The 144179-nt window shown below is 43.8% G+C and overlaps 1 protein-coding gene across 1 annotated transcript; it reads right to left on the bottom strand.

The window, feature by feature from the left end:
- Positions 1-36705: 36705 nt before the first annotated feature.
- On the bottom strand, positions 36706-129599 carry LOC147705970 (uncharacterized). The gene is made up of 7 exons (XM_086929582.1): positions 129521-129599; positions 123101-123229; positions 63678-63762; positions 53525-53641; positions 44555-44692; positions 41273-41369; positions 36706-36807 (listed from the first exon to the last, which is right to left on the bottom strand). The coding sequence occupies exons 2-7, from the start codon at positions 123219-123221 to the stop codon at positions 36706-36708; spliced, it is 660 nt and encodes a 219-aa protein (XP_086785708.1). The 5' UTR covers positions 123222-123229; positions 129521-129599.
- Between the last annotated feature and the right edge of the window lie 14580 nt (positions 129600-144179).

The following is a 144179-nucleotide window of genomic DNA, read 5'->3' as shown; positions in this document are numbered from 1 at the left end:
TTTTCATGACAGTGTAACACATCAGTAAACTATGAGCACTTACTGTGTTTGAAAACCAAGACCATATGTCCTTCATTGACCATTATTCCACCCCTTCATCTTTGCTTCAATTACTCAGAGCCGTCATAGCTCTAGCTCTGCCTGTCCATTACAGTACGTTTTTGGTTGGCTTGACTACCTGGCTTTTCTATCATTGTCAACTAATGGCAACAAACACGCCCAAAGTGATAGTTTTGATAGAAGATACGACTAATCGAACTGTAGTGCGTTATTGTCGTTGTTTTATGTTAAAATAAAATAATAAGGGGAGGAGGATCTGGTGTCTAAAGTTTTTTTCTAGCTGCACAGACCACCAGTGTCAGACCAGTGGCAGTGTCAGTGCGACAGAAGCAGAAGGGATGGTTGGTGGTAAGTCAAATTGCTTGCTTATTGACAAATGAAGTGTACTCACTGTATTATTTAAGCGAGGCAGATATCCCACCCATCACCATTCTTCACCTCCCTGCCCATGGCATTTCACCACCCATGACCTAACTGCAGTATGCTACAATTCGACACTACAATGTTGGTTTGCAATGTGGGTCTGCTTTAATTTATGCGGCATTTACAACTTTTTCAAATCTTTAGAAACCGAAAATAGGGTGTGCTGTGTTTCCTTGTGCGCGCTCAGTTACCTCATACTAGTACTTTATTCCTTTATTCTTTCCTGAGTTTGGTCCTAGCCTACCAAATCAATTGAAAAATCCATTCTTGGAGCGTGCCCCATTTTTATGGCCAAGTGAGTTATGTATATATCTTTGATGGCTTCCATGACATATTTACGCCTGTTTAAATTTGACCCTTTCGCCATTCGTTAGCTTCAGGGACACCCTACAATTCTATAGCAAAACCTCTACCTAGCCTTATCCCTCTAATTTAGCCAGCAGTAGAGTAAGCTTCATTACTGCCAAACAAATGTATTTGTTAAAAGTAATTTGTGGCGTAGAGAGAGGCCAGGAAGTAAAGGCGGACTAAGTGCCTGATTTAGAGTTTGGCAAATACGCTAATCTGTTACAAACATGACAAATAATATCAATATCCAGTTCTTTTCCCTGTACTGCAGTGCATTGTTTTTCCCACTTTTTACTTACAGCAGAAAGGATATCTGTGTTTTATATCTGAAATGTGTGATGTATTAATATTTATCTGCCTCTTTGGAGTCAGGGTAGAACTGAAAGGCAGTCAAGGAAAAGTAAGGCCATTGGAATTAAAGTAATATAACAAATTGTCCATTGCATGTATGTTAGCTGCAGACTGCAGAGAGTAGCAAAGTACCTGAAGCCCAAGCACGCCTCCATTAATTTAGCAAAATAAGAACATTTGTGCTGCATAGTGATATAGCCTTACTCATTAATGAGAGGTAATGAATTTTCTTTTTACACACTTAGGCCTAGATGTATCATCGTTCCCATTTGCGATTTCTTAATAGCGATTATTACCGAATCGCTATTAAGAAATCGCAAAATGGGATGTATGTTTAAAATCGCTTTTATTTTGCGATTCCTTATAATCCTAATTTGCGAATTCGCAAATAAGGAATAATTTCCCATTCATTCCTATGGGCCAGGAGGCCCATAGGAATGATTGTGAAATAATTCTCAAATTGCGAATTCGCAATTTGCTAATTGCAATTTGAGAATTATTGCAAGGGTGCAGGGGTGTCTCATGGACACCCTGCTGCACCCCTGAAACTTACATGTGTGTGCATATGGCCCACATACATGCCCTATGGGCATGTATGTGTGCCACATGCCACATTCAAAATTGCTTAATTGTGAATTTTGAATGGAATTCGCAAATTAACACCAACCTGAAATTGGTGTTAATTTGCGATTTCTTAACCTGAATTCGCAAATTGAAATTGCTTCATACATGGCATTTAAGGAATCGCAAAATTGCGATTCCTTAAATGCTTAAGCAAAATAAGGAATCGCAATTTTTTGCGATTCCTTATTTTGCTAATTTCTCATACATCCCAAAAGATGCAAAATGTCCGTTTGCGATTCGTTGCTTAACGAATCGCAAAAGGCTTGATACATCTAGGCCAAAGTGTCTGTTTTGTTTTTTACTAGGAAATCCTCTAGCCCTTCAATGCTTGCCCCCCCCCCCTCCCCACCACCACACTAGGCCTTTTTTGTCCATTTGGGGTAGTTAACACTTAGGCACCTATAGGTTTTAGTCCAAATATTGCCCCCACGCCAAATTTGTGTCCTTTTTTTCCAACAGGCTGGTGATTCTAAAGGTACCCAGGGTTTGTGGATTCCCCTGGAGGGGTTTGAGAAATTAGCCAAAATACAGCTAAATTCTGGGATTATTTTGCATCTACTGGATTCTTCTGGTTGCAGGGATATATATGGCTTGTAGGTTCACCAAGACTCCGAGGTACCCAGAGCCAATAACTGAGCTGCATCATGGAATGGTTTATCATTATGTACCGGGTAATTAATTTGGTAAAATATAAAGAGTGAAAAATAGTGTGAGGAGCCGGACGATCCACCAGCCTGGAAGTGGGGGGGAAACTTGGGAGAACACTTGGGAGGCAGTCAGCGGTTTAGCGGAGCGGGAGGAGAGGGCGGAAGTACCCGTGATGTAATCGACCGGAGAAGAACAAAGAGAGGGCGATCCAGGAGGAAGAGAGACCAAGCATGGGTGGAGCAGCACAGAGGATTCCAATGAGGAGACAGCGGCGCGAGGAGAAGGAAGCGGAGGTCCTGAGGAGCGGGAGGCCAAAGGAGACAGCAGACCCGAGAACCCAGGAGCGGCATATACAACGAGTGAAACCGGCGGCTCAGAGAAGAGGGAGGACTCCACGAGTCCCTATGCCATGGCCCGGAGTGCGGGTCGTGGCACAAGGCGAGTACCATTGGGAGGGGCATTCTGGTGGGGGTGGTGGAAAGGCACGGGACCTTAAAACAGTAGTAGGCTCAGAGTTGTAACCAGCCTACCTTCATAGCCTCACTTTGTTGCTTTTTCTTTGCACAACGCCTGGTGGTGGAACCACTCAACTTAACACTTTCCCAAACGATGCCTGGTGGTGGTGGCACCTAAAACATGCAAGCCAAAAATTTGGATACTAAAACCTTGTTTTCCTTTGTTTTGTCCCCTCCCTTTTTCTCTAAGTGCCCTGGGAAGATGTGACGTAAACAGCCAGACCAGGACCAAGTCCTTCAGGAGCCTGAGGGGACGGCCAGAAAGAACTCCTCCTAAAACTCCTAGTTTATTTAATTTGATTTATAACTGAAGCAAAGGACCATTAGTTATATTTCACTTTGTTCAAAAGGACAATACGAACCTTATGGGACTGAAATACAAAAGAGCCCGGAAATCATTGTCATTCAAAAGAGTAAAACCCCAGAAATCCCTATATTTTCAGCGTGTGATGTATACTTCTGTTACCCGCATCCCCTTCACTCCTACAAATAAGTATCAAGGAAACCCATGTATTTCGAAAATGGGCACAAAATATGAAGTTTAGAAGCAATGGTTACTTGCACATCTATGAATTTGTGGGTACCCATACTAGCATGTGAATTGGAGGCATTTCTCAAAATTACTTTTTTTTTACACACTGCCTTACATTTGGAAGGCGCAAATGCAGAGAAATACCTCATTTGTGTGGGTAGGCATAGTGCCCACGAGAGGAAATATGCAATGTGGACACATTGCATTTTTTGCCTGAAAACTGACCCTTTTTTGGCAAAGTGCCAAGCTGTGGATTTTGGGCCCTAGCTCTGCTGACACCAAGGGTAACCTAGCAAAACTGTACATTTTTAAAAAAAAAATACACCCAGGGAAAATTCTAAATGGGGTGACTTGTGTGGCTCTCACCAGGTTCTGTCATCCAGAATCCCTTGCAAACCTCAAACGTTGTCTAAAAATAAATTTTCCTTATATTTCTGTGATGGGAAGTTCTGAAATCTGTGGGGAGCCACATACTTCTGTTCACTAAGCAAGTCTCCTGATAAAAATGGTACCTCACTTGTGTGGATAGGCCTAGTACCCGCAACAGGAAATGGCCTATAATGGAACATGGGCGCGTCACATTTTTTCACTGAAAACTGACCCTTTTTTTGCAATGTGCCTTGCTGTGGATTTTGGGCTCTAGTGCAGCCAGCACCTAGAGAAATATAGCAAACCTGTACATTTTTAAAAGCTATACACCCAGAGGAATCCAGGATGAGGTGACTTGTATGGCTCCCACCAGGTTCTGTTACGCAGAATCCCTTGCAAACCTCAACACTTGTCTAAAAAACACATTTTCCTCTCATTTCAGTGATGGAAAGTTCAGGAATCTGCAGGGAGACATACATTCTACTCACACAGCATTCCTCAAAGTCTCCTGATAAAAATGTACTTCACTAGTGTGTGTAGGCCTAGTGCCACGAAAAGGAAAGATCCCAAAATGTTTTGTGTCGACATCACAATTATCTATCACAAAAAACCTGGTTTTGCAAGGGGTAACTTGCAATTTTGGTCCCGGACTCTACAGCCATCTAGGGAAACTTACAAAACCCAGACATTTCTGAAAACTAGAAACTCAGGGAGGTGTGGCTTGCACGGATCACCCAACGTTTTCTTACCCAGAATGCCCAGCAAACCTCAAATTTAACAAACAAAATCAAAATTTCCTCACATTTCTGTGTGAGATCACCATGCCATCACAAATTTAATACCGCCCAGCATTGCCTTTGGTCCCCCGATCAGACTGATACCTCACTTTTGTGGGTGCCGAAAGCAGAGTCAGCCCAAAAACGTATTTAAAAAAAACTGTGCGCTTTTGAGCATGCTTTGTTGACCCCTCAATCTCTACATGTTTTTGGTCCTTCTCTGTCAGAGGCACTTGGCCCACCCACATAACTGAGGTATCTAAAACTCCTATGGGTCTCCTGAAGCTCCGGGCAAACTGTAAGGCTTTCTGTGATGTGAGGGGCTTGGTTCTTAATAACCTCAAAACCAAGTTGATGATAATGAATCCTCATAAATCCTTTAAACAGAACCTAGTCATAGATAATGTCCTTTTGGAAAGGGTTAGCTCCTTTGAATATTTGGGCATAGTGGTCTCCGATAGCATGACCTGGAATAATCAGTTGAACAAGGCGTCCTTAAAATTCTCTCAGCTAGCATGGGCATTGCGGCGCGAGATTTGCTTATCATATACAAAGCCCATAGCCCCAACACTTAAACTCTATAACTCATATAACTCAAAGGTTGTGAGTAGTGTACTCAATGGGGCAGGACTGTGGGGTCTGCTGGGCACAAGGAAGTTAACAACAGTTGAAAACAGGTTTTTTAGCAGTCTTGTAACCCTGCCCCATTGCACCCCCCACCTTCCTTTGAAACTGGACCTGGGAGTTAGGTCATGACCAAGCGAGTCTGCACCCCTTGCTTTTTTGGTACAGTTTGGCCACCACCCCCGACCTGGCCCCTTATGTTGCTGCTTTTAACGAAGTGTCCGTCCTAGACAGGAACAAAAAAATTGGGTGGATAAAATATGTTAACACCGTTCGGGCAGCAATTGGCCTCTCTAATGAGCCTGCTAGCTCTCCACCATGGTACTCAAAGGACCAGCTAAAGCGTCAATATTGGCTATGGGTAGAACAGACCACCTATTAGAGGATTAACCATGGTTGCTTAACTGATGTTTTTTTAGATATAAAATCCTAGAAATACCTTGAGAAAAATTTTGATATCATCAACGTGCCAGGGGACAGGAAATTGTATATCCAGTTTTGGTTTGGCTGCTTACCCATCAATGCCTTTATCAACCTTTGGCTAACCAACATCAGCCAGCCCAAGGAATGCCCATCCTGTCCCGACCCAAACAAAACTGTAGGCCATGTTTTCTTTGCATGTCCAGCCTATTACAGACCAAGAAGGAATTGGTTGGTCCAACTATGCTGACAGTTGGGGACCCATAGCCATCTTGACGCACTACATATTTTGAGATCAGATATGAGACCATTCTTTGTACGTGCGATTGCTAAATTTCTTGGCCGGTTCTGGGTAATTTCCTTGGTGTTTACAATTCTCATTACGTGATACTTTACCATTTTAACCTGGTGTACTAAATATCTACTTTTACTTGTATTAACTGTATCATGGGCTCCACTGCTAAGAAAGAATATGTGTGTATCTTTTATGGTTTTACAACCAAAATAAAGATTATGATGGATGGATAACTGAGGTGCCATTTTTATTGGGAGACTGAGAGAAATCCTGGGTGGTAGGAAATCTGTGTTGGCGCAGGGATCCCACACAGAAATGGGAGGAAAATATAATTTTGTTTAGCTACATTTGAGGGTTGCAGGGGATTCTGGGCAAGCAAAACATTGGGTATCAATGCAAAGTACACCTCTCTGGACTCCCCCAGATATCTAGTATTCAGAATTGTCTGGGTTTGGTAGGTTTTCCTACATGGCCACCAAAAAGTAGGTGCACCCCTATCTCTCACAAAACTACCTGTTAATGCAAAGGGGAGAATCTGTGTTTTGGCTTGTCTGGATGCCCTAAAGTTTTCTTACCCAGAATTCCCTGGAAACATCAAATTTAGCTAAGAAATCTTATTTCCTTCACATTCCTGTGTGGGACAACCACACAGCACAAATCAACCTGTGTTTTCCTCTCAATAAAAATTATACCTCACTTGTGTGGGTGGGCAAAGTGCCTGCCACAGAGAAGGTCCAAAAACATGTAGCGATTGAAGGGGTACCAAAGTGTGTCCATAAGGGCAGGGTGTTTTCTATACGTTTTGAGGCTGACTCTGCTTTGGACACCCACACAAGTGAGGTATCATTCTTATCGGAAAAAGCGAGGGGAATGCTGGATGGTAGGATAATTGTTCTAGTGCAATGATCTTACAACTGTCTCACACAGAAATGTGAGGAAAATTTGATATTTTATTTAACTATCAGGTTTACAGAGGATTCTGGGTAAGAAAATGCTGGGGGATCCACACAAGCCACACTGCCAGCTAAGCATCAGTCCACGCATACTGCCAAACAAGAGCCATTCCTCACACACCACCAGCCAAGCACCATCCACACATACCACCAGCCAAGTGCCAACCATACACATGCCAGCATCCATGCACACTGCCAGCCAAGAGCTATCCATGCACACTACCAGCCAAGTGCCAGACCATGCAAACTGCCACCCAAGCGCCAGTCCACACACACTGCCAGGCAAGCGCCGGACTACACACACACTGCCAGGCAAGCGCCAGTCTACACACCACCACCAAGCACTAGTCCACAGATACCGCCAGCCAAGCACAAGTCCACACACACTGCTAGCAAAATGCCAGTACACACACAGCCAGCCAAATGCCAGTAACGCAGACCATCTGCCGAACTCCAGTTCACACACACAGAAACTTTCCCTGGTATTCAGTTGCAAATGAGCCAAAACATATCACTGATCTGCCCCCAAGGGGAGCAGCTATGTCCAAAATGTGTGTCTAAAAAAAAAGGGGAGATACCCTTGCCTATGAGGCAGCTCCTTGACATGCCCATAAACATATCAGTGGTGCCTAGTGGGCTTTCTGCCCCCCAGAGGGCAGATTGGGTGTAATAATCACAATGGGTGGGTGCATTGTAATGCTCATTCTAGGCAGGCCCCACCCCTACACAAAGAAAAAAATAGTCCCTAGTGCCTACTGGGCTTTTTGCCCTCCTCCCACAGGGGGGCAGATTGGTTGCTGTTTCCCATATCTTTCCCCCAGGGGGCTAGAAAAACTGTGCCCATTATTATTGTTTTGGGGGTCCCAACCCCTGCATAAAGAAAAAATAGACCCTGGTGCCTAGTGGGCTTTCTGCCCCCTCCAGGTGGGTATATCTGTGGTTATTACCCTCATATGACCCCCAGGGGCAGAAAGACTGTGCCCATTTTTGGGGGGAGGGCATTGGAATGCCCCCACCCCTAAACTAAGTAAAATGAAATAGTCATTGGTTCCTATTGGGCTTTCTGCCCCCTTGGGTGCCAGATCGTGGGCTATTGCCCTATGTGCCCCCAGGGCAGGCAGAAAGATTTTGACTATTTTGTTGGTGGGTGGGGTCATTGGCATGCACATTCTTGGCAGCCCCTCTACACTCAGAAATAATAGTTCTTTGTTGCTGGTGGCCTTATTGCCCCCCTGGGGCAGATCGGGAGCCATTGCTTCATCTTCCCCCTAGGGGAGGCAAAACTTTGGTCCCAATTCATGTGGGGTGGGGGCATGGCCCCCAATCTGAATCCTGGGAGTAGAAAGAATGTCTCATTTGTGTATGAGGGGTGGGGAAATTGGCAATCCCTTTTTGGGCAGCACCCACCCCTACATATTTAAAAAAAATCCATGCTACCTTGTGAGATTTTGTGCCCCCCCTGGAGGCAGGAAGATTTATGCCCCATTATCTCTTTGGTGGGGGCATGGGCGTGCCCATTCTGCGCAGCCCCATCTCTCTTTAGTAAAACAATTAAAAATCCTGGGTGTCTAGTGGGCTCTCTGCCCCTCTGGGGGACAGATCGGGGGAAATAATACCCCTATTTCCATCCCCGGGGGGTAGAATGACTCTCCCTTTTGTGTTTGGGGGTCGGGGGCTTTGACATGCCCATTTTGGGCAGCTTCCATCCCTGCGAATTCAAAAATAATAATCTCTGGTGCGGAGTGAGATTTTTGTCTCCTGGAAAGGTAGACGGACTTTTGACCCAATTTCATTTTGGTGGGGGCATGTTCTTGCCCATTTTCCACAACCCACACCCCTCTTTCATAAAAAATATAAAAAATCCCTGGTGTCTAGTGGGCTTTCTGCCTCCCCTGGGGGGCAGATCATGGCTTTTGTCCCCCTATATTCCCCAGGGGGGAGTAAGACTGAACTTGTCCTAAAACATTTGGGGGGAGCAATGGCCCTTGCCCTCCTCCCTGGTATCTAGTGGTGGATCTCTGCTTGGGGATCACCCTCCTGCTGTAATCCACAAACAGGGATCCACTTGGTATGGGTACCATTAGAAACGGGAGATTCTCCCCTTTCCAATGATACCTCTCCAAAGTGTTTTGGTGCTTGGGTAGCTGAGATAGCCCCACATGCACCAAAGAAGTTAAAGTGAAATGAGCCCATTTCACCTTCACTTTCACTTTCAATGTAAGGTTATCAGCTCATCAGGCACACTGATCGTCATTGCATCAGAAACAAAATGCCTCCACGGTTCCAAAGGCTGAAAAATGAAAAAGGAAATTCCTTTGATGTAAACAGCAGGGGGATTGCCTGGTCTTGTGCAGAGGACAGAACGGTTCCATCCTCAGAATACGAGTGCCATGGCTGAGGGAAGAACCCGTCTGTCCTTAGCACCCAAGGGGTTATGAGAAAAAAGTCACTTTGTTTTTTTCTGGTGGTATTCTGGCTTAATTCCTTGCAGTCAGTCAGTGCTTTTATGTGAGGCGTGTGTAGGAAATGTTTTGCCTGTGACTAATTGCATCAAAGTTTCCAATGGCCCTAGGGGACTAGCAATGTACTGCTACTGTGCCACTATATAAACAAGTGTTTACACAGAGAATTGTTTACAATTGGTCTTTTTTTTATTTCTTGATGTAGCTACTCCAGCTGGTCCACCACCATCTCTGCAGAAGGTTGAAGCCCGGCTGCATGGGATGGAGGCCCTCTAGACTTAATATTGTTGTCTGGTTGCTCTGGAGGCGGAGGCATCAGCCACTGACCCAGGCCCCAATTTGTCCAACAACCCGCAAGTGCATCAACTCCAGCCACAACAACTCCTGTGCTGCCAGCGGGTGGGATCCATCAAAACCACCACTGCTTCCCTCCCTCCTACTCAGACCACTACCTATGCCACATGGTTTGGGAGCTGGTGCTGATTCACCAGGAAGTGGAAAGCCGTCATCACGAGGTAAAAAGTCTTTTCACTCAAATTAATGCCATTTTTATTTTTTTTGCTTTTGTGGGAGGGACTTTTGTTGTGGATGGAGAGGGTGGGATTTGGGAAGGAAAATGGAAAGTTGAACATTATTTTTGGACATTCTTTCTTTTGGACAGGGGTGATATTTATTTGGGGAGCAGGATGGGCCTGTTGTGGGTGGAGAGGGTGTTTTTATTATTGTAAAATGAAAACTAAAGGGAAATTATTATGTTACTTTATGTCTCAAATCTTTTCTGTGTTTAACTTTGCACAGCTGCCTTTTAGCGTAGCCTGTTTTTACAATCCACTTATCAATGTGTAAACCAGTTAGTTAGTTATACCCTTGTCCTACTACCTTCTGTAACTATATTGACCACTAGGGGGATGTCATTGCTATGCCTATAGTATATTGCCTACAGCAACCTAGATAAACAGCATCATAATGTTCTGTAGAAGTTAGTTACAAACTAAACTAGTTCAGTTCACTCCATGGTGCTATTGACCTTAATAGATGAGGCAATGGCTGCTACCTCTCTCAAACTTCCAAAAATGTACTACAGGGTTTCCCAAGGTGTCTTCCTAATGGAGGTGGTAGTAGTAGCAGGCTAGTCCATTAACAAGGAAGATATCACAAGTGAGGTCACACTACAATCCCACCTTGGTGACCTCCAACTGTAGGATTAATCAAGAGGATTATCCATCACAGGATGAAAGAAAACACAGGGTGAGTAGGTTTTATTGATATCATAACTTTACAAAGACTGAGACCAGACTACCACTGTTAAAATTAAAATTGGGGGTCTCTAGTTGGCACAGGTAGGTACTTGTGACAAATAGGGACCCTTGCCTCTAGTCAGGGTAAGGGGGTACACTCCTAAAATAACCCCTGCTCACCCCCTTGGTAGCTTGGTACGAGCAGACAGGCTTATCTCAGAGGCAGTGTGTAACGCAATTGTGACCACATACAGTAACCCAGTGACAACACTACAGAGGGACACCACACAGTTGTATATTAAAAATAAGTATTCTTTATATAAACTTAACACAAGACCATAAACGACAAAAATTCACAATACTATACTTAAGATGGTAGTTTTAGCTTAGTTCAGTTCGGTTCTTAAGATGCAACACTTTAAGTCAATGTACCTTACGATGCGTGACGCTTCCACACAAAAGGTTTGCAGTGATGGAAATGCGGCACGCATTTCCATTGCTGCAAACCTTTTGTGTGGAAGCGTGTGGAAGGTGCAAAGAAATAAAGACGTGAAGATATTCCAGATGCGACACGCTTCTCCGATGATGCGAGAAGTCTCAGTTTGATGAGTCAACTGCAGCGGCAACACCCTTGTTCAGCGATGTGACGGGAACAGCCTCAGCTGCGGTACTCTACTCCAACTGTTGCGAGACGCTGCCGCACAAATCGACAACTACAGCGGCCACATCCAAGATGCGATGGCAGCAGCTCCAACGGCAGCACACTTTTCCGTGGATGCAAGTCGCTTTTCTTGATGCGGTGCAATACGACAACTACAGCGGCGACATCCACGCTGTGTCGGCAGCAGCAGCGACACACTTCTTCCTCGTTGCAAGCCGCTTCTCTCGATGCGGTGCAATACGACAGCTACAGCGGCGACATCCAAGATGCGACGGCAGCAGCAGCACCGGCGACACGCTTCCTCTATGTTGCAAGATGCTGCTCTCGATGCGGTGCAATACGACAGCTATAGCAGGGACATCCAAGATGTGACGGCAGCAGCAGCGACAGCAACACGCTTCTTCCTCTTGAGTCGCACTTCCAGCTCCTTGGACACGGAGTCCCTCACAGGGCCCAAAACAGCAGCAGGCACTTCCAAGAGGATGCTGGGGAGCTAAGGGTTGAAGTCTGTTGTCCCTGAGACTTCAGCAGGAGGCACACTCTGTTCCAAGCCTTTGGAGATCCTTACAAGTTGAACATAAAGTACACAAAGTTCCTTTCTCCTTTCTTTGGCAGTCAGGCAACCACTGAAGGCCAATCCCACAAGCAGCACTTTAGATTAGGGATAGTCTCTCCTCAGTTTCTTCAGGTTCCTCTCCTCAGCAAATGTTTCTTCTTGTAGTCCAAAACGAATCTAATTTCTTGGGATTAGGGTCCCAATATTTATAGCCCAAAATCATTTGTCCTCTGAGAGCAGAGGGGCCTCTGTTTACATGACTCCTTCTTTCCTTTCACAGTGCAGGGCAGAAACATCAGACGCCCCACAGGAGGTGGAGCCTGCATTGTGGAGGGACAGCACAGCCCTTGAGCACTCTGTTGACATGATTCCTTCTCTCCTTTCACAGTGCAGGGCAGAAACATCATACGCACCACAGGGGGTGGAGCCAGCACTGTGGGGGGCAGGCACTGTCCTTTTCAGGTCCCAGGTGCAACTCCTTCCGCCCGTCTACATGCAGATCTCTCTATTCACCACTGGGCGGACTCACCCTGTCTCCTGGAATCCCCCAGCACTGTCACCCAAACTCCAGACAAGGAATACACAACCTAGCAGAGGCAGGCCTGGATAGTTAGGCAAGAAAATACCTACTTTCTAAAAGTGGTATTTTCAAACACAAAATGTAAAAATCAACTTAACTAAAAGATGTATTTTATCATTCTGAGTTCAGGCTTACTAAACTCAAATTTCTACCATGTTCCCTGAGTCAGTTAGGATTATAATATGTAATAATCTAACTGCCCATTCTGGCCTATGGAGAACAGGTAGCCTTGCAATAGTAAAAAAGCTGAAAGTTTTGAAACGGCAATTGATGAAATTACCCTTTTGTTGGCCCTCAAGCTCTTTTTGCAGTTTAGATATGCCTACCAACTAACTCTTTCTGTTCGAGATGGTGCATGTATCCTCCTGTAGTTGATTTATGTCCCGCGTGTAAATCCTCAACAGAATCTATTGTTCATTACTTTTTTAAATGGATAATACCACTATGTAGAGCTGTTGGTCTGGGCCACTATCTTGAAATCCTGAGGCTGCTGTCTACGGATACCCATAGATTGATAGTCTTCGATATCTCTCATTTTCTGTATGCCATGTGGGTCAGGTGGAGGAAGTTATTTCTCTGATTCTTGCCTTTTCAGCTATGAATTTGTACTTATTGTATGACGAAATTGCTGCAATGTCTACTGACAAGTTTTTCTTAATGATTTTATCATATGGTCTTATTGCTTTTTAAAATGTAACCTGTGCTGTGATGTACTTTTTTCAATCACTGAGATTGTAATAAAGTTTATATGATGATGATGAATTAGTCGATCTCCATCCCGACAGAAATGAGAGAGATAGACCTGAAGAAGAGAAACTGAATTTGAGTATTTTGCGCAGACCTGGGTTTGTTAACCAAACTGACTAGTCTGGACTTTGAAGAACCAGAAAAAAGGAGTTGACCCTACACGTAAAACTAGCTCAGTGTAAAAGGGCCAAACACCATCAGGAATAATGATCACTGAGCAGGCCCCAAACATTGCAAATCATCGAAATCAAGTTTATAAACCAGTTGAACACCCTCCCTCACTGAATCATCAATCATCACACATAATCACTCAATATTATATCACTCATTCAAGAAATGGTTACCTGTTCCAATCCAAGCACAGTGGTACACATTTGTATCTCTTCTTTGATGCAAGCAGCACATTGGCAGTCTTGTAAATTCAATGATCTTTACTGGGGCAGCCCTAGTATGGATAAAAAAAGAAGGTGGTTATGCATGGGATGGAGACAGACATTGTCTTCAATGTCCTTGAAGGGAATATGGAAGCTTCTTTACTGCACACTTGTCTGACTCCAATCCAGCCATACATGTGTCTAAAAATGGTGGGGCTGTATAAGTCAGACACAAAAAATAAATGCGCTGTATCCCTTTGTATCTTTGTTTTTCAGGTTATTTTTGGCAACGCACTAAGCAGTTCTCCAATAAATAATTAAAAAGTTCTATAGTGGCCCACTCAGTCAGAGAAGTAGAGTTTGTCCTCAAACTCAGGTGGTTCACCCAGAGGTTGGTCAGTTAACATATTTGAGTCTGACCAAACACCTTCCTCCTTTTCTTCCTGTGGTATTTTAAGAACAATGTAATTGTGTGGTGTGAAGTGTTGGTTCATTTTGATCACTGTAAGTCTCTCAACGTTTTGAGGTGAGAGACTGATTCTTTTCAGTATGACAACTGTGCCAGCTGCACTGCACACATGCTCAGCAGACACACTGGCTACTGGACAAGTCAGATACTTTTTGCCAGCTTGCCGAACTCTAACCATTGGCACATCTTCCCATACCAATGGACAAATGGGTTTTGATCCATGTAGACCCATTTTGGGCCACACAGATAGTTCTAGAACATCCTCTGAATGGTCATTGCTGCTGCCACTTGTTCAACCTCTTTTGCCTCTGCACTTGACTTATGCATTGCCACTTGAAATGAAGCCAATGCAGAGATTAGGTCCAATTATTCGGTCCTGTAGGTGTTGTTGTTGCTGGTGTTGGCTGCTCTGAGAAAACATCACCATCCTCTCTGGAAGTTTAATGCTGCACCCCACTGAGAATCTTATTTCCAGCCATTCTTCATCAAGGTCTCTTGGTCAATCAACAATCCAAGTCTTGAATAATGAAACATTCATTTCAGAAAAAGGAATTAAAGTGACCAGTATTATTTTGGACCGTGGATCAAGTATTATGTCACAGATATACTCTTTGGATGACAAAGTGTCTCTTTGCAGCCTTGGATTAACAGTCAAGCAAAGGATTAAACTCTCAACCAAGTCATGAACTTCTCCATTACCGTCCATACCTGCTAACCTTTGCAACACTTTTAAAAAACTGGTCATGTAGCCGATGCAACAACTGGGTAACTTTTCTCATTGTCCTGTCCTCCTTGCTGACTTAAAGTGTGAAAACATAAAAGGAAATAGCATCCATGTCAGTCATTTGATTAGGCTCCATTTGTCCACCTATATTGTCATGCTGTTCTCAGTGTCATCCCCTCCCTCCTTTTTGGATGACATAGTCATTGATAAAATAGACGTTGCAACATGTAATAGGTCGAGGTCCAATGTGCCAGTATGGGGGTTTTAACTGGCACTCAATTAGCTTGCTGAATGATCCCCAACTGCTTCTGGGCTGTTAAAGAATGGCCGAAATGAGTTCAGACTCTTCTGCAGAAATTCAGTATTTTGCTATGTCTTTGTTTTTCTTTTTTAAGAAATTCAGGTTTATGCAATGCGCCAAACACAGGACCGTGAAATGACCACCATCTGCCATGGCCTATAGTATTGTCTGTGGCAACAAATCCAATTCTGAGACCTCTGGGTCACAGCCATTCAAACACCTTGCTGTTAAAGTCTTCGAAGATGTTTGCAGCTGTATGGGGGTTCCCCATGGCAAACATGGCGACTATGCATGATGCTGAATGCCTTTAAAAGTTTTTTAAGTGTGGAGACCTCTAGATAGCTGTGGCCTAGACTCCACAAAAGAGATCCAGTGTGCAGGGATGCACATGCAATCAGTGATTCGATAGATAGATAGATAGATAGATAGATAGATAGATAGATAGATAGATAGATAGATAGATAGATAGATAGATAGATAGATAGATAGATAAACAGACAGACAGACAGACAGACAAATAGACAGACAGACAAACAGACAGATAGATAGATAGATAGATAGATAGATAGATAGATAGATAGATAGATAGATAGATAGATAGATAGATAGATAGATAGATAGATAGATAGATAGATAGATAGATAGATAGATAGATAGATAGATAGATAGATAGATAGATAGATAGATAGATAGATAGATAGATAGATAGATAGATAGATTTTGCAGTAAGGGAGCCAGTCTCAGGTGGTGCCCTCTCACCTCTGGGAAGCTGGTTGTCAGACACACACCAGCTCTGGTTGCACAGCAGTCCTCTGAGTACTCTCCAGAGCACATCCTTCCTTTGCCATAGAGGACTTGGAATTGAAACAACATATGGGGTAGTGAGTTTCCACTTTTTTAATGCACAAAAATGAGACAGGATATGTGTATGCAATGTCAGCAGCTAATGAACATGTTTTGGGTAGTTCGCCTTTCAAGTGTCCTCTCTAGGCTGTTCTCCAGACGCAGCCTTTCTGTACAGTAATGCTCCTCAAAGTAGGGAAGTCATGAGCTGTGTGCACCCAAAAAGGAGGCACAATGAGATTTGAAGATTTTGCACCTGACTGTCATCAACCATCTGAAGGAGTTATTCACGGAAAGACAAAAGGACAGGGCCTACCTAAATATTCCCCTTGAACCAAAGAGTCTGCAGTTTCACACCTCACCCATACCTATCACCAAATACCAGTGTTCATGAAGATTAATCAGTGGCTTCTTGGCATCCAAAATCCCAAATTAAATTTCTGTACTCTACAGCCATACAACCACCATGACCTCATCGACAGATAGTGGACTACTGTCCATGTCATGGGTGTAGCGTTGAGAGTAGAGGTGGCAGTGCAATATGTTTTGTGAATCCATAGTTGTAGCCAGATCTACTTGTCTGTGTCACTACAGTGGTGACTTTGTGGCACACTTGTATAAAGTTCAGCTAGTAAGCACTTATCTAACTTGTAGTGCTAACATCCAAAGTGCATGGTTGTGTGTGTAGCCCGCATGGTATTTGCATGGAATGTGTGAGTGAATCAGAGTATTGGAGAGCCATGGATCCATTTTCAATTTCTCAGGCATGTTCATTTGCACGAGTGCAGGATGCATTTTTTTTAGACAGTGAAAGAGTCTTCTCTACATTCTGGAAGGGCAGAACTAGACATACATTGTTGCTACCTGTCACTGCCAGGAAAACCCTGCCACCAGTAAGAGGCAAGGAAAACTACTAAATGCTCCCCTCTCCATGGGAGAAGACTCCCATGGAGAGGGGGGCATTTTCTTTCTTGTTTTCAAAAACAAAATCCTACTTCAGGATTTTCTCTTTGAAAACAAAAAAGAAAACAGTTTGCTGCATGGCTCCGTCTAGTTAACGAAGCCATGCACCAAACTGTAAGCAGCATTGATAGGAAAAGCTGTGACTGTAGTTCCTGGCAATGCTTTGGAAATTACCACTAGCATGAGGTTCATTGTTAAATTTTGTAGGCAGACCTCTGTCAGGGCAATGGAATAATTGATCCCATCTCCCTGATGGTGAAAACGCCGCCCTCCAAAAAATAAGGCACTTTAGGGCATATTTATAAGGGCTTTGCACCACCAGACTATCACTTTTTAGGACACTCGGGTGGCGCAATGCCCTACTTCATATTTACAAAGCAGTATTAGGCCACATTCCTTGTCTTAACACCGCTTTGTAAATATTGTACCCTTTTATGCAGATATCTGGTTGAAAGGAGCGTGCAATGGGTGTTGCTATGGGCGTTCCACTGCAACGCCAAGGGCTTTGTGAAGTTGCCCCAGATTTACAAGGATGTATAAATCTGAGTCAGTCCAAAAACTAATGCCACTTAATAGCAGGCGTTAGCTTAGTGCAACAAGGAAAAATAATTTTACTTCTCCTCTTTTTTGCTCTTTATATGTGTTCTCACATAAAAAGAGCAAATAGCTGTTTATGTGCAGGAATCAATCATCCCGCTAGCACAGACACCCTTCTACCATGGTGCAAGGATTGCCTGCGTTGCTGGGATGATGCAAGGGTGCCTCAGCTGCAGGGAATCATTCCTGCAATGCAGACTCCCTTGCACGATGGCGCAAAGGTGTCTTTGTTGGCGCTAGGCAGATTTTTTAGCCAATGGGGCTACTAACTTTATCCACCGAAAAACGCCAATTTGGAAGGGTTGTTATTAAGATAAATGAAAAATATATGTCTTACTTAACAAAATACAGCTACCTGCCATAGGACTCTATATGCCTTCCTTAGTTGAGACTTACATATATTGCTATGGGATCACTGACATAATATCGAGGGACATAATATTGACTACCAAAAATTTCGGCGACAAAATATCGACAGACAGAATATCAACTTTGTATCTACAAACAGGTAAGTACAAAAATATTGAGTAAAAAATATCGTTTACAAAAATATCGTTTGTAAAAATATCGACTTTATAAAAAACAATGTTAAATTAAATTAATATTAAAAATTATTTAATAAAATATACTTAAAAATACTCAAATTACCTTATAATAATTAAAAAATTAATGAAAGTTATAAAAAAATAATTTTTACAATCATATTTGTTAAAACATATATTATAGTAACATAATATAATTACAAAACATCCAATATTATTACCGTAGGATAGCGGAAGTGTAAAATTACTATTCCCACTCCAGAGAGTGCAACAGTAGATAAGGCGTTGGATAGCGTAGAAGTAAAAATTACTATTCCCACTCCAGAGAGTGCAACAGTAGGGAAAGCGTTGGATAGCGTAGGGGTAAAAATTACTATTCCCACACCAGAGAGTGCAACAGTAGGGAAAGTGTTGGATAGCGTAGGGGTAAAACTTACTATTCCCACTCCAGAGAGTGCAACAGTAGGGAAAGCGTTGGATAGCGTAGGGGTAAAAATTACTATTCCCACTCCAGAGAGTGCAACAGTAGGGAAAGCGTTGGATAGCGTAGGGGTAAAAATTACTATTTCCACTTCAGAGAGTGCAACAGTAGGGAAAGCATTGGATAGCATAGGGGTAAAAATTACTATTCCCACTCCAGGGAGTGCAACAGTAGGGAAAGGGTTGGATAGCGTAGGGGTAAAAATTACTATTCCCACTCCAGAGAGTGCAACAGTAGGGACAGCGTTGGATAGCGTAGGGGTAAAAATTACTATTCCTACTCCAGAGAGTGCAACAGTAGGGAAAGGGTTGGATAGCGTAGGGGTAAAAATTACTATTCCCACTCCAGAGAGTGCAACAGTAGATAAGGCGTTGGATAGCGTAGAAGTAAAAATTACTAATCCCACTCCAGAGAGTGCAACAGTAGGGAAAGCGTTGGATAGCGTAGGGGTAAAAATTACTATTCCCACACCAGAGAGTGCAACAGTAGGGAAAGTGTTGGATAGCGTAGGGGTAAAACTTACTATTCCCACTCCAGAGAGTGCAACAGTAGGGAAAGCGTTGGATAGCGTAGGGGTAAAAATTACTATTCCCACTCCAGAGAGTGCAACAGTAGGGAAAGCGTTGGATAGCGTAGGGGTAAAAATTACTATTTCCACTTCAGAGAGTGCAACAGTAGGGAAAGCATTGGATAGCATAGGGGTAAAAATTACTATTCCCACTCCAGGGAGTGCAACAGTAGGGAAAGGGTTGGATAGCGTAGGGGTAAAAATTACTATTCCCACTCCAGAGAGTGCAACAGTAGGGACAGCGTTGGATAGCGTAGGGGTAAAAATTACTATTCCTACTCCAGAGAGTGCAACAGTAGGGAAAGGGTTGGATAGCGTAGGGGTAAAAATTACTATTCCCACTCCAGAGAGTGCAACAGTAGGGAAAGCGTTGGATAGCGTAGGGGTAAAAATTACTAATCCCACTCCAGAGAGTGCAACAGTAGGGAAAGCGTTGGATAGCGTAGGGGTAAAAATTACTATTCCCACTCCAGAGAGTGCTACAGTAGAGAAAGCGTTGGATAGCGTAGGGGTAAAAATTACTATTCCCACTCCAGAGAGTGCAACAGTAGGGAAAGCGTTGGATAGCGTAGGGGTAAACATTACTATTCCCACTCCAGAGAATGCAACATTAGGGAAAGCGTTGCATAGCGTAGGGGTAAAAATTACTATTCCCACTTCAGAGAGTGCAAGAGTAGGGAAAGGGTTGGATAGCTTGGGGGTAAAACTTACTACTCCCACTCCAGAGAGTGCAACAGTAGGGAAAGCGTTGGATAGCGTAGGGGTAAAAATTACTATTCCCACTCCAGAGAGTGCAACAGTAAGGAAAGCGTTGGATAGCGTAGGGGTAAAAATTACTATTCCCACTCCAGAGAGTGCAACAGTAGGGAAAACGTTGGATAGCGTAGGGGTAAAAATTACTATTCCCACTCCAAAGAGTGCAACAGTAGGGAAAGCGTTGGATAGCGTAGGGGTTAAAATTACTATTCCCACTCCAGAAAGTGCAATAGTATGGAAAGCGTTGGATAGCGTAGGGGTAAAAATTACTATTCCCACTCCAGAGAGTGTAACAGTAGGAAAAGGGTTGGATAGCGTGGGGGTAAAACTTACTATTCCCACTCCAGAGAGTGCAACAGTAGGGAAAGCGTTGGATAGCCTAGGGGTAAAAATTACTTTTCCCGCTCCAGAGAGTGCAACAGTAAGGAAAGCGTTGGATAGCGTAGGGGTAAAAATTACTATTCCCACTCCAGAGAGTGTAACAGTAGGGAAAACGTTGGATAGAGTTGGGGTAAAAATTACTATTCCCACTCCAAAGAGTACAACAGTAGGGAAAGCATTGGATAGCGTAGGGGCTAAAATAACTATTCCCACTCCAGGAAGTGCAACAGTAGGGAAAGCGTTGGATAGCGTAGGGGTACAAATTACTATTCCCACTCCAGTGAGTGCAACAGTAGGGAAAGTAGATACTTCATATATTATTTACAATTATATATATATTAATATCTATAAAAAAAATTATTAAAAGTAATTACCACTTTAATATAATATAACATTTAATTAATTACAAATTAACAATTAATTAATTAGTAATTAAACAGTTACTTAACAAATAAAATCTAATAAATACACAAAAAAATTAACATATGTAATTAGTTATAATTAAATTACTTCCCACCCTTTTCCCCTATGAACCCACAACACGCTACAGAAATGAATTTACTTAAATTAACATAATTATCAATTAATCAATTAAATAAAATTATTTGGCAATTAAAATTTAATTAATTACCAAATAAAAATAATTTAACAATTAATTATAAAAAAATACCAATAAATATATTTACATATTTAATTAATTATAATTACATTACACTACATACATTTACATATTTAATTAATTATAATTAAATTAATTCCCACCCTATTCCCCTATGAACCCACAACCTGCTACAGAAATTAATTTACTTAAATTAACATAATTATCAATTAATCAGTTAAATTAAATTAATTGAGAATTAAAATGTAATTAATTACAAAATAAAAATTAATTAACAAATAATTATAAACAAATACCAATAAATAAATTTACATATTTAAATAATTATAATTAAATTACTTCCCACCCTATTCCCCTATAAACCCACAACCCGCTACAGAATTAAATTACGCAAAATTTAAATAACATTAAATTCATTAATTAAATTACATTATAACATAAATAAACACTTTTAACACATAAAAGACACTATAAAAAAATCGATATTATTAAAAGTTCGATATTTTTCTTAACCTATATTATGTACTTCGATATTTTGACTATCTATATTTTAAAATTCGATATTACATTACTTACCTTCAAAACGATATTTTTGATGTCTATATTCTGTCCATTCGATATTCTGTCCAGCCTATATTTTGTACTCGATATTATGTGCATTCGATATTTTGTAGTCGATATTTTGTCTGTTTACCATTGCTAAGGTATGGGGTGGCTTTGCCATTGAAGTTAATGGCAAAGTCGAATTGGCAGTGTGAAACACTGTCCTTCCAGTCTGCAGGGGCAGGCTGGGAGCCATTTGTACACAGGGAAGACATGGCTTGGCAGTTTGGGCTGGACTGTCCCCCATGGGGCACAGGGTCAAAACTGATTTGCATATAGCTGTGTCTGAACTGGGGTGGCGAAGTGAGCTAAAGTGCGATGATGGATTCAACCCAGATCTGTGACTGGGGGTGAGTGTCTGAAAAGCTTCAGTGCTCCGTTCATCATCTCCTTGTGTTTGCTTTGTTGGCCCTAAGTTGGCAGGGTATGCCCAGACGTGGGTCCCTTGCTCACTTTGCCACTGGATTCAAGCTAGCCTGGCTGATGAGGGCTGTTAGGTCCCAGGATGCTTTTTTCCGGCCTAGGGAAGACATGGCTTGGCAGTTTGGGCTGGACTGTTCCCATGAGGCACAGAGTCAAGACTGATTTGCAGATAGCTGTGTCTGAACTGGGGTGGCGAAGTGAGCTAAAGAATGATGATGGTTCAACCCAGATCTGTGACTGGGGGTGAGTGTCTGAAACGTTTCAGCGCTTCATCCATCATCTCCTTGTGTGAGCCATTTTTACTCTGTCACACACAGGGTGGCACAAATAGTGCAGCAACCTTTGGTGGAAACTCTGCCTTCCATGCCCTGTGTAAACTGGGTACCAAATACTAGGGATTTATAAGTAAGTCAGTCCTTGACAATTGGGGTTATCCAATTTGACATGCAATAAGTAGCGGGTCAGAATACTGGCACTGAGGTCTGGTTAGCAGAACTCAGTGCACTCTTGAGGTAAAAAAATCAGCAGCTAGATAAAGCGGCGATAATTGCATATCGCCCTGCTTGGTAATATGCCCCTATGTCTTCTGTTCTGGTAGAAGAGCTGATTTCTGTTTTTTATTAATCCCAATGATTACAGGCAGGAGCAACCCATCTTCACTCTGGTCTCCACTGTGACAAAAGAAGAGACAGATAGAAGCCAGTCCTCCAAATATTGAAATAATTGAACACATTACAATGGACGAAAATATACAACCAGTGAAAATACCTTTCCAAACACTCTAGGTGATTATCATAGGCTGAAGAGGAACGCCTTGAAACTGAAATGTTGTTTTTGTATTGCAAACCTGAGATCTTGCTGACTGTCTTCCTTTATTGACACATGGGAATATGCAACTTCCCAATCTAATGTCACCAGAAAAACCTATGTTTTCCACATATGGATCGCTTATTGCAGGGTTAGCATTCTGATAAGTGTGTAGTGAACATATTTGTTGAGCAATTTTAAGTCTAGCAAATGATTGTACTTTCTTCCTGGCTTTGGGGTGTCGAAGATAATAGAATACACCCCACATACGGCCTGCCAATTTGATACCAGAACTATGGCACCTTTCTGGAACAGAATCTACTCACCCAATAGCATTGCTTATTTCGTAGTAAAGACTTTTGGAATTGGAGGAGCACGAAAGTAGTGTTCTGAATTCTATGGCATAGCTGTTTCAAGTGACATCTAATACCCATTGATCTGAAATAATTCAAACCCACTCTGCCTAGAATTCGTTCAGGCGGGCTCCTCCAAATAGTCAAGAGTTATTGGCATTCTGGATGTCCAACTATGTTTAGGATCTGGAGAGCGGGGCAGTGCTGTGACCTCAAGACATGCCCTGAAATGCATGTTTTTTTTCTACTGACGAGCTTGGACAAGAGCACTCTGGGAAAAAATTTTTTTGCAGGAGGGGCTCAAAATGGAAAAATTGTTTCTTTTCCTCAGCCACCTTTCTCACCATCTCATCTAGTTGCGTAACAAGCAACTTACCCTCCAAAAATGAGAGATGAAGGAGTAAACCCTATTACAGCTCCTCAACTTTCCAGAGCGTGAGCAGCAATAGGTTCCTCTAAACTAGTGGTGTCCAGGTGAAAATTACTGCTAGCCACAATGAGTCAAGAAATTTATCTAACAGGAATTGGGCAAGAAGTTGCCACAGCCAAGCACATAGTGTGATGGACTCCGCTTTGCCGGGGATGCCGCTAGCCTCTATAGCATTGGTTGAAGTGGGTGGGATCTGAGGGGTACAATTCCCAACTTTTTGTGAAAAGATAACCGTCCTGGTACGTTAATTCCAAGAGCTGAAATGCCTCAGCTACAGTGTAAAGCAGTGATTCTCCTGTGCTGTAAAACTGAGGGAGGGGCAGACAGCTAAACAAGACTTCTTGCTAGGGTGTCTGCTGCCTGAAAGAAATGTAAATATGCACAACTGGTCAATATACAAATGTAAAGGGTGATTGGAAGCAGATATTGGCTTTAACTAATGGAATCACTTGACACTTCCTGATGAAACAGATTTATTATTTTTGAATGGTATTGAAAAGGATGTACCAGCTGGGCTGTGAAGTGTGTGCTTTATAAAGGGACGTAACACAAATCCCTGTACCACAGGGGCCTCTGTTACACCCCTAACTATTGAACACTGCAACAACAAGATTTAAATTCTGCTGCTCTCTGGTTCCAGACACAGCCCTGTGCAGTGCATTACCTAATAGAGGTTTCATAAAGTATGATAGTGCATTTCCCACTGATTAACTTAACTTGCATTTATTTAACACTTAATTATTTTTTTGCCAATCTATTGACCCCGCCCCCACGCTCACTCTGCTGCCCCCATTGTGCACAACATCATGGGCGTCCGCAGAAATTTTTCCAGGGGGGGCCAAATGTTAACGTCATTACCATCCTCCAACATGATGTGTGCCAGGTGGGGCACAAGAAACACTGGGGAGCAGGACGAGCCATGGGGGGCAGGAAGCATGCTGCATATGATCTCATACACCATAGAGTTGTTGTGCCACAGCCATTTCTTTCTTTTGTGGCACCTCAAATCCATACCTGCCCTGGTCCCTAAAATTACACCCTAGCACCCCAAAACCCATACCCACCCTGAAATTACCCCATCCCCCAAAACTCATACCCTCCCTGAACCCTAAAATTACCCCCTGGCCCCCCAAAGCCCACACACACCCTGAACCCTAAAATTACCCCAGAGCACCCCAAAACCCATACCCGCCCTGAACCCTAAAATTTCCCCCTTACACCCCAAAACCCGTACCCGCCCTGAACCCTAAAATTATGCCCCTGGTACCCCAATACCCATACCCACCCTGAACCCTAAAATTATCCTCCTGGCACCCCAATCTTTAACCCACCGTGAACCTTAAAATTACTACCTGGCACCTTAAAACCCACACCCTGAACCCTAAAGTTACCCCGGCACCCCAAAAGCTGAACACTACATTCTGATTGAGTATCGCTCCATCTCCCTGCTCAGGGAGGATCTGCTCGTCCGGATTTTCTCACCCTGGTCCGGTTCTGCTCGCCCTTCTCTGGAGCTGTTCTGCCTGCTCCTGTCCCTCTTCCGGACCCACCAAGCCTGCCTCTGTGCACACTGCCCGGACCTACTCTTTCTGGCCTGGTTCTTTCTCCTTTGGACCCGCTGTCTTTACTGGCAGAGTTAGGACACAGGTCTCACTTCTCTGAAGCTGCTCTCCCTCCCCCAGACCCCCCCCACTCCCCCTCCACTTGCTCTCTCATCTTCCTTCCTCCCTACTTCTCAGTCTCTCTATCTCTCCTCCCCCTTCGTTCACTCTCACCCCCCACCGTATCCGTCTCCCCGACCCCACCAAGTCTTCCTCTGTCGCCCCGCTCTCTTCCTCCTCCTCATGTCGGTGATAGGGAACCCGGGGCCCTCTCTGAAAATGTGAGCTGGAGGTGACGTTCAGTGTGAAAGCACCAAGGTGTGAACCGGGAGAAGAGGCGGGGGAGAGGGTGGGTGGCAGGTAGAGGGTCAAAGGGGGCACTGGCTCTCAGAGAGTTGAGAAGGAGCAGGGAGCAACCTGAGGACAAAAACAACACCAGAGAAAGAGGCAGACGCTCCGCAAGGAGCCTGGTGTAGACTGAAGAAACGTACACTTCTTAGCACTACAAAGCAGCCGATGGGCGCCTTTCACTAGAGCCAAGAACCTGACCCATCATGAACAAACAGCAGCCACCGTAGAAACCAGCGGTGTCATGAAAACAACAAAGGACAGAGAGACAGACGACAGCCGCCGAAACCTGGAAATACAATTTACACCTTTAACAAATGGCAATTCCTGATGCAAGCACCACACGCCAGAACACTATCAATATATGAATCTCCCATCAATGCACACCTGAGAGTGAATAAAAAGATGAGCAGCAAACTAAGGCAGTGACTGACAGACACTATGCTGGTCCTCTCGTGCTGTGCCCTATTGATACTTACTATGTCACCAGTCACTCCAGCGCGGAAGAATTCCTAATTGACTGCTACTATGACCGTTACGTTATGCAGCTATTGTTCTTGTAAGTTTCTCCCAGAGAAAAGGGGTGGTTTCCTTCCATAAGAATGATATGGACTGTGACACAACCTATAAAGTCTGAGGTCTCCTGGCGCTTCTGACTAAATTATAAGATGGAGGGGAGGGGGGCAGAGGGTACTCAGAAGGATCTAGAAAGAGCAGAGTCTCCAGGTGTTGTCTAGATGTGACGTGCGGTGAGATGCACAGGAGTTCACCTAGAAGAGAGTGCCAAAGGGAGGGTGCAGGAAAATGAAGCCCGCGTCTTGTTCTACTAAGTCCTGGGATGCAGAGGAGCTTCAGACTAGAACAGAGAGTGTGAGCTGGAGAGGAACTGTGGCTGGAGCACCATGTGTAATGCTTAGTGGCATGGGCGTCCCCAGGGGGCAGGACCGGCTTTTGCGCTGGTGGCACCCAGTGCGACAATGTTAGTTGGCGCCCCCGATGACCACCTCCACCTCAGATTCTCTCACTAGCACCCTTTAACAGTGACCAAGTCTCCACAACCACTCTCTCTAGGATGCATTGAATTTGTTGTATAGCGCTACTCATACCATTAAAGTATGTCAGAGCATTTTGCATCACACACACATTACACAGACGATCAATCATACTTGTGTAAATCATTGTATAGGAAATTTTACATAAGCCAAAGGACTAAAAGTGTAGGAGTCACATGTCATCCATACTGGTAGGCAGTATGGTTTAGGAGTGCTTGGTTTGGAGAAGCACAAACTCAGAGTCGAAAAAGACACAGGATAGTTGGGAGTTTTCTTTATTAATAAGAATCCATTTCTACCCAAATCAACCCTTTTTGCAACATTAATCAAGTCAAGTCAATCAGCTTTATTTCGACAATAAAAATATCATAAAAGCATTACATAAAACAGCAATTAAAATCATGTTAGTTAAAATCCAATTAATAATCGAATAAAAATAGTACACTTTCCAATAAGTTAAATAAGAAGGTCCAATACATGACCGCAATTAAACAATGAATTTTAGCCTTTTGCATCTGATTGACCAAGCCCAGCCAAGGTATTTGGCCATACCACAAACATACAGGGGCCTGGCATCATACCTCAAAATTCTAAGGGCGACTGTATGGTGTCTGGTACCCAGCTCCCTGCATAAGGGCTTTATCCACAAGGACCTTGGAGTTTTATAGGCCGGGCATTCGAATAAAAAATGGGCTACAGACTCCATTCTAGAAGTAGAAAATATGCAGAATGGAGAGGTTTGGGCTGGAATGTTCCAGCGGGCGGACAATTCTCTCAGAGGGAGCAAACCTACCCTAAACTTAAAGTACAACGCTTGTTCAAAGGATTTAGAGATCAGATCCATATACGAGTTGCAAAGGGGTACATCCTTAATCATAAGGAACTCAGTGGATGTCCTGCTAAGCTTCGAGTTTGAATTAAGTTTGTTAGCTACCCACTGTCAATACAAGGTTTTGAGGACGGATTTAGGGGGAGCACTCCTAGATGCCCAAGCATTTCCAAGACCCATTCTGTCAAACATTGTTTTTACTTTTGTGAGCCACCCAATTTTTGACCATCCGTGCATTGACAATATTTCAGATAGCCCCTCCGCGTAACTATCAAGTTCGGGGGTTCTCCATAAACGTGCCCACAGTAAAAGCGGGCGCAGTTGGGCCTGGTCTCTGATCGAGCGGCAACCCATATCTAGCAGTAGGGGAAGCGTGGGCATGCTATGGGGAAGTGACATTAGATCCTTTAAAAATTTGTTTTCGGATTTTAAAAGATGGTCAATAGAACCTAATCCCCAAAGTTCAGCCCCGTAAAGTGCTGCACTAACTCCCCAAGCTCTATAAATATCTAGGACTGGGGCTATAGGCCTAAATGAGGAAGAGCGTTGCTATTTGATCAATGCCCCCACAACCCTTTTGTGACCCAGCAGCAATTTCTGGAGACAAGGTTTAAAGAGGGAGGGCGACCAAGCTTCCTGGGGTGGTTCAACACTAGATACTTAGTTTTATCAGTATTCATTTTGAGGCCCCTGCTGTTACAAAAAGATTGAAAATTGTCTAGGAGGCTCTGTAGGCCCATCGGGGACTTTGAGATGAGCAGGGTGTCGTCAGCGAAAAGGAGCGTAGGTATTTTTTTTCCCGCCAAGGAGGGGGCGTCAGATGGTTGATTTAAAAGATGCTCCACCACCCCGTTCACATATAAAGAGAACAGGGTGGGGGCAAGGAGGCACCCCTGACGGACGCCCCTTTCCACTGGGATTTTGGCTGTCTTCTGGCCCTGAGTCCCCCACCTCACCTGGGCATAGTTCCCATCGTGCAACTTCACCAATAGGGACAAAATGTATGCAGGAATCCCCAGATCGAGTAGTACCCCCTACAAGCGGTCCCGAGGCACTAGGTCGAAGGCAGTCCTTAGATCGATAAACGCGAAATAAAGACTGCCTTTGCCCAGTACAACCACCTTCCAATAGATGAGCATCAGTAACATTAATCAATGTTCTATACTTAGCAGAGTGTATGCACTTCTATGATGAAAGTTAATACCTCACTATTCTATATTAGGACTTTAAGTTATAAATTGCAAGTAACAAAAGGATGGCTCTTTTAAAAGCAGTAACCTGCTGATCTATTTACATTAAATGCACTCTGTAATCTACTTGGAACACGTTCTTTGCTTGACTTGAAAAACCTTTATTTCGGTAAAAATATTACCATAAAAGACAGTCACATTACACATATGTTAAAATGAGTTGTACAATGAATATAAAACACATAGAAAATGCATAAAAACATTGCTGGAAAAAGACTACATGTAGTACCACAGAACCATATTCAGCCCCCAGTTTTAGAGATATTTCCTTCTGGTGAACCAAAAGGCGCCCAGGTATTTGGCCATTGCAAATACAATTTGGTGGGACATATCAGTTTTTAAAACTCTGTAAGCCTGCAAGCATTTGTAGAATCCCAAGTTCCTGCATATGGGGAGAATCCAGTGCCTACGAATCCCCTGGTAGGCAGGACAAAAGAAAAGAATATGGAGCTCGCTTTCATCGGTAGTTCTGCAAGCAGGGCATGTACTGCTGGAATCATGGTTCCATTTGGCCGTAAAAGATTTAATTGGAAGAGAGCCATGCCTCCACTGAAGATATAACTTCCTCAGTATGTTAGGATAAATTTTATCTAGAGTCAGTTCCATAATGTAATTCGCTTTATGGGAAAAAAAGGACTCTGTCAAGGACCCAGGATCTAGATGGTTGAGAGTCTGTGTGAGTTTAAGTTCTCGATAGGACCTGGCTAGATCTTTTTTAGAGAGGGTTTGGCACTCGTTCTGGGGGTCGAACCACATGCCTGAGAAACCTGCAGCCACCAGTTCGTGCTTAATGTGGGCGAGCCATTTGATTTTTCCTGCGCCTGGTGTGGCTAGGATCTCTCGTAAACCTTCTCTATAGCTATCCAACTCAGGGGTTGACCATAGTCTACGCCAAAAAGCCAACGGGCGTAGTGCTAGCTCCTCGTTGAGTGGTCGTAGGCCAAGGTCCATCCTCAGCGGGACAAGAGGGGTGCTCAATGGTAACCCTACAAGGTTACGAATGAATCTGTTTTCGATAGTTTGGATGTATTTACGTGGCCCCAGAGTTCAGATCCATAGACGGCGGCCCCCTTAGCCTGGGATTTGTAGATCTGTAGTGGGGGGCCGATCGGCCTGACCGAGGATTTATTATTTGCCATGAGCTTCATTACACCTCCCGAATGCTGGGTCAGTTTCAGTGCCGCTTTTTCCAGGTGGGAGCTCCAGGTAAATTTGTCATTCACAATGATTCCTAGGTATTCAAAGGTTTTTACCCTTTCTAGTTTGGTGTGTAAGATGCTGGGACGGAAATGAAATTTCTGTGGTGGGTTGAAGACCATAAATTTAGTCTTTGTTGCGTTAATTTCTAGCCCATGGGTTCCACAGAAGTCCACAAAGCCATCAAGGGTACACTGAATACCTTTTGCCGACTTTGAAAGAAGCAGTGTATCGTCTGCGAACATGATGGCTGGCACCCTCACGGAGGCCAATTTCGGTGCATCGGAGTTGGTTACACCTGCTAAATGGGCAATTACCCCATTGACGTAGAGGCAAAACAGGGTTGGTGCGAGGACGCATCCCTGCCTCACCCCCCTGCCAACGCACCGGCTGAAGTGGACACAAGTTATTCCGTCCCTTTTTTATGAAGTACTTAAAGAAGCCTGTGCGGCGGAATTTTCTTGCTGCCTGAACGCGGATTCAACCGCCCTGGGTACCCTTAATGCATTTGGAGAGATTGTTTTAAAGGTGGGGAACTTGCTATCTGCCCCAGGGAAAAATAGGGCGTACAGTGATCCCAAATGGTTCAGCCCTTTATGTTCTAAAGCCGCAAGAGTCCTCAAGGCGGCCTTGAAAGAAACTCCTAGGGATAGAGCACAGATCCGAATCCTTTGGTACAAATATAAAAAATTGCTGGCTAACCGTAAAAAGGAACTGAATGAGGCTACGTGGAGGGAGCTTCTAGACCCCCTGACCCTCTCTAGCAGCTCCAGATTTTGGAGCATCATTAACAGACCTCTCTTCCTAGTGGATAGAGTCGAGGAAGTGGGCTCAAACACAACGGAGGAAGAATGGGTAGCTCACTTTGTCACTATTTTTAAAAGTAAATCTACCCTGGTACAGTTGCCAGCTAAGACTATGAATAAGTAAGCAGTTGTGTTCTCTGTTAGTGAAATGGAGGAAGGCATTAATAATCTCACAAATAAGAAGGCGCCGGGCCCGGATGGTGTCCCAACGGACCTTTTTAAATCAAACCCCTCCTTTTGGGCTTCAATCTTGGTTGCAGTAATTAATGCTGCAGCTAAAGAAGGATGCCCAAAATCTTGGGGAACTTCCACAATTGTGCCAGTGTTCAAGAAGGGAGACCGTAACTGCACTATGAATTATAGACCGATCTCCCTTATCGACTCCGTTGTAAAGGTTATAGTTGGAATCATACTTAAGAGATTGACAGCCTGGGCTAAAAGAGAACAAGATCATTTCAGATATCCCGTTTGGGTTCCGCCCAGGCCACTCGACTATGACACAATGCCTTAACCTCTACTTGATACTCGGAAAGTAAACCATTAGATACACTTCTGATCTTAAGGTAACTAGGAATTTTAAAACTGAAAGGGGGGTGTGACAGGGGTGCATTTTAGCACCATTCCTTTTTAATCTTTACATTAACGACCTAGAGGGTACCTTACAGGAAACAGGGGCTGATTACCCGTATGTGGGACGCCGGGTACTGCCCGTCTTGCTTTATGCAGACAATGCTGTCCTCCTGGAACGTACCCCCAAGGGACTACAAACCCTACTTGATGCTTTCCGTGGGTTTATGGATGATAGAGATCTAGCCATAAACAACTCCAAATCATACGTAAAGCAGGTAGGGCAGTGCTCCAAAAAACAGTATCCCTATAAGGTGAACGGTGTTAGAGTACCCATATCCATGACCTTCTCCTATTTGGGCGTCCTACTGGATGACCAACTGAATTGGGGAGCTCTGCTTAACAAGAAAAGGGGAGATGTTATTAGGTCCAATGCAGCCTTATTTAACTTTGTGGCTCAAATGGGCAATCGGCCGGTGGCCGCAATGTTGAAAATGTATCAAGCTAAGAGTGTTTCCATAGCTAGTTACGGGAGTGATATATGGGGGTATACCGGACTTGACGGCCTTCAGGTGACTGAAAATAATTTTTTTAAGCGGCTGTTGTGCGTTCCAAAGGGGACGGCAAACCTGTCGGTCCACGAGGAAACCGGTACTCCATACATCAGAGACATTTTGGCCATGCGTCCCTTAATTTTCTGGCTCAAATGTTGGCTAAACGATCACATTGACCTTACACACAAAATTGTAAAAGAGATCCTGAGCCTGGACCACATGATTTTTCTTCCTTGGTTAAAATATCTAAAGGGGTGTTTTAAAGAGCTGGGACACCCAGAATAGTTTTTAACACCTGAATGTATCACCAGGGAAGATGTGGATCTTGTAAAGAGCTCCTTCATGTTATGTAAAAAAATGGAAAGAGAGGAGAAAGAATTGCTAAAGAATAGTGTACGTAAACACCTATTACTCAAGACTTCCATAAATATGGAACCATATCTACTGTGTCCGGTACCCGCCTATGAGCGATTTCTGTTAATCAGGTTCAGAATGGATTATTTCCATCTTTTATTAGCTGTTCCCAGAGGGTGCCATAAAGGAGAAAGTGCTAGCACCCTGTGGCTGCGACAATATGTCTCCACAGGACCTGCTGCACTTCCTGTTTTTCTGTAAATTTTATGAAATCCCTAGGAGCTTTTATTTAAAAACTCTATTAAAAAAGTTAAATTTTAATCAGGTATGCCCCACTCTCCATTACCTATTAATGTTAAAACCAGAATGTATCCCTTTCGTGGCTGGCTTTTGAAAAGCTCGATGAAGTATAGAAAATGTTTGGATCTTCAAGGATTTGGAACATGTACCGTATGATGAATTTGTTTTTAAAAATTTCCTAATTCGTTTTATCGTGTTTGCCCCCACACATTCTCTTATTATCGGATAATCAACAGTACTTTTGTACTGTATACTTGGATCTGTATTTTTAAAGCAATGTGTTTTGTGATTTTAATGGGGATACGGAATAGAAGTTGTAAGTTGTAACTTTTATGGTTTCATATTGTGTGAACCGAATAAAGTTTATTGAAATTGAAATAGTTTGCATTGTTTCCTGAGCAATTGGGGAAATTCTTTGCATTGTTGCCCAAGCAATATATAAATAAATAAATATAAATATATTATTTATTTATTTATTTTTTGCATTTATAAGGCGCGCAGCTACCCACAAAGGGTTTCCCAGCGCCGAGACATTATAGCTGAGCAAAAGGTATGGAAAGCGGAAGAGTGGACAAATCATTTCTAAAAAAGCCATGTCTTAATGTTTCTCCTGAATCTTGCATAGTTGTCCTCTTTACGGATGTGAGAAGGGAGTGAGTTCCATAGGGTGGGCACTAGATGGGAGAAGGACCTCCCTCCCATTCTTACCAGTTTAAATCTGGGCACCCCAAAATTGGCTGCTGATAGGGAGCGCAGATTTTGTGTAGGAAGGTAGGGACTGGCTAGCTCTTGCAAATATTTAGGTGCTGTGCCGGCTTTGATCCTAAACATGTAGCTCAGGGCTTTGAACCTGACCCGGTTCTCGACCCTGAGCCAGTGTAGTTCCCTAAGGTATTTCGATACCCTGGCGGTTTTGGGGATTTTACACAGAAATTTTGCGGCGCAATTTTGGACAAGTTGAAGCCGTCTCAGGACCCCCTCATTTGAGCCCAGGTAAATGATGTTGCCGTAGTCAAGCCGAGATGTAATGAGTGCATTGACTACGGTCTTCTGGGTAGCAGGGGGCAGCATCCACAAGATTTTACGCAGCCATTTCATGATGGTAAAGCAAAGGCCCACGACTTTGTTTGCTTGTTGCTTCATAGAAAGTGCATTGTCGACGGTAACCCCCAAATTTCTAACTTGAGTGGCTGGTGTGGGGAGGTTGCCTAAAATAGGCGGCCAGTGGGAAGAACTCCATAAATCTTTCTTTTTCCCTAAAAGGAGAATCTCAGTTTTTTCCCCATTTAGCTTCAGCTGGTTGTTAGACATCCAGCAGAAGACCTCTTGGAGACCTTGTTTAAGTAGAGAAGGGGCAAGGGGATCGGACTTTGACAATGAAAAAACGATTTGCCAATCATCCGCATAAGTCATAATGGTGAGTCCAGACCTTTCTGCTAAATCAGCTAATGGGCGAAGGTAAAGGTTAAAAAACAAAGGGCTCAAGATTGAGCCCTGGGGGACTCCATGTGGGGCACTAAACGTGTCAGAACAGGCGAGGGAAGAAGCGATCTGAAACGTGCGTTGTGAAAGGAAGGACCTGATCCATTCCAGTGCTGCACCACCGATACCATTTCTCCTGAGCGTGGCTAGTAGTTTATTGTGAGAAATGGTATCAAAGGCCGCACTCAGATCTAACAGAATGAGTGCGACCGTTTGGCCATCATCTAGGAGTTTCCTATTCCTCTCAGTTACTCCAAGAAGAGCAGTTTCGGTGGAGTAACCTGCCCTGAAACCGGATTGAGAGGGGTGTAGGAGGGAATTGTCTTGAGTAAATGTGGCGAGCGCAGAATGGATGTGTCTTTCAAGGATTTTCCAAAAAACCGGGAGAAGGGATATGGGCCGATAGTTAGCTAAAATCTCAGGATTGGCAGTTGTTATTTTTTAATATTGGGCTGCCCATGGCGTGTTTCCACAGCGAGGGGACCGTAGAGAGTTGGAGGGAAGAATTAAGCATGTCGGCAATGATGTTTAAGGAAGGATTGTCCAGTTGATTTATGACACTAATGGGAATCGGATCACGAGGGGAGCCTGACTTGATGGATTTGAGGAGGGACCTCAGAGTCTCGAGGGTAATAGAAGGCCAGTGATCTAACATGCACCCTTCTGTTAACACAGGAGAGGTATCGTCTTCTTGTGGGTCATTGACTGGGATATTCTTATTAACGTCAGTAATGATTTTCTCTATTTTTTCTGTGAAAAAGAAGGCCAGATCTTGGCATTGTTGGGTGTTTAGTGGGCAGGCCGCAGCAAAAGATTTTTCACCCGCCAATTCTTTAACGGTATTGAAAAGCGTCCGGGCCATATTGGGAGCTGAATTGATAGTATTTGCTACGTAGAGGGCTTTGGCCTTGATACAGGCAGTGTGGTAAATATTCCTAGCCTTTCGGTATAACTCTTTCTTTATGGGGTCATAGTTTTTCCGCCATTGCATTTCAAGCGCCTTACACTTAGATTTTTCCATTGTCAGAGACTCGTTAAACCACGGAGCTGGGAGGCGATGAATATTGCCTTTAAAGTGGGAAGGAGGCAGACAAACATCTGCTGCGTTCCCAAGCCACGTATGAGTTGCGTAGGCAATACTTTCCATGTCGTGGCCATGGACAGGTGGGTTTTTGGCCAGGGTAATATTCAACACAAAGAGTCCGCCTACCACCGTACAAGTCAGAGGCCACCAAAGTCATCTGCGGCGTCCCTCAAGGATCCTCACTGAGCCCTACTCTCTTCAACGTCTACATGAGCCCCCTCGCGGCCATCGCACGCCAACACAACCTCAACATAATCTCCTACGCCGACGACACCCAGCTGATCCTCTCCCTGACCAACGACCCCGCCGCCGCCAGAGCCAACCTGCATGAAGGGATGAGAGAGGTAGCCGAGTGGATGACGACGAGCCGCCTGAAGCTGAACACAGATAAGACGGAGGTCCTCATCCTGGGCTCCTCGCCCTCCGCCTGGGACGACTCCTGGTGGCCCCCCGCCCTGGGCACCGCACCCAAACCGACGGACCACGCACGCAACCTGGGCTTCATCTTGGACTCCTCCCTCTCCATGACCAGGCAAGTCAACGCCGTCTCCTCGTCGTGCTTCAACATCCTGCGCATGCTTCGGAAGATCTTCTGGTGGATCACCACAGAGACCAGGAAGACCGTCACCCAGGCCCTCGTCACCAGCCGACTGGACTACGGCAACGCACTCTACGCCGGAACCACCGCCAAGATTCAGAAGAGACTCCAGCGCATCCAGAACGCCTCAGCCAGACTCATCCTCGACATCCCACGACACAGCCACATCTCCGGACACCTAAGAGACCTGCACTGGCTCCCGGTTAACAAGAGAATCACCTTCCGCCTCCTTACCCACGCATACAAAGCTCTCCACGACCAAGGCCCGAGCTACCTCAACAACCGAATCAACTTCTACGCTCCCAAACGCCACCTCCGATCCGCCAGCCATGCCCTCGCCGCCGTCCCACGCATCCGCAGAGCCACCACAGGAGGAAGGTCCTTCTCCTACCTGGCCGCCAAGACCTGGAACTCCCTCCCGGCCGACCTGCGCCTGATCCAAGACCACCTCTCCTTCAGGAAGAAGCTCAAGACCTGGCTGTTCAAGCAGTAGCGCCACCCCCCCCCCCCCCCCAAAGCGCCTCGAGACCCTACGGGTAGGTAGTGCGCTCTATAAATGTCTTGATTGATTGATTTCTTCAATGTTCAGCATTTTCCAGTTTCTCATGAAGGTAACTGGATGGACGGGGTATGGTTGGAAGGATGCTGCTAATGTGAGGTTGAAAAGAATTAGATGGTGATCAGACCAACAAATAGGGGTCGTGTTTAGCCATTTTAGTTCTTGCATGTTCGAAAAAATTGGGTCTAAAAGGTGGCCTGCTTTGTGTGTGGGGCCTGTATTAAGCAATGTCATATTCAGTGCTGTGAGGTCGTCTAAAAGGTTCACACAGGAGACATTCGCTAGGTCGTCGAGGTGTAAATTAAGATCTCCTATCAATGAGAAGTTTTTGGAGGTGAGATGAAAAGGTGTAATATAACTATAAATATAAATATATATATATGTATTACAGCAATGTAATAGTAAGGCTACTGTTTCACTCATACAAAACCAGAGAAATTAAGCTGTTATTGTTAGTGAGGCTTACTATAACTTGCACTCTCGCAATGCACTGCCTAGCACATTAAATCACTCATCTGGTGACTGTGAGTGTTTAAAAAACGTTTGAGTGTTAAATTATATACCAAGGTGTATTTGTGAATCCCTGGGTGTTTGAGTGCTTGTATGGGTAATTCAGTAGGTGAGTGACTATATGTATAAGTAAGTGATTAGCTGTCTCAGTGACTGTATCAGTGAGTGACTTATTTTGAGAATGGCTGTGTCCATCTGTCAGTTGGTGTCTAAGTGGCTGTACAGTAATCCAGGAGGAGCTGGTGTAGTAAGACTACGTGGAGCGCTGCTCTGCTCCTCTTCGCCAGCCGACTCAACCCCCTAATAAAAAAAAGTTATACATTAATTTAAAATGAAATAAGAACACACTTACCTGTGTTGTGGTGTCCTCCTCTTCCTTGCAGTCTTTCTCCTACATGGATGTACATCTTGAGAGAACTGCGCTTGCACACATGCGAGTGCATGCACATATCTCGCAAGATGTCATGCACAGTTCTCTCAAGATGTACGTCCCACGTAGAAGAGAGACAGCGAGGTGGAGGAGGGCAGTCCGGGGATGACACACTCCAGGTAATTCTGTTTTTATTTCATTTTAAATTAGTTTGTAACTATTTTTTATTGGGGTGGAGGCGGGGAGCCTAATGCAGCGGGTTGGGCTGGCTAACTCCGCTCTGCTGCGGAGTCGGAGTTTTGCCTTATACTCCATGTTCCCAGCGGAGCAGGAAATTTCCGGCACACTTGGCTGGCTGAGAGCAGTTTATGCCCAGGGTTACTTTATAGGTGTGTGAGTGAGCATGTGAGTTTCTGTATAGGTGAGTGACTGGCTGTCTGAGTTCCTCTATGGGTGTCTCAGTGTCTGTGTAGGTGGGTGATGAGTGAGTGAGTGAGTCAGTGGCTGTATGAATTAGAGAGTATGTGTTTTTGGGGCTGTATGGGTGATTGCGTGCGTCTATGCTTGTGTTTGTGAGTAAATGCAAGTGGAATACGGGTGAGTATGTAGGTATGTGAAAAGCCATATAGGTGAATGATGAGATATATGAGTGACTGTATGGGTGAGTAAATGAATGTAAGAGTGGCTGTATGGGTGAGTTTCTGCTTGAGTCAGTGACTGCATAGGTGAGCGAGTACGCACTATTCACAGTGAGTGACTGTGTGTGTAACTGTAAGGGTGATTATGTGGCTGTGTGATTGACTGTATGGATGGGTGGGTCAGTGTGTAAGTAGCTCTATGGGTGACTGACTCAGTTTGTGAGTGGTTGTATGGGTGTAGGAGTGGATGTCTCAATGGCTGTATTTGTGAGAGAGTGGATGAGTGTATGCGTGGCTATATAGGAGAGTGAGTGGATATGTGCGTAAATGTAAGAATCAGTGAGTAGGTGAATGTGTGTATGAATGGGTTTGAGAATGGTAGTGTGGTAGTTTGAGTGGATGTATAAAAGGTTATATGGGGGAGTGAGTGGGTGTATCAGAGAATCGATTGATGATGTAATCGGTGATATTATTTGAGATGTCATCAGCGATCAGGCATGTCACTGACAATGTCATGAGTGATGTCATATGTGAGGTCAGAAGCAGTGCATTGCAGGTGTGAGCTCACTAACTGTAAAGGCTTAATTTCTCTGGTTTTGTATGAGGGAAACATCAGCCTAACTATAACATCCCTGTAACCTTAATTTTTTTCAGTGAATTTCTAAGGTTTTTTAAATGTTAATTCCCAATTATAAAGTTTTTCAATTGTAATTCATGCAATGCATTAGTGTCCGACTGAATCAGTGACCATCTGTGTCAGTGATTCAGTGGGCCTGTGAATGGGTGCATCAGTGTCTGAGTGAAAATGAGTTGGTGCATCTGTGTCAAAGTAGCTCTGTGAGTGAATGAAAAATTATCTAAATAGGTAAATAGGTTTCTCAATGGGTGAATAAGTGTCTCACTGACTCTGTGACTAGGTGCATCACTGTCTGACTAGATCTCCAAGTGGGTGCATGAGTGTCTGTGTAGGTCAGTGAGTGTCCGTTCCAGTGTCTGTGTGAGTATGTTAGTGTGTGCATCAGTGTTTGAGTTGGCCTGGGAGTGGGTGCATCACTGTCTAACTTGGTCTTTGAGTTACTGTATTAGTATCTGAGTGACTCAGTGGCTGGGTATGTTAGTATCTCAGGAGCATTGTGAGTAGATGCATTTGTGTCTGAACGGGTCTCTGACTGGGTACATCAGCATGTGAATAATTCTGTGCATGCAAGTGTCTGTGTGAGTCAGTAACTGGGTATGTAAGAGGGTGTGTGAGAGGCTCCATCAGTGTCTGTCAGGATCTATGATTGGGTGCATCAGTGTCTGAGTGAATCTCTGAATCAGTGCATCAATATCTGAGTGGGTTTGTAAGTGGGTGCCAGAGTCAGAGTGGGTGTGTTAGTGTCTAAGCAGGTTTGTGAGTGGGTGAGTTAGAATCTGAGAGGGTTTCGGACTGGCTGCATAAGTAACTCACTGGATCTGTGAAAGAATGAATCAGTGTATGTGTGGATCTGTGAGTGGGTGTATCAGTGTGTGGGTGGGTTTGTCAGCGGGGGTTTAACTTTCTGAGTGGATTGGTGAGTGGGTGCATCAGTGTCAGTGTGAGTTAGCGAGTGGACTTGTCATGGTCTGAGTAGGTCTGTAAGTGGGTACATAAGTGTTTGAACTAGTCTGTGAGTACATGCGAGACTGTTTATATAGGTGTATGAGACAATACATTATTGAGTAAATTCATATTTGAACATGTTTTATTTACTTATTTTTAGCAGATTTGTGACTCTGCTGCAATGTTACACGGGGCACCATGCTGAGCACAGCGATGAGGGTTGCGACTCACGTGCCAGACCAATTTTCAACATGGGGACCCCATTCCACAGGTTTGGCCACAATACTGAGTACCCTGTTCTCACCCAGGGCACCCAGTTATTTTCCTTGGGGACAGCAGGGAAGCCTGAAGGCCTTGTGATCCCTGCCGGCTACCTGCGTCCTCTGGGATACGACATTGTTTTGGACAGACGTAGCTGTCAACATGCAGCTCCCTCTGGCAAAAAGCAATTCTACTCTGCTTCGTGCAAACAAGAGCATTTTACATGCTCTTGCTTCCATGAAACAGAGCAGTGTTTGCTATGGCATGGTGGGAGCGGTGCTCCCCACAAGCCATAGCAGACAGCATTGCCCTGGGGGTGGGCACTCCAGGAGGTTCCTGGAGTTGGCCCTTGGGGGGTGGTTCCCAGGGAACATGTTGGTCCTCGAGAGGGGCCGTGCGGCCCCCTCCTGTCTTCAAATTTGCCCCGGGGAGGTGGTGAGCCCCGGAGTGGAAGGTCTGTAATGGATCTCCTTAATTATTCTATTTGTGCCCAGGGGAGGTGGTGGTCCCAGGGGCTGCAGGAGAGGCCATAAGTCCTCCCCATTTAAAAAAAGATAAAATAAAGTGTGCCCGAGAAGGTGGCCTCCCTGGGGCAGTGGAATTGGAGCACAGGAGCCACCCCACTTTAATATTACATTTTAAATCTATCCCCAGGGAGGTAGCAGTCCCCGGAGCTGTGGGGCACCATGTGGGCCCAACATATCAATTAAACTTGCCCTTAGGACCTGGTCTACCTGGGGGCCTAGATTGAATGACCCCAGAGTGGAAGGTCTGTAATGGATCTCCTTAATTATTCTATTTGTGCCAAGGTAGGTGGTGGTCCCAGGGGCTACGGGAGAGGCCATAGGGCCTCCCCATTTAAAAAAAATATGTAAACAGTGTGTCCGGGGAAGGTGGCGGTCCCTGGACAGCGAAGTGGAGGTGCAGGAGCCACCCCACTTTAATATTAAATATTAAATCTTGCCCCAGGAAGGTGATGTTCGCCTGAGCTGTGGGGGACCCACATGGGCCCCCACATCATAATTTAAACTTGCCACTGGGACCTTGCTGAAAAGGGGCCTAGATTAAACATAGAGCGGGAGTCTACGCTTTGTTTGTTTTCTTTTTTTCGGCGGGAGTCATGCATTCAGAGCAACTCCTTCTGAATTTTTTTTTAAAAAAATGCTTTTTTGGACCTGGGGTTTCCCTGTGGGACCCCTCCCCCCCTACAGAGGCCTAGGGGAACCTGCCCCTTTTACATTTTTTTGTGCATTTTTTTGGGTGATTTGGTTCAACCGGGTCACAAGATGTCTGTCAGCACTTCCTGCTTTGAAGCATTGGCAGCCAATCAGATCTCGTGCATGAGATCGGGAGGGTTTGCGGATCCTTTGAGTCACTATATACAACTGGGAATTTATTTACATTTCTCCGCAACTACTGAGCTGATCTACACCATTTAAAAAATGTACAATTTCTGGACCAGAGGCTACCTTTCTGGCAAATTTGGTGTAATTCCGTTCAGCAGTTCGGACTGTAGGTGTGTCTAAAGTTTCCTATTGAAATTAACATGAAGAAAACACATTTTGGGAAACCCTCTCTTTTTCTCGGCCCCCACTTAACTGATCACCCTGAAATTTTTAATACAGTGGCTGAAGTGAGTGTCAAGCTAGCTTTAAAAAATGTGTGAAGATTTTTCAAACTAAGCCAATTATTTGACAAGTAAAAACACGCTCTTCCTATTGAAACATCATTCTAACTATAACTACCTACTGGTGACAGCCAGTAGGTAATATAGCATTAAAAAAGCACTCCTCTCCGGCCCCAGGCAATGGCCTGGTAGAACGTTTCATGAGTACTCTAAAGAAAGCAGTTCAGTGTGCTGCATTGGGGAAGCTCGACCTAAAAGCTGCTTGAAATACTACTCTTTGAGCTTACCATTTGACCCTTCACCCATCGACAGGGGAAAACATTGCAACTCTCATGTTTGGAAGAGCCATGATGACCAATCTGTCCCAATGGGTCTACCTCATATCTAAGAATGAGGAAGACATTGACACTACGAACTTTGGTTGCAAACAGAAGATGAAAATATATGCTGACCGACAACATCATGCTAAGGACATAACTTACAAGAGGAGATTGATTGATTGCTAGATAACACAGAAAAAATAAATCAATTGCTCCTTTTGAGGTTGAACCCTTTACTATCACCAATACCAAGGGACACATGGGGCTGCCCAGCATCCTGGAAAGTCCCTTCCAAGAGATTCCTCTAATTTTTGACATGTGGCCCACACTCACCAAATATCGTTGTCAATTTAGAAACTGGGTCTAAACAGACTGTTGATGAATCTGTGTCTGCTGATAATTCAACCTCACCTGTGCAGATCAATGACATTTTGAATGCAAGTTCCTGGTTTTCAGTGACATGATCAGGATGTGAGATGCAGGTGCCACAATGCTTAATTGAAGAATTGTAATTGCTTGTGTGTCTATAAATGTATTCATGTATTTATTTGTATATTTATTTATGTTTTCATTATTTATGTGTTTTTGAAAGTTTTGACTTGTTATTTAACAAAGAGGGAGATGTAGTGTCTTGTAAAAAAGAACAATGGAACACTTTTGTTTCCTCCTGTACACTGTAGACCTATGACATAAGCATTGGTGGGATGAGTTGAAGGCAGGCTTTGAATGCTGAGTTCTGACATGCACACAGCAGAATAAAGACGTGAATAGCTACTCCCGGTGTGTGACTTACTTATTGGCGAGTGCCTAGGCTGGCAGGATGCCACAACTATCTTTATATTGATGTTGGTAAATGTTGAACCCCTTTCTGAGTTTACCCAATGGCTCCAGGCAAGGTTTGAAAATGCAAAGCTAAGAAAGCGGTTTTGGGGATTTCTTGGAGTACGTTTTCATGAAATTTTGAGCAATGCAAGGTCACTTTTTTCTATTGTAGATGTGAATGTGGGAGTATTAAAGGAAGGAAATAAGCAAGCTATATCACAAGAGTTCTGTGACGAGAAAAGACTTGAGAAGGATGATATGATGAAAACTTTGCAATATATGCTTTCCAATTGGTTGGGAAAGGGTAAACCAAGTGGTGATCTTAATGCCTTTTGTTAAATTAAGGATGGAGTGATGGAACAGAATTATATTGTGATATGATGTGACAAAGTTTTTCCTCCAGTGGGGCTTAGAATAAGTATTTTTGAACTAGAACAAGATAGACATTTTAGGTATGTCAACTACTAAAAGACATCTAAGAGTATATTATTGGTGGCCATGAATCAAAATTCTGGTGGAAGAATGGGTAGGACCGTGTCTGAATGTTGTAAAGAGTGATAAGTCTGCTAAATCACTTGTAACTGAATCCATAGAGGTTTTGGACTGTTCATGAGGAAATTGGGTTTAGATATTTTGGGAAAATTTGGTGTGATACCATGGAAGGAGGCTTTTGCAACACTGTTAGTTGATTATGTATCAAAGCAGCTTGAAGTAGGAATGGTGGAAAAAAGTACAGGAAGCTCTTTTATTAAGTTTTTGGAAGATGTATTTTCTTTGTATAGGGGGGTTGCTGGAAGTTACAGTTTTTGAGTAAAGATCGGAAAGTTTATTTAGCTAGGTGTGGAATTACACCCAAGAGGGTTTCCAAATAGAGTCCTAATTCGAATGGTCAAATGTAAACTTACAATTTTGCATCATGGAGAAGTACACAGTTGTCAATCAAGAGATTTTGCCAACATGACACTTCAAGTAATCTGATGACATGTCCTTCTTCTTTCTTATCTTTCAAGTATATGTTAGTTTTCTCTTTTTGTATGTGGGGCATATGAGCCATGATCATATTTAAGGTGCTAAAATGAGTAACAGAAGTGTTTACATCCTGTAATTCCTGAAGGTCTTCCAAGACATATTGACTCAATTTATTTGTGCCTGATTCTAAAAAGTAAACATAAATTTTGTTCCAGATGAAATCACTCAAAAACAATTAATACATTTGCAGTGAACAATGTCACAATGAATGTACTACAGAGCTGTAAAATTATCTATACATAAACCTTAGATTCAACTTATCATTGTTAGAATAGAATATTCTTTAGGAAGTGGTCCTGTGGTACAGGGATCTACCTTGGCACTAGATCTAAATTAAGTAAGATTCCTTTCACCAAGTCCTTGAGAAATGAAGAGACACTTAGGCCCTAATTTTGATGGCTCTCTGACCGACATCCAAGGTTTCAAATCCAACCACTATATTACAATGACGGTAGTCTGATTTAAAACCGGCCGGTAAATCTGGCTGGCTTCCAACGGCCAGTCAGAACCGCAACATAATCCCTAACAGATGGCTTTGCCACTGTCGGGATTATGATGTCAGTTTCCAACAAGCTTTCCATGTTGGGCATTCTGACATGAAAAGCAACTTTGGGCGGCACTAGCAGGGCCCCCCTTCTTCCATGGCCTGTGGTTGGGGGCCGAGGAGGCACCTATGGTGCCCCCCATAAATCCCTGCAGGGATATACAGTTACTCCCATTAATCTATTGGCGCTTGTGCTGCGGCTGGTTTCTGACCGCCGAACTAGCTCCCATAGTGAAATGAGAGTCTGAGACCGCACTATGTGCAGTCACATCGTAATTGAGCTTTCGGACTGCCGACCCAAGGTCGGTCGGTTCTGAAACTGCATTGATGTCTTTCAGCGGAACTCCAACTGACATCCAAATTAGGGCCCTAAAGGTTAAGTGTCAAACTGCAGAGATTTTTTCTAATGTTTGCTCATATCTTGCTTCTTGGCTTTTTGGTGTTACCCATATTTATGTGGCACTGCATCTGGTCTTGTTGCCAAAATGCTGTGAATTGACATCTTGGGGGCTAGTAGCATAACATCTGTGAATACTTGCTGTCAACAAATAATGGCAAATTGATTTCAGGCAGGAAGATACATTTCCCTTCTTTTTCAAGTGATATATTGCTTCCAGTTCAATTTTAAAACTTTACGTTTGCTTCATCCGTGGTTTAAACTAATCATATCAAGAAAGTTCAAGGATGTTATATTTATTGAGTGTCTAATAGCAACCATAAAGAACAGTATTCAACATAGATCAGAATTTGTTTCTAATTCTGATAGACTTTATATATCCAGTTTTATTTAAAAGAGGCTAATGGTAAACACACACTGCAGTGCACAAAACAAAGAAAAACAAAATGCTACTCACTCCTTTGAACTGCAGGTTACTCTGGCCATATCCGTGCTTGGTGGTGCCTTACATTTTAGCCCCCCATTGTCAGTCATTGCTATTGCAAAAGGAGCTTCAACCGTATTAGTTATGTCACAGGGGACCCCATCCGTAGGCCTATGAGACAATAAAAAACATTCTAGAAACAATTTTAAACACATTTCAACGACAAGCTTAAGGACGATCTGCTTCAGAGCAAAATCCATCCAAATGGCGTTTGTTCCCCTTTACCTTTATCAATATATCAATGAAATATAGTTTACAACAGATCCAACAAGCTTCTGGTAGAAACTGTTAGAAGCTCAATCACTGGCTCTTGATCAACTTTGTTAACTTAAGAGTGGCTGATTCATCTACATGTGCAAAATAGTAGCTTTGTGAATGATCAACATGGAAATTGTGGCAGATTTTCATTGAATGGCAAGTATGGTGTCCCTAACACAACAGAAAAAATTCCAAAGCTTGTTAGGGACTCCAGAAGTTTAGCTACTCACTACATATTTTTACACTTGATGTTCACATCGATTACAGAATATTTCTTCAAATACCTTCCCCTCAAAGTGTCTCTCCCCATGTCAAATACAACTACTTTGGTGGATAAACTTCACTGCCCTTGGAGATCTATGCAGCTATGGCAGGTTTTCTACACTCTATTTGCTGGGCGTAGAAATTCTGCCATATTGGTTAGCAGAAAGTTCACCAGCAAAACTCTTAAATGACTTAGCTGTCCAGTTTTTTCAAGGGCTAAGCAACACACAGAAGGCAGGATCTGACATGCATCCAAGCAGACAGGAAAAAACACCCTGAATAAAGACATCAATGAGTGGAGTATACCAAATATATTTCGAGCCTCTTTAGGGGTTCAGATACCATAGATCCTAATTTATGGTCTGGTAGACAGTGTACAGTCGATCAAGTTAGGAGGGGACATTACCACCACCACCCTGACGGACTGTCATCCGCTAATATGTGGAACGACCAGCGGCACTATGGCCATCTCTGTACATGAAAGGAACTGCCATCACAATGGTTCCTATCAACGTACAAAAATGTTGGTGGATGGCTGACTTCTGTTTTGGTAGTCTTTCACCAAGCTTTTCAAATAGCATGTTCCTTCTTGTTGGCCCGCTGCTTCTCGTCACAATGATCTGAGCACTTCCTGTTTCATGCTTTTCCCTTGAGAGCCTTCATGGAGAAGGCAGGAGCTAACGACCATCCCTGGTCAACGGGAGAGTAGAATCCCTCAGGGAAGAGCCAGAAGGGACCTCTGTGATGATCAGCACATGTAGTGCTAAAACCGGATGACCAGCACGGATGGAGACCTGCAGCTCCTCATGGTGAAGGTCCCTTAACTGAAGAGTCACTGTCTCACCCAGGGTACGCATCTGTCAGTGAAGCTCCAGGTTTCACTTGCACCCGGGACCCCTTCAGCACAAACATGTCCTTGTGTGAAGGAAAAGCAGGGTGTCACTCTTACAGAAACATATCCATTCACTGTGTGGCTTGATATTAAAGCTACACTGTAATTAGTTAGGTTCTTTAATTATCCCTCCCCCACAGTGTCTCCAAGAGCAAGACCACAGGGACTGACTAACTTCACCACAACCAGTTCTATGTTTGCTCTCATGCAGCTTCAAGTAGAAAAAGCATAGGATAAATGTCAGGATTGGTGTGAGCAGGAAAGCCAAGTGCTCCAAAGGAGACAGACGGCCTGTGCTGTGTTTCTAAGACGCTGCAAAAGAGAGCGGGTTTGAGACGTCCATGGTACACATGTCGGGCTAGACATAGTCAGAACCCTGTCCAACCCCACAAGCATACTGGAACTCAGCTATATGTCATTCGGCAATCATGAGGATGGGCCCATCCTGGCTCCACCCTATCAGCCAGGTGAGCCCAGTCTTCCTTTAAAGAGTTCAGACTTGATGATTTTTAAATTATATCCTGGTGGCTGGCTGCACTCAGTGGAGAGTCACTGCCCCTATGCTCCTGAGGAGAAAGCACTACTGGTTGTGGGGATTTTAGGTATGTGATTATCACTTTGAAATAGAATTTAATGGAAACAAAGTGCAGCATAGACTTGGCAAAACAGTAAGTATGGGAGAATCACTTTTTCTTATCATATGGTATGATCAACGTGATTTTTATAAGGCCATAAATAAAACTGCTTCTATTTGAAAGCATAAAAGGATCTAGTCGTTATTCTCTTGACTTGGTGCATGCCTGTTTATTCACCTAATGTACTGTGGTGTTGCCAGTTTTTACAAGAATGACATTCACTGTTAATACAAGAGGAACTGCTGTTCGCGCAAGGAAATTAATGTCATAAGACCGCTCCTTCAGTAATCAAAACCCTTAAGCAGAAATACTGCCTAAATCGACTCTTGGAATAGAATGAGTTGAGGAAGAGTGTACCTTTTACACCACCCATTATCCACTTTCCGCGACCATTGAACTTCTAAATACTTATGTAGACACCCCATGTGCAACCTTGCACTTGGGACAATCGCTATGGAGGAAGCCACCCTGGAAACAATAGAACCTGACATGCTTGGATTCCTAGTTTTCATGAGAAGTTGACATTTCATTGATATTTATCCCACACTTTCCTCCAAAGACAACACGTCCCTTGTACTGTGTTTAGACTTTTTTTTTATGTTCATGGATTGCGTGCTCTGATCAGCCAGTCACCAAGATATAAAGATGTTTTGATAATAAAGATAGGTGGCTACTACTGCCATTTGAGGCACAAACTTCAGACTGAAATACAATGCCGCATAATGATAAAGCAACTTCCCCACCAAGAAACAATGAAACATCCTGTATTTCCTTGCTATCAGGATGTGAAAGTGCACAGCACATAGATCTAATAAACACATCTATTCCCCTTTCCTGGGTGGACGAACAATTTAATGAAGCACTTTCTTACAGAACATATTCCTTTCTGATCCACTTGTTTGTGAGACAAAGCTCTAAGATTGATCAGAACATTAGATCTTTCTTTTGGTTATGAGAAAATATCTTGAATAGATTTCCTTCCCCCTTGGATGTGGGGAAATGAGTTGTTATTTCTCCCTTCCACAGAGCGAAAGATGTCTCAGTGCACAGGTCAGCTATTCTGTGTTGTTTTACCACTGTTAATTGAACTGAAGGAGATTGGAATTTCAAACAAAGTGAGTATCTGTTGCAATAAATAGCTAGTACCCACCTGTCACATGAGGTAGATGCTGGCTGTCTTGATGAATTTGCACCTGAAGTTGATATTAGAACCTCAACTTATGTGCTATGTGTATCTATGTTGCAGGTGCAACTGCTACTGCTCCGAGCCTGGTAGAAACAGTTAGGGTATTGAACAGCCACGACCCGTGCAGGTAGGAGAGGTGGGAGGTGGTGCTGGGTGGGGGGATTTCGATGGACGATGACAAGGGAAAATTAAATAAATAATACATTTTCCCTCATTATTGTCTGTCGAAATCCCCCCCACCCGGTCCCACCGCTCTTACCTGCATGGGCAGTGGCTGGTGTTGAACCCTCTCTCTGCGGCAGTAGCATTGGTCCTTGTAATGCTAGATGATCTGAAATATTTCTAGAGTTCCTCTTGGCCCGTCAGTCTGACTATGACCGTCTCTGTATTCATGCAGAACATCTCTTCCTCCATGTGCTTCCCATACAAAGTATTATCTAAAAACGGCAAGCTTAGCATTATTAACTGGGTGGGAGGCTTCACAGATGTCGACAAAGTCATGAAAATCTAATGAGAGGAATTCCATAGCAAAAACCTTAACTAGTCACTTATGTTAAATCAACTGTCACATTTAGTACTTGATTTGGCAACTGAAAGTACCCTTACACAACCTCCTGAAATGTTACCTTTCTTTCCTTCAGAAGGTTATTAACAAACATCTCCCACAATGATTGTATTTGACGTGAAGTGCTGAGCCCCTTATGCCTTTGAGTGCTGAGGAGACAGTATTTCAGATTTTCTTTATGTCAGCGTATATCCTCTTGCTCTCTCTTTCCAAAGGAGTTGAGGTCTTTGGTGCTGAAACATGTCTATTCCAGACAACTAATAAATTAGCTGAAAATGATTTTGACTCAAAATTAAGTGAAGTTGGATCATATTCAGGAGGCTTGTATTTTCAAGCAGATGAGGTATGACTGCTACAGTCCAGGCTATTTTGAGAAACCTTTCTCTTGCCATCTCAAAGACATTTGACCCCAGAGAAAGTAGGTGGTGTAGGGGTTGCTCCTGGTTGAAAGCTTCCATAAGAACAGAAAAGTGTGGATGTGAAACCTCCGTAGGTATGTTCAACTTGGATGCTATATTTAGTAACAACTCTTGAAAAGTAATAATGTTGTTCGCCAGTGACATCTAGATGAAAATCTTGCACTCCGTGTCTGAGTACAAGAGGAACTTGAATCATCACCCTCAAAAGATCTATCAGATAGTGTGAAAGGAGTTCCCGTGTGGCTCTCATCCTGAGGTGGATGACACCCCATGAAGCTTGACGGAAATTATAAGCAGGTTGAGATGCTCATCCAAAAGACATGCCGTCATTTCTCTCTTGTCACGATCTGCACCCATCAATTGAATTCCAGTGTTTTGGGAAAGATAACATTTTGTATGTTTGTCAGGTAAGCATCGTTTGCAAAACAACTGCAGGCAGGTGGTAAGAAAAAGTGATTGTTGATGCATCAAATTAAAATCTCACTTTTAGCAGCCAGTTGTCTTGGTACAAGAAGACCTAATGATATTGATGTTGTAGGAGTGCAGCAACAAGAGTCATGTATTCCATGCAAATGAATTGAATATGGCATCAAGATACTTTCAATGGAAGATAATTTCGTTGTCTGGGATGTGTGAGTTTATGAAAGTGTGCATCCTGCAAATTCAGCGATCTCATATGTTCTCAAATCTGTAGGAATGATTCACAGAACTTACTTAAGACAAAATCCTAAACTTAGTACTTTTGGTATTCACAGAAGGCATTTAGTAGTAGTAAAGTTAGGATTTTGTCTTAAGTTTGACTTAAGACAAACTTAAGACAGACTTAAGACAGACTTAAGACAAACTTAAGACAGACTTAAGACAGACTTAAGCCAGACTTAAGTTAGGATGTTGTCTTAAGTTTGTCTTATGTTTGCTTTAAGTCTGTCTTAAGTCTGTCTTAAGTTTGTCTTAAGTCTGTCTTAAGTCTGTCTTAAGTATGTCTTAAATCTGTCTTAAGTTTGTCTTAAGTCAAACTTAAGACAAAATCCTATTTTACTACTACGAAATGCCTTCTGCGAATACCAAAAGTAGTAAGTTTAGGATTTTGTCTTAAGTTAGTACTATGAATCTTCCCCTGTAATATTAGAAGGGCGTCTTGCATGGTGGCTGTCTTAAACAACGGTTTCTTGAAGTATTTGTTTAAACACGGTAGGTCTAATATTAGTCTCCATGCTTCTGAGTTTGAACTCACAAAGAAGAGCCTCAAATAAATAACTTTTTTGCAGGAATATTTTAGACAGGCTTGAGGGTTTCTTTTTGTAACATCAGGAGAATCTCTTCCTGAAATTACAAAATGCCTGATGCTGCTCCTAATTGTGGTAGGGGGAGGAGGGTGCACAATGATCTCCTGTTGAACTCATGGGTATGTCCCAAATGGATAATATCAAGCACCCATGCATTAGAAGTAAAGTGTTTGGATTTTGTAAATAGGTAGCTAACCTCCCTCCGACCTGCTCTGGAGAAAGGTAGGGAAGTATAGGTGCTGCCAACATGGAGTGACTATCTTTTGGAGTTATGCCGCATGGAGTGACTGACTCCATACTTTTTGGATTGAGTATTATATTACTGTGATTGACAGCCTGAACATGGGGGCTGCTGTACTGGATAATGATCATGCATGTAGTAAATCTAGTGAGCTAATTGCAGTAGTTGGAGGAATGGTATTAGAGACAGTCTAAAATACTGAGATCCACATCCAGAAGCACTTTAAGAGCATTGTAAGTGACAAGCTTGAATAATACCCCAGGATCTTGCTGACTCTATATCCATATTGATATACAGTAAGGGCATCATCTAAAGGACACCCAGCTAGACACTCCCCATTAATAGGAGGATCAAGGAAACAGGCCACACCCTAGGCTGAAATTAAATGCACCTGAGACCACTCAACACAGCCCCTGCTAGCTGATGAAAACACATCTTGCAAACATCCATGGCTGCATCAATGATTGCCATCATGCATGTTCCTCTTTTTGGAGGATAGACTTGGACTATTTCACATTTGACAGCAGGTCTAGATGTAGGGCTATCTCATTTCACACTTCTAAAACACCAAGAGGCTTAGGTGCAACTGCATTAATATAACATTAACATAAGTGGTATTTAACAAACACTTCTCTTTCCTCACCAACATCATTATCATCCCTATCAATCTACATCATTTTGACAGGGTAGAGGATCCAGAGATGGGGGAGGTTACTGCTGTGGCCACTGTTGGAGAAGTGAAGTGGCTCCCTTGGTTGAGGCTGTGTTTTTGACAACTTTGGCTAAAATGATGTACCTTGAGGTGGTTTTGATGTTGAAGAGAACCCGGAAAAAAATTCCACCATCATCTATTGCAGTTTCCCAATAAATCAACCTGCCCTTGCAACACAGGCAGTTTGTTATATCTACCATATTGGTATCTCTCTTCATGGTGGAGATTGTAGTGTTCATCTTAGTGCATGCGGAAATACTTTCATGCGCAACTTATTTAATCTACAGCTTGATAGGTTGATCTTCAGACCAGCCGTGATTATTGATCATCTGGTTCAAAGATGCTGTCACCATTCTAGCATTTAACATTTAAGTCAATCAGGCTTTAGGCAGTGCCAAATGGACCGTCATCTGCAAATTTCTCATCTCCTGCTTCAATTTCTGTCTCCAAGTCTTTACCTGGCAGCCCAAACATAGTTGTTGGAGATGCTGATTCTTTTGTTGTTAGAAATTACCTCATCGTTGATGGCACCATCACCAAGGAAACTGTTGATGAGGTCATTGGTGAGAGTTATCAATGAGACCACTCTGGTTTCTTCAGTTATGAATGGTAACAAAGCCTTCATATATAGGGGAGATGCTTATGACTGCCTCACCAGCCATGCCTTATTTGCCAATTAGAGTGAGGTAATCTCCCCAGTTCATGGAGGTGTAGATAGCTTTGTGATCAATGATGGAGAGAACTTTGGTGATGTTTTAGAAAATTATTTGTTTGCTGGTGGTGGGTAAGTCAAAGTTTTTTAGCCTGATCTCTATCAGAAATATGATTAATCTCATATTGCTTTGAGTTTCTTTCTGAAGTATACAAAAAAGTGACTGTTAGAATGCTTGAAATAATCTCAGCCACTAGTAATCAATTGGAGCCACATCACAGTCTATAGTTATTTTGCACACCATGCCACCACATTTTGGACCCAGGCATATGCAAATTTGTCTTGATCCTGCTCCAAAAGTTACAGTCCAGCCTAAACTGCCAAATGAAACTGGTCTTGGGTTGCTTGTGTTCCAGTTCAGTGATGAGCTGACTTGGCGGTGCGGTCTGGACTTTTCATTTTGGAGCAGGATCAAGCCGGATTTGCTTATGGCTGGTTCCAAACTGAGGTGGCATGGTGTGCATAGGAAACAATGGACTGGGGTGATGCACTAGCCATTAACAGTGGCTGACATTAGTTCAAGCCGGGACAATATAATCTCACTTGCTCATTATTGTACTATCTGACTTTGAAGGGAACAGAAAAAGCACACTCACAATTTTACCCAATTCTAATATTGTTCCTAAGACCAGTCCCACAGTGTATAAAGGTCATGGTAAAACTCAACAGGGTTGAAAGTTACTGAATGACGTAAAAGAAGACCATGTATCTAATAACTCATAAATGGTTGTCAAAGAGCAAGGTCCGAATGGACTGTTGTTACCAGTGTTCAATTTGTAAAAGAGAGAGGGGCATATTACCAAGCAATAGCGATAATTATCGCTAGTGCTTGGTTAGAGACAAAAATTCACCGCTGAGCTGCGGCGATTTTTACCGCAAATAAACCTTGGTATTACCAAGGTTTATCGCAAATGCGATAAAAATCGCCGCAATGCATGAATATCGCTGAAAAGTCAGCGATATTCATGCATTACCGAGCTAATGCTCTTAGCCATGTTATCCACCTCCAATTGGATAACATGGCTAAGAACTGCTCAGGGCAGGTGTTAGCTTTTGGAGATATTCGCGCTTAGCGCGAATATCTCCAAAAGTTGGTAATAGGAGATAGCGATGTTAGCGACTGTTTTCAGTCGCTAACATCTTGGCACGCCCACTTTGCATGTCATTAGTGATAAATATCACTGACATGCAAAGTGGGGCCCAAGATGGTCGCTATCTCCTACTAGCTGTCGCTAACTGGTGTTAGCGACAGCTAGGTAATGGGGAGATAATTTTATCTCCGCTTTCTTGGCTTTTAAAGCCAAAAAAGCGGAGATAAACCCCCTTGATAATATGCCCCAGAGTGCTGGTGCCTTTGGACGGAGCAATTAAATGTCAGCATGCCAAATACCACAGCTTGTAGTCTTAAATTCATATCTTGTCTCTTGAACCCATTGCCAGACGTTCCCTGACCCTTTATCTCACTCAGAGCAGGATCCTGCTTTCCACCTTCGCGACGGTTTTTGCCTCTTCCTCAGTCTTCTGATGTGTGCTTTTCACTCTCTTGCTCTTTGATTTGAAAAATAAGAACCAGTCCCCACAAAATAAGTGCTGGTGGGCGCAACCCGCAACCACCGGCTCAAATTAAGCACTGGTTGTAACTGATAAGTGGACAAACGGAATTATTCAGAGAAACATGTGGCCTTATGCATGGCATAGCACGTTCGTTTTTGTCAGTAATCTAGTCAAAAGGGATTTTTTAAATTCTTGTCATTCAAACACGCGCCTACTTACTTTGGACCACCTATGTTTCCTGTAGCTGTTCCTGTTCCAATGATGGTTACTACAACCGTTCCACCTTTCTGTGTTCTTGTCCCGCACTTCACCACAGGGGTACTCGCAAGTTTCAAGCTGGAAAATGAGAGACAATCAGTTAGACGGATGTTGTCTCTGTATTGGGAAGAAGACGCTAGTGTTTGCATTACTATGTTTACTGGTACAACATTACCTGCATTTAGAAAATCTCATAAGTAAGTCTTACTATTAACCCTGTTTGGTTAGCACGAGCGAGCATATGCCCCCACCCCATATTTTACATATGTTTACACATTTCTCAAAGTTTCTTTGCAAACAGTTTGTCTTTACTTAAGCGGTGGGAAAAAACCTTTTCTGTACTGCGTGCTAAAAGGCTCCTCAGAGATGAATGTGCTATGGCCACTTTCTGCAAGTATTTTCAACTGAAATTCATTATTCTAAGAAATGCACACAGACCAACATCCGTTCAGGGAGTACATTGTATACTTTTATATAAAAAAAAATACAATAACACAGTAGTCAGATTAAACATGTGACCATACTCAAATATGGTTAGAGACGGTTTATTCCGTGACGGACATGTCGTCCACCGTATTGCTTATAAGATGTGCAAACACGGAGTGTGAGAGCATCCCTGAATAGGGCACACCATAGGTTCTCGATAAGAAGACTCCTCAAAAGGTTTCTTTAAGATTTATGCATTTTTTATTGTTCCAAAATGTATTCACTTTCTTCTTGATATTCAATTCATATCAATCTTTATGTGCATTCAACACAGTTCATCATTGGAAATCATTATCTCATAATACGTATTCCTGAATACTCCAATGCATTTCGGACAGCCTTGCCCTTTGTCAAGGAGCACTGAAAACATAAGGATATAGCAGTCAAAAGCACATAATATATAATAGTAATGTAACCTTAATTAAGTGCAGTAACACTAAAATCAAACCCAGTGTTCAGTGCTAAATACTTGCAGTAAGGTGCTGGTGACCCGGGTGTGGAGAATGATTGTGATAACTGTGAACCAAAGTTAAAAAACGATCAATCAAACAAACGGAAGAAACGGAAAAAAAGAAAAAAGGTTGCACTCTCACGTTGTGAGTCATCAGGAGTGGTTGTAGAAAAAGACATGCAGAATAGTGAGTCTCGGTAGAGTCCCCTAGTGGAGACGCTGAAGATGTCACGAGCGGTAAAAAAACGGACTTACTTAGATTCAGGGGGCCTCATTTATGAAAAGTGACGCATCGCTGCGTGAAAACAGCGATGCCTCACTTTTCACTGCGCACTCCTTGCGACACCAATGATGCGTCATATTTAATGTATGACGCATCATGTCGCAAGGACTTACAGATACGTCAGTATTTCTGACGCATCTGTAAGCGCAAAATTGACACATTACTAGAGTGCGTCACAAAAGTGACGCAACTCCAGCAATGCGTCCTTTCACATGGGGAAAGCCCCATGTGAAAGGGCTTGCGTCAGTCTTACGCCTGCTGTGAGGCAGGCGCAAGATTTTGACGCAACAGCATCCTAAAAGTGACGCAGTGAAATCTTATAGATTTCACTGCGTCACTATTACGAGGCTTTTTGCGGGGGAACGCCCCCTCTGCATACATTATACCTGACGCAGGTATAATGTGGCGCAGGGGTTTAAAAAGTGACACATCTACCTAGATGCGTCACTTTTTAAATATGGCGCAACAAGGCGCATTTTGTACGCCGCTGGTGCGTCACAAAAAGCGACGCACCGGCGGCGCAAAACTGACGCAAGGCCTCATAAATAAGGGCCAGGGTGTATTAATGCGTAGTTTCGGGCGTCCGACCATTAAGTCAAGTGCTTCAAATGAGCCGCATCAGTTAGTTAACCGGTAAAAAAAGGTGCAACTGGCATTAGATGAAATGCACTCAGGGACAGCTTTAGTGTCGGTGGCGCCTGGTGTGACCTTCATTTTTGGCGCCCCCACACCCCATGGACGCCTCCTCCGATTCTATCACTTTCACCAGGCAAAAATGACCCTCATCTCTCCAACCATAAATTAGTACCAAACCCAGCACCCCACCTGAGGTCAGCGCCCCCTCCACAGAACAGCGCCTAGTGCGGCCGCACCAGTCGCACTGCCCTAAAGGCGGCCCTGAATGCACTTGTAAAAGGGCGGACGGCATTCCTTCAAGTTTGGGATGGAATAACAGGTCTTCAGAACTCTTAATTAGACCCTAACTACGGATAAACTATAGGGACAAAATATAAACTCGGTTGGATGCATCCTGATACAATGAACGTCATTCAGCAATCGACAAGCATGCAGAGGTGAGTATACAAATAAGGGAATAAAGGGAGAAAATAAAGAAGGGATCAAAGAATTACAACCAAAATGGAGGAACATGTACAATGAAGTACAGCCAAAAAGGAACTTATAATATAACGATCAGGGGGGCATATTATTAAGGGGGTTTATCTCCGCTTTTTTGGCTTTAAAAGCCAAGAAAGCGGAGATAAAATTATCTCCCTATTACCTAGCTGTCGCTAACACCAGTTAGCGACAGCTAGTAGGAGATAGCGACCATCTTGGGCCCCACTTTGCATGTCAGTGATATTTATCACTAATGACATGCAAAGTGGGCGTGCCAAGATGTTAGCGACTGGAAACAGTCGCTAACATCGCTATCTCCTATTACCAACTTTTGGAGATATTTGCGCTAAGCGCGAATATCTCCAAAAGCTAACACCTGCCCTGAGCAGTTCTTAGCCATGTTATCCAATGGGAGGTGGATAACATGGCTAAGAGCATTAGCTCTGTAATGCATGAATATCGCTGACTTTTCAGCGATATTCATGCATTGCGGCCGTTTTTTATCGCATTTGCGATAAACCTTGGTAATACCAAGGTTTATCTGCGATAAAAATCGCCGCAGCTCAGCGGTAAATTTTTGTCTCTAACCAAGCAATAGCGATAATTATCGCTATTGCTTGGTAATATGCCCCAAAAGAAACACAGACAAAACTAAACACAGGTGCAGTGGAAAGATGGATACAGTGGACTATGGGCACAACAAAAAAAAGAGCTACATAGGGGAGTTGACTCAGATATGATAGTTTAGAAGCTGAATATATTGTGAGTTATATTTCAGAACAGACACCTATAGCTTGTTCATGTTCTCTCTCAAAAAGCTGTGAGCCTGGAGTTCCAGAATGTACCAGCCTGGAGGGGAGGACTGAGTGTGGCAGCAGTTGCTCTAGTAGTGGAAAATCTCTCTTAAAATAAAATATTCCAGCCTAGGATTCTTTGCCTAAGAGGAATCCCAATTTCCACCAGAACACATAGGAAGTGGCAAAGAGTGGCAGTATTGAGGGAGGCAATAGTGAGAAGGAGCATAGGGGCATATTACCAACAACTGGCGATATTTATCGCTAAATGCGCTTAGCGCCTTTTTTTATTGCTGCCTATCGCTGGATATTTTAGCGGGAAAACATGCTATTAGCAACGTTTTTCTCCATTGTGCTAAAATATCCAGCGATAGCGGCGAAATGCGAGAATATCGCTGGGAATACAACGATATTTACGCATTAGCGACGAAATGCTCTTAGCCATGTTATCCACCTACCATTGGATAATATGGCTAAGAACTGGTCTGAGCAGGCGTTAGTTTTTGGAGATATTCGCGCTTAGCGTGAATATTTCCAACGCTACGCCTGCCTTGTTAATAGGCGATAGCAACGGTATCGACTGCTTTCAGTCGCTAACGGGTTGGGTATGCCCACTTTGCATGTCATTAGCGATAAATATCGCTGACATGCAAAGCGGAGCCCAAACCACTCGCTATCGCCTACAAGCTGTCGCTAACTGCTGTTAGCGGCAGCTTGCTAACAGGGCGATAGAATTTTTGCCGCTTAGCGGCCAAAAACGGCCGCTAAACCGGCGAAAATTGCCTATCACCCCCCTTGATAATATGCCCCATAGTCCTGACTGGGCAAGAGTAGGCCGAGCACGCATGCAAAACTTGTGAGGCCGAATACAGCTCACCTCTAGTGTCAATCACATTGCAAATAAAGGATGGGTTTAAGACCCATGGTTAGATTTAAAGATGATACCTAGCGTACGAAAAAAGATTGAAAGAATAAAGGGAAGGTAATGGGGCATAATAAGTAAGGGAGTGACGTTTGAGGAAGTAGGAAATAGATTGAAAGGAAGACTACTAAAGGAGTTAAAAATAGATAGGAAGGAGGCAAGAGATTATGTATGAAGACAAAGTTAAAGAGGATGGAAGTCCAGGTGAGAAGATAGAAGGAAAGAAATTAGAATGTTAGATTAATGAAAGTGAAAAAGTCAATTCCCATGGAGGTTGAAAAGACAGAAGTCACCAAGTGCATTTAGAGCAAGATATTAGGATAATGAAATAAAGAAAGGATCAGAGACCACAGCATGATTATAGGCTAGGTATGGGAGAGGGAGTATGCTAGGGAAGTGGATAGAAAGTAGTTGAGTACAAGAAAAGGGCGATGGTGCATGAAAACAAAGAATTTCAGTTTTGGTGGAATGAAGGTGAAAGGAGTACGATGTTGATCAGGACTGTACAGAAGTGAGACCACTAGAGATAATGGGCTCAATTTACTAAAACCTGGTCACAAAATAATTGGTGGTAATTTGCGAACATTAAAGAATTTGACAAACCAACCTATGCACTAACAGGTCAATGGGTAAAATCCTGATTCGGCGTGGGCTGCATTCTAAGCTACCTCACGCATATTAATGAGGTAGGTTTGAAATTATGACTGAGAATGATTGGTTACCATCACAAGATTGGAGCAATGGTTGGGTCAGCTGGTTATCACCTTTAATAATGGCAACTTTCTAAAAAAAAAATACAGCTCATTTTCCTTACAGACAATGGAGCTGCTTTTACAAAAAAATATGCTCTGTAAACTGATATTTGCAGGGTCTTCTAAAGTACATCCTACTACCCAATAATTGTATTTTTACCTTCACAAAGGGGAAGCCGACCGCTTCCCCTCTGCAATGTTTGTCAACCAAATTTCTGTTCAAAACATTGTTACATCTAATCAGCAGCGGAGGCTGACAATCCGACATGGGAGGGCAGCGGGGGCAGTGCGGGGAAAAAATAGTAGGAAAATAGTTTAAACACTTACCTTTCACTGCTACTCCGCAATCTTCTGCTCCCTCTCCGTGCCATAACTTATTGCTCCTGGCACTACACTCCCCAGGAGCACAAGCTCCCTTACTCCCTACGCTATACCAGCGCTTCCCTCATGCAATTTCTCCCAACATGAGTGACGCACAGGGTTTGGGCAGAGGGGCCCAGTTTAACTCTCCAGCATCAACTGGGAGCATATGCCCCTGAGCACTGATGATATCTCCCAGGAACAGCCTGGAGATGTCAAAGTGTGCATGTCAGTTTGGCCGGCCGTGGATTTTCAGCTAAACCAACATGCGCACTTTCATTGCCTAAAACCACTCCTCCCCCTGCTGCTGTAGTCGAGACATGGCCCGCCCCACCCCAGACTTGCGAACTGTAAGTGAAAAATAAAGTGACAATAAAATTGTTTATTGGCATTTTATTTTTATTGGAATGTAATTTTCTTCTATATGATGGCATTTTACCAGTGGGGCGATGCTGCTCCGCCATAACGGAGGAGCTACCCCTGTATCGAATACGGAATTACTGTCTGAAAGATTCGCCTTCGACTCCACCCGGTGAACTTGCTAAATCACATAATTATACTTAGTTTTTTTCTTCAAAAATGGCTTGACTGAAAATAAAATTCAGATGGATTCTCTATTTTACTACAGTCACTTTCCAAACAATATTCCACACAATGTAAAATATGAAAATACATAGATATCATAAAATGAAGATTGTTCGGAAAATTCAAAAAGTTGACTGCATTTCATCACTACTCTTATGTGATTGCCTGTTTGGCTACAGGCAGCTTACTAAACCTCACATGAGCACTTATGAACAGAGGATGCTTCCAGATAGCGCACAACATATGGCTTAAAGGACAACATTAAAAACAATAGAGGATAGAGTGAATGACAATGCCTCTTTTTGCACTGTCACTCCAATTTTTTATGAACGGATGCAGCTGGTTTTTCTGGCTCTGAGCACCGGGGCACTGATAACTAGGCCTCAGTACAGGTGCTCTGACCCCTAAAACATGTTGCCATTGACTACCCACCTGATTAGCATATTTAACTTACCTATAAGTCTGTAGTTTACGGTTTAAAAGTGTACCAAGGGCCCGTAAGTTAACTGTCACTAGTGGACAGCAACTCTTATTTTGCCACCATTACAGTGACAATGCAATGTATGTCTACCAGCCTGCCCCTGCAGACTGGATGTGCAGTTTTAAAACTGCAATTCGATCTAGAAAAATAAACCTTTTGCAGGCCTAAACCTTCCTTTTTAATACTTATAAATCACCCCTAAATTAGGCCTTAAATACCTATAAGGCAGGGTTAATTAGATGTTAAACATAGGCCATGTATATTTTAAGTTTCACATGTCCTGGTAGAGAAAACCCTCCGAAGTAATGTTTGACTGTGTCAAGGCTGGCTGGCTCTCCAATAGGAAAGCACTGTGTTACATTATAACACCTTATAATGCTTAACTTCAGTTTAGGTGCAGCTGGAGAAAACATTCAAGGACTGTTCTTAGTAGTAATTTAAAATCCAATGTAATGGTCAAGTCAGATTTTATATTACTATTTCGTAAATTTCACTTTTAGAAAGTTGTGATTTTTCTGCCTAAGCCAAATATGACTTTTTGTCAATGTTGGGTGTCAGGTGGCTGTTTATGTCTCCATTGTATTAAGATCTGGATTTATTCCATACAGTGCCCAAAGGGTTTGGATGTGGGGAGAGGTATTTCTCCCATAAACAAGATGGCTTGTAGGTTGTACCCTGCCCCTTGCTGAGCTTCAAAGGATGCCTACTCTGTCCCTGGCTAATGCAGCTCAAACCTAGGTCTGCCCCTATTTTGCTTTCATAGCCAGCCTGTCTCCAAACCTAGTGGGAGGGGAAGTAACCCCAAAACTAGTTTTGAGTAACACACAATAGGGTTTGCTCATTATCACAGCTGCACCTCTGGGTGGGCTCAGGGAGCCCTCTCTGCCCAGGGTAAGAAAAGTTCTACCATGTTGGTTGAGACATAGAGAGGGGAAATGTGGGATGCTTACAGAAAAACACACAGGAAGTGCTGTAAAAGTGGCCAGTGTCACATATGGGAACTTTTGCACCATTGGTTAGGGAGTGTCCAGGTGTTTCCCCACACCCACAAGTCAGCACTGGGTATAAATGTGGCACCCCATGCCCCATCCAGAACAACTCTGGATCTGTGGAAGACAGAAGAAGTACTGTATGTGCTGTTGTGATCTGTGTACCCAGGACTAAGACGTGGATGCTGAGGGTCAGTTGGTTGACCCCCTGTTATGAATAAAGGACACAAAAGCTGCAAAAAGCCCACTTTGCTGAAGAGCCCAGCTGACCATTTCCAACTGGACTTGCACTGGACCTTGCTGGTAGCTTCTACTGGAGTGAGTCCTGATCCGTAATTTTTATCCTTAAGATCCTGGGGCTCTTATGTAAGTGTGCAAGTGTAGTCCTCCTGTTTAAATTGCATAAGATGGGACTTTAACACTTTTTGCCAACTTTTTCTCTGAAGAAATGATGGGATACTCGGATTCAAGCTGAAACCGTCGACGTCCAATCTCTGGTTGTATCCAACCAGCTGGTTTGTTGTGCTGAATGAGATCTGACTTCCAGAAATTTCTAAGTTCAAGCATAGATTGCCTCACTGAGAACGAATGTACACAGAGAGCGCACGCACTTTACAGTGGACCACAGTGCTAAGGTGCTCAGAGGCCTAAAATCACCAACACGAGGTTACAGAAAAAGGCTAAGAGAATGCAAAATGTTTTGGGGTGAACCTGCCAAAAGGGCCAAGTCCAACAGTGTGCAAGTGTAGTCCTCCTGTCCAAACTGCATAAGATGGGACTTTAACACTTTTTGCCAACTTTTTCTCTGAAGAAATGGTGGGAGACTCGGATACTAGCTGAAGCCGTTGACGTCCTATCTCTGGTTGTATCCAACTGGCTGGTTTGTTGTGCTGAATGAGATCTGACTTCCAGAAATTTCTAAGTTCAAGCATAGACTGCCTCACTGAGAATGATGGCAAGATGAAGCTGATCAATGTCACTTTGTTTGTTCTTTTAAAGAGCAAGCAAAATGCCCACAGATAGTTTGCGCCAATTCCTCCTTTAACCTGCTACAAGGTCAAATAGGGGGCTCGACCTGCACATATTTTTTAATTTCACAAAAAGATTTCCACTACGTTTCCTAAAAAAAGACAACAGTCAAGGATGGTTAATTCTGACAGCTGAAATGCCTCAGCTGAAATAGAAAGGAGGGATTCGCCTATACTGTAAAGCAGAGGAAGGGACAGACAGATTAGCAAGAAACAAGCCTTGTTGACTGGGTGCCTGCTGCCTGAAAAAAATGTAAAAGTTTGTAACTGGTTGGTCGATCTGCAAAAGTAAATGCTACTTGGATGCCGGTATTGTCTTCAATTTATTGAGTCAGTGAAAGCTTTGTGATGACAAATATTTATAGCCAGAATACAAGTAAAGTTGCTAATTATGGGGCCATATGTATCACGATACCCATTTGCGATTCTCAAATAGCGATTTTTAAGAAATCGCTATTTGAGAATCGCAAAAAGGTATGTATGTCCAAAATCACATTTTTTTGCGATTTCTTAAAATTCCTAAATTGCGATTAGCAAAATTGTGAATCGCAATTAAGGAATACTTTCCCATTCATTTCTATGGGCCAGGAGGCCCATTGGAATGAATGGGAAGTTTTTCTCAATTTGCGATTCGCAATTTGCTAATCGCAAATTGTGAATAATTTCAAGGGTGCAGGGGTGTCCAAAGGACACCCTGTTGCACCCCTGAAATATGCATGGTTGCACACGTGGCACACATACATGCACTAAGAGCATGTATGTGCGTCACATGGCACTTTGAAAAATGCCGAAATTTGCATTTTTTAAGGAATTCACAACTTACCACCAACTAGAAGTTGGTGGTCATTTGAGATTCCTTAAGGACAAAATTTGCGACTCCTTAAATGCAATTGCAAAATAACGAATCGCAAATTTTGCGATTCCTTATTTTGCACCAGATTTTGCTTAATACATACCATTTAGCAAATTCACATTCGCAAAGGCCGAAATTCTGCGAATGCGAATTTGCTTGATACATATGGCCCTTAGTAAATAATGATATCCTGAGGTTCGTTATGTAAAGGGTGCACTAAATAGCACCCATTACGAATCATTGAGGAATAGTGTGCGTATTTTGGTGTACAATCTGCATGGTATGGTACATTCTGTACACCGTTCCCCTGATAAATTTCAGCAGGTTTGATCTGTTTGAATGTTGGGTTATTTAATGTATCCTATAATTATCATATTCTTTACATAAAATCAAACTCATGATTCCGTCCGACAGGATGAAATTAACCACCCAACTTGTAATCAGAGTTATTACAAGTTTAAAGTAATGACTTACATATTCACAGTACTTTCTCTCACAAGCTGGGACCTCATAGCAATAAAAAATACCCAAGTTGCTATGCTCAGCTGTACCAATCAGAATACATTTCAGTGGCTCTCCGATTAAATACACAGGCATCTGCAGTCACTGCATGAACCAATAGCGGTTTCATAACACAAAATAGTACATTTCCCATTAATTAGTGTAACTGGCATTTATTTTTCATTTAATGTGTGTATTATTTTATATGCAGGTATCTGAAGATGAAAGATCAACAACATATTTACAGATTTCTATTTTTAGTCATATTTAGCAAAGCCTTTGACTCCACCCCCACACTCACTGGCCCACCCTCCACAGCACTCAGGATCACAATTCCCATACTTTTTTTATGCACTTCAGCAGCGGGAACAGGCATAAGTGGTGTGTACATATTTGTGCATGCCTGATTTTATATATGTTAACACATAAAAGTCAGATCTAATGACTTTGACAATGCTTGTCCACAGTTCAATTTTTATTCCCACAAAGACGTTTTGCCTTCTATAAACTCACTCTTTGTACACAGTTCCTGTTTGGTCTGTTACAGGAGCGGCAGGCAACGGAAGTATGTAGTTCTTTGGAACACCATTTGCGATAGCTGAAAAAAAAAACACAAGCAATTGAAATATATCCTGATAATATTTCAAAATCAAAACCACATATTTCAATGATAACGTTTCTCACATACACATCAGTACCACCTCACTGTACGTATTGTGCAGTTTCTAAACATAACAGTACTTGTTATTCTGTCTGTGTAAGGTATAAAACTTTTTCATAACATTAGGGCATCAAATAACCTTGGGGCACAAAATGCAGTAGTTAGGTCATGCATAACACATACATCATTCAAGGAGCAGCACCTGCGCTCCTAATCTCAGTATACGTCGGTTTTCCGGTTCCCCAAGATGCTGGAACACCTGCCCTCTTATTAGGGACAATATAGTACTCCCAGGAAGGTTTCAACTTTGGCCCCTCAGGAATGGGGAGGCAGCTGCGACCCTCCCAGTATGTCGCGAGGTAAGGGAGAGGGCACACACACTGTATATGCAAACCGCATGAAGTGCAGCTGCCAACGAATGTGCACTGCAGCTGCTGCCAGCACAGGGGAGGCAGTGAATACAAGAAATGCCCCCAAGGTCAGCCGCGGTCGGCAGTAGGAGTTCCTGCAGGGCTGTGACGTGGGGAGGAGGAGGGGCAGGGTGGGGGTAGTAATGTATGGATTAAGGAGTTTAATAGGTAAGTAAACATATCATTAAATAAAACAAATTTTGTTGCGTGCACTGAATCACCAAATGCGATGCAGTGCGCGCAACGAAATTAGTTTTATTTATTTATATGTTTACTTACCTATTAAACTCCTTAATCCATACATTACTACCCCCCACCCTGCCCCTCCCAGTGCCCACATTACCGCCCTGCAGGAACTCCTACTGCCGACCGCGGCTGCCCAAGGTATTTTCCGGCACTGTGGGGCTTGCCCACTTTTTATGTCAGAGGGAAACCTCTCTCGGTCCCCCACATGCAGAGGGACTCACAGCTGTCCCCAAGTGTGGTGCAGCTGTGACCTTCCTGAAGCAGCAGTGAGCATCCCCAAGCTCATGCGGCCTTCTTTCTGTCTCTGGTGAGTCTACTAGCTGACCGGCACCCTCCTTTTGCGCTTTGGATGCAGGTATGGCTGGTTGGATTTTGCAAGGCTCCGATTCCTTCTCACACAGCCTTCTTGTCCCGCTTTGGATGGTGCCACGGTGGGTGTTCCCAGGACTTAGGCAGCTTCTGTTGTCAGCCAAAGCCTGGAGCTTAAGAGAAGGCTTGCTTCAGCTGGCGATTGGCCGGTTGGATATGCAGAAGGCCACCTCTCCCCTGGGGGCCTTACGACGTGGCACAGCGCTGCAGTGCCTAATGCCCTGCCCCCAGCTGTGAGGGGCAGATTTGCCCAGCGATTTGGCCACATCATTGTAGACAGCACTTGGGGAAGTTTCCCCACCCGCTAAGCATCAGGTGATCTCCTGACACCAAAGTACCCTCCACGCAATTGAACTCCTTTTCCAGATTATGAATACAGTGCTCAATCTGTGCTGTTGGACAATTTGGTGAAAGAACAGTCCAGACAGGACCACCCATGCAGGTTACTACCCCACACAAGTTGGGCAGGGCTCCTCACACAGTTTCTCCACCTCTTCCCACAGGGAGGCTATTTGAGATCAAGCAAGGATCTTTTTTTTGAAGTCTTTGATTTCCCTGAGACTTCCAACAAGAGACAAGCACATACAAGTCCTTGGAGATTTCGTCAGAAGAAGGATAACACAGCAAGGCAAAAATAGTCAGTCATTTTCCTCCAACACTGGCAGAAGCAACAACTGCAGACCAAACCACCTTCTCACACAGCAGGGCCATCACTCCTCACACAGTTTTTCAGATTTTCTTCTTGCCTGGGTACTCTTTCGTTCTTGAAGTAATCTAAAGTCCTAGAGTTTAAGGTCTCACACTTACACCCCATTATTCCTTTTGTTCTCTTTGCTGTAAGGGTCTCTGAGCCCGGACAAACCAGTGTTGTACTCTCTGGTCCAGCATGACCACAGGGGGTTGGAGACAGCATTGTGCAAAGGAGACACAGCCTGTTCAGGTGCTAGCAAAACCCCTCCCACCACTCTAAATGCAGCCCAGGTCAATACAGCCTAGTGATGAGTCACCCAGGCAAGGCACAATGAACCCCCCCCCACTTGTGACTGTCTAAAGTGAATGCACATCCCCAGCTCTGGTCACACCAAAGCCAGATGCTGAATACAGAAACAGTTAGAGGCACACAGAGAGGTAAAGCAAATAAAAGCCCACTTTTTAACCCCATGCATGCTCATGACGGAGCCGCTCCGTCATGAGCCGCGGTTGCGCTGTGCTCATGACGGAGCGGTTCCGTCATGGCCCTGGCGCCGCGCCTGCGCGGCGCTGATTTCGCGCCTGCGCGGCGCGTTCTATTGAGCGGGCGGGGCCATGACGGAACCGCTCCGTCATGAGCACAGCGCAACCGCGGCTCGTGACGGAGCGGCTCCGTCACGAGCATGCGAGCACCGCTCGCCCCCCCCTAGCTCTGCGGCGGAATTGCCGCCGCAGCAAAGGGGTTAAAAGTAAAAGACACACAGATGATGGACTAAATGTAGAGCAAATCAGGCATTGACCCCTAGTCAGGAGAGTTGGGTTAAATCCATTGTTCTTTTGCTCACCATGCCACCCCAGTTTAGACCCATCCATATGCAAATCAGTCTTGCCCCTGTGCCTCATGGGAACAGTCCAGCCCGAACTGCCAAGCCAGGTCTTTCCTGGACTGAAAACAAGCATCCTGTGAACAGTTTGGGGGCATCACCCCTCATCAGCCAATCTAGCTTGAATCCAGTGACACAGTGAGCCTGGGACCCATGCCTGGGCATACACGGCACACTTAGGGAGAGAAAGTAAAAGATACACCGATGACGGACGGACTGCAGAGCAAATCAAGAATTTACCCCTAGTCACCATGTTTTTAAAAGCAGTGAAGAGAGAAGTATTATTAAGAACCAACATTGAGAAAGGCACGACATGCCAGAACCCGCGAGTGCTCCTATTCCTGGTGGACGCCGCACGGGGGCAAACACACCTACCCGAGGAATGGAGGCTGAGACGCTCGCTGCCACAGATGCTCCTGGGGCCCTGACGCTGTTGGTCTCCCCTGCCGCCGCAGCAAGCACCACTGCGTGGCCGCAGAGGGGGGAGACTACAGCTCCCAGGATCCTTTGCCCGCACCGCCCACTTCCGCCTGACAGCGCGCCCGGAGGCGCATAAAGACCAGGAGCTCCCTCCACCTCACGGACGCGCGCGGGCGGCGTCGGGCGAAGCCCGGGCAAAGGGCGGGCCCTCTGTGGCCGTCCGGGGCAGGAGGCGACAGGGCTGGGCCAACCCTCTGACATCGGACCATGGGTAAGCGTAAGAACACCCCAAATACAGAGAAGGGGGGCAAGAAGGCCAAAGTACTGAGACACTCAGAGACTATTATTTCCTATCTTACATCTGCTGTGGGGGCTTTGTCAAAGGAAATAGCCACAGCCCAACAAGAGTTGGGCTTGAGTTGATATCACCTCCACCTATCAACCAGTCTACCACCTCAGACACTGCCCCAGCCCTATGTATTCCACTAGAGCCAGAAGTGGTTGTGCTGAACTCTAACCCCTGCGCTGCTATTACTGTCAGCCCAGCCCAAGCCCGCTCCCCTGTTCCAAATTTGCTAAGTCAGCTCAGGGGCTCGGGCATGAGTAAAAAGTTACCACAAAAAGGAGGAAAAAGTCTGAGTGTGTTAATACCATTGAACATTTGGCCAAGGAGAATATTGGTGACCACCTAGAAGCGCTATTCGTTGCTCGTATTGAACCCTTGTTAGTGGGCATAGTGAAAGACATTGTTGACACCTTGAACACTTGCCTCGCTGGTCTCCTAAATAAATGTGCCCTAATTGACAATTTGGTTAAGAAACTGGGCTCTGTCCAGGAATCACTAAGGGTGGATAGGAATTGCGCAGATATTAGCTCACATAATGCAGCAAGTTTAACGGTCCCACCATTGTCATGCAAAGGGGGGACTGTAGACAACCCTAGGCCCCTGGTTCCTTGTAAACCTTTAAGTAGTCCTGCTACTTCTCAGCCAACTCCGGGACATACTGACAGCCACCCTGAGATTCACCACCAAGTCACCAGCACAAGGGCTAAGGGGTGCCAATTACACTTAGATCTGCCCCCGGAGGCCGTACCCTTAGTCGCCGCATTTATAGGGGTTCCCCGCTAGTAATCAGGGAGTTAGAATCCACAGCGGCACTAATACAAAAGGCCAGTCAATGGTGTGCTGACACTAGTAGTGGTGGGACAAACATTTCCAACAGGATCATAATGGCTAGAAGGGTGGGCTGGATTGGATATCGTCCCAAAAACGTGAAGGGTGACTGTGTCATAGTTAACTTTGACAGCCCAAACCTAGCGGATAGCCTGTTTTGGGACAGTTCAGCGATCCTAGACACAGGAAACATGAGACCGGTTCCCTTGGGCTTTTTTATCCGCCGCCCGTCACACAACACTCACTTGCAGATTCATATCCCAGGTCACGTCACTCTGTCACGGTAGGGAACGGTTGGAAAGCAGTAACAGAAGGGTCTAGACGGGGCAGGGCCCATATTTCTGGCGTGGGTCCCGGCCCAGTCCTGTTCAATAGATTCTCTCCACTCGTTGATTTAGAGGATATTGACTGACAACCAGCCCAGTTTGTCGTCCTCCTTAAATGGGACCCCGACTGTAGAGGGCATAGCACTGTGCAAACTTATTACCTGGAATATAGCAGACATCGGAGCTAAAAGGGCAGATACAGCTTGGATTGACTTTGTTACTAGGCACGACGTGATAGCCATACAGGGATCATGGGACACCTCTGCCAGCTTTTGGCTGGATGGTTTTACCAGCTTTGCCGCCCCTGCAACACCCAGTACCGCAGGTAGAGCTAAGGGGGGGCCTCTTTTTTCTCTGCTCATTAAAGCTCACCGGGTCATTTAAGCAGCTGGAGTCAGGTTCATTGAACCTTTAATTGTGGAATTGACAGTTTCACCTGCCCGCACACTTATTTTAACACCTTGGCTGCTAGCGATATTTTCCTTCTGCGCTGCATTCCCAGAATCCCCATTGTTCATGACGAGCTCAGCTCGTCATCAGCACAGCTCAACTGTGCCTCATGTCGAGCTGAGCTCGTCATGAGCATGGAAGGGGTTAATCAATTTTTATAATTCCTGGGAAAGGGTAGTGGATCATGACCACATTGCCTTCCTTGTTACATTTTTAGGTAATTTCAGTCTAAATAATTACACCAATTTTGAGCTCATCTTAATGGGCGATTTTAACACCCACCACTGTAGAAGCTCCTGTTACACAGGAGAGTATGAGGGTCTCCCAGGTGCGACGGCCCCTCACTTTGAACACACAAGGTCAGGAGAAGCCCTTGAAGAGTTACTGGCCAATTTTAACATATATGAACCATTCTACACAGGGGGCGAGAGATTATGCACATACAAGGGCACGGACCATGGTTCTGTAATAGACTATATCTTTGTGTCCCCAGGGATTATTGCTAAGGTCAGGAAGTATAAAGTTATTGCCTCGACTCATAGTGACCACAACCCTTTGTTGTTGGAGTTGCTTTGGGGCGAATCCCCATGTAAACAGATTGGTCCTTCCCAGCCAGGGTCTACAATGGTGCCCACAGACCAGGGCAGAAGGCTCAAATGGGGAAAGGTGGTTCTGGAAAGTTTCACCACTAATTTACTATGTATGTGCACAAATCTCGAAGGACCTGACGTCAAACCAGAGTCAGAGAACGGAAAAGCCCCATAAATGGTTTGACGCCAATTGCTCGAGAATCCACAGGCTCCTTAAGCAAGCCCTTACATCCACTCCGAGAGACAAGGCCCTCTTTTCCAACTTGAGGAGGGAATATAAAAAAAAACCGCCATTAAAAGGGGCGCTTGGGATAAGCTACTATCAATAGACATATTGCGAGATAGCAGACAATTCTGGGTCACAATAAATCAGCCATTTCTCGCAGATTCAGATAATGCAGTCACAGACTGCGTTATCCCTGATGAGAGGTGGCTTCTTCACCTTAAAGAAGTATATGGTGACCATGACTGTGTTGCCCCCTGTGGCTCAATGGTAACCCTTGACCCCGCCCCCGTAGTTTTTGATAAAGACGAAGTAGAGAAAGCCATCCTAGAGTCATCAAAAAACAAGGCGCCGGGGCCTGGCGGCGTACCGGCAGACCTTTATAGACACTCCCCGAACCTATGGTCACAGGTGCTAACGAATGTCTTTCGTGCTGCCAATGATAATGCATTTCCTACCACCTGGGCAACCTCAATCATCGTGCCAATTTTTAAAAAGGGGCAGCGTAACGACCCAGCATGCTACAGACCCATTTCCCTCCTCGACTCTGCCATTAAGATCTTAGGCAGAGTCCTCTTGCTCAAGCTAAGGGCTCACTTAGAGGTCTGAGGGGGGCTCTCAAACATACAATATGGGTTAAGAGAGAAAAGGGGTACCCTGGACCAATGTTCTAACTTGCACCTTTTAATCTCTAAATACACAGTAGCCAAGGAGGGGTCCCTTTTTCTGGCCTTTATGGATTTGGTAAATAGGTCCAATTTGTGGTCCATTTTACTGGAGTTGGGAATTGACGCCTCATTGGTTAAATTTTTGGCTTCCCTGCATCAGGAGTTATTTGCCACAGTTAGAGTCAGTAAGGAAGGCAGGTGCACGTCTAGTTTCAATTCAGAGAAAGGGGTGCGCCAGGTTTACATCCTGGCCCCCCTTCTCTTTACTATTTATATTAACGGGCTGGGAAAACACCTAGAGGCAGGGGGGGTGGACGTTCCTCGTGTAGGAGGAGCCACTGTACCGGCCCTCCTATACACGGACGACGCAGTCTTAATAGCGAGCACTGCAATGTTCTCCAGACATTGTTGGATCTCTTCGGGTCCTTTGTAGAGAACCTAGACCTAAGAGTCAACGCAAAAAAAAACACTCGATGGTGGTTGGCCAACAGAGAAGTAAGCCTAAAACTATATCCTTCATTTGTAAGGGGGAGGTGGTTTCAAGGGTTACCGTCTTCCCCTACTTGGGAGTCCTGTTCGACGAGAGGGGGTCGTTGGTCGTTGGTCCCCCAGATAAAGGCTTAGACCTTATCCCTGGCCCGTTCCACGTCTGCCCTGATGTGTTTCTCACAAAGGCTAGGGGCCAGGCCAATGGAGGCCCTTTTGAAAGTCTATAATAGCAAATGCATCCCTATTGCCACCTATGGGTCAGCCATGTGGGGCTATGTTGCCCAAGATAAAATCCAAATGGTAGAAAATGGGATCTTAAGACAATTTCTGTCTGTCCCTAAGTCCTCCCCCAACTTCTCTATCCACTCTGAGGTGGGCATGGTTTACATAACGGATAGATTGAAATTGGCCCCCCTAGTATTCTGGGCAAAAACATGGCTTAACTCAGAATTAACCTTGAACCACGCAATTCTGTCGGATGTTTTGTCTATGGATTACGCCATGAAAATACCCTGGTTGAACTACCTAAAAAACACCTTTACATACCTAGGGAGACCCGAACTTTTTTTGTCACCATCCAACATTAGGAGAGAGGACGTTAAATGGATCAAGAGTCACTTCTTGGAGAGGGCATGTTTGGCCAGAGAGGAGAGGGAACTAGCGAAACCCTCAGTAAGATCACATTTCATGTTAATCACCACCCCTTCCCTTGAACCTTACCTTAAAATTGTCACCAAACCCCTACACAGATTTTTAGTGACAAAGTTTAGGTTTAATCTGATTCATTTCTCTTTAGGTTGCTATTAATCATGGGCCAAACCAGAAGAGCCTCACCCCTGTGACTGTGACAAATTTTCTCATCAAGATACCATGCATTTTATGATGTTTTGTGGGTTTTAGGCGGTTGCAAGGAAAAAATATTTATATCCTGTTTTGAGGGAGGCCGGCTTTATCCAAGTCAGGCCTGCATTAATTTACCTCCAGATGTTGAGCAACACTCGCATTATCTATTGTGTGGCAAATATCTTAACGGCGGCTTTCAGAATTAAGAATAAACATGCGCCACCAAATGCATTATAATAATCATGGTTTTGCCCACATTGATTTTATTTTCGTGTAATTTTTAGTGTAAATGTTTATTTGGCCTTAGCACTGACTTTGTACATCCATGAATTGCCTATTTTTACCTTGTATGTAATTTTATGCCTTTAATGATTTTTAACAAATCGAATAAAGTGTATTTTGACTGACTGATTGGTGGATTGCTGTTGATGGATATATATATATATATATATATATATATATATATATATATATATATATATATATATATATATTACCTACTGGCGTTCGCCAGTAGGTATATATAGTTAGGATTTTTTCCCTATGGGACTTTTGAAAATTCTATGTCTAATAACTTTGGCGTTTGTGGATGGAATCGGCTGAAATTTTCAGGAAAATGGCACATTTTGTTTTTGAGCAGCTCCTGAAAATTTGGTGGGGTTTCGTCAAGGGGGGGCTGAGAAAAAAGGGGGGTCCCAAAACGCGTTTTTTGCATTGAGTTTTCCATAGGGCGGTTGGACTCACTTTTAGCTCGAACGGCTGAATGGATTTGCACGAAACTTGGCAAAATTGTAGGGACTGTTAGCCCGATGTGCCTTTGCTAGGTCTCAATATATGTGCTCCAGTAGTTTTTGAGAAATTAACGTTCAAACCAAGATATATATCTGTAACAGCGCTCTGGGCAGCGATCCGGTCCGCTTACTTTTCGCTTATCGGAACTTTGCGCGCAGAAAGCTGATTGGCTCTCCGGTGTCTGTCAACATTCTAAACAGTCCGGAGCGGACGCCATCTTGTCTCTCGGTAGGATCGAGAGAGAAGAAGAGGTGGAAAACGAAGGGGGAATTTAATGAAAGGGGGCAAGGTATCCCCCTCTTGACCCCCTAGGAATGTTGTTGGGGTTATTAAAGGGTCCCGTGGGGAAAATAAAAAAAAAATGATTTTTCACGGTAGAAGCGCGGCCGCGAACTGGTAGCGAAACGGGAATTCGCCATTTTGTGCTTCGTAAATTAAATTACTAGTTATAAGTGGGTGCGGGAGACGTATCCTAATCCCCTATGTTTCCTGAGGGTGGGTGAGGAGGCTGATATATGTTGATACATCTCTTCCAGCGGCTGTGCGTGAGCTTTTTTTTTTTTTTTGCTGCGTGACAGTCCGGAGCGGCCGCCATCTTGTCTCTCGGTAGGATCGAGAGAGAAGAAAAGGTGAAAAACTAAGGGGGAATTTAATGAAAGGGGGCAAGGTATCCCCCTCTTGACCCCCTAGGAATGTTGTTGGGGTTATTAAAGGGTCCCGTGGGGAAAATAAAAAAAAAATGATTTTTCACGGTAGAAGCGCTTCACGGGCCGCGAACTGGGCCGCAAACTGGTAGCGAAACGGGAATTCGCCATTTTGTGCTTCGTTAATTAAAGTACTAGGTATAAGGGGGTGCGGGAGACATATCCTAATCCCTTATGTTTCCTGAGGGTGGCTGAGGAGGCTGATATATGTTGATATATCTCTTCCAGCGGCTGCGCCATCTTGCCTTTTTTCGAATGCCACAATTTTGTCGTGCACGGCAGCCATTTTAGATGCCAGGCTGGTCCCAGGCTATCACCTACCCCTGCGGATGTAGTTTATGGCCCCAGCTGTAGAGAATTCAGACATGCCAATCCTCCTGATTCAGGCGTGTGAGTACTGATTTCAGTGCTAGTCTCCCGCCTCCCGATTTCTGCAAGCAAAAACCCGGGGGCATATTACGAAGAACTAGCGATAATTTTTGTCTATAACTTGTTTAGAGACAAAAATTATCGCCGCACATCGGCGATTTTTATCGCAGATAAACCTTGCTATTATCGCAGAAAAGTCAGCGATATTCATGTATTATCGAGCAAATGCTCTTAGCCATGTTATCCACCTCCCATTGGATAACATGGCTAAGAACTGCTCAGGGCAGGTGTTAGATTTTGGAGATATTCGCGCTTAGCGCGAATATCTCCAAAAGTTGGTAATAGAAGGTAGCGATGTTAGGGACTGTTTCCAGTCGCTAACATCTTGGCACGCCACTTTGCATGTCATTAGTGATAAGTATCACTGACATGCAAAGCCGGGCCCAAGATGGTCGCTATCTCCTTTTAGGTGTCACTAACTGGTGTTAGCGACAGCTTGATAATAGGGAAATAATTTTATCTCCGCTTTCATTGTTTTTAAAGCCAAAAAAGCGGAGATAAACCCCCTTGCTAATATGCCCCACGATTCCTTGGGGGTTTCAGCTGATAGGGCTTGGTATTGTGTTACATGGTAATTTTTCCATGAAACGTCAGAGGGTCGATGTAGGGGTTCTAGAAGAGGTGATAAACCATTTAAGCCTCATGAACAAGCGCATGGTCTTTTAAAGATTTCTGAAGTACTCGGGGCGGCGGTGTGTGTGTGCCCTCTTTCAGGAGCGGGCGGGGGGGCACTGCCAGCAACTTGCCAGGTCAGGTAGTGTTCAACACGTGCATCACCCTTTCTCTGCTTGCTATTGCGCTCCATGCTTCGGAAAGGTAAGAAAAAGAACGTGCATTTGAGTTTGAAATGTCCGATCCTGCAGCAGCACACTTCCAAAGCCCACACATGACAATAACCCGATTCAAGGCCCCATTCACCCGTTTTTCAAAAAATAGATAACAGTCCAACAAAGTAAGGTTATAAAACTTTATTAACTTTTAACGATAATGAACAGAACAAAAACTAAAAACATTTAAACATTTATTAACACAAAAAGCAACAATGGTTAGAAGCTGTCTTTTGTGCGAATAGTCCCAAGGCAGCACAACGTGCAGAGTTCTGGACGGCACCCAGGTGATGTCGCCTGGGTGCCGCACTGGTTTAGGGATCCTACAATGCTGCTCCGAAAATTGGCGTGGGGTGTCCCGGGTGGGGCGGGGGGAGGCCTCGTCAGTAGCGGTCTGTTGTGCGAATAGTCCCAAGGCAGCACAACGTGCAGAGTTCTGGACGGCACCCAGGTGATGTCGCCTGGGTGCCGCACTGGTTTAGGGATCCTACAATGCAGCACAGAAAAACAGCGTGGGGCGTCCCGGGTGGTGCGGGGGGAGGCCTCGTCAGTAGCGGTCTGTGTCCAGTGTCACATGGCTGACACAACATGTACGACAGGCACCCAGGTGATGTCCAGTAAACTGCCGCACTGGTTTTGGTATCCTACAATGCTGCTCCGAAAATTGGCGTGCGGCGGCCCGGGGGGGGGGGGGGAGGCGGCGTGAACGGGCCTCCCCAGGTGGCAGCCATCTAGCTGAGTTGCGTCTCGCTCACCATGTTGTGGAGTTGCTCCCACTCTTGCAGTGCAGCGATAGGCGGCTGCCACATGGTTGTCAAAATGGCGGACGGCTCTTCGGTTTTGGGCCTGGTCCACTGAAATGGCCCTGGGACACCTTGGAAGTCGGACGCTTGCCTGCTAGGGCTTGGGCTCCATTCTCGAAAAGCGTCCCCTCAGCCGTGAAGATTGTATAAAAGTCTTGGGGGCCCCCGACTCCCGCAGGCTTCCGGTGGGGAGCGGCTGCCATGATTGCTCGCGGAATGACCACGACGGAGCCACGAGATGGTGGTGCTCTCATGCTGACGCCAGCTTCAGTCTGAATGATCCAGAAACAAGGTGGGGCTTTCATCGTTTGGGAAAAAAAAATGTTCTAAACCAATGAAAAGTGTTATTTTTAGGTCATATGACCAAGCCTTCCATCTTTAGGAAACCAAAAGTAAAATGAACCAATGAAAAGTTTTATAAACAAGTCACATGACCTGTTATGCGACATAGGGCTACAAAAAGCGTAGAAAATCCGTTGGCACGTGAGGCGGCGTCAGTAGCGGACCGATGTGCGAATAGGCCGAAGGCAGCACAACGCGCCGAGATCCGGATGGCACCGAGGTGGTGTCCAGCAAATTGCCGCACTGGTGTGGCCATCCTACAATGCTGCGCCGAAAGACGGCGTGTCCAGCAGAATTGCGGTCACTGTTGCGGTACAGTGACTCGAACGCGCCGAGATCCGGATGGCGCCGAGGTGGTGTCCAGCAAATTGCCGTACTGGTGTGGCCATCCTACAATGCTGCGCCGAAAGACGGCGTGTTCTGCTGAGTTCCGGTTACTCTTCCGGCACAGTGACTCGAACGCGCTGAGATCCGGATGGCACCGAGGTGGTGTCCAGCAAGTGGCTGCACTGGTGTGGCCATCCTACAATGCTGCGCCGAAAGATGGCGTGGGGTGCCCCGTTGGCTTATGAGGTGATGTCAGTAGTGGACTGATGTGTGAATAGGTCGGAACCAGCACAAGGCGCCAAGATCCGAATGGCAAGTCCTGGATGTTGAGTGCCTCAGTTGAGAGTTCTGAGCAGTGCTTGCAAGACTGTCTGAAGCTTATTTGCACCTGCTGCAGCTTCACTAGGTCCGGCGGAACTTGTTGCCTTTTCCTTTGTGCTTCTTTTCCTACAATGCGTTTCTTCTGAAGACACGACCAGGTCCCTGAATGTGTGCAGGGGGACGCTATTGAATGAATGAACGCGCCAAGATCTGGATGGCACCGAGGTGGTGTCCAGCAAATTGCCGCACTGGTGTGGCCATCCTACAATGCTGCGCCGAAAGTCGGCGTGGGGTGCCCCGTTGGTTTATGAGGTGATGTCAGTAGCGGACCGATGTGTGAATAGGTCGGAACCAGCACAAGGCGCCCTGCACTGTTGAGCCTTTTTCAATGTCTGTTTTTTGTTCTTTCCCCTCCATCAAAAACAAAACAAAAATACAAGGCGCCAAGATCCGAATGGCAAGTCCTGGATGTTGAGTGCCTCAGTTGAGAGTTCTGAGCAGTGCTTGTAAGACTGTCTGAAGCTTATTTGCACCTGCTGCAGCTTCACTAGGTCCGGCGGAACTTTTTTCCTTTTCCTTTCTGCATCTTTTCCTACAATGCGTTTCATCTAAAGACACGACCAGGTCCCTGAATGTGTGCAGGGGGACGCTATTGATTGAATGAAAATGGCGGCTTGACACAAAGCTGACTCAAGCGTTACTGTTGGTGCTATACAGACAAAAATTGGTTTTCAGTTTGTACATTCTTCAGGTTTTTTTTTCCATCCAAGTCTGATTGAGAGTTTGTAGAAAAATGGCTTCAGATTTTCCACATACTACTCTTCAACATTCTTCCTAAATGTAACAATGTGAAACTCACTAGGAGAACGGCTGTTTCTGTTTCCTTTCAAAATGCTGCCACCAATATTTTCTGAATGGAAGACACCATCTTGTAACATAAAGGGCCGAAAGGGGTTCTGGTCTGGCCGATGGTTGGTGGAGACATTTTGACTATATCTTGGACCTGCCCGGCCTCGCCCAAAATGGCGCCGGTATAAATGGGACTCGTAACTCTTTGCCCGCAAATGTATATCTAGAAAATGTTATTGTAAGTGGCCCTGTCGTATTTTAATTACAAAATGTACGTCCACCGATTCCGCAACTGTTAGACACCTTTGTTCTTGTCACCTAATGGCCCGCTCGTTACGTTCTTCTACAGTGTAAATGTCTCCTCATCATATACGATTTGAGTTTGCTCCGTGGCCGGCCCACGTGGTTATAGGCCCGTATTTGTATACTGACATTTTCACAATAAAGGTTTTTAAAACAAAACACGGTAGTAGTATTTTCATTTGTAAAGTTTTTACTTTTAGTGACTGTTTTCGAATCAGTAAAAGGCAAGTGAAATAAAGCAGTCCAATTACATGACGGATAAAAGGTATAATATGTAGGAACGCAGTAAAGATAAATGGTCAAGGGCAGTTGTGTTTTTCATGTCTGCAACATAAAGTGATCGATAAGAATCTGATAATCAGGCGCATCGGCGACTAAGACAGCAGGCCGAATCTCTTTTACTCAACGGCTCCGTCATGGAAGGAAGAAACGCCATTTTTCTCGAAAAAGGAATATATTTTACTTGCCAGACAGATGTAAATTTTCCGGGAAAGTACATTAGCCTGGAATATTATAACATATGTTTGAAAAAAAAATATTGTTCGAAAATAATAAAAAGCGTAATTTTTAGGTCATATGACCAAGCTTTTCATCATTAAATTAACAAAAGTAAAATGAACCAATGAAAAGTTTTATTAACAAGTCACATGACCTGTTATGCTTACGTTACGCGCTGCGCGCCGCGCCTCGGATCACTTCCGGGTGCGCTAACGCGGCGTGTCATAAAACGCATTACGCGACAACGTAGGTCAAGAATATAGTCTAAATGTCTCCACCAACCAGCGTTCAGAACACAACCCCTTTCAGCAGTCCAAAAAGTTCTGTTAAATGACAACAGAGGGGACAGGCAACAAGAACCATCAGTCAAAGAGGGGAGGGCAAGTTCTTCTCTTCCGGGTCATGTTGGGGCGCTACCGGAACTGATCGAATTGGTAGTCTACAGTGTTTCTGGATGTTTCAGACTAAAGCTGGCGTCAGCATGAGACCACTACCATCTCGTAGCTCCGTCGTGGCCATTCCACGAGCAATCATGGCAGCCGCTCCCCACCAGAAGCCTGCGGGAGTCGGAGGCCCCCATGACTTTTGTAGAATCTTCACGGCTGAGGGGACGCTTTTCGAGAATGGGATCCAAGCCCTAGCAGACAAGCGTCCGAGTTCCAAGGTGTCCCAGGGCCATTTTAGTGGACCAGGCCCAAAACCGAAGAGACGGCCGCCATTTTGAGAGTCCTGTGGCAGCCGCCTATCGCTGCACCGCTAGAGCGGGCGCATCTCAACTACATGGTGAGCGAGACGCTGTAGTCGCAAGAGCGGGCGGAAAAGAGCTGAATGGCGGAAGAGGCACAGTGTAGCAAAAGCGGGCGGAATGGCAACTAAAACGATAAAGGGGCGCCTCACTACAGCTTGTCTTCAGGTCAAACGGATTGTGGGACAAGGTCCAGAATTGAAGAGTCATCAAAAGGCAAAAAGTACCGCCGGACCCCGGGAGCCGGCCGCCTATGTCGGGGGCGATCTCAGGCTACACCAGTGCTATAAGACTTGGGGAGGGTGTCGGAGCCAAGCGTCTTCTCCGAGTCCATGGCCATCACAGCGCCCCTCAGGGGTCTCCGTCAAGCTGTTTAGGAAGGTAACATATCATATTGTTTTCTAATGCAGTCAGGTCCACAAACGACACTCACTTACTTTGAGAATAGTGAAGCTGCAGTAGGAGGAAATAAGCTTCAGACAGTGTTACAAGCGCTGCTCAGAACTCTTAACTATGGCACCCAACATCCAGAACTTATGCTATTTGAGAATGGTAGTGACATCGAAGCATCTCGGGGACCAAAACCATTAACGTACTTTCACGTATGAAAATCTTACTTGGGGAGGGGGCAGGAGCGAAGCGCCCCCTCCCAGTCAGCGCCACCACACCGTATGTTGAAAATCTGAAGCCATCGTTCTACAAAGTCAATCAAACTTGGATTGAAAAATCTAGAAAAATGTACAAACTGAAAACCAGTTTTGGTCTGCATAGCATCAGTAACAACGCTTGAGTCAGCTTTGTGTCAAGCCGCCATTTTGATTCAACAAAGCACAGGCATTGAAAAAGGCTGAAATTCAGAACTCTAAACTATGGCACCCAACATCCAGGAGCTTGCTATCCGGATCTTGGAGCCTTGTGCTGTTTTCGATCTATTCACACATCGGTCCACTACTGACATCATCTTATAAACCAACGTTATGTAAATAGTTTTTTAATAAAATGTTTTACCCTGTTTCTTTGCTGGTGTGTTGTCTATATTTTTAATATTTGCATAGGGTTTGTCATTATTTTGTGCGGGATGGGTGATGGAGCCGAGCTGTCTTGCAGCCCTCATGGTGTGGAGCTCAGTTCATCTCACTATTTTCGTATTTCTCAAGAAGGGTTGTTCCTAATATTTCTATTTTAGCGAGGTCAAAAAGAGATCCAATTAGTGGCCTACTGATTTTGCTCGATTACTTTTATTTTTTTACACGATTTTTCACTATCTGCAAAGACTAAACAGAGTATTGCGACTTTGTGCTTGTTTGTAAATAGAGAATGATCCAAAGAGAACCAATTCTAAAACAGTAAATGCTTGGACAACAATCAATCAAATGGAGAGACAAGGAGGTACGACGGATTACAACGGGGGTAAAGGCCTGCGTTAACTACCCTTCTGTATCTGCAAAGAGAGAGTACTACTAAGGCAAAAGAGGGGAGGGGGGGGGGGGGGGCAGCGTTCAAAGCACATCAGCGTGCATAAATACGAAAATGTTTTTATCTATCACGTACTTGACATTTTAAAGCTTTTCATATTTGCTATTAAAAAACCAATGAAATTCACAGAAAAAACCATAGGTTATAGTGGATATATAGTTAGGAATTTGCATTTACAAAACCTTGAAAATTCAATGAAAAAACCATAGGTTATAGGCCATATATAGTTAGGAATTAGCATTTACAAAACCTTATTTTACTCGCATAAAACCATTGAAATTCCATATATAGTTAGCTAACTATAAGCGCTAACTATATATCGCGCACCCGCAATCCACTGCTGATGATGTCACATATTACATCATTCATGACATGGTCAGTGACATCACTGATGACATCACTGATGACATCTCAAATGACATCACTGATGACAACTCAAATGATATCAATGATGACATCTCAAATGACATCACTGATGACAACTCAAATGACATCACTGATGACATCTCATTTGTCATCACTGATCACATCACTCATGTGATAATACAATGAACCTCTTCAGACTCTAATATAACCTTACATACACTCAGTATAAACAGACACTCACAGACTGTCACTCATCCATGGAGTTACTCACACACCTAGTCAGTCATGCAAAGAATCAATCACACCTCCATTTCCTCAACTATACAGTTATACACATCTTACTTATTCAAACATATAATAACACATATTTACTCTCTTATATAATCCCTGATACAAGCTCACAGTGATCGATACAGCCACTCACACATTCACTGGCTCTTATGTTCAGTTATTTATATATCTCAACTCTCACATGTATTGTGTTTTACATACGTACTTACTTGCACATGTAGCAATGAGAAATCCATTCACTCACCAACACACCCATGCACAGTCAACCGCCCATATAGCTGTTTCCACATGCACTCTTGAACTCATACTCCTAGTGAATCAACTGCTTACACATCTATGCACAGAGTCACGCACCTCCCAGCCACCCACACACACACTCAGCCTCCCATTCAAATACTTGGGCAACCAATCAATAACCCATATGGCCACTCTTATAGCTACTGATCAACACATGCAGCAGCTTACACAACAACAAACATACTGATGCACGAATTAAGACAGTTTAGTCACTAACCCATGTACTCAGTGAGACACATTTAATCACTCACTCATACAGTCAGTCATGCACCTACTAAATTCTTCATCCAGACACTTATACATCCACTCATTCTTCAATATGTGAAACATATTTAAACTTTACAGACACATACAATCACTGGATGTTGTGATCAGTGATGTCATCAGTGATGTCACTGACCATGTCATGAATGATGTAATATGTGACATCATCAGCAGTGGATTGCGGGTGCGCGATATATAGTTAGCGCTTATAGTTAGCTAACTATATATGGAATTTCAATGGTTTTATGCGAGTAAAATAAGGTTTTGTAAATGCTAATTCCTAACTATATATGGCCTATAACCTATGGTTTTTTCATTGAATATATATATATATATATATATATATATTCACTGCAAAAACCATAGGTTTCACACCAGTTATAGTTAGGAGTTAGCATTAAAAAACCTAATAAATTCACTGAAAAAACCATAGGTTTCACACTAGTTATAGTTAGCTGGAAATTTTACTGACATAAAACCAATGAAATTCCACGTTATAGTTAGTTGGACTCACTATAACTTGCGCGTGTAATGCACTTCTGATGACATCACATATTACATCACTCATGACATGGTCAGTGACATCACTCATGACATCACTGATGACACCATCCAGAGAATGTGTGTCTTTCTGAAAAATATATATGTTTTATACATGTATTTGTAAAGGACGATGGAAGAATAAATGGTTAAATAAGTGTGTAAATGGATCTTTGTTTTTAAAAGAATTGATTGGTTAACTGCCTTATTAAGTGTATCTTAGTGAAAACATATATTAGCGAATAATGTTTAAATATTTAAATATATGTATCAGTGTTTCACTTTGTGTATAAGTGGCTGCATTGTTTGGTGAGTAGCTACATGTGTGTGTATATGGGTTATTAGATGTTTTTTTAGTATCAGTATGAGTGTCTGTATAGTTTGGTGGGGATGTTACTTTTCAGATAGATGCATCAATGACTGACTCACTGTTTGTATGTTTTTTGAAGACAGCATATGTGCAGGACAGTATGGGTGGATGGGTGTGTATATGTGTGTGTTAGTGAGTGAATACGTGCCTCACTAGTGTCTTTATCAGTAACGACATATGTTTTAATGTAGTATATGTGAGTATTGATATATATAAGTCAGTATATGTGAGAGTGAGAGATTGAAAGAGTTTCTGTTTAAATAAGTATGTGTTTCTATAAGTGATTGTTTAAGAGAGTAAGTATGTGTAAGTTTCCTTAGAAGTAAGGTGGTAGTGTGTGTATATCTGTATATGTAAAGAAAGGGATGTTTATTAGTTTATTTGCATGTGTGAGTATGTTTGTGAGTAACCTTTTGATGACTGTCGGTGTGTAACAGGATGTATAGTTGTATCACTACATATGATGAGTGAGTATATGTATGAGTGACTATATAGAACTGTTGGTGAATGAGTGGATGTGTATATATATATGGTGGAATTACTGAATTGGTTGTTGTAACTGGTATGGGTATATCCACTTTTTTGAAAATGTTAGTTTCTATTTTTGAATATGTGTTTCAAGGGTTACTTTACAGTGAAAGGAGGTCTGTCACTTTGTCACAAGGATTGTGTCATCAGTGATGTCACTGACCATGTCATGAGTGGTGTAATATGTGATGTCATCAGCAGTGCATTACACGCGCAAGTTATAGTGAGTCCAACTAACTATAACGTGGAATTTCATTGGCTTTATGTCAGTAAAATTTCCAGCTAACTATAACTGGTGTGAAACCTATGGTTTTTTCAGTGAATTTATTAGGTTTTTTTAATGCTAATTCCTAACTATAACTGGTGTGAAACCTATGTTTTTTTCAGTGAATTTCATAGGTTTTTTAAATGCTAATTCGTAACTATAAGTCTCAGTTTATAAGTAAGACTGTTAGCGCTCTATTTGTTCTTTGGAACACTCTGGGACATTCTGTCATTGGGCTATAGTTGGGCTACATCTGGCTGATATTTGGGCTACATTTTGTTTTTTTTTGTCTCTGGTAGCCATCTTTGGGCTACATTGGGCTGCATTGGGCTACATTGGGCTACATTTGGGCTCTAACATATATATAGCCCAATGTAGCCCAATATATATTTTTTCAAAGTTAATTTTCGTAAAAACCACTGGAGCATATATCTTGAGACATAGCAAAGGCACATCGGGCTACCAGTTTCTACAATTTAGCCCATTTTTTTGTTTGTATATATATATATATATTTTTTTTTTCTCGGAGCGCTCCCGGTGCGCGCCCTGGTGAGCGCCCTGGAAAGTGTAGTATTATGAAGCGCCCCAGGGCGCGTACCGGGGAGCGTCCTGTTAGCGCCCATATCGCGAACGAAAACGTGATCGTGACGTATCGCGTAGCCGTGTCCGCGTGACACGCACGGCGTAAGCGCACCTGGAAGTATTCGAGCGAATACGATCGCGCAACGTAAACATCCGACGCGCTTACGCGACGCGACCCGGGGGCGCGTAGCGTAAGCGCGTCGGGTCATGTGACCTGAAAATAACACTTTTCATTGGTTCATAACAGTTTTGGTTTCATAATGATGAAGCCCCTGGTCTTGTGACCTGAAAATAACACTTCTCATTCGAGAAGCTGAATGGGTGTCAACATTGTAAACAGTCTGGAGCGGCCGCCATCTTGTCTCTCGGTAGGATCCAGAGACAAGAGGTGGTGAAAAACGAAGGGGGAAATGAAGGAAAGGGGGCAAGGTAGACCCCTCCTGACCCCCTAGGATTGATGAGGGGGATATTAAAGTGGCCCACGGGGCAAAAAAAAAAAATGGTGATTTTTCGCCTTAGAGGCGCGTCCCGGTACGCGAACCGGGCAGCTAACTGGGCAGCTAACCGGCAGCGTAACGGGAGTCTGAGGAGAAGCTGATTGGCTGTCAACATTGTAAACAGTCCAGAGCGGCCGCCATCTTGTCTCTCGGTAGGATCGAGAGACAAGAGGTGGTGAAAAACGAAGGGGGAAATGAAGGAAAGGGGGCAAGGTAGACCCCTCCTGACCCCCTAGGATTGATGAGGGGGATATTAAAGTGCCCCGCGGGGCAAAAGAAAAAAAAAGAAAATTTCGATTTTTCGCGGTAGAGGCGCTTCCCGGTACGCCAACCGGGCAGCTAACCGGCAGCGTAACGGGAGTCCGACATCTTGTGTTTTTGGAGCGTCCGGTTTGCGTACCGGGTAGCGTTCCGGTAAGCGTAACAAGGGGAAAACCAAGAGAAACAGTAAAATAAAATTTAAAGGAATAGATTTCCACCAAACTTGGCAAAATTGTAGGGACTGTTTGTTTGATGTGCCTTTGCAAGGCCTCAAGATATGTGCACGTGTGGATTTTGTCTAATTAAGGTTAAAAAAATATATATATATATCTGTAAGCGTGCTCTGGCGCGCTTACGTTACGGGTTTTGTTTGCGCTGCAGAGACGATACGTCACGTTTATGCGACGCGTCATGAGGCGTCTCACGTGGCTACGTGATACGTCACGTAATAAAGAATATATTTTACAGCTATAGATATTAGCTTTTAAAAAACCAATGAAATTCACTGAAAAAACCATAGGTTATAGACCATATATAGTTAGGAATTTGCATTTACAAAACCATGAAAATTCACTGAAAAAACCATTGGTTATAGACCATATATAGTTAGGGATTAGCATTTACAAAACCTTAATTTACTCGCACAAAACCATAGAAATTCGCATATATAGTTAGTTGCAATAACTATATATCGCGCACCCGCAAGCCACTGCTGATGATGTCACATATTACATCATTCATGACATGGTCAGTGACATCACTGATGACATCACTGATGACATCTCAAATGACATCACTGATGACATCTCAAATGACATCACTGATGACATCACTGATGACAACATCCAGTGACTGTATGTTTCTGTAAAGTTAAAATATGTCTTACATATTGAATAATGAGTGGATGTATAAGTGTTTGGATGAAGGATTTAGTAGGTGCATGACTGACTGTATGAGAGAATGATTAAATGTGTCTCACTGAGTGCATGGGTTAGTAACTAAACTGTCTTAATTTGTGCATCATTATTTCTGTAGTTCTGTAAACTGCTGCATGTGTTGATCAGTAGCTATATGAGTAACTATATGGGTTATTGATTGGTTGCCCAAATATTTGTATGGGAGAGTGAGTGTGTGTGTGGGGGTGGCTGGGAGGTATGTGACTCTGTGCATAGATGTGTGAGCAGTTGGGTTCAAAAGTGCATGTGGAAACAGCTGTATGGGCGGTTGACTGTCTGCATGAGTGTATTGGTGAGTGATTGGATTTCTCAGTGCTACATGTCAAAGTAAGTACATATGTAAAACACAGTCCATGTAAGAGTTGACATATATAAATAACTGTGCATAAGAGCCAGTGAATGTGTGAGTGGCTGTATGGATCATTGTGAACTTGTATCAGTGATTGTATAAGAGAGTAAATATGTGTTAGTATATGTTTGATTAAGTAAGGTGTGTATAACTGTATAGTTGAGGAAATGGAGGTGTGATTGATTCTTTGCATGACTGACTAGGTGTGTGAGTAACTCCATGGATGAGTGACAGTCTGTGAGTGTCTGTTTACACTGATTGTATCTAAGGTTATATTAGAGTCTGAAGAGGTTCATCGTATTATCACATGAATTATATCATCAGTGATGTGATCAGTAATGTCAAATGAGATGTTATCAGTGATTTCATCAGTGATGTCATTTGAGATGTCATCAGTGATGTCATCAGTGATGTCATTTGAGATGTCATCAGTATGTCATTTGAGATGTCATCAGTGATGTCATCAGTGATGTCACTGACCATGTCATGAATGATGTAATATGTGACATCATCAGCAGTGGATTGCGGGTGCGCGATATATAGTTATTGCAACTAACTATATATGCGAATTTCTATGGTTTTGTGCGAGTAAATTAAGGTTTTGTAAATGCTAATCCCTAACTATATATGGTCTATAACCAATGGTTTTTTCAGTGAATATATATATTCAATACAGGTACAGACCACGAAAAACGCTCAAATAGTATGCCATGGTGGTTTTATTGTCCCATCATCTCCAGCATGACGCGTTTCGGCTACGTCACTGTAGCCTTGTTCACTTGACATTAGGAACCAATAGCAGTGTTTAAATAAAGAGCGCAATTAGAGACAAGTCATTTAAGCGCATAGATATAGAAAACATACTTTAAAGTGCAGTCATAATCGATGTGGACATCATATACATCAAAGAAATATCTGTAAATATGTAAAAAAGCTTTTGAGCTAATAAATAGCTAATTCATAAGTAATAAATTTCGCAAGTAATCCTTGGTTGTAAGATATTATATACAAAAAATACAAACCACATCTATAAGGATTAAAATGCTAAAAATTCATAACCACAACATAATACAAATGACTGAATGGCATAATAGAAAGCCCTTAAATCTCAAGAATGTTTTTTGTTTTATAGAACAGCGCTAAAATTCAGACAGCCCCAAAAGAAGGACTAAAAGTGCTAGTGCAAGATTATCTACATGTGCAAATCAGTGCATAGTTCAAATTGCAGTGAAACTTGGATAAAAAGATATAAAAATCACCATATCGTATTTCAAAGTTTAAATATACCAATTGGTCAAAGGAAACATAGGTAGAAAACATGTTAAAAATCATTATAATGATGATCTGCATGTTTAAATACTACCTAACATTTAGCATTTTTATTCATTTCAAGCAGAAAGATCTCTTTCTTCTAAAATAATAATCATGGCATAGAAGGCTGGACTGATTATAGACAATACCTCTTTACTGTGAGTGGTACTCATAAGCAAAAATTATTTTGTTTCTATTGTACATCGGGTTACTGGAGTGAAACTAGTGTGCCTCCTAAGGACCATATTCTAGATATGGGGATGCTGGCGGGGACAGCAGAATACTGAAGTAAAAGACAACTTTTTAAAGCAACTATTTAAAGCAATTATAAATCATACCCTAGAGCAAGAAGCAACACCAGAGGGGAATGGGTTCAAATCCGGATGAACGAAATTAATACATTCTTCCTTAAAAAAGCTTAAACAACAGTAAAAACTCTAATTACAAAAAACAGTGCAGATCTTCCCCTGTATTCAACCCTCTCGGGATCCTAGTGTCGAGTAGTAAAATCTATTTGCTTTCCAACTGTCTAAGTTGTCTTTCCCTGTTGCCTCCCCTGATGGTTTTGGGTACCGCATCAATGATAAAATATTCAGATTTCTTTTATGAACTAATTCAAAGTGGCGTGCCACTGGATAGTTTTCATCTGAGTTAACAATTGCTCTCAAATGTTGGAGGATATGATTGAAAGCTTGTAACTTAGTACTGCCAATATATTTGAGCCCACAGGTGCATTGTAATACGTATACCACAAAATCTGTGTGGCATGTATACAGTGCTTTAATCTGTATTGGCCTAGAATCAAATGCAGAGTAATACTCACTGGTATTAATATCAAATTTGCAGGCTCTGCATGATATGCATTTGTGAAAGCCAAATCTGTTTGAGAGCCAGTTTTTATTCAATTTTACCTCCGGACCAGATCTAACTAGAGCATCCCTCATTGAGGATGCTCTCCTGAAAGTAATCGTTGGCTTATCTGGTAACATAGGGGCTAAGCTGATATCAGTTTTGAGCAGTGGCCAATGTTTCCTTTCCTCAGTGTTAAATGTAGTGATGAGACTGATCCTGTCATCTACTTTCTCAGGCTCCTGAATAGTGTTGATGTTACTGACAGTAAGGCACTCCTCTCTGCTCAAACTGTTCGCTCTACCTTTAGCCTCCTGTAATTTAGTGGGACAGTAGCCTTGGGCACGAAATCTGTTAAACGCCTCTTTTTGGCAAGTTTCCAAATCCAGGTCTGAACTATAGATCCTTCGCATCCTAAGGAACTCCCCATATGGGATGCTCCTAATGAGGTGGCCTGGACGAGAACTGCTGGCGTGCAGGATCGCATTGCCTGCCGTAGATTTTCTATGAAGCCGTGTCTGAATCTTGTTGTCACTAATATAGATCTCTACATCAAGAAACTGGATCTGACTAGTACTGATTTGCCATGTAAATTTTAAATTCAGATCGTTCTCATTGATAGTGTTAACAAAATTGATGGCTGATTCTTGTGTCCCTTTCCAAATCATACAGATGTCGTCAATAAAATGCCCAAAATGGACTATGTTATCAGCAAATAGGGAGCTTAGTGACCCCCTGAGGAAATGCTCCTCCCCCCACCCTACATGTAAACATGCATAGGTGGGGGAGAAGCATGCCCCCATGGCCACCCCTCTCAATTGTTGGTATACTTCCCTATTAAACCGGAAGTAATTGTTCTTTAAGCATAGTTCTATCATTCTGAGTAACATAACATTGTGTTGTCTATAAACAATGCTGCGTTTATCCAAGAAGTATTTAATGGCATTGAGCCCAACTGTGTGTTGGATGCTGGTGTACAAAGTGCTAATATCTAGAGCGATAAGCACAAAATCAGTCTCCCAATCAATCTCCTTGAGTTTCGAAAGGAAGTGTCCAGTGTCTTTAATGAATGAGGGCAATGCTTCCACAAATTCATGCAGAAAATGATCCACATATTTTGAGATAGATTCTAATAAGCTGCCCTGGGCTGAGATGATTGGTCGCCCAGGTACAGGAATGGTCAGCTTATGAACTTTTGGCACTAGGCCGAGGATGAATTATACCCAGAGAACAGTCTGCGCAACTGCCAGTATAGACTCATTGAGATCATGCGGACTATTATAGCTCTGATATTTAATGGGCACTAGACCTTTCACTAAGATATTAGATGCAAAATGTTGATAAACGGTACAGCCGAATTCCTAGTAACTTATGACTCATACGTGGGATCGAAGAACTTGAACCTATGACTCGTTGACAATAATGATTCAGTTTAAAGATGGCGGCACCGTGTATATGCAAAGGCACATGATCTGACTGTTTACCTCCTTTTGTTTTCTTATAACAGACACTTTATATACAACCTAGGTGTCCTTTGTAAAACTGTGGCAGCCGTTTTCCTAAGAATGTATAACACAGCAATTGGAATTGATAAGTTCAAATGTTTGAAATGAAAAATGTTGAAAATTATCAAATGTTTGTAATACTTACCACGTTCAAAGATAGCGGTACTGTGTACATGCAAAGTCACATGACTTCACCCACTACCTCATTTATGTCTAATTTTGTATATAACATGTCATCCCAGACAGAGTGGTTAACGTGTGATCAAGACACAAATGTATGTATGTATGTGTGTTCTTATATAGCGCTCGACTTACCCTAGGGCATCGCGGCGCTTGCCTTGGGAACCCGTCCTGGCTTTTCCCTGTGAGATAACCCGTACTGGGCATCCCCAGGGTGAAAGCCAGGCATCCCGCCGCTGGGGGCCGTTGTGGAGATTAAGCAAGCTAATGCCCAGAGTTGCAGAGTGTGAACCCGTGATTAGAGTGGGCACCGAAGTGAGAATTATCGAGTCTGAGGACAATTGGGCTCAAGACCCTGCCGTGTCGAGAATTGAACCCTGGTCCCGGGTCTGACCTCTGCTTCAGGGTATGCCTCATCTAACCAGTGAGCCACAATGTGTCGAAACGCGTAGCGTTTAACTAAAAATAAATCTTTCTTGCTGTAACTTCCTGAGTTCGCATTATGCTTTGAAGCAAACTGTGGATTATATATATATATATATTCACTGAAAAAACCATAGGTTTCACACCAGTTATAGTTAGGAATTAGCATTTAAAAAACCTATTAAATTCACTGACAAAACCAGTTATAGTTAGCTGGAAATTTTACTGACATAAAACCATTGAAATTCCCACGTTATAGTTAGTTGGACTCACTATAACTTGCGCGCCTGCAATGCACTGCTGATGACGTCACATATTACATCACTCATGACATGGTCAGTGACATCACTCATGACATCACTGATGACACCATCCTTGTGACAGAGTGACAGACCTAATTTCAGTGTAATGTAACGCTTGAAACAAATATTCAAAAATAGAAACAAACATTTTCAAAAAAATGGAGATACCCAAACCAGTAACAACAACCAATTCAGTAATTCCACCATCTATATACTCATCCACTCATTCACCAACAGTTCTATATAGTCACTCATATATATACTCACTCATCATATGTAGTGATACACCTATACATCCTGTTACACATCAGCAGTCATCCAAAAGTTACTCACACACATACTCACACATGCACATAAACTATTGAACATCCATTTATTTGCATATACATTTATACACACACTACCACCTTACTTCTAAGGAAACTTACACATACTTACTCTCTTAAACAATCACTTATAGAAACACATACTTATTTAAACAGGAACTCCTACAATCTCTCACTATATATACTATACTCACTTAGATACATCAATACTCACATATACTAGATTAAAACATATGTCGTTAGTAATGAAGACACTAGTGAGACAGTCATTCACTCACTAACACACACATATACACACTCGTCCACCCATACAGTCCTGCACATATTCTGTCTTCAAAACACATACAAACAGTGAGTCAGTCACCAACCCCTGCAGCCACTTATACACAAAGAGAAACACTGATACAAACATTTAAATATTTAAACAATACTCGCTAATATATGTATTCACTAAGATACACTTAATAAGCCAGTTAACCAACCAATTTTTTTTAAAAAAAACATCCATTTACACACTTATTTAAACATTTATTCTTCCATCGACCTTTACAAATACATATATAAAACAAATTTATTTTTCAGAAAGACACACATTCACTGGATGGTGTCATCAGTGATGTCATGAGTGATGTCACTGACCATGTCATGAGTGATGTAATATGTGACGTCATCAGCAGTGCATTGCAGGCGCGCAAGTTATAGTGAGTCCAACTAACTATAACGTGGGAATTTCAATGGTTTTATGTCAGTAAAATTTCCAGCTAACTATAACTGGTTTTGTCAGTGAATTTAATAGGTTTTTTAAATGCTAATTCCTAACTATAACTGGTGTGAAACCTATGGTTTTTTCAGTGAATTTCAAAGGTTTTTTAAATGCTAATTCCTAACTATAACTGGTGTGAAACCTTTGGTTTTTTCAGTGAATTTCAAAGGTTTTTTTAATGCTAATTCCTAACTATATAAGACCTGAAAGCCCACCAGGAATCTCCAGTATGCGCCAGGGGACTGCATTGCAGAGAGGTGTAATGAAGCCACAACCCTTTTTACACCTCTCTGCAACGCAGCCCCCGTGCATGTTTGTAGAGGGGGGACTAATTCCCCTTGCATACTGGGGGTCCCTGGATCATATCTGCCCAAACACCGATATTCCGAACGATTGTAAATGACTTTTCTTGAGAAACATTTGGATTTGGATTATCATGTCCTATACTTTGGAATTTTTGAAAGACTGACTTTGAGGATGCTATAAATTACTCAAGTCTGCCCGAATTGTGTGGGTAAAATTGATACCTAGTCACTTTTAATAAGAATATACTTATGTCTCGTCTAACATTTGGAAGAAATATCTAGTTATATGACAACGGGATACCGACATAACTTGAAGGAAATAAGAACGCCCTGAAGAAGTTCTGTTGTACAGAACGAAACGTTTCGGCTGGCTGTGGTACATAAACTTAAGGAAAATAAAAGCATTTGAATATACACCAAGATTCAGCGCTTCAATAAGTACTCTAAGTGATATGATTTGATTGGACTCATTGTGAAAGTGGTGCTGTGCCAAACTTTGGAATATTCTCCACTACTCTCTACTACTTACTCTCTCCTACTCTCTACTACTCACTCTCTACTGCTCTCTACTACTCACTCTACTACTTACTCTCTACTACTCTCTACTACTCACTCTCTACTACTCTCTACTACTCACTCTACTATTCACTCTACTACTCTCTACTACTCACTCTGCTACTCTCTCTACTGCTCTCTACTACTCTCTACTACTCACTCTCTACTCTCTATTACTCACTCTCTACTCTCTACCTCTCTACCTCTCTCTTCTTCTCTCTCTACTAATCTCTACCTCTCTACCGCTACCTCTCTACCTCTCTACCTCTACACCTCTACCTCTCTACCTCTCTCTACACGCACACATATAGACATATATGCATATATATATGTGCATATGCATTTATATATATGTATGTGTATGTATAAAAAAAACAACTAAACATTTTTTTTTCTAAACAGCTACTTTTAAAACTGTCATTCTTTTTTCCCATGGTACGCTCCCCGGTACGCGCACCCGTGCGCGTACCGGGCGCTCCCCCCGCGAAAATCAAAAAAAAAAAAATTTTTTTTTTTGCCTTGCGGGGCCCTTTTATGGCCCCCACATCAAACCTAGGGGGTCAGGGGGGGTCTACTCTGCCCCCTTATGTTCATTTCCCTCTTTGTTTTGGCCACCTCTTGTGTCTCGATTTTACCGAGACACAAGATGGCGGCCGCTCCGGACTGTTTAGAATGTTTACAGACACCCGAGAGCCAATCAGCTTTCCTCGCGCAAGTCGCGTGGCGCGCACGGTACGCGCACCCGTGCGCGTACCGGTGCGCTGCTATAGATATATATATTTTTTTGAACCTTAATTACTCAAAATCCACTGGAGCACATATCTTGAGACATAGCAAAGGCACATCGGGCTACCAGTCCCTACAATTTTGCCAAGTTTGGTGGAAATCCATTCAGCCGTTCGGGCTAAAAGTGAAATCGACCGCCCTATGGAAATTAACATGGGGAAAACGCGTTTTGGGACCCCCCTTTTATCTCGGCCCCCGCTTGACGAATCCCCCCCAAACTTTCAGGGAAGGACCGGACCGCCATGAGACCATTTTCCTGAAAATTTCAGGCAGATTCGTCAACCGGCGCCAAAGTTATTCAAAATAGAATGTTGAGATTTAACATTGAAAATTATCCTAACTATAACTACCTACTGGCGACCGCCAGTAGGTAATATATATGTATATATATATATATATATATATATATATATATATATATATATATATATATATATATATACATATATATATATATATATATCGTCAAAACACTCGCTTTCTTCTCCGAAAAAAGTAGACGCCACTCTGAGCTTCGATAGAGAAAGGTGATTTATTGGCAGACCCCCGAGCTCCCAAGAAGACAGACGCGTTTCGCCGTAAAGGCTTCCTCAGTGTCAACAGTGCATTACGAAAAACGCCATTTTATCTCCACCTCTCTACGAACATGGATGGAGGACTAAGGTACCAAGTTGTTTTTGGCAGCCATCTTACAGTGTGCTTGAGTATAATTACAGCGCAAAATACATTACAAGTAATGATTCATGGAGTATGGCATTTGCAAAGTGCTCGTGCAATTAAAAACAGTGTGGGTTCACCCATTAAAATCCATTGTACATTACATTACATTGCGTAATAAAACATTAATTCATTTACAAGGGCAATTATTAGAAATAATGACGGTTGTGAACAGGAATACACCTCTTCAGTTCCAGGAGATTAATTTTCACATACATGATTTGATATCTACAGACATTGTATCTGTCTACTGGATATCAGGGTGTTTATATCAGAGATATTTTCTCATTGCTTTGAAACAACATAAATTCACACCGTGTTTGCATATAGCCCTTTACATTTTATCTTATAATGAATGTAAAAATACGCATATGTTATACCGCCCCTTATGGGCAGTTTTTGTCTCCTCCTCCCGTCTCGCCCTGAATGGGCATGAGTGTCAATGTGATTTGATTTAACATTTAACACGAAGGTAGAGTGGGAGTTGTGCGAATGATGTTTTGTAACCTGTAGCTCTATCTCCTGTTTGAGTTCTTAATTCAGTAAGGTGTCTAGAAAGCCCTTATGTAACGTAGACAGCTGTAGTTTAAATATAGTCTCAGATGTTCCATTCTATCATCTACTCTAAGTGCACCCATAGTTCTTCATCGTTGTTCAGCCCAACAGGTTTCATTGTCTGGAGGTCGATGATCTATTTAGATTCCAGTGCCCTCAGTGCTCTTACTTTATCTCCACCCCGTTATTTCCACTCTAGTTGATCTATGAGAAAAAAGGACAATAGATCCCTATTGCTGTTATGGTGGGTTTTGAAATGGCGTGCCACAGGGTAGTTCTTATCTCTGTTAGTAATGGCACGCATGTGCTCTAAGATACGTTTTTTTGCCGGGTTGATGGTGCTCCCGATGTATCTTTTTGAGCCTGGGCAGACCAAACAGTATATTACAAACTCTGAATTGCAATTCAGAAATTTGGTAATAGTTCTGATAGGCCGAGGATCATTGGGTCTACCCTCATATTTGATTTTTTTCTGACTATACTTGCACGCTTTGCAGTGCATGCAAGGGTAGAAACCCTGAACAGATTTAGTTTTAGATGACTTTGGGGGATCCTCAAAGTGACTCCTCGTTAGATGATCACTGAGGGACTGACAGCGTCTATAAGTTATAGAAGGTTTCGGGGGTAACTTATTTTTCAAGACTATATCTGTTTTGAGGATATGCCAGTTGCTGTTAAAAATTTGGACCAATTCATTAGATCTCATGTTGTAGGTTGTAATCATTCTCGTCACTTTCTCAGATTCCATTGTTTTGTTTTTATTTTTATTTTGTAAGAGGTCCTTTCTATCTGTGAGCTCTACTCTCTTAGAGGCATCCGTTAACAATGTTCTCGAATAGCCTCTTTCCAAAAATCTAGAGACAGCTGCGTCCTGTGCCTGTAAGAAGTCACTGTGATCTGAACAGTTCCTCTTCAAGCGAAGCAGTTCACCAAAAGGAATATTCCTTATCATGCTTTTAGGGTGATGGCTTGCCGCATGGAGTACGGCATTGCCTGCCGTTGGTTTTCGGTAGAGTTTCGTTTTTATAGAGCCCCCTGCTATAAAGACCTCCAGGTCGAGATAGTGTACTGATCTGTCACTGATTGTGCTTGTGAGTCTTAAATTGAGACCGTTGTCGTTTAGTGTTGTGACATATTCCTCAGCCGAGGATCTGTCACCCCGCCACACCACAAACAGGTCATCAATATATTTTGTCCAGATCATGATATGATCCAACCATTTTTCATTGGTTCCCCCCCCCCCAGGCCACGTGCTTCTCCCACCAGCCCACGAAAAGATTCGCATAGCAGGGGGCGAAGCACGTGCCCATGGCGGTCCCCGTGGTTTGGCGATACATCACACCTGCAAACAGAAATATATTGTTATAGAGGCAAAACTCAGTGATTTTGAGAAGCATACGATTATGTTGGTGATATTGTATGTTTTTCTTCCCAAGAAACCAATCAATTGCTGAGAGTCCCTCTCGATGTCCAATACAGGTATATAAATTGGCGACATCTAGGGTAATTAGGAGCATATCCGTTTCCCACTTGATGCCGTCAATTAGCCTTAAAAAGTCTTGGGTATCCCTCACGAAGGAAGGCAGATCTTTTACAAAGGGGGATAAGTCATTGTCAATAAACATTGAAGTGGCTTCCATGAGACTTCCTATTGAGGAGACAATAGGTCTCCCCGGTGGATTTTTGATGTCTTTATGCACCTTTGGCAGGTGATAAAAGGTTGGAAATTTTGGATGCTCACAGTATAAATACTCAAATTCACTTTTATTGAGCATCCCTTCATCCCTCCACCCCTTCAACAGTGCATGGTATTCCAAGGTACATTTCTCAAAATCCTTTTTGTTGATTATCACATAGCAGTCTCTAGCCTGTAGTTGTTTTAAAGCCTCTTGTTTATACTTGGCTTTACTGAAAATCACAATGTTCCCCCCTTTGTCTGAGGGTTTTATTTTGATTGTAATGTCCTCCTTCAGTGATTTAATGGCTTGCCATTCCATTCGCGAGATATTCGAGTTTTGTCTTGTCAGTTCTGTATTTTTAGTTGTCAAAAAAATAAATATATATATATATATATTACCTACTGGCGATAGCCAGTAGGTATATATAGTTAGGATTTTTTCCCTATGGGATTTCTGAAAATTCTATGTCTAATAACTTTGGCGTTTGTGGACGGAATTGGCTGAAATTTTCAGGAAAATGGCACATTTTGTTTCTGAGCAGCCCCTGAAAATTTGGGGGGGGTTCTTCAAGGGGGGGCCGAGAAAAAAGGGGGGTCCCAAAACACGTTTTTCCCATTCATTTTTCCATAGGGCGGTTGGACTCACTTTTAGCCCGAACGGCTGAATGGATTTGCACGAAACTTGGCAAAATTGTAGGGACTGTTAGCCCGATGTGCCTTTGCTAGGTCTCAATATATGTGCTTCAGTGAATTTTGAGAAATTAACGTTTTAAACAAGATATATATCTGTAACAGCGCTCCGGGCAGCGCTCCGGTTCGCGTACTTTTCGCGTATCGGAACTTTGCGATGCGAAGCTGATTGGCTCTCTGGTGTCTGTCAACATTCTAAACAGTCCGGAGCGGCCGCCATCTTGTCTCTCGGTAGGATCGAGAGACAAGAGGAGGCCAAAACAAAGGGGGAAATAAAGGAAAGGGGGCATGGTAGACCCCTTCTGACCCCCTAGGATTGATGAGGGGGATATTATAGAGCCACGCGGGGCAAAACAATTTTTTTTAAAAAATTCCGATTTTTTCGCCGTAGAGACGCGTCCCGGTACGCGAACCGGGCAGCTAACCGGGCAGCTAACCGGGCAGCTAACCGGCAGCGTAACGGGAGTCTGAGGAGTAGCTGATTGGCTGTCAACATTGTAAACAGTCCGGAGCGGCCGCCATCTTGTCTCTCGGTAGGATCGAGAGACAAGAGGAGGCCAAAACAAAGGGGGAAATGAAGGAAAGGGGGCAAGGTAGACCCCTTCTGACCCCCTAGGATTGATGAGGGGGATATTATAGAGCCACGCGGGGCAAAAAAATTTTTTTAAAAAAATTCAGATTTTTTCGCCGTAGAGACGCGTCCCGGTACGCGAACCGGGCAGCTAACCGGGCAGCTAACCGGCAGCGTAACGGGAGTCTGAGGAGTAGCTGATTGGCTGTTAACATTGTAAACAGTCTGGAGATCGAGAGACAAGAGGTGGAAAAAAAAAAGGTGAAAATGAAGGAAAGGGGTAAGGTGAACCCCTAGGATTGATGAGGGGGCTATTAAAGTTGCCCGCGGGGCAAAAGAAAAAAATATTGCGATTTTTCGCGGTAGAGGTGCTTTCCGGTACGTTAACCGGGCAGCTAACTGGCAGCGTAATGGGAGTCCGACATATTGTGTTTTTGGAACGTTTGTGATATGTGCACGTGTGGATTTTGTCTAATTAAGGTAAAAAAAATATATATATATCTTTAAGCGTGCTCTGGCGCGCTTACGTTACGGGTTTGGTTTGCGCTGCAGAGACGATACGTCACGGTTATGCGATGCATCATGAGGCGTCTCACGGGCTACGTGATACGTCACGTAACAAAGAATATATTTTACAGCTATAGATATTAGCTTTTAAAAAACCAATGAAATTCACTGAAAAAACCATAGGTTATAGACCATATATAGTTAGGAATTTGCATTTACAAAACCTTGAAAATTCACTGAAAAAACCATAGGTTATAGACCATATATAGTTAGGGATTAGCATTTACAAAACCTTATTTTACTCGCACAAAACCATTGAAATTCCATATATAGTTAGTTGCACTAACTATATATCGCGCACCCGCAATCCATTGCTAATGATGTCACATATTACATCATTCATGACATGGTCAGTGACATCACTGATGACATCACTGATGACATCTCAAATGACATCACTGATGACATCACTGATGACATCTCAAATGACTTCACTGATGACATCACTGATGACAACACCCAGTGACTGTATGTTTCTGTAAAGTTAAAATATGTCTTACATATTGAAGAATGAGTGGATGTATAAGTGTCTGGATGAAGGATTTAGTAGGTGCATGACTGACTGTATGAGTGAGTGATTAAATGTGTCTCACTGAGTGCATGGGTTAGTGACTAAACTGTCTTAATTTGGCAATCATTATATATGTTGTTCTGTAAACTGCTGCATGTTTAAATCAGTAGCTATATGAGTAACTATATGGGTTATTGAATGGTTGCCCAAGTATTTGTATGGGAGACTGAGTATGTGTGTGGGTGGCTGGGAGGTGTATGACTCTGTGCATAGATGTGTGAGCAGTTGATTAACTAAATGTATGGGTTCAAAAGTGCATGTGGAAACAGCTGTATGGGCGGTCGACTGACTGCATGAGTGTATTAGTGAGTGAATGGATATCTCAGTGCTACATGTCAAAGTAAGTACATATGTAAAACACAGTCCATGTGAGAGTTGACATATATAAATAACTGAACATAAGAGCTAGTGAATGTGAGAGTGGCTGTATCGATCATTGTGAACTTGTATCAGGGATTGTATAAGAGAGTAAATATGTGTTAGTATATGTTTGAATAAGTAAGGTGTGTATAACTGTATAGTTGAGGAAATGGAGGTGTGATTAATCTTTTGCATGACTGAGTAGGTGTGTGAGTAACTCCATGGATAAGTGACAGTCTGTGAGTGTCTGTTTATACTGATTGTATCTAAGGTTATATTAGAGTCTGAAGATGTTCATTGTATTATCACATAAATGATATCATCAGTGATGTGATCAGTAATGTCAAATGAGATGTCAGTGATGTCATCAGTGATGTCATTTGAGATGTCATCAGTGATGTCATCAGTGATGTCACTGACCATGTCATGAATGATGTAATATGTGACATCATTAGCAATGGATTGCGGGTGCGCGATATATAGTTAGTGCAACTAACTATATATGGAATTTCAATGGTTTTGTGCGAGTAAAATAAGGTTTTGTAAATGCTAATCCCTAACTATATATGGTCTATAACCTATGGTTTTTTCAGTGAATATATATATATATATATATACAATGGGTGAGTAGCACACTTCACAATTCCCTGATAGATTGATTGATTGATTGATCATTTTAAATTAACAATAACACTTACAATGACCAGATTAAGTTATCCCCAGTAACTGTAACTGTGTGCCCTAAAGTAACTGTAACATGCATCCTCTCCATTCACTGCTAATTACTTCACATATTACATCACTCATGACAAGTTCTATAACATCATTGATAACATCACAACAGCATCTGAATTAACATCATTCATGACACACTGTGCACTGCACGTGTATTAAATGATACTGTCTCCTCCGTGTAAGTGAGGATGAGCCGGCACTCCAATAGCTGCTTTTTCAAATACTTTAATGCCAAACAAAGGTCGTGGAATTAAAATCAACAGGTTTCGGCTGAACGCCAGCCTTGTCCACATAATAAAGACACCATTATGATTTAGTTTATATATCCCTTTTCTATGTCTAATCCATTACCCCTCCTCTCACGCCAGTGCTCTAAACACAGACAAAGGACCAATAGGGTCCCCAAACCAGGACCTCCATCTTGGAATGTGTTTCATAATGTGCAAAGTAAATAATTAAAGTCTGCAATGAAGTCCACTGCCTATGTTGTCAAGACAAACTGATTTATTCAGTATGTAAATATATCAAAACTCAGCTGCATTTTTTTACTAATCTGGGATTGTGGTACGAGAACAGACAATGATTGCATTTAGTTTTTAAAGTATGGACTTATACTTGTATAGGTTGTGAACAAGTATCAGAAAAAAGAGGGCCAGGAGCAAAGAAGCAAGGTTTAAAAAAACACAAGGACTGTGGGGACCAGGGATCGGAAGACTGGTGCTAGGTAGACCAGACCCAGAGTGAGAAAGACTAGGGTAGCAGCAGCTGGAGGATCAGAAGTAGATGCAATGGCAAGCAGAGTCAGAGCAACAAGTGCTTAGAGGCATGGTGGTACCACAACCATGGAGTCCGAGGACATCAAAGCACACTGGCATACCAGGACAAGGAGGAACAAGGTGCAGATGAAAAAGGATGACCAGAACCAGGAGGGGGCAGTATGTCAGGATTCAGGATTACAATAATGGGTGACTAAGTACAGGGTGACCAGAACAAAGAAGATCAGGAATAGTTAGTGCAGAACAAGGGTGACAAAGAGCAGGGGAATTAGGAGAACTAGGGCCAGGAGTACCATGACCAGGTGGAGGAGGACAGTAGAATTAATCAGATCAGGAGCAGGTACGCTAAGACCATTAGGGCCAGGGACTAGATGGAGCTCTAGAAGTGTAAGGATGGGCACAAACAAGGTTAGGATGACGGGGCTCAGACCTAAGGGAACCGGAACCTTGAGAACAAAGGATATGGAGTGTCATTACTGTGAGAAGTTGGCCTGATATATGATGTTCACTAGTTCTAGTGACCACCTTGTATCAGTCCAAACAACCCTTATGATGATCGGTTGTAAGTCAACTTTATAGACCAGCTATCCTATTGGTAGCGTGGACAAAGCAGTCTTAGGCTAAACTCTGTAAAGGCATGTGAAGCAAGCTGTTTTACCATATATATCCTCTCCTTGAATACCAAATGAAAGGACACCACACAGATATATATTGAAAAAATATATATATTTATTTACTACAAGTATTCCCTATACTCTTTATGAGCACAGAAGCAAATGCGTTAAAAAAAACAGGGTTTAAATATACAAAAGTTGCACAATATGGATAGGCCCTGGTGGCCACTCAAACCATATACTAAAATAGTGGTATAAGAACCACGTATCTGAAAGGAAGAAGGCCTAGGGCCTTGAGAATCACTGGGCCTGCAAGGAGCTAACAAACGTTAGTGACCAGGAGGCCCACGGAATGCGTGTGCAGTGCTGAAAATTGCGTAAAAGTCACAAAGTTAAAAAAAAGGGAACCTTCTGGATGACCTAGAACCTAGCAACTTGGAACTTAGACACTAGAGGTGTATTTCTACACAGGAGCACTGGAGTGCCAGAGTTACCTCACCCACAGGAAGCAGGTGCATATGTCTCAAAGTGTGTCGGGTTTCGTCGTGCTGTTCTATGGAGCCTGGAGATGAAGATGCTGCAGGCGGGTCGTCGAGGAGAGTTCCGGTGGATCCAAGGGTGAAGAGGAGAAGACCTGAAAGCAGAGGGGACAATGTTCAAAGTCACTAGCCAGTGACTGGCGAGGAACCAGGAAGGAACCAGGCGTTGTCGGGTGCAAACAGGTGAAGAGGAGTAGCTTGTCTCTGAAACCACGTGAACACGAAGAGGTCGAGGACGTCCAGGAGTCGATCACGAGCTCTCCCACTCAGGTTCTAGCTGATGGCGGTGTTGGCGACTTGATTGAAGCAAACAGGCCTTGGCTAATGCAAGCCACGCAGGAGTCGAAGAAAGCTTGTTACTCGGACCAGCAAGGTCAGAGGGGCTGCTCCGTTTTACAGGAGCGAGGGCCAGTCTGGAGCAACCAGACCAGCGGTGTTGATTGTAGATTTTGACGCCAAGATGGCCACTAGCCAATGGACCAGTGACCGGGATGACGCGTCGAGTGGCAAAATGCACAAGGGCCCCATGCAGATCGTGGAGATGCTGGAGGGCTGCCATTCGGTGCAGATGCCGCTCGGTGGTGGAGCTTCTCAAACCCCAAAGCACAGCATTGAGGATGCCTCGGGTGCTGCGCAGTCAGCTTCTTGTGGATCTTCCACGATGGCCGGTCCCACGTCTCTGGGTGCCTCCACTGGTCTCTTCTTTTCTTGTTGGGTTCTGGGCTCGGGCTCCGGTGGGAGGCAGCGACAAAGCAGACGTTGAGTTGCTGGATGGTGCCTGTATTCACAGGGTGATCACTCCTTGGCCACAAGGGAGATGCTCTTCAGTCTTCTGTGCAGCAGAACGTCGAAGTCCAGTATTCTTCTTATTTTCAAGTCGAGTTCAGGATGATCTGAAGTCTTAGGACACAGCTCGTACTCTTAAACCAAATCTAGGGGCCGGATCACCTGCTAGGTCCCTCCTCTGGGTGGGACCAGGAAGGGGGGTGGTTACACCCCCTTTCCTTTGTCCAGATTGGGGCCAGGACTGGGGCTGGAAATCCCCAGCTCAGGTTTGAACTGGCATATGCACAGGGACACCTTGTGTGCCCCAGGCATGTCTCATTCTATTCAGCCCTCCCTAACCCACTACACAAAATCCTGTCTGGGGTGGTGCAAGCACCTCCCCTGACAGGAAACCCTTTGTCCAGGCCTCCCAAGCTGGAAGGACTCCCAGCAGCAGGAGGTCAGACTAGTGTCTGTGGTGGCAGCATCCATTTTGTGATGCTGAGGCTCATGTTTAACTTTACCCGGGTTTCAAGTTAGGTGCATGTCGTCTCCCTCTAGAAGGGTGGAATGCTACCCCCGTCGCCAGAATTGGCGAGGGGGTAGTATTCCAAGTCGTATGTTTTGATAAAGCCAAACCAAAGATAGCATTTAACCGTGAGGTTCATAATGCACATAAGAGTATATGGTATGGCAATATCATGAAACAGCTAAAGGACGTGGTTCCGAAAGCTGCAGACAGGCTCAGCTCATGCCAGAGCACCATCTCACATGAAACCAAGCACTCTGCCTACAGGATTGTCGAGGCCTGCCATAGGAGTGACTTATAGGTTACCATGTGTCCATATATGTTAGATATAGATATACTATATCTAAGTAAGAGGTGATTACACCAACTTACCCCAGCTGAGTGATCAGCCAGTTGTGTCAAATATGGAGGCCAGGCCAGGGGTGGCATAATACATGCTGCAGCCCCTGGTAGGCCTTGGATACACCTATGCCCTGGGTACCTAGGGTACACTGTTACAGGAGCCTATAAGGTGGTCCAGTATCCTATTGTGTATGTACCTAAGGTACATGGAGTCCATTTTAAGGAAAGAACAATTAGCCTGGGGCCCTGAATAGCAGGATCCCAGGCCAACTAAGTCAAAAACCAGCTAAACACTAGGCAAAAAGTTTGGGGGTAACCATAGTCAGATATCCACCTTCCTACAATGACAACTGGAGATGGGAGTACAAAGAGGACCAGACCAGGACCAAGAGGACCAGGCCAACTTCAAGATTAACCAATAAGGAGAACTGGGACCAGCCAGGGGCATTAGGATAAATCAAACAAAAAGGGCTAGGAATTCCAGAGCTAGGAGGGCCAGGATAAGAGAGGCAGGTGGAGAAGAACTCAGCAGATAGGCAGAATTTGGGAGGGCAGGTTCAGTAGTCCCTGCTCAAGTAGGTCCAGGAGAAGCATATAAAAAGAAGAGCTAGGAACAAGTAGGGACAGGAAGACCAGGGCAAGGAAAGACTAGAATAAATAGCACAATATTCAGGAACCCTATACCATATTGAATGGGCTACTGGTCCAGGGCCAGTAAAGGAAGAACAAAACAACCCAGAAAAGGAGGACATAGAACAGGACCAAGAGGAAGACCAACACCAGAAGGCATTGAAGGACCAGAAAGAGAAAGAAAAATGCTGGGAGCAGTAGGAACCTTACATGATTATAGACCACATGCATTAAGATATCCCTTTTGTTAATGGTTCCTAATCATGCTTCTTATGCTATCAACCCCTAGACATCCCAACTTTTTTAAAACACTTATAAAATCGATCCTAAGTATTTGTTGAAAAATCAAAGCATACAAAGTGAATAAAAATGAAGATTGTTATCATTTGAGCTCTGTTTGTTTGCAGATGCAGTCTGATGCTAGCACAGTGGTCTGAGGGAGTGTGAGAAGGTGGCCTGGTATATGCTGTCCACTAATTAAAGTGGGCACCTTTCACCAGTCCAAACAACCCTTATGGTGATTTAAGAGGTCAAAGATAACCTTAGAAAGCTATCCAAGTGGTAGCTGTGAAGAGCAGCCTTCCCGCTTAGTCTTGAAGGAATGTTAAGCAGCTTGTTTTAGCAGAATGCAACCTTATAGTATTGGTTAAATGAAAGGACAACCACACAGTAGTTATACAAATATGCATTTATTATTATAACACTTTCTAGTACGACACAGTACCCTCTAGCACAGAAACAGTTGCAAGTAGCACTAATAAACAGTGGGCTACAGGGGGAGACCAACCCATATGCTAAAATAGTGGTATAAGAACCACAACTCGAGTCAAGACAATGTCTAGAGTACGTAGAATCACTGGGACCCCAAGGAACCACCCAAGGTGAGTAAGTAGGGACCCCATGTAGGACGGGTGCAGTATGGGAAACACACCTGCGTGCTTCTTACAATTCTATGGGGATGTCGCAGTTGAAGTTTTAAAGTTTAAGAACCCTTCCAGATGGTCTTTGAAGAAACCCAGTGAAAGTTAGGAGGTTGGAGAGCCACCCCACCCTTCAATACTGCAGTACCAGATGTACCTATCCCAGGGGAGCCGGGTGCATAGGTCTGAATTGGCATCAGAAACCGCCATCGATCCCTATGGAGGACTTCGAAGAAGAGCCACTGCTGGGAAGGAAAAACGTGTCCGATGGAATCTAAAGGGGGATTCTTATTAAAGAGTACCTGGAAGCACAGAGGACAGAGTCTGGGTCACTCAGGAGTGACCAGGGGCTCGGTAGACAAATGGCCATCGATGTAGGGTGCTTCAAGTGCATTGAGGGGGTTCTTCACTCTACAGCCACTGGGACAAGGAGATGTTGAGGACAACCAGGAGCTGGATATGAGCTCTCACATGGAGGAGGTTGAGTGCTGAGGGGTTGGTGTCTGGCGCAAGCACCAAAAAACCTTGGCAACGGCAAACCATGAAGAAGGTCAAAAAAGGTTACGGTTCGGACCAGCAAGGTCCAAGAGACTCACCAGTGCAAGGGGAGTTAGGATAAGCTTGGAGAAACCAGGAGAACCCAAGCAAAGTAAAGTTTACCCTCAAGTGGACTCCCAGGCCGGAGGCACAGGAGTCGCAAGAGGACCTTGAGCACTTTCACAAAGTAGCAGCAGATGGACCACTTGGTGTGAGGAGGCCAGAGTTGTTGTAGGAAATGGTGCCAAAGGTTGGGGCTATATGGAGCCCAATGCACTTGCTCTGGAAATGATAACAAGCATATGCAAATGCAAATGAACACAGTGCAAATGGGTACAGATATTGCAGCCCACTCAAGGGATTCTGATCTCAAACTCAGTGAGAGGGCAGCTCAGACATTGAGAGATGTAGAAACCCACCTGCTGTGTTGCTGGAGCCTTGGAAGTCCATGGGAGATCAGGAGCAGCAGACCAGTCAATTGTGATGTGGTGCTTGCGGGTGCAGGGAGAGACTCCTTCACTCCAAGGAGATATCTTTGGTTGTCCTTGATGCTCCACAGGTTCTGCATGGAGCCTGTATGGTGCACTGAGACAGACAATGCTTTGGACGGAGTTGGGGACGAAGTCGGGCCCAAACAAAATCCAGCGAAGTCCAGAGGGTCCAGACGGTCAACGTTCAGTGGTCTCTCGTTCAAAATCTTGTCCACATAGAACCTAGGGTCCTACAGCCAGGTAAGCCCTTTTGTACCCATGGAAGATGGTTGGAAAAATTCAGAAGACCCTCCCAGGGGAGGGTCTGGACAGTGGGTAGGATACTCCCCTGTCCTTTGTCCAGTTTTGTGCCAGAGCAGGAGCCAACAGCTCCCAGGACTGGTTTGAACTGGACAATGCACAGGTCCTCCATATGTGCCCCTAATGCAGACTTTTGGTCGCTGGTAAGCGCACCCACCTAATAAACTAAATTCTGCCTAGGAGGCAGTCACACCTCCCTGTGACATGATGCCTATTGTTCCACCTTCCTCTGCTTGAGCTTGGCTCAGCAGCAGGAGGGCAGAAATGTGTCTCCGGTCGGCAGAAACCATTTTGTTTGGACTAGAAGGTTGGTACTGGGAACACCAGGGACCCAAAGAAGCTCACTTCTGAAGGGTGGAATCATACCTCCCATACCGGTTAATGGTGTGGGAGTATGATGCCAACATGGTTGATACCAAACACGATAGGGTTACTTTTCAGCCATTTTAGAGTTTGTCAGTACACGGCCACATAATGCCACTCTATAGGTCGTAAACGGCTGATACACTGACAACCTGGGAGAATGGACTCCGTAGGCTACAGGGGTGTTCTGCTCATGCAGTGCCATCCTCTCACTTAGAACCAAGTACCCTGCCTTCAGGATTGTTAAGGCCTGCTATAGGGGTGACTTATAGGTTTTAAGTGCAGTGACCCTTGGATATGGCAAACCTATATCTAAAGTAAGAGGTGCATGCACCATCTTACACAGGCTGCAATGGCAGGCCTGTAGTTCGATTTTGCATGGCCTCTCATGGGTGGCATAATACATGCTTTGGCCCATGGGAGGACTCTGCAGTACCTATGCCCTGGGTACATGGGTACCATATACTAGGGACTGACAAGGTTACCCCAGTATTCAATGTGGAGTGTACCTAAGTACATTACATACCAGTTTAGGGAGAAAGCAGATAGACTGGAGTCTTGAGTAGCAAGATCCCAGTCAGATTAGTCAAAAACAATATCACGCGAAGCAAAAAGTGGGGGTTACCATAAGAAGCAGGGCCTACTTTCCTACAGGGAGACTCCAAAAAAAGAGAGTCTGAAGCTTGGCAGATGGGTCTAAAGGTGGATGGATGTAAAGGATTGTGGTAGATGGGTAAACAGATATGCAATCTGTGCAAGATGGCAGAAAGTGTTTCTGACTCTCTGAGGGCTAAAATCAGAAAAATGGTCATTTGCTACAAAAGGGATCAATGGCAATCAGCCAAGGGAAGCTGAGGATCATAAGTATGTTCTGGTGATCAGAAGGGGGTGGCTTCAGATAGATAGGATCAGTTGGATCACAGTGTCAAAAGGCCTCTGATTGCTAGCTGTAATAGCACTGACAACGAAAGCCAGTAGCGGTAACAACAGCACTAGATGAGTGGTCTGCGAAACTCTGAGATTAAGTTGATGGGTGGTTTAGGTCTGCATGCAACCAAAGTGTTTGTAAGACCAGCAAATGGGCTCTTATTCTTATGCCACAACAGAGTAGAGGGAAAAGGAGGTTTTACTAAAGACCAGGTCGTCCTCCTAGGTACAATTACAAAAATGAAGCCAGTGTCTGGGTTCAGGGACCTGTCTTGTGTGTGGGCTATCTACCAGCAGTGTGTAGGTGTAGCCATTCAGAAAAAAAAGAATTTTTCTTTCTTGTTATCCCCTCACTCACCGGAGTTTCCTCACGGTGACATGCTTCATCATCGGGGTCATCCCAGTTCTCTACGAAAAGGGGCGTGCTGCGACTATCGAGCTACGAAGGAGCACTATGAAGTGAAGGACTATGTGTGGTGAGAGTAAGTGGAGTGGATGTATGTGTGAGTGTTAAAAATACCGTGCTAGTGGGCCTCAATGTTTTATTCTGCTCCTAGACCGGTATGTTAAAAGTGGGGTTTGTACTGTGGACCAACCTGTGATGTGGGTTGGTTCAGTATCTGGTCCACGGTGAGTGAGGGGATAACAAGAAAGAAAAAATATTTTCTTTCTGAATGGCTACACCTACACACTGCTGGTAGATAGCCCACACACAAGACAGGTCCCTGAACCCAGACACTGGCTTCATTTTTGCTCTTATTCTTATGACCATTAGAGCAGTGTGTGTGATTCCCAGGCCTTTGTGGTGACACTCCATGTGTGTGTTGGTGCGTGCATGCATGCTGAATATGTAGCAAACATTTAATGATAAGATTCTATGTGTGGTGAAAGTCTGAGTGCTGGGACCAGGGGAGCATGCCTGTGACTAGAGGGTGGAGACCCAGACCCTGAAGTGAAAAGGGATTGAGAAAGGGCTAACCAAAGAAATTCAGTGAGGTCCTTCATTCTATTCTTGTTTCATATACTTCTGCTTGGAGGCAGCACAATTTCTACCTGCTGTGACAGCCATCATTTTGCATAAAGGCTGTGTCTGCGCTGTAGCCAAAAAATTACATTTGAAAGAGAACCAGCCCAAACCAGTTCTCAAATCTTAGACAGTGGATACACATCCTCTGTCTGGTAAATGAGTACAAATGTGTGACTGTAAATTGATTGATCCATGGGTCCCAAGAATGGAAGCAACAAAAGACTCTGATTATTCACAGCGTCTTATTATTGCCTACAATATTTGTGATAACGTCAACAAATACAATATCACTCTTACTTTTTTTTGCTCTGTGTCTTTGATGCTTACATTTCTTTCTCAGATTTACTGAGAATATTCCTTAAGATTCCTATGACATTCAGTTAAATTAGGTATTGGCACATTCCTTTCCCGACTAGAATACTATTGTGCTGCCTTATGAGTTACTACTATTTCGTTGCCAATTACATCTAAGCTGATTTTAAAACTAACTTGCATAAGGAGTTGGATGCACTCCCTGTTTGCAGTCCTGCCTGGTGGTAAGTGTCTGTTTAAATCTGAGATAGACACATAGGCACTGCAGCCAGGTAAATGGTGAAGTTTTTCAGCTATAGTCATGCCTACTTGTGAGATTGTGCACACTGTCTGCTATTTAGCCAGCTGCCAGGTCAAAGCAGCCTTTGTGTGTGGTTTTACATTGCCATTTAAAACTGGCAAAATAAACATTTTGCATCGCCTAAAGCTTTATGGTAAAGTTGGATTTTAATTCACAATACAAAAATAAAATTTTCAGAAAGTTGGCATTTTCTTTTCCAAACCTTTTGGTGCCTGCAGTTTGTTTCCTGGGTCACATGACTGGGTGTAGCTTGCAGTTGGTCTTTGTGTATTACTCCCAGACAGTGGGACATATGTAACAGGTGTTGTCAGGATGGGCCATATTTGTCAGGATGAGGGGGTGGAACTGTCACCTACCCCACTGGTACATCACAAAGACAGTGCCTCAGCGCACTCCGAAAGGGTTTGACACTAGTTTTCAGTGCCCCTAGACAAGATGGGGACAGGCCAGTGAGGAAGGAAATTCCATACACCACTGTAGGGCTGGGATTGTAGATCCTTCCTGTATGCCATGCCACTGCGGTATCCAACAGTTCACGGACTTCTCGCTTGCCACGGAAAGTGATGTACTGCCTCTTCTCCAGTCCCTTAAATCGGACTCTCCCTCTGACCCCTGCCCCGCCCGGGTACTCTCAGAAGTGGCTAGTATTGTTTGTAGTGAGGTCACAGAGATAGTGACTCTCTCTCTATCCTCAGTAGAGGTTCCTCTAAGTTGGAATCAGGCAAAGCTTCTGCCGCTTCTGAAAAAACCAGGGCTGGATGCTACTGTTCTTGGGAACTATCGTCCAATATCCCTTTTGCCAGCGCTGGCCAAAATATGTGAGAAAGTGGTATTTCGTCAACTGGAGAGCTTTGTTGAGACCTCCAATGCTCTACATCCAGCTCAATCAGGCTTTAGGGTAGCCTATAGCACGGAAACAGCACTGGTTGAGATGGCGGAGTCGATTCGGGAGTGTTTGGACGGAGGCGGCAGAGCGGTTCTGATCTTGTTGGACCTCTCTGCCGCGTTCGATACCGTTCCTTACGAGCTCCTCCTCGCCAGGCTGTCTGCTATTGGCATTGGTGGAAGTGTCCTGGCCTGGCTGTCCTCATTTCTATTAGATAGAACACAACAGGTCTGGATGCCGCCTCATGCCTCAGAGCCCAAACCACTCCTCACTGGGGTCCCACAGGGATCCACGCTTAGTCCCCTACTGTTCAATATTTACATCACCCCCCTGGTAAACCTAGCAGAACAGTACGGGGCTAAGATTATAGGGTATGCGGATGATACACAGCTGTTGTTTACCTGGCCGAGGATCATCTGGACACTTCTATAGTCCAGCTATGTTTGTCCTCAGTCTTTTGCTGGCTAACTTTGGCTCAGCTGAAATGTAATGAGGACAAATCCGAGGTCCTCTTCTATGGCTCTTTCCCTCCCAATTTTAAAAACTTGCTGTGGCCCTTGAATATCCCCAGCCCTAAGGTGATGGGTGGCCCCGCAAAAAATCTTGGCATATGGTTCGGTGAGGACCTTAGATTTGAGGACCACATAAAGAAACTATCTGGGACATGCTTTGCTACTCTGAGAATGTTACGAAGATTTTTTCCACTGCTTCCCAGAGAAGCAAAGGAGACCATCGCTCGCGCTCTCATTCTAGCAAGGCTGGATTACGCGAACGATCTGTTCAGCGGCATCCCCGCTTATCTGGTTAAACGCTTGCAGGTTATCCAGAACGCCGCTGTCCGTCTCTTATTTAATGTTCCAAGATGGCAGAGAGTTAGCGCCCAGCTGTGTAGCCTTCATTGGCTGCCAGTGTCTCAACGCATCTTGTTCAAATCCTTAGTGCTCTCGTTTAGAGCAACCCATGATCAAGGACCTGCCCACCTGAAGAAGAGATTCACCCTATATGCTCCCACGCGAGCCCTCAGATCATCCTCTTTGTTCAAGATGACTCTCCCTCGCTTTAAGCGAACTAGGCTAGGGGGCCAGTCCATAGCTGTAGTGGCTGCCCGAGCATGGAATGCTCTTCCCCTCCACTTGCGCTCCACTCAAAGTGTAGCCCAGTTTAAGAAACATTTGAAAACCCATTTATTCAGGAGTGTGATATAAGCTGATCTCCGTCTGTTTTTCCTCTGCTTTTTTCCATCGCGCCAGGATACTTACAAGTATTAGAGCGCGCTATAAAATGGTTTATACATACTTACATACATACATACATACCCTTAGAATAATACTAACGTGCCTAATGCCTATCAATTTCAAAAATTTTGTTTTTCATCCAAGTGGAAAACATTTTTGGGGGGAAATTTAGTTTATTTATCCAAAACTAAAGTCCTGCATTCTATGTCAAAACGTGCATCTTCATAAACTTGCTAAGTAATTAAATGTTCACAGTGCGTTCAGATCTTATATTTCATTGTAATACATGGATAATTATTGGTGATATTGTTTGCTTTGTGACAGAGAGTGCTTGCTGTGACTCGTCCATCCATATTTACCTTCACTCGTCCCCTTAATCATTTATGCATTCTCAAATTCACACACTCGCCCAAACACAAACATACAAACAGTGATCTATAACAAAGCCTTTTGATTACTGAACAAAAACCACTTCCATTGACCTTGTCAATACTTAAGTGTGAGGTGTGAGAAGTGTGGCTCACTGGTTAGAGCAGGCAGACCCTGAAGCAGAGGTCAGACCCAGGACCAGGGTTCGATTCCCGACGCGGCAGGGTCTTGAGCTCAAATGTCCATGGACTCGATAATTCTCGCTTCGGTGCCTGACCTAATCATGGGTTCACACTCTGCAACTCTGGGCATTAAGCTTGCTTAATCTCCACAACGGCCCCCCGCGGCGGGATGCCTGGCTTTCACCTTGGGGATGCCCTGTAGGGGCTATCTCACAGGGAAAAGCCAGGACGGGTTCCCAAGGCAAGCGCAGAGATACCCCTTCGGGGGTCGATTCTGGCGCTATATAAGAAATGCAATAATTAAGTAAAGAGTTGATGATGCCTGTAGTAAATTGTGACTCAGAAGTGACTGTACTGAGCAACATCTAAAAAAACATATGCGTAAACATGCTTTTCTCTTTAAAAATATTATCAATTCAAGTACAACATTCTTACTTCTCCTATGGAGTGTCCGGGTGAAGGGAGATAGCACAGCTGAAACACACACTATTCTAGTTCGGTTAGTATGGTTCGAATGCAAACAGCAGGAATTAGCAGAAAGACAAGCTAAGACTGTAAAATTGTAGGATGCCTAAGCAACAAATTTGTCTTTTAAATGTGCCACCTCATCTGGGCAATCATTGTAATCAGGGGCATGGCTTCCATTGGTGCAGCGGGTGCAGTGGCACCGATGCCTAAGGGGCCCACTGAACCCGCATTGTTGTTGTATTTTTTAAACCAAAGTTTAGTCGGGGATGGGACTCTTTCAGCATAGCCCACGGCACACTGGCTACACTACTAATTGCGATTCACAGCCCATCACTTGTTTTACTTGTGTCCCAGTCAGACAAATTCGGAAGGAAATAAAAGAGTAAAATATGGTTCGCGATTGTATGGGTCATCTAATCTCGTCTCAGCCGCGGCCGTGGAGGGAGTTGCGGTGAGGCAGGGAGGCGGGGTGGGGGAGGGGCAGGGTGGGGGGTGCTAAAAACCGGCATATGGATAATTAGAGGTAAGTAAACAATTTAATTAATAAAACGAATTTCGTGATGCAGTGCACACAACGAAATTCGTTGTATTTATTTATATGTTTACTTACCTGTTAATGTCCGTAATCCATACAGTACAACCCCCCACCCTGCCCCTCCCCCTCCCTATGTCACCAACCTGCAAGTTACACCTACCACCGGCCGTGGCTGTTAAATTGTTTACTTACCTCCAATTCTCCATATGCCGGATTTTAGCACCACCCAGCCTGCCCCTTCCCCGCCCCGCCTCCCTGCCACACCGCAACTTCCTCCACAGGCCGTGGCTGTCTCATCTGTGTCCAACAGTGCCATTGCAATTTAAAGCTGAAAAAACCACATGTATGTTGAACCTGCTGAAACTGTTATCTAAACCGGCTTTATGGCAATCTAGCAGCGTCATGACTGGCTGGGCTGACAGGTCAGTGTGGGAGATTATGATTTTGGCTGTTTGGCGGTCTCTTTTATGATCAGGTGAGCTCATTTCTGGTTTTTATTTCCATAAGATTACCACAAACATCATCTGAAGCAAGCCCAAAAGCACGCAGTCTCCCATCCCTTGCAAAGAACGTACACAACGCGTCTTCATAAGTTCACAACTGTCCCTATATACAAGATATTGGCCACTATTTGATTTGCTGCTGGTGGACACCTTTATTTTGGTGCCCGGGCCTATTTTCTAACCCTGTCCGACCCTGTGTCTAAACCTAAACCAACTTCTTTAGGAAAGACATACTGATGTAGCCACCATACAGATACTTCTGATGCGTTAAAAAAAGTATGAACTGTGGACCATATTTATTAAGGGGGGTATTGCTTTTGCATCTCGCAACGGGGTGAAAAAGCGACACAACCCTTGGGATGTGATTTATCAAGCCACCCAAGGCCACCTTGTGTGGCTATGAATGGCTTAATAAATCCAGAGTAATGCAACACACCTCAAATATCTGCATCAGGACGGCATCCATGGGTGGTGGTGGGTGTTCCCATGCAAACACCCTGTATTCTGACGCATTCCCAGATTTACCATAAGTGGTAGACTTGGGAATGCAGCAAAACTCCTACGCCTTCCCAGGTGAGGTGTAACAAGGAGAAATATGTTTATTTTGCCTCACATTTTTCCTCTTTCTATATGTGCTGCATTCTTCACCATGGTGCAAGAGTGACTGCATTGGCGCTAGGCAGCACATTGTACGCAAGCGCTGGGAAAAGGCAGGAATGCCCCATACAGTGTTTATAATGGCCACATTGCTGCCCTTTCCATGTCACACAGAACAGTACAGCAGAACACTGTAACTTGATGCTCTGGGTGACACACTGATGAATTTGGCCCTGGGTATGGAGCTCTATTAATTAAAGGCACTGACTAGACAACACACTTAATAGGAGTGATATGGAAACTTACAGGCTCGTAATGCATATTGAACAGAACTGAAGCATACATGAAACATTAGAAGAAGAGTGTCTCTATTTCCCCAAAATGTTTTTTTTTTACCCTAGATTGCCATGAGGCCTCTTTATGTAAACTAGAAAGAGCAATGTTCTCAGAGTCTTGGAAGAAAGACGGGGGATTGTATGGAAGGGTGAGGACAAATAGTACAAAGAGCAGTCTGAACGTTTCTTGCTCTGTCAGGGCAGCAATATACCACTGTGTCTCACTCTCACATGTGCAAGGGGCACTTGCTCAAGTATAAGCCTCATCCGCCTAGATGTTGCCAAACTGATGGTTGTCCTCCTTTGCTAGCTTGAGAGGGGCTTGGGCAGTGAACCAGTGCTCAAAATTCTGTCTCTTTTGGCCTAGCAGGAGTAGGGGTCAATATGGGCCTTTAATCGTTGTGCAGCTTCAAGCTCTTGGTGGCAACTTTGATTGCTCCTCCATTTGTTTCCTGGAGCATTATGCCTGCATTTAAAACGCCACATTACTCCTGCTCATGTCACCAACCTCCATTCGTTTTCCACCTAATAGTTCACGCATTTGGTATCATTGTCCTCATCTGGCACTATCTTTGCATCATGCATCTTGAAGTGTGGATTACTGAGTCTTCTATGATTACCCCCTTTTCTTGTAAACACGTCTTTGCCCTCTGACTAGGTTGATACAGTCTACATTCCGAAATAGGTTGGTTCACTTTCAATAGAGCTATGTATACCTTGTTTTTTATTGGTTTTGACCTAAGGAAACTGACCACTTCCAAATAATACGCCATATTTCTAACCCTCTCCTCAATATCTCATATGCTGCAATATAGGCATCTTATGTGCCGCAACATTTACCACTCCACATTTGGACCACATCTTTGAACCTCGCACATCTCACCTAACACTTCCTTTACAGGCTAAACAACATCCAACACCCATTCAAACAATTGCTTTGAAAGGGCACCAGGAACCTGTTGCAAAAAACAAAACATTGTGGCCTCATCATGGGTGTGCCACATTACAATGAAACAAAGCATTTAAACAGTCCTCAGGCATACTCGATCACCACTAATGGTAGGCGGTCACAATAATCACCATAAAATTATTTCAGCATTATTATGTATGTTTGAAACACACTGTGGTATATTACAAGAAGCATATAATAGCAATTAGAACATTGGAATGTTGAGCGCTCGATTGAAGACAACGGAGTGCTTCGAGCTTCTGATGGCTGGGTAGAATCCTGGGGAGTAACATTCTAATGCTTTTCATTTCACAGCTGTTGCTGTGAACAAAGGCCTCTCGGAGCCCCAGGGTATCTATAACCCCTTGGGCTCCGAGAGTACTTTGGTTTTACAAATTAGAACATTCTCCCCTCTAGGGGATGCATGTTCTAATAGCCTTAGAGCCCTCCGTAGCGGGCACTACAAGCCATTAAAAGCCTGCTCCCTTGTTAAAGGCCCTCGCCTTCGGCTCTGACCTTTAACGTCAGTGCAGGCCTTTATTGGCCAGAAGAGGCCGCTACGGAGGTCTCTTAGGCTATATTATAATGTTTTACAACATTATTTTTTTGTGCTAGCTTATCTATTGAACAATTTTGTGTGATACCACCTGGCACAATATGTGAAACAGGTGTAGTTACTACTAGCTTATTTACTGATTTATTAATGACCATACTGCTAGGGTAGTGGCACACAATACATTGGGCACTGCTTCAGTGATGGGGCACAAATATGTGTCAGATACACATCTAAGGGCAAATGTACTAAAAAGTGATCCCACGCAGGGCAGCAACCAATGTTACAGGCTGTGCTGCATCTACGAAAAAGAGCAGAGAAGCATGATATTTACTAAGAAATTACACAGTTTCGTTCCCCTTACATAAGCACAATTTTGGCTGCACTGCGCCACATACACATTCTTGCACCATAGTGCAAAAGCATGTGCGTAATGCTTAATATAGGTTTTGTACTGGGAAAGTAACCTTCCAGTACAAAATACTATGGGGCCCATTATGATCGCGGACGGACTTGAGTCCGTCCGCGATCACCGAGGAGGAGGGAACCTCCGCATGGCCTGCGGAGTTCCCTCCTGTCCAATTAGGATGTGACCACCACCCTGGCGGTCACATCCTCTATTTTTAACATTGCCGCGGGTGCGGCTTCAAGCTGCACCCGCCGCAATGTTAAAAAGTGCATACATTGCATTTGTATGCAGAAAGCGGCAGGCACCGCGCGGTGCCTGCCGATTTCTGCATACCAATGCAGGGGGGTACCATAGGTAACCCCCATGTGCACCCCCCAGCCCCCTTCACCCAGGGGACCCGCTACGGGCCCCCGAGGTGAAGATCCGCATGCTTTTCCTCGGCGGAGAACCCGCCGAGAAAAAGTATTTTTCTTCAGCCATCCTAATATGTCTGGCGGTGTCTGAGAGACACCGCCACCATATTAGGCCTTTTCCGACACAGTTGTAAGCCAACCACGGCGGAAAAGCGGCGGACTGAAACCTGGACCCACCAGCCATCCTAATGTGGCGGTGGGTCTTTGGTGGGTCCGCAGAGGATTTTCCGCATCCTCCAGGCCGGCGGTGACTTTCGCCGGCCCGGAGGATGCGGAAAATCCTCCATCCTAATGAGCCCCTATGTTTAGACAAAGTAAAACAGTGTTCTAACATTGTATCTGCTCTGCACATTATGAGACATATGCGAATGTAGATAACTTTATAGAAAATAAAATGTTTTTCACACCTCATGCCTGTCTTGAGGGGACATAATTTTTTGTTGCTAATCCCTTTATACGTTTTTTTAGTAAATGCTCCTTTGCATCAAAATTCAGGGGTGATAGCAAGGGATTAGCCATGAACCACCCAGGGTACTTCCCCTCGATGTAAAATAGTGGAAAGTAGCGCTTAGTGCTACTTCATTTTATAAAGCTACTTTACAGTGAAAAACAAGTTTTGTGCTGGAAAGTAAGGGCCTCATTTATGAAGAATTATCTTAGGGCAGTGCCGTAAATCTTCTTGATGAGCTGACCTACGCCAAAGAGAAAGGGCAGGAATGCAATGTATTTATGAAATACAGTGCACTCCTGTCCTTTTCCTCTGCGGAGGCGCACAATTTGCTGCCTAGCTCCAAAGTAGGCACCCTTGCACTGTGGTGCAAGGCTGCCTCCACTGTAGGCAGGATTAGTTTTGTGCAGGTAGTGCCACCTTCCTGCACAAAAACAATCCTAAGAGGCATTTTTCCTCTTTCTATGTGTGCTTCTGAATTCAGCACACATTGAAAGAGGGAAAAATGAGGAGAAATAAAAAAATATTTCTCCTCATGACGCCTGCCCTGGGGAGGCGTAAGGATTAGCTGCTGCCCCAGGTTTATGTGAATAAGTAAATCTGGGGCAGCAGCAAAATCCATGGTGTTGTGTGTGAAAACCCATCACAACGGCCATAGAATGCCGCCTTGATGCAGAATAAGGCAAGGCAGCGACTTGCGTTGCTATGTCTTACTCCATCTATGAGGCCATGCAAAGCCAAGCAGAGTGGCTTTACGTAGCGTAATAAAAGGTAACGATTTGGCAGGGCAAACCTCTCATAAATACGCCCCTAAGTGTCTAAACAACACTTTGCATCAGTGATACAGGCACAGTGCAAAGTATTAGTAATTGTCCCCAACGATTCCTGCTGAGAGCATCGTGACAGACACTTACATAATTAGCTACTGCAGAACAGTAGTTTTCCTAGGAAATGAGGTAAGCAATGTATTATTGATACATTTCATGAGATTCTCATCAGAACCGCCTCTAAAATATTGGCCACTTTTGAGGCATTTGAAAAACCACGCTGTAACCTTCACGTTTGGCCCTGCTTTTAGCTTTTTTCTCTTGGTTTACTTGGCTCAATGGGCTAGATGTATCAAGATTCCATTTTGCGATTTCTAAATAGCGATTTTTAAGGAATCGCTATTTAGAAATCGCAAAATGGAATCTATGTAGTTTTTAGCGATTTCTTAGTCTTCCTTATTTGCGAATTCGCAATTAGCGAACTCGCAATTAAGGAATAGTTTACCATGCATTCCTATGGGCCAGGAGGCCCATAGGAATGATTTTGAAATATTTCTTAATTTGCGAATCGCTTATTTGCGAATTCGCAAATTGAGAATAATTTCAAGGGTGCAGGGGTGTCTCAAAGACAACCTGCTGCACCCATGAAATTTACATGTGTGTGCATTTGGCGCACATACATGCCCTATAGGCATGTATGTGCATCACATGCCACCTTCACAAATGCCAAAAAGGGCATTTTTAAATGAAATCGCAATTTACCACCAACTACAAGTTGGTGGTAATTTGTGATTTCTTAACCCAAATTCGCAATTTCTAAAACCCACATACATCGCATTTAAGGAATCGCAAAATTTGCGATTCCTTCAATGCTTAAGCAAAATAAGGAGTCGCAAATGTTTGCGATTCCTTATTTTGCGATTTTTTGATACATTTCAAAAAATGCAAAAAAGCCTTTTAAGATTCGCAAAGGCCAAAATTCGCAGAATTTCGGCGTTTTCGAATCTCAAAAGGCTTGGTACATCTACCCCAATGTTCCATGCACATATTGCCGGAAAAACATATTTGTATGGCTAAAGCTATCTGGAGATAAAAGGAAATTGGTGCTTTTAGCTTTTTTCTCTTGGTGTACCAGGCTCGATTTTCCATCCACATATTGCAGGAAAAACATATTTGTCTGGAGAAAACTGTCTGGAGATAAAAGAAAATCAATGTGCAACCTTAACTCATTTTTCTGAGTACCAATAAAATTCTGTGGAAATTGTGCCCTGTGGAAATACTGAATGTAGCATTATTGGCATTTCCATGTGGACAAGTTCTTCTCTAAATTTGCCAGCACACACCTATTGTCCACCTACCTCTCTTCGCCAAATGTGTCCTCTCTAGTAGTGTCACAGTACTCTAGAGAGACTGAATAATAAAACATTGTGAGGACATAAGCTTTCATTTCAAGTGACCCATAAATATCCCCATTATTTCAGTCCCTTAGAATGACTTTAACTTGGGGTCCTGGAAATTTAAGCCGAGGAAATAGCCGAAATTGCTAGGTTTTGGGGGCTAACATGCATACATTGAAATTGAAGGGCCGATTTAGATATGTTTCCCCCTGTTTTCCACCTGGAGAATTTGCCAGCTGAAATCTCTGGATGGAATACATTTTTAAGGAGTGTTCTGCTAAACTCCATGGGCCTTAGTTATGAGGTGCCTTGCGCCACCGGAACGTCACTTTTTGTGACATTCCATGACGCAGGAGCCTGCTCCATATTTAGGAGGTAGCAGTAAGCTGCTTTTTTGGGCTTATTGCTGCCTCTTAAATATGATTCCCTTTAACACAGTTTTTGGCGTTAAAGGGGCGTGCAATGGGTGTTTCTGGGGGTGTTCCTGGCAACATCCATTGCTTTTTGACACTGCCCCAGATTTATGAGAAATCGTAAATCTGGGGAAGCACCAATAACTACACTCCCTAGGGCACAGCTTTCCAATCTATTCATGTTAGGGACACACTTTTTGGAGATGCATCATTTTTGGACACAGTAAGGCAGTGTAGCGAGCGAGCGTAGCGAGCCCGAAACACATAAGGGGAGTTCTCATTTTATTTTTTCTTCTCTCTCTCTCTCTCTATCTCTCTCTCTCTCTCTCTCTCTCTCTCTCTCTCTCTCTCTCTCTCTCTCTCTCTCCCCCTCGGTCTGTCTCCCGCTCTCTCTGTCTCTCTGTCTCCCTCCTTCTGTCGATACCTCTCCTTCCCTCTGTCTCTCCTTGACTGTCTCCCTCTGCCTCCCTCCCATGCTGTCTCCCTCCTAGTCTCCCTCCCTCTCTCTCTGTCTCCCTCCCTCTCTGTCTCCCTCCCTTTCCCTCCCTCCCTCTGTCTCCTGCTATCTGTCTCTCCCTGTCTCCCTCCCTCTGTCTGTCTCCCTCTACTTCCCTCTGTCCCTCCTTGACTGGCTCCCTCTGCCTCCCTCCCTCTCCCAACTGGCAAAAAATTATTATGTAAAAGCCATTCCTAGTTCTTGCCTCCAAAATACCCATGTGGAGACCCATGAATTGGTTCTTAACAGAGTGTTAGAAGGTGTTTTCTAAGATAGAAATCTTCCTCAAACAGATGAAGGTGACAGACCTGCACGACGTTTGTCTGAGGTGCATTGGGCCCAAGCATGACTCTAGTCATGCATCAAGTGTTCTTTGCACTCGCATAACGAAAGATCAGGGGCCCCCTCAAGGTACACAGAGCGGCCCCTGCTCTGGATTTAATCTGGAGCTCTCATTCCTGAGTACTGTGCTGAGGGGGCCCCCTGAAGCTCGGGCCCCCCACACTGCGGTGGCTGAGGGGGCCTGTGTTAGGCTCCTGGAGGCACGACTAGGAGAAATATCTTTATTTCTCCTTGTTTTTCCTTGTTCAATGTGTGCTGCATTCTATAGCACACATAGAAAAAGAAAAAAAGCCTCTTGGGATTGTTTTTGTACAGGAAGATTTCCCTTTCTGCATAAAAATAATTATCCCCGCAGCGCAGGGCCCCTTGCACCATGGCGCAAAGGTGTCTGCGTTGGGGCAGGGCAGCCCATTGGTCGCCGGCGCAGGGGAAAAGGACAGGAATGCGCCATATCTAATACATACGGCCCATTGCAGCCCTTTTCCTTTGCTGTGGGGCAGCGCAGCAGGAATGTCTGCTGCGCTGCCCTACGGCAAAACCTCATAAATGAGGCCCCAAATGTCAGTGGCCCAGTACACCAATGTTACTGGCCGCATCGGAAATGATTGGCCACTGGTAATGAGAGCCATAGTCTCTGAGCTCCTACATATTCCACAGCAGAGATATAGTGAACGAGTGCCCAAACAATGTATGTACACATACTAATAACTTTTTTTGTTCAGCATTTCAAGCGCTGTAAAATAACTGGTGTTACAGTTTAATGGTGCTTCTTTTATCAACCTTTGAAAGATAGAAGGCATAGTTGTCCTTATCAGGATCTCAACATGTGACTTGCAGAATACTGCATGTATCAGTGACTAGTGTTCAGATCACTGAGCCATCTTACCAGCTCCATCCTGAGGAGTATCCATAGTGTGGGGCTGTTTTTGGAATCCCGCACAAAGTATAAGAACATTGTTAAGGCAATGTCAGAATTTAATTTTGTCTGCCCTTTGACTTGACTTTTTCCCACAAAATCTCTTCTGCCTCCAAGGCTCTCTGTGGGCTACTACCTTTAACAGAGAGGTACCATGTATTTGCATCAGTAAAAATAAGCAGCATTAATCCAACATCGTTGTGATATTTCTGTGTGCTGAGATACTAATATATTGTCATATATATCTAATTATATACCTAGATATCACATAATTAGGTGCTTCATTGCACACAATACTGTCATGCGAAAACTCATGTTCAAATTGAACCGCTCCCAGTGAAATATTTTATTTCATCACCATAAGGACTGTCTTCATACCGCTCTGCGGAGCTGTTCAGTTGTCACGGCTCCTAGGATTATGTGGCACAGAGATCCATATTATGTATCAAGGTTTTCAATTCATGGGTTAAAAATCGCAAATGATGTGGAACATTCCATAGCAGTATTATTGTCATGCATTTCTGCTGGAAAGTTTTGTGATATCTACAAATGAGGCTAAATGTGTGGTAGATTAGGCAGCAAATGCAGTAAATTCACAGTTAATGGGTAATAGATCGAGGCACAAAATCCCTTAAATCTACTCACCCTCACTACTGTCCTGCTTTTTATCAATAACTTAATCATTAACGATTAAAAAAAAAACAAAAAAAAAACGTTCATTCTGATTCCAATCACAATAGTGGACCCTGTTAGCTGAGCTTTGAAATTAGTTTTTAAACTAACTGCATCAAAATACGCATGCAATATAAAATATACACAACAAAAAATATGTGCAAGAGTGTCCTATATTGCGGTCTCAGTATTCTAATGACGTTTGCATATCTTTCGGCCTTATAGTTTATGATATAACTTATTGACAGCAGTTGTGGACTTAATTATATCTAGCATCTATCCTGTATGTAACATACTTTTCTAGTTCCTTACCTAATTACACATCGCACATACACAGCTTTAGTAGAGCTACGTTATATTAGATTAAGGTAAATGTGTAGAGAGCACCTTCACCAAAGATATCTTGGCGCTATGAGGGGACAATCCAGTTTGTTCACTTATAAAGTGCACAGTCATCTGAAGAAACTGCAGCTATCAGCTCACATGGCATTCATAATAATAATAAACCATTATTGTGTAGTTAATTAAAACCATTACAATTTTGGCATAAATATTATCAAATATGACAACATTCTCATTTACATGTTTAGTTGTGCAAAATGCAGATTTGCTCGATCTTCTTAAAACAAGGTGTTGAACATAGTGCATCTAAAATCATGTCAGCACTTTTTTGTCCCACTTGTAGAAATGTCTGACGACTGCATTCACAGGTGCAGTAGAAGATCTCTGAGCACATTTTTGTTCTTTTTTTGTCTGCCACTAGGCTAGTCCAGGTGTTTCCTTTTCATTGTTAAACGGGGCCCTGCTAATAAGTAATTTCAATTCTTAGCACAATTCTAAAAGAGTTGGAGATATACATCTAAAAGCAGGCAAAAAGTGAACTGGGGGCAAGTTAGTGCCGGATGGCACCTGTTCCCCATAACAATGTCATGTGCATATGCACTGTGCCCTTTGTGGGTACCATGTGGCTAGAGTTCTTGTACAAAAATGTTAATCGATAGAGGGGCTTGAATAGTTGGGAACAAAGTATGGGCCCAATTCACAGAACTAAGACAAAATCCTAAACTTACTATCATTTTGGTATTCACAGAAGGCACTTACTCATCAATGAGTTAGTGCCTTCTGTGAATACCAAAATGAGTAAGTGGCTTTTGTGAATACCAAAATGAGCAAATGGTAGTAAGTTTAGGATTTTGTCTTAAGTTAGTTCTGTGAATCGGGCCCTATGTTTCAATCTAATACAAGGGTTGGATCTGTGTGCAAAATATTTTGAGAGGCCAATATACTCTTTTCCAATGAATCTGTGCAAGAAATTGGCTGCCCTACAGGAGAGTTGTAGCGACTGGCTGGTTAATAATGCCATTACGGCAGGTCGACATGATCGAATTACGTGAGTACGGAGACCTGGGAGTAGAAAATGCTGTGTCCAGTTGTTAACAGCTGGGCAGATACACAGGAAGTGTATTCATTTTGTGCACAAGTAAAGTATCAACAGGCAACTTACCAGTATTCAACGCGCCGCAGGAAAAGGCCACCGGGTAACGGTTGCTTGACAGTGTAGCCTGGGCCTGGGCCATTCGGGCCAGTAGGCCACAGAAAGTGACGAGGAATGCAATCTTCAACATCTTCAACTCTGGGTTAAAGCAAAAATAGAGTAATAGAACAGAAGATTACGATGTGGAAAGTCAAGAAAGTACATTTTACACCATAAGCAGCTACCTCTGGCCCAACACGTCGTTACAGAGCATGGAGTGTTAGAGATAAACTGGCAGATGAATATGAATATCATGTGTCAAAGCCAAATATTGCTTCGGTGGATTCAATAAAGCAGGTGTTTGTTAAGCGTGACTACTCACCCGTAAGGGTCTCAATGCACAATACCAGTGGCGTCACTAGGGGGGTGCGGGGGGTGCGGACCGCACCGGGTGACACCTTCACATGGGGGTGACACCGAGTGAGCTGGGAGTTGTGAGGAGGCTGGCCCCGTGTCATCTTGTGGCTTCCCCGCCCCAAAGCCTCTGCCTGTTGAGATAAGCAGCGCTCACTCGCCAGGCCGGGGGCACTGACTCTTAGCAGTACCATGCAGGCGTGCATTCAGGGACAAAGAAACATTCCTCGGAGACGGAGCAATGTGATTTTTCTGTCCGTTGCTACAATTGTTGCACAGTCAAAAGTACCACTAAAAAAACTACAACACAGTCCGAGCAGAGCCAGAAAAGAATCAGAAGAGACTTTGAGGCTCAGCGATAATTTCACCAGAATAGAAATAACACATACACAGAACACAGTCAAAAGAAAAGAATCAGAAGTAGACATAATGCAGCGGGAAAATAGCACACATCTAACAAAAAAAACTGAGAACAAGCACATAATTGAACTCTCAATTTGACTCAGAATATAACAATAATTTAAATAAAGGGGGTCCAGAATAGAACTAAAGCAGAGCCAAGACACAGCCAGACTACAATTAAAACATTCTGTAAACAGAATAGATCTGGAACATTACAAAGCAGAGTGCAGCTAGTTTATATCCATAGCAGACTACAAGTTAGTGAAGGTGAACCGATCCAGAACAAAGCTTGCGCAGAACTATGAATAACTAAAGCACTAGAAACAGACCAGAACATAACCCAAATATATACATGTTTGAACTCGAACAGTTCCAGAATCCAACTGGACTATTACTATAACAAATAAAATATACTCAGAAAATACCCAGACCAGAAGATGAACATGATCACAATTGAAATAGCCTAAAACGTAAAACCAGTCCAGATTCAGATTCAGTCCAGATTCAGAACTTGCACATAAGAGAACAGAAGAGAACCAGAATGAAGGTAGAAGAAAATAAGGAAAGATAATGGAAAGATTAATAGAAGCAGAATATGGATTTGACCAATAACACAACAAGACCAGAATTAGAAAAAATTAACGAAACCGCAGCATAAAAGAAACAGAATTACAACAAAGAAAGAAAATCACAAAGGAACTACAACAGAACACTGACTAGAGCAGAAAAATACAGGCAAAATAAAACTAGAACAAACCAGTAATGAAATCAGAGAAAACTTAGAGTAGAGCTAAATTAAATTCAGACCACAGGCACAATGAGTTATACAAAAGTGCACAAAAAGCATTGAACTCAAACTGAACCAGAGCACAGACAGAGAAATAAAGAGGGGCATATTATCAAGGGGGTTTATCTCTGCTTTTTTGGCTTTAAAAGCCAAGAAAGCGGACATAAAATGATCTCCCTATTACCTAGCTGTCGCTAACACCAGTTAGCGACAGCTAGTAGGAGATAGCGACCATCTTGGGCCCCACTTTGCATGTCAGTGATATTTATCACTAATGACATGCAAAGTGGGCGTGCCAAGATGTTAGCAACTGGAAACAGTCGCTAACATCGCTATCTGCTATTACCAACTTTTGGAGATATTCGCGCTAAGCGCGAATATCTCCAATAGCTAACACCTGCCCTGAGCAGTTCTTAGCCATGTTATCCAATGGGAGGTGGATAACATGGCTAAGAGCATTAGCTCGGTAATGCATGAATATCGCTGACTTTTCAGCGATATTCATGCATTGCGGCCGATTTTTATCGCATTTGCGATAAACCTTGGTAATACCAAGGTTTATCTGCAATAAAAATCGCCGCAGCTCAGCTGTAAATTTTTGTCTCTAACCAAGCAATAGCGATAATTATCGCTATTGCTTGGTAATATGCCCCTAGAACATTACATGAAGAAAAGCAGACTACAACCAGAATAGGTCAAGACAGCAGCAGGAATGGTACCAAACGTAATTGATAGTTGATCAAGAACACAGTAGGATCAACTTTGGATGGCTGCCACATCAAAGTAGAGCAGAACTAGAACACAGTTACATTGAACCTACAGCATTGTTAGAACAGATCAAGAACACAGCAAAATGTTGTTAAAGACCGTCTTGAAAATAGCATAACCAGTCGGGGCAAATAAGAGGCGTGGACTGGGGGTGGCAAGGGATGGGGCAATGGGGGAGTTAGCACTGAAACCATTCTGCATGGTCCCGTTATTTGGCACTGGCGGACTCGGAGGAGGTCCAATATGGATTCATGGGGTAAGTCGTGAGGGGGTGACACCATGAGTTACCCGCACCGGGTGACACCAACCCTAGTGACGCCACTGCACAATACAGTGAAGCGGAAAAATACACAACAGGAATGTGCACGAGGGTTGCCCCTTGTACACAGAGTTTTAAAAGTGGAATGAGAAACCCAAATGATGGCCCTAAACCGTCCCGTAATAATATTTATGAGCTGACGTGGACTAGGCTAAGTCGCAGATGTTACTAAGTAGCTTTGTGTGACATATGGCCTACGTAGCTTAGGAAGTAAACTTCCGGTCTTGGAACAGGGAAAGTATCTTGTGACATTAAATGAAGGCCTCCCGCTAAAGGTGGCCTTTCTGCAGGGAAATTGCGATTGGAATGAGCAAAGCACGCTTCGTTTAATGAACACAATGTAGTCAGAAAATTAAAATACGCCCACTTGAGCCACACCTTTAAGTACACCAGCAGGCAAAGCGAGCACACCTGATAATCTTGAGAATAGTTCTCGTCCACCTATCATCCTTCCTTCCATCTATCTGTACATCAATCTTTTCACCGCACCATCTATTCATTAACCCAACTGCCCATGTCTTCCCCTTTCCATCATCCATCCACGCGTCATTTCACCCTGTTGCCCTTTCTGGCCATTCTTCCGTTCTACCATCTTCTAACCCTTTCACCTATTGATGTTTTTACTCTTGCATTCATGCTCAGGCCGACTCTTCAATCTATTTTTCCTTTCCCCCTTCCATCTTTTCATCCAACCATGCATTCCTTCACTCACTGTCCCTCCCCTTCCCTCTTCCGTTCTACCTGCATGCTCTTGTTCTTTCTTTATTCTTATCCCCCTTCCATCTTCCTCCTATTCCTTCTTCCCTCTTTCTATTTGTTCTCATGCCTGCTTTTTTCTCACCTTTCTCGCTCCTGCGAACTGTTGCAAATTGATATGCACAGTTTTCAATTATTTTCATATTTACTTTTCTCTTTTCCTTAAATATGCGTGAAAATGTTATTCTGCAGACTAAAGAGGGTCATAAAAAAACACGAATTCATGTTTTAGTGCTATCTAGTTCACGGACCCAGTGGCGGACGCCATTGAATTACTATGCATATACATATATAGAATACATGTGTATGTATATATTTGTGTTTCCACTTTTAACTACGGCCATTAGCAAAAAATGCATTTGGTAACAGTGGCCAAGCTCAACCTTATGCATTTAAAACTGGTGCAGCACCGAGGCTGAGTTTGCATAGCAGTGTGTGGGCGCGTGTGTGGGTGTGTCTGTGTGTGTGTGTGTGTGTGTGTGTGTGTGTGCATTCAAACCTTTTCACATTTTTCAGAGGCTGACACCTGTGCACCCCTGTAAAGCATAGTACATTAAGCAGGGGTTGTTCCAAAAAACAACGACCTATAATGTGGCAGCTATTTCTCTATACAACAAACAGTAGGACCCCCAGTGAGAGCAACAGGGCTTTCAGGATGCTGATGTGGAATATAACCTAGGAGGGAATGGTGCCAGAAGTCACATATTCACCCATCAATCCACCTCCAAACTTATTTCAGCTACTATAGGAACCAGCTCCAGAGACTATTTGGAACCCACAAGTCACTCCTGCCTCAACTGTGCATGTGCTGGGAGCAATGAAAGCTAGTACTCTTCAGGAGTGGGGTATTACACTTGCTGCTTTCCTTGAGGGAGATAGAACCTGTCTTTGCTTCTGCCATGCTGCACCTGTTCTTTGAGGAAGCAAAGTTTGCACAGCTGCGGCCCTATTAGTACCGGGCCTCATTTATGAGGGCGTGTGTTACTTTTATGCCGCCGGTGCATCACTTTTTGTGACGCACAAGCAGCGTAAAAAATGTGCCTTGTTGCACCATATTTACAAAGTAACGCATCTAGGTAGATGCGTCACTTTGTAAACCCCTGCGCTACATTATACCTGCGACAGGCATAATGTATGCAGGGGGGCGTTCTGACGCAAGAAAGGGTCATAGAAGTGACGCAGTGAAATCTATAACATTTCACTGCGCCACTTCTAGGACACAAATGCGTCAATTTCTTATGCCTGCCTCACAGCAGGCGTAAGACTGACGCAGGCACTTTCACATGGGGCTTGACCCATGTGAATGGACACATTGCTGGAGTTGCGTCACTTTTGTGACACACTCCAGCAGTGCATCACTTTTGCGCCATAGATAAGTCAGAAATTCTGACGTATCTGTAACTTCTTGCGCCATGATGCGTCATACTGTAAATATGACGCATCATTGCTGTCACAAGGAGGACGCAGTTTAAAGTGAGGCATCGCTGTTTTCACGCATCAATGCGTCACTTTTCATAAATGAGGCCCCTGCTCTTTTTTTTTTTGTGTTCAATTATTTTTTATTAAAATATAAAATGTACAGATCAAACGTTATATATACAGTACGCAATGAACTAATGGAGAAAGCTTGTGCTGCTGTTCCCTAGCTATATCTGTGTCCTCTGAAGAAGCGAAGGCTGCACGGTTTCTGTCGGAGATGTACTTACTCTATGAAGGAGTGTAGTGTATGAAAGAAAAACCAAAGGATACATAACATGCCCTACGGGACAGGACTGTGTCACAATATTTGCTGTGAAACACCTGTAGTCCTGAGGAAGGGCCATGACCCTGTAGGGGGAATCTCCAAGTGCCAATTTATGAGGTCAGACAAAGAGAAACAGTGCATTGTTCGAGCCCCCTGTTTTAAATCTTGTGGGGCGACACCAGTGGAAACTCGCCCACAAACAATTTGAACATGGATAGGAAAAAGGAAGACCACGAATGTTGACGTAAGGGACACAACCTCACCCAAACTAGGGAATATATAACAAGGAGACTCTATGGCTAGTGAACATCAGTACTCTTGGGTGCTTCCTGGTGCTAGATCTTGAACCCACTGACGAACAGCCATATTGTCATAACTCAAGTAGCCCCACTGATGCTCTGCCTTAATTGTGAAATCCTGCGTCCATACATTCACTGCGTGTGTGTCCTTCATTCAAAGTCTTCCTTGAGTGTCAACAATCAACACAGTTCTCCATTTTGTTTGTGCCAGTATTTGGCAAGATCATTTCACAATACACAGCTCCTTACATGCTAGCAGCATTTATACACCAGTTATCCTCATATGCCTGAGGCCCAATAACACCATCTCTTTTCTCCCTCCTCTGCACATGTGCCTCCTGACAACTGCATAGCTCTCACACGTGTAAACATCGTCATGGCACACACATGCGGGCAATGCCATGGGACCCACCCTTTCAAATCAGGTTAGGATAGAAGGAGACTTGATAAGTCTGTGGTATTCCAAGTAGGAAACAGCTCTGATTGGCTTCAACACATAGTATGCAATTACATGGCTCATTTTTCATATTACCTTTTGCAAATAGTGAAACTGGAAACATATGTCACGCTTATACTTACTGTGCATCCCCTATACAAAGCACATTATGTTGGCAAAAAATGCACAGATACATATGTTCAGTATTTACTTCCCCTGTACTGGATGGCCCAAAGGATAAGCAACATTCACAAATTAAATAAGCAAGAACATGACCAACTGGGCACAGAGTTGAATATCTACAAAACCACCTGCAATGTTTTCCCGCGTTCATATTGGAATGGTAATACCATTTGTTGAGAGGAAGGTGGGCATGATAGTGGCTTTGGGGAATATGGGCCAGCACCAGCTTGGCTGTGCTATGCTGGGGATGAAAGGAGTGCCAGGGATCAGATGATTGCAGGTGTCACCATTCAGCTGCCTGAATGTGACAGTAAAAAGTTCAAGCTATCTCATTGTTCTTACCACAAGTGGTCTCTCGGCAGGAAAGATTTCAAAGGAAGCCTGATAGCTTGGTTTCAGCTCCTTGAACCTCTGAAGCTTCTGTGAGAGATGAGCCCTTTTTATCCTAAAGCACGCAGGGACATGAACCAACTGGGCTGGTCCTACATCTGACGTCATCACCGATAGCCTGCCAGCATCTACCTCATGGAACTTCTGCCTGCCAAGCATTGTCCTCTGGCAAATAATTATTTTTCTTTTTTTTTTAAATCCCAGGTTACCCAACGTAAACACCCGTAGGCGCATCCTTGTACATCCTGCTTGGAGCACTGTAGAGGACGTCTCGTGGGATGAAAGCAGACCCACGTGTATCCAGTGGAGGGAAAGAGATGATTCACAGAGCCGACATCTGTCTTTAGAACATCACTGCGTTGTGGGAGGGGGGGGGGGGCAGCTTCACATACACTCTAACATCTTCCTGTGGTTTCAACTCTGGGGATTAACTGCAGAAACGGCTTTGTGCTCTACCAAGGGTCAAAATAATAGTAGAACCATTCGAAAAAACTGGCATGCAAATTATACTAAAAGCCTGTGTAAAACTATGTGAGGCTTTTCGCTGTATTCCAGTTTAGGACAGTAGATTATACATCTGCAAAGTATAGTTTAAAACATAAAGCAATTTAACTTAATTCTGGCCCATGCCCTGATGAGGATGGCAAGAAGGAGTAAAGAGACAATCCAGTTTGTAAGATGGAATCTCTCTCTCTGTCCCTCTCTTTCTCTCTAACGCTCTCTCTCTCTCTCTCTCTCTATCTATCCATTTATCTGCAAGGAAATGACAATTTTTGGATGCTCACCCCCCCCCCTATACAGGTGCTGTTCGTTTTTTAACTCTGGGATTGCAATGAGGCCTGCTAACCAGACCTCAGTGCCAGTGTTCTAACTCATTACAAAGTATATGCAGTATTGGCTATCCCCAATTGACAGAGAACGACTAACTTATAAGTGCCTAGTATATGGTACCCAGGCTTCCAAGGCCACGTAAGGCAGTGTACACCCAAGGCTTCAGCACTGACTGTGCCCTCCTGTGTGTGACAAAGTACTAAATTGTTCCCTGCCTGCTACTGCAGAGTGGAAGAGCAGTGTTTACACAGTCAGTTAGACTTTGTCATTTAAACCAAAGGCAAAGCCGGGGGGGCGTGGCTTGCGCGCCGCTGTGATATGGCGTGTCGCGCTTGAGCTCCGGGGTGAGTTGTTCCCGTTGAGCGTTTTTTCTCCGTTTCTTCGTGCCCTTTTCTGCGGAAAATCCACACACCTACGGCGGAATATGCGCTGATCTCCACGACGCTGTTTTTCCGCGACTGCAACTACCGGAATTATGTGTTCTGCTTCCATCCTCGCAGGCGCTCGCATTCCTGAGGAGCGGCCGCCATTTTGCCGCGTTTGACGTTCCTGTCATCTGTTCTCTGAGGCGCCGCCGCGGATACAATCTAACAGTATCTCGCGTATATCTATGGATTTCTTCACACTACGGCTACAATGGTAACATTTCTGCTTTCTTTCTAATGTTACTTTTTGCTGCTTGGCTGGGTTTGAAAGTGCTCGCAGTTTTTTTGCTCTCCTCTTGATTCATTGAGGTGTTCATGTTGATATCATGAGGTGTCTTCCTGCTTATTTTTGCTCTTTTTTCAACCGCTAGAATAGCATAGCGTGTTTGGAGCGTGAATTGCCTCTTTTTTCACTGTTTCTGGATATTTTGCGCAACCTTGGTGCTGTACTCTATCCCTGTGACATTTTTGCTAGTCTCCTGCTACAACACTGTCATTATGAGTCGCTCCTTGAACGGCAAAGACTCTAAAGACCCAGGCACTTCTTTAAAGCGACTTAAGTCGGTCTCTCCGACCCCTGAATCACCTCAGGCGGACAATACTTCCACATTGGACACCATTTTGGCGCGCCTGAATGAGGTTCACGATATTGCGCAGTCAACTAAAACTAACACTGACTTATTACAAGTGGAAGTATCTGCCATCAGGAATGATTTTAAAGCCCTATCTCTACGTGTATCAGCAACAGAAACACGGATAAGTTCCGCAGAGGATGGTATGCAAAAGCAATCCAGGTCGCTTTCTCAGATGGAGCGGTCTATGGCGGCAATGCGCAGAGACCTCACGGAGCAGGAGGACCGTAATAGGAGATCTAACCTGCGTATTTTTGGCCTACCGGAGGACTCAGAGAAATCATCCTCCTCCATGATTGAATTCTTATCTCATTGGATTCCTGATACACTTCAACTATCTTTTCACAGAGACTTTGAGATTGAGAGAGCACACCGTGTTCCAACGTTCCGTTCTAAGGCAGCCACCCAGCCAAGAGCAATCATTTTTAAGCCCTTACGACATCAACACACTGAACTGATTTTGTCACATATGCGCAAGATTAAACAACTCAACTGGGAGGGTCATCGCATATCCATTTCCCAAGACTTTGCCAGAGACACGGTCATAAGACGGAAAGGTTTCTTGAATCTTCGAAAACGTCTCACAGACTTGGGCATCTCTTTTTCCTTTTCTGGTCCATCCAAGTTTCGCATTACTTATAAAGGGCGTTCCAGAATCTTCGATGAACCGGCAGACTTGTCAACGTTTTTGGACAACCAGGAGGAGATAGAGATGGAGATTCAACGTGCAACGACGCAGACTCCTGGGGCCTCAGGGACCTGATTTATTGTTCTCTTTACTTCTGGTTATGTCTTTTTCTGCATTGTTACCTTCTCTTTTTTCTCCAGCCAGGTTTTCTTGTTGATCTTCTCCTCTGCTATCGTATGTCCTATCTCTGTTTTTCTTTCTATACTACTCTGATAGCTCTCCTTTCTTTCTAATATCCGTCCTCTTCTTCTTTTTTTCTCTTCATTATTTTTCGAGAAAATGCGTATAGATCCTTTCAACTGTTTCTTCTTCTTTCTTTCACCCGTCTTCTCTGATTTCGTGTGTACCTCTGTTTCAACTCCTTTTTTCTTGTTCCTCTCTCTTTTTATTACGGTGTGTTTTACTTATATTGATGCTGTTTATACTTACTAGTTACCTGCACTTATTAGAGTTCTCAGTTGCAGATTTAGTTGTTTTTTAATCAAGTATTATTACTCCTTTCGATAGCATTGTTATTATATTTGCATTATACTATGTAACATTCTAGTATCGTGGAGTAGACTTCTCCTTCTTCTTTCTGCTCGTTTTCATCTTCCCTCTCTGTTTCTTCCTCGTGTCTCCATTCTGTTCTCACACACCTTCTATCGTTCCTCTTACGTCACTCCATTTTTTAGTATAGTTAGAATTAGGTGTTTTGGTTTGATTCATATGCGATTTCAGCACTTCTTTGTTCCTCTATTCACAAAATGATATATGCTATTTACGATGTTTCATATATAATGCAGCTTTTCCTACATGTTATGATTTTGTTATTTTTGCCATGCTTTTGTGCTTGATGAGGTAATGTTAATCTAATCTGAGTGGTATTTTTCTTCTAATAGCAATGTAATATCTCGTTATAAATTGTATTTCTTTGTGTATGGATTTTCTATTGCTTTTTTGTTCAGTATCAGTCGTTTTCTGCATAATGGGCTATTCTTCCCTACCAACTTTTGCTCCTATAACGGGTCTTCGACTCGCCTTTTCCACGTTCTCCCTTGCATGTTCTGGGTCTCTTTTAGACCTCCCCCTCTGCCTCGTCTCTCTCTCCTTTCTAATCTTTCTTCTCTCTTTCTGGCTTTTCTTTTTTCATGGTTTTCCCACATGGTTGCTCCCGTAACTTCTATTTTGTTTTGTGGTTGGTCTACCATATTCCTGTACCTCGTCTCTTCTCTGTTATCATTGTTGTCTTCGAGTGTATCCCCTTCAGGTAGATGCCAGGTTTAAATGTTTTATCCCTTAATGTTAAGGGCTTAAATCATCCGGTCAAGCGAGCTAAAATCTTGGATTATTGTAAATCTCTCTCAGCGGACTTAGTCCTATTTCAAGAATCTAAGATCACTAGTAAAGAAGCGCTATTTTTGAAGAAAGAATGGGTGTCGGATGTGTCTTGTTCGGATGCTTCTGGTAAACGCAATGGTGTGGTTACGTTGGTTTCGAGGAATTCGGGTTTATCGATTATCTCTTCTGAGCATGACTCTGATGGTCGTTGGCTCCTTTCTAAATTATCAGATGGTCAGCATGATCTGTTTGTTATGAATATCTATGCTCCAAATATTGATAACCCTGCATTTTGGAAATCCATTTCTAAAAAACTGCATGATACCCCACATGCGGGAAATCTTATTGTGGGTGGAGACTTTAACTTACCTATGGACCCTTTATTGGACAGAAATTCCGCTTTTCAGTTTCGTCCGCCTAAAGCACACAAACAAATGCTTAACATGTGCTCCATTGCTAATTTGCATGATATTTGGCGTCTCCACAATCCCACTGGTAGTGACTTTTCTTTCTTTTCCTCCCCTCATTCCTCATTTTCTCGCATTGACTATCTTCTAGTTCACTCTTCTCTTGTCGCAGCCTCTTCCTCCCCACTTATACATCCCATTGTCATCTCCGACCATGCTGCGGTTACTTTTACGCTTTCGTCCTTTGCTCCGAAACCACGTGGTCGTTCCTGGAGACTTAATACGGAGGTGTTATATGACTCTACCCAAGTGGAAGTTTTTTCCAAGGATATCAACACTTTTTTCCGTGAAAATGAGGAGTCTGTAGCTTCTCCAATAATTCTTTGGGACTCCTTTAAATGTACTTTCCGTGGTCAAGCTATTGCTTGCATGTCCAAACGCAATTTGGCGATTAAAAAAGAACTTACTGATTTATCATCTGAAATCAAGTCTTTGGAGGCTTCCTTTAGACATACTAAAGATCCGACTTTCCTACAACAAATTAAGCTTCTAAAATACAAATATAATACAATTGTCACTAAAAGAGCTCATATTGGTTTCCAAGCACAAAAGTCCAAAAAATTACTCTTAAAGAATCGGGCTGGCAAACTTTTGGCTGCTACATTAAAATTCCAAGATTCCTCCTCTAGATCCTCTCAGATCTCTTCTATTAAGGACCATAATGGCTCTAAAAAATTCCAAACTGAGGAAATTCTTGAAGTTTTTCGTGATTTTTATAACAAATTGTATACCCCCTCCAACCAAGCCTCTTTTGACAAATGCCAAGATTTCTTAAAATCAATTCCGATTCAATCTGTATCAGAGGAAGATCGCTCCACTCTAAATGAACCTATCTCACCTGAGGAAATAGTCTCTGCTATCAAGGCCACCCGTTCGGGGAAAGCTCCAGGCCCTGATGGTTACCCGATCTTATTCTATAAAACCTTTCTCCCGTTGCTTGTTCCTAAGTTGCAGGCTGTCTTTGACGCTTTTGTTCGTAATGGATCTGTCTCTGGTACGGCTGCCGAAGCCACCATAGTGGTGATCCCAAAAGAAGGGAAAGACCATTCGGACCCTAAGAATTTCCGCCCTATTTCGCTTCTCAATATGGAAGCGAAGATTTTTGCTAAAATCCTGGCGAAACGTCTGGAATCCTTTATTCCCCATTTAGTCCATCCTTCTCAAACTGGTTTTGTTAAGGGTAGGTTGGCAAGAGATAATATTCGCACTTTCTGCCATATTATTGGGGCGGCCAAGCGATCCCAATTACCTGCCGCGGCCTTGGCCCTCGATGCGGAGAAGGCCTTCGATAAGGTTTCTTGGCCTTTTCTTCGAGCTGTTTTACATGCACATAATCTCGGGGACTCCTTTATTAACATGGTAATGTCTTTGTATTCCCAACCTAAAGCTAATATTAGAGTTAATGGTTCCACATCCTCTTTTTTTAATCTCTGCCAAGGAACGAGACAAGGTTGTCCTTTATCCCCGCTATTGTTTTTGTTATCTATCGATCCTCTCCTTCGGCTGATTGACTTACACCCTGATATCAAAGGGTTCTCTTTTGGCCCTCATTGTCTAAAAACTGCTGCCTACGCAGACGATGTTCTTATTTTCTCGGACGATATCGCATTAGCCATTCCTGCGATCTCTGACACCATTTCTCTATTTTCTAAAGTTTCGGGATATACCCTAAATAAAGACAAGACAGAAATGTTCCCTTTAAATGCCTATTGCTTTCCTGCACATATGGGCTCGGCTGGCTTTAAATGGCAAGCTACCCATCTTAAATATCTAGGCATTTATTTTTGTTCGACGCTACATACCACGGTTACGTATAATGAGTCTCAAACTCTGGCTAAAGTTCGTCGTCTTCTGGATACTTGGTCTCCAAAACATATTTCTTGGTGGGGGCGCTTACAAACCCTTAAAATGATGATCACGCCGATCATCAATTTTGTTTCTTCCATGATTCCGATTAAATTATCTGACTCTTTTTTTCGGGAAATCGATGGTATCACCTCCAAATTTTTATGGAGCGGAAAACGTGCTCGATTGGCTTACAAATATTTACGTAGACCATGTGATATGGGTGGTTGTAACTTCCCGGATTGGGAAAAATACCAGACTGCTTTTTTGGCCTCTCAAGGTGCCCTCTGGTTTTTTCCCCCAACCCGGCATATCCCTCAATGGTTACTCATAGAACAGGATTTAGCTGCTCCCTTACCACTTGCCTCTTTGTGTACTACTTCCACTCTACATATTCTATTCTCCCGATCTATCATCATTGATACAATTATCGCAATTAAGAAAGTGGATAAGAAAATGGCATTTCCTCTACACAAGACTAGATGGTCGTCCATTTGGCGTAATTCCAAAATTAAAATCAATATCACCCCTGCACTTATGTCGTATTGGGCAATGAAGGGTGTCTCTCTTGTACACCATCTGTATAATGAGTCTGGTGAGCCCTTACCTTTCTCTAACTTAGCGCTCAAACACTCTCTAACAAATCTAGACTTCTATACTTTTCTTAAAATCAAAGTTGCGATCTCGAAAACTCGTCTTCATCCCTCCTCGTCCACCATCTCTTTGTTTTCTATCTGGCTCAAAGCGGGGCATGTTGCTTCCCGCATTTATAGGTTTCTATCCTCTTCTTCGCTTCCAGATCAGACGGTTGCACAGCAAAAATGGTCGCGTCATTTTGATCACAATATTACGGACCATATCTCCGCCGAAGCTTGGCAATCCATTGGCAAATTTGCGTTACGAAACAAAATTGCTCCTTCCTTAATACAGTCCAAGTTTTTCTCGATCAATCTACTCCACTGGACTCCGGTGCGTCTTCATTCTCTCAACCTTAAAGAGGATGACCTCTGTTGGAGTTGTGGCGTTGAGACAGGTGATTTTCCTCATATGTTCTATAACTGTTCCTTACTTAAATCTTTCTGGGACCTTATTCAGCGACATTTGTCTCTTATCTTTGAAATTGAGCTCCAGCTCTCTTTTCCTTTAGTTATTTTAGGCCCCTGGGCGGCTCCTACGCCTCTTCCCCTTGAGCCATTACAATTGCAACTGTTAGACCTTCTTCTATCTGTAGCGATCAAAGTTATTCTTATGGAGTGGAAGTCTTTCTCGTCTGTCTCCTATCACACTTGGTGGGCATGGGTTTCCTTCTTACGCAGTGCTCACACTTCAGTAGATCTAGCACACCTGTCACCTTCCATCTCTAATGGGGTTTGGGCAACTCTGGATGAATATATGGAACTCTCTGCGAATGGTGTAGTCCCTCAATTTCCTGCTGTTCTGTATACCTAATTATTTGTTTGGTAAGTTGCATTACATTGGGTTGTTCCTGTGGGATTCCTTCTTTCTTTCTTCCTCTTTCCTGTCCTCTCTTCCCGTTCCTTCTTTCTGCTGCTTTTTTCCTTGCTCTCCTTCCTTCTTCCTGTTGTTCCTCTCACCTCCCCCTGCCCCTGTCCTCACCTTACGGACTGATACGTTCTACGTTCTGAACAATGTATTCCTCTTTTGGCTCAATTCATTACCCTCATTTTAGGTGCCTGTTCTCCAATTTTTACTTACATTGAGCTTGTTATTGATCAAGTTTTGCCCATGTTTTCACATTTCTGCTCATATTGGAATGTATCGCAGCTTTGTATTTTGATTTGGATACTATTTGGATCATTATTTCGCTCAATAAAATCTTCTTGAAATGAAAAAAAAAACCAAAGGCAAAGCCACCACTTCCGTTAACAATATATATAAGTGTCCCTTATGGAAGGCCTAGAGGGCCCTAATGCAGGTAGCTGTATATTATTAAGTGAGACATTTATGCTTGTATATTTCTGTCCAAAGGTCAGATAGCAACTCATACTAGGCAAATAATACCCAGATGATATGTTCAAATAACAAAATTAAAAAATAAATGTATTCGCAAATACAACTAAGAGACTTGAAGTGGATAGAACCCATATGGGGCACACAACATCAAGTGAGGAAAACTAACTCAGACAGTAATATGTGATGGAAATTGTAAAGATACTAAGTCACAAAATGCACAAAACAAGACACTTCTGGTCCAACCATAAATTATACAGAGTAAATAGCGTCAGTACATCAAACTTGACGATGTTTCGATCCATATTAGATTAAAGGATCATCATCAGGACATTCAAAATCATACAAGAGGTCAAACAAAATGAGGAAAAGAAAAAGAAAGAAGGGGTGGAGGAGAGGCCAAAAGGAAAATAAATGGCCAATCTGATATATATGATGGTAATGCAGCAAGTGAGCAGCCACATGCCTCCATAGTGCTAGAGCTAGTGAGAGGTGCCTTGTGTCTAAAACTTAATCTATCAGGAAAGCAGACAACTAGAGCAGAAACCATGTGGATTGCTCACTTAGTTCAAGCTGGACTGTTCTCAAAAGGAGCAGGGTCAAGAATGATTATTATATGGCTGGGACTAAACTGGAATGCCACAGTGAGTAAATACATTATGGATTTAGGCTCAGATCTCAGTACTGGGGGTGAATGTTTGACATTCTTCAGCGTTCCGTCCATCAATTGTCCATTTTACATTTGTCACCCCGTGCGACAGGTATGCTCAGACATGTGTCCCATGCTTGCCATGCCATTGGAGTGAAGTTAGCTTGGCTGAAAAGGGGTGATATCTCAAAACCGGTCCCAGGATGCTCATTTCCTGTCCAGGGAGGACCTGGCCTGGTAGTTCTTGCTGGACGTTTTCCATGGGGAGCAGGGACAAAACTGACTTGCATATGGCTGGGTCTAAACTGGAATGGCATGGTGAGCAAACAAATAATTGATTTGAGGGTGAATGTTTGACTCATTTCTCTGACAGCACTGGGAACAGCTCCAACACCGACCGATCACGCATGCAACGTAGGGGTTATCCTCGACTCCACCCTCTCCATGACCTAGCAGGTCAACGCCATCTCTTCCTCCTGGTTCAACACCCTACGCATGCTCCGCAAGATCTACAAGTGGATCCCCACCAAAACAAGAAGAATGGTCACCCAGGCCCTCGTCAGCAGCCAGCTGGACTACAGAAACGCCCTCTATGCAGGAGCCTCGGCCATACTCCTGAAACGACTGCAACGCATCCAGAACGCCTTTGCACACCTGATCCTCGACATCCCTCGCCTCAGCCACATCACACCCCACCTGAGAGACCTGCCCTGGCTCCCAGTCAGCAAGTGGATAACCTTCAAGCTCCTCACCTACAAACACAAGACACTCCACAACACCGGACCAGCATACCTCAACAGACGACTAAGCTTCTTCGCCCCCACCCGCCAGCTCTGCTCCACCGACCTCCCCCTCGCCAGAGTCCCCCGCACCCGAAGAGCGACCTCCGATGGCAGATTGTTCTCCCACCTCACCTTCAAGACCTGGAACATCCTCCCCATCCACCTATGCCAAACCCAAGACCTGCTGACCTTCATGAGACTCCTCAAGACCTGGCCTTTCGAGCAGTAGCGGCATTGCCCACCCCCTGGCACCTTGAGACATGGGTGAGTAGTGCGCTTTATAAATGCTATGATTGATTGATTGATTGATTGTCCATCAATTGTTATTTTTGCATTTGTCACTCCAAATGGTATGGGTATGCTCAGACATAGGTCCCATGCTTGTCATTCTATTGGAGTCAAGCTAGCCTGACTGATAAGGGGTGATACCCCAAACCCAGTCCCAGGAAGCACGTTTCCGGTCCAGGGAGTACCTGACCTGGTAGCTTGGGCTGGACGGTTCCCATGGGAAGCACGGTCAAGGCGAATTTTCATATGCTTGAGTCTAAACTGGAAAGGCATGATGAGCAAAAAAAATATGGACTTAGCCCCATATCTCTGTATTTGGGATGAATGTTTGACATTGTCCAGCATTCTGTCCATCAATTGTTCTTTTTACAGTCGAATTCAATGTTACTATTAAAGTAGGTCAACTTTTAGAAAGCTGCCTCTCTGTGTCTCAGTGTTGCCTCTCATAGGCTACGACCTTCAGACAGCGTTCTGCCCACCTGGGGAGTAGTGTGAATGATTCCTATGCTAGGGTAATACACAGCCTGCCTCAGGGCGAGGTGTTAGCTCCTCTTTGCAGGAAGCCACACAGGATGTTAGATCAAAAGGCACACTTCAAAGGGTAAGCCACTTATGATTAACAAATGGTGGTAACATTCCAGTTGGTCTGCCTTTTGTTCCTATAGACTAGCCGGAGACAGGGCCAGAGAGGGAAAACCCATCCTAAAACTTTTTCCATGTGAAGTGTGTCCCACCTCCAGGGTGAAATACTGAACTCAAAACAACAAAAGAAGGCTCCAGACATCCTTAAAGTGGCCAGAATGATGCACTCTGGAATTTTCAGATGCCACACATTGCCAGAAAGTCATCACTCAGAGGGAGGGGACCTAGTAGCCCATTAGCTAGTGACCGTGTGGTCCCCTCGGGGCATTTTAATAGGATTAACAGAGCAGCCCCGGCACCCTGGAGTCTTATATAATTCTGGATTTGGAGAAAAGGCTAAAGAAGGACTGCCCTGCTGCCCTTAAAACTGCACAAGGAGAGGCAGTTCCATCAGCTAGACTGCACATGCTGCACTTTGGGCTAGCAAGGTTCGGAATTTGCCTGTGGTTCCTATGGTGGGGAAATGTTGATCCCCAGTCCCAGACCACAGAAGTATTATAAGGATCAGTCTGCTGATTTCATGGAACCTGCGCTCAGGACAAAAGAGCTGAAGAACCCCAAATCAAAAAAGTTTCTAGCCACCAAAGAAGAGTCACTGTTAACTGCCATAAAGCGCCCCAAGAGACCGATCCTTGACAGCCAAACGTTGTACCGAAGTCAGCCAGACACTGAAGTGCCATCAGAGTTCCGAGTGGTCACCCAAGAGGGACACTAACCCCCACAAAAAGATTTCACTCCAACCACTGTTGGAGCACTTTTTGTGCTATTTTAATTGCGAAATGTACATTTGAAATCTAGAAATCTTTTAATTTTGATTGTGTGCCGGTGAAAACTACTTGCACATTTGTGGCAGCTTGTCCTTTGATCCGAGTGCTCTCCCCGGTCCACCGCAGCAATCTCATGCTGTTTGTGTGGAGGGAGGCCCTCACTTCCTGGTGGAGACGCGCAGAGCGGCCATTGTGGCAGGGTGGCGCTCTAGTGCTCAACCGCTCACAGTGTATTTAAAGGCTCAGACGGGCTGACGCGCTCGAGAATGAAACACTACCTCTCGCGCTAGCCCCACGAACCTAAATACGCTTTTTGTGCTATTTTAATTGCGAAATGTACATTTGAAATCTAGAAATCTTTTAATTTTGATTGTGTGCCGGTGAAAACTACTTGCACATTTGTGGCAGCTTGTCCTTTGATCCGAGTGCTCTCCCCGGTCCACCGCAGCAATCTCATGCTGTTTGTGTGGAGGGAGGCACTCACTTCCTGGTGGAGATGCGCAGAGCGGCCATTGTGGCAGGGTGGCGCTCTAGTGCTCAACCACTTACAAACGTCTATATAACATTCTGACGCATACGCGCAGTGGATGAGCGCAGCGGGCACGCCGATGGCGCGCCGAAGGCGCGCCTAAGTCAAGCCCGTCTGCGCCCGTCCGCGCCCGACCGGGGCTAGAGACTATGCCCAAAAATACATCTACTCAGCAGAGGAGCTTATCTCCCTTAGACCTTTACCCCACCTCTGCCCTCCTATTGCTCCTTATATTCGGAGACATACGGCCATGTATGGTATCTCTCAGGACACGGCAGCCTATCCAATTGCCACACCCTGCACTGCTTCATTGGCTAATGTCCCCCAAACAAAGCTACGGTGCAAATATCTTAACACCAGATCTATGGTCAAGCACCAAACTGACATCCTCTTACTGCTCTCCATTGAAAAACCGGATATTCTCCTGGTCACAGAGACCTGGCTTTCTCAGGACTCACTACCGGACATTCTCGCAGCACTTCCATCTGATTATTACATCATAGCTGAGAATCGCCCGGTGGGTAAAAGGGGTGGGGGAGTGGCAGCTATCATTCGCAGAGAGCATAAATTTACACAACTGCCCTCTCTTACTCTGAGTGACACAGAGAATATTGTAATGAAAATGGATACAATTGGTGGGGCGTTGCTACTCGTCCTGCTATATAGACCTCCTCAAATCATGACTACTTTCCCCATGTCGCTGGCAGAACAGATTGCATATCTTGTGACTAAATACCCAAATATACTTCTGGTTGGGGACTTAAATTGTAAACTTGTAAACTTGGGAATTTGTAGAGCACAATTGTTGCCCGTGGGCGTCCAAGCGCTAGGGAAATCATAAACCTACAGTGCACAGGGGGGGGGGGGGAGAAAAAGATAGCGGAGTTTAGCAAACAGATGTGAAGAGGTGGGTCTTCAGTTGTTTGCGGAATATATTAAGGTTCTGGGTGGCTCTAAGATGAAGTGGTAGAGCATTCCAGGCCTTCGCTGCGTTGTACATGAACGTTCTTCTGCCGGTTCTGGATCTCTTTATTCTTGGGACAACTGCCAAGAGGGTCTGGCTAGAACGGAGATTCCGCTTCGGGATGTACTGACAGATCAGGTTACGGGTGATGATAGGACCCATGTTCCAGAAGGCTTGGTGGGCTATACATAGCGCCTTGAACAGAACCCTCTGCCGGACCGGTAACCAGTGGAGGCTTATTAGGCCGGTCCTAACTGAGTGTCTGTGAGGGATTTTAAGTAAAAGGCGAGCAGCGCTGTTCTGAACAGTTTGCAGCCTACGAAGGGTATATTCAGGTGCACCCAGGTAGAGTGCGTTGTTAAAATCGAGTCGGGAGTGGATGAGTCCTTGGATGGCTGCCTGTTTGGCTGCCAGGGGGAGGATGGGGAAGATTTTGTTTAGTGCCCTCAGAATGGAAAAGCATGTAGCTGAAAGTTTAGTGGCTTGGGTATTGAAGGAGAGTGAGCTGTCCAGCCATACCCCAAGGCTTTTGATTGTGTTTTTTGGGGTTGGCGGCGGCCCTAGGCTTGGGGGCCAAAGGGAAGGGGAGAGTGCCGGTTCTGAGGGTCCTAGGAGCATTAGCTCAGTTTTGTCTCCGTTCAGTTTCAGGGCTGATGACGTCATCCAGCTCCTCACTTCCTCTAGGCATTCTCTGAGCCCACCTGGCGCTGTTCGTGATGACTCCTGCACCAGTGAGACCACCAGCTGTGTGTCGTCCGCATATGAGATGATTTTAACTCCAAAAGGGCAGACGACACTGGCCAGTGGCCTCATGTATAGGTTGAACAAGGCCGGGCTCAGAGAGGAGCCCTGAGGAACTCCACAATTTAGGGGTCTACTGGAGGAAGCTGAGTCGCCGTCAGAAACCCTGAAAGACCTGTTCCACAGAAAGGATTCAAACCAGGCCCAGGCTCCATCCACAATCCCCACACTAGACAGGCGGATTAGTAAGGTGTCATGACACACTGTGTCGAAAGCCGCGCTTAGATCAAGGAGGATCACTGCCACTGATCCTCCTTGATCCAAGATTTTTCTCGCTTCCTCTACGACCATGAGGAGGGCGGTCTCTGTCCCGTGCTTGGGTCTGAAACCCGTCTGAGTGGGATCCAATATATGGTGGTCCTCTAGATAGGACACCAGCTGTTGGTTCACATATTTCTCCAAAACCTTGCTCAGCCAAGGGAGAAGAGAAATAGGGCGATAGTTCGCCAGATCAGACGGGTCCAGATTGGGTTTTTTGATCAGAGACCTGACCATGGCCCGTTTCCATTCGGGTGGGACAGTGCCCGAGGAGATGCAAGAGTTTAAAACCTCTCTGATGACGGGCAAGGTAGTGTGGGATGCTGCCATTAGGATGTCAGGAGGGGCAGGGTTGGACGGGGAACCTGATTTAACACTGAGGGCCAGTGATTCTAAAATTATTGGTTCGATAACACTACCAGTGACCCTCAGGCGCTGGAAGTCTCAGAACTACTCTCCAACATCAATCTAACGCAGCATATACATGTGGCTATGCATGAGAAAGGCCACACATTAGACCAAATTTGGTCGCATAACCTTTCCTGCACATTAACATCGATAAAGCCTTGCATTTGGTCTGACCACGCTCTTATCCAGTTTACGCTAACTATTGGTGGATATATTAAAAACCCACCTCTGGCGGGCGGCGAAACTAGGAAATGGAAAGCCATAAATATACCTGCCTTTATTGAAACACTGGCATCTACGGCACCAGTATCTAAAAAGGCGGTAAATCTTATGGAAGAGAAGAT

This window comes from Lissotriton vulgaris, chromosome 7 (genome assembly GCF_964263255.1).
Source record: "Lissotriton vulgaris chromosome 7, aLisVul1.2, whole genome shotgun sequence".
NCBI classification, from domain to species: Eukaryota; Metazoa; Chordata; class Amphibia; order Caudata; family Salamandridae; genus Lissotriton; species Lissotriton vulgaris.
The sequence above is the reverse complement of the archived record's forward strand: the minus strand, read 5'-3'. Positions and strand labels throughout refer to the sequence as shown.

What these genes read in the sequence shown, in the direction of transcription:
- LOC147705970 (XM_086929582.1), bottom strand. Translation starts at nt 123,221, where the DNA reads ATGTTGAAGATTGCATTCCTCGTCACTTTCTGTGGCCTACTGGCCCGA. An exon ending in CTGCGGCGCGTTGAATACTG is followed by an intron (nt 63,763 to 123,100) that starts GTAAGTTGCCTG and finishes TTTTTTTTTCAG; the next exon opens with CTATCGCAAATGGTGTTCCA. An exon ending in GTAACCTGCAGTTCAAAGGA is followed by an intron (nt 41,370 to 44,554) that starts GTGAGTAGCATT and finishes CCTCATTCTTAG; the next exon opens with ATATGAGGTAGACCCATTGG.